At 35.4% G+C, this 144,179-nt stretch overlaps 1 protein-coding gene across 1 annotated transcript; it reads left to right on the top strand.

The window, feature by feature from the left end:
- The first annotated feature begins 51,303 nt into the window (after positions 1 to 51,303).
- On the top strand, positions 51,304 to 121,362 carry Tecrl (trans-2,3-enoyl-CoA reductase like). Its single transcript, XM_036200195.1, has 12 exons — positions 51,304 to 51,531; positions 62,519 to 62,570; positions 85,556 to 85,600; positions 89,888 to 89,991; positions 98,441 to 98,556; positions 104,063 to 104,168; positions 107,395 to 107,467; positions 110,848 to 110,891; positions 116,274 to 116,331; positions 119,908 to 119,993; positions 120,417 to 120,462; positions 121,235 to 121,362. The coding sequence occupies exons 1-12, from the start codon at positions 51,304 to 51,306 to the stop codon at positions 121,360 to 121,362; spliced, it is 1,086 nt and encodes a 361-aa protein (XP_036056088.1).
- The last annotated feature ends 22,817 nt before the right edge of the window (positions 121,363 to 144,179 follow it).

Here is a 144,179-nt window from a genome sequence, read left to right on the forward strand (position 1 = left end):
CAAAGGAAATTTTAGTACCTAGGAGGGGAGGGACATGAGGGGTTGTCTGCTTCCTCTGGATCAGCCAAAGGCAGCAGCATGTGTTTCTGCCAGAGTAGTTTATTTTATCTATCTGTCTATCTATCTATCTATCTATCTATCTATCTATCTATCTATCTATTTATTTATTTTGTTCTTTGAAACAGTGTTTCTCCATGTAGCTTTTGTGCCTGTCCTAGATCTTGCTCTGTAGACCAGGCTGGCCTCAAACTCAGAGATCTGCCTGGCTCTGCCTCCCGAGTGCTGGGATTAAAGGCATGTGCCACCACTGCCTGGCATGCAGGAGTGGATAAAAGGGGAAGTCTTTGCTAGGATGAGTTGGTATGTTTTGATGGGACATGATAGTGTAGCCAAATAATGAGTTTTGATTTCTGAACCTTGGTATTTTGTCTCAGGAATGAGTTAGGCATTAGGAAGTGGTCAAATAAAGGAACAGACCTGGCAGGTAGCTTTAGGAATGTAATCTGACAGTTTAGCAAGGGAGAGGAAAGGAGAAAGGACAAGACCTGCCATAGACATATTTACCAAGCCCAGGCACGATAGAGCCCTCAATTTAAATAAGGGCTGGTGAGAGGAGCCAGCAAGGAAAGACAGGACACTTGCCTCCAAAACAGATGAATTTAGTTTAATCCCCAGGACCATAATCCAAACCCCTCACATGTCCCACTTATGATGTCAGACTATGCACTCACATATGCAGGTAAAATAATATTTGAGCATAGCATTGAGAGAAATGACAGACAAAACAATGTGGCTATCTGGATAACCCTCTTGCTTTGTGAGTGTAAATCCAAAACTCACTGGATTGTAAAAATTCCATTCTGATTACAATAAGATTTGCCTTTATGGATATGACTAAGAAATGAATTCAGAAAAAAAATAGCTAATGGTAAAATATTTTCTGACCTTCTAGAGAATATTAAGTATATTGAGGCTCAGGGTGAGTAGGTAACTATTGGTGAAATTATTAAGGCCACTCCACGTAGTTAAAAGGGAGGTTTATTTTGTGGGGTAACTTACAAATGAAGGGGTAGGTTGCAGGGTCTGGCAAAGGTATAGCGCAGTCTGGCGGTGTTCTCTGGAGAACTCTGCTCGGTCTACCTCCAGCGTCCAGAGTCCTGGAACCAAGAGAGAGACCTCCTCTGGATCCTCGGTCTTCTGCTTCCTCTTCTGCCCTTCCTTGTGGGCATGACCATTACTGAAGCCTCAATGGGGGTTGGAACTTCCAGGCCAATGCTGGGATGGCTATCCACTACAGGTAACCATTCAAAAATTATAATTTAAAAAGTAACATGATTATACAAAATAGAATAATAAAATTTCTCATAAGGTAGAGCTAAGCTTTTAGTGAGGGATCTTTGTTGGTTGGTTTGTGTGTTTGTTTTTTTTTGGTATTGGTATGCTCTGCCTTCACATGGCTTATTTCACCAATGTCTAAGCATCCCTTCTTCTGCCCCATGAAACCCCTTACTGCCTTTATCTTATATTTCCACCAACACAACAAGAGTTAGAATTTTGGCCAGAAGAGTATTTTGTTTTCAACATTAGTTGTTGGCTATTACACAGTCTTTCACCCACCTTCTAAGCTGTCCATCACTCCACTGTCTCTTTCCAGAGAAGACTGTCAAACTATTTTAAACTTAAATTTTCATTTAGAGAGAGGAGGATCCTAAGGTGTTTCGTAGTCTGTGGATTTCATCTTTTCTTTATTTATATATTAAAACCGCATCCATTTTCTTAGGAAATGTTTCTTTACTTTCTCATAGTTTAATATTCTATTAGGCCTATGTCTCCTTATTCTCTCTCTAACATCAAAGAAGTAAATGAACTAAATGATTACCTAAAAACTGCTACACTTTGCTCAAAACTTTCATTTGGAGACTGTCAAAAATATTACTGGCCAAAGTTTTAATTAAGCTTTATTGATTCCATTGATCACAATCTGCACTATACACAGAGAAAATTGACTTGGGGATACCTCCTACCACATCTATGCCTTCTTTCCTAGGTCTAAATTACAGAGTAAAAGTAGTTGAATGATTTTTTTCTGTTTATCTTCCAAAATATCATCACCTGTCAAAATATTTATTCAATAATAAAATGCTAAAATAACATTCCCTGAAATTGTGAGAGACAGGGTTTCATGAATAAATAGCAGCTGGCATATTTACCCTGTCTGGAAGAGATGTAACAGAAGCTCTTTGTGTCAATCAATATGAAAATGTAATTTAATCCAATGAGACAAAAATCAATTTTCTCTTTTTGAAGTTTCAAATAAGTTAAATATCACCTATTCTCCTTAATTAGATTTTGATATTTGTATAAACTCACCTTTAAACTTCATAACAACACAGCCTTTTATTTGAACTTCAGATTCCCATTCTCTGTTCTAATTGAATTCTGTTTCAACTGTTAGAGAGAGGAAGGTGTAATCTTTTTCTAAAAGCAAAGCCATGATGTTTTAATGATGGTGAATCAGACAGACAGGCTCCAGTGGTCAGAAGAGCCTTCTACTGTCCTTAACTGCTGAGGTCAGATGGGGAGCTCTGTCTGTACTAATTACTGCAAACCAATGTTGCATTTTATTCAACTTTAAAGGCTAAGTAGAACAGTTTTTGACATGGCTGTTTGCAAAAATAAATAGGAAAGAGAATAATTTAAAATTGACAATATTTAAGTAATTTAAGGATTAAACAACATTATTGAATGGCCTTGTAAGACACATATATGTTCTTTTGCTATATCCTCCAGTCACACACACACACACACACACACACACACACACATTTTTTATATATATATATGAGATCTATTATGAGTCAGCAAAACATAAGGAGGATAAATAAAAAGTACATGTTAATATGTACAGTATAATATATAAATATATTATGTAGCACATCATAAAATAGTACATTTTTAATTTGCTATAATATAATATTTTTTGGTATAATATGTACATCATATGATTTGGTGACTCTGGTACAAAATCTAATCTGGTTTTTTAAAAACTGAAAATATAGCTCATAATTGTACTAAAGTTAGTTTGTATTTTCATATGATCTGCACCTAGAATTCCCTTCAAGTTATAATATAGTGGCCTAGTGGCTATACTGATTTCTGATGACAACTTTTAACTTGCTCAAGGTTATGTCCCTATTGAACAGGCCTTAGTGATGACTAGTGGAATCTGGCAAAATGGTAAGTGTGAAAGGAGACCCTCTAGTCATTCCTGCATATCTCAGAACTATTACAAACTTCTCAGACATGCTTAAGGCTGTTTTTCTAACCTTTCTAACACCCTTTACTTTTTACACACAGATGCTCATTAAATAGTTTTTCCAAATAAATATCCTGATACTAAACCTGATTTAGATTTGACATCCCTCAGAATCTAGCTTTTGTCAGCTGTCTATAACAGAACCACCAGCCAGGCCACCAGGAATCACCGGTTCTTGAGGGCCTCCATACTGCTATTAACATGAAGCTTTGTTACACAGACAATAAGACTTAGCTGTCTTGAAGATAAATTGCTGGATATATTTTTGTACTTCTTAATTGCAAATGCTTTCTAATTTGTAACTGATATAAAGTCTATTACACAGCTGTGGTTAAGTTTTATCATTTATTAAATCAGTTTTGGGTGTTAATAGAGAAAATAAATAATAGTTAACATGAAAATGAGATTTCACCTAAATTTGATTTTGTGCAAGAAATAGTTTTGTCTTTTGATAATGAGCCCTTGATAAGTTGTTAACCTGCATATAGTCTTGGATGAAATAGTGATAAAAGGAAATGAGAAAAATGATTACTCCATAAAGGGTTATTAACTAATGTATAGAAAGTTTATATCTTACATGACTCCTACAGAATCCCCAGTACATACTATCTATAATTTTTGATAAAAGGAGTTATTCTGAAATGAAAATTCTATTAGTATTCATCCCACTTGGTTACAAACACGAGTTTTATCACTTACAACATATGTATCTGCCTAATAATAAGATAATAAATATTAATTCTATTTGAAGAAAGAGATAATGATAAAGGACACTTAAATCTTTCCCCTGAGCTCAAGAAACTATGATAAAAATTTTAAAGGCACTTCACAATGACTGAAATGTGTGAGTGTGTGTGTGTGTGTGTGTGTGTGTGTGTGTGTATGTGTATGTTGTATAGGTAATTTACTTAATTCTAAATGCTCATTCACCTATGTCACTATTTATTAGTGCTGGAATTTCTAAATTACCATCAATGGAGTGATCCTAATTTAGAGCAATCCTTTGACTTTGTATGGCTTGGGAATGTCTTCGTGGGTTTGTGGAGAGTTCATGACAATTAGGCATAAAGTGATGCTGAATTATTGAAGTGACTTCACTTATCACTTTCCCTTACACTATTCAGTGATAATTCCTCCACACAGAAACCTGAGAATGCTTGGCATACAAAAATTACAAAAGATAAAATATCAGAAATACACTGAGTATTATTCATTTATGAACTATTATTTTATGTGTAAAACATTGACATTATCTTGGAATACACTAGATATAGTTGATATTTATATATCTACACTCTAGATGTATTTACATATGTTAATACTTCTATGTATCTGTTCAAATAGAGAGACTGGTAGCAAGAACACAAAGATACACACAGGTTTTATATATATATAAATATATATATATACTTCATCTCTAATTAATGCAATAAAAGTGAATTTAACAATAATTATTACTTTTTTATATTTTTATGGAACGTGTGACTGTTGGTATTATATTATTATAATTTATATTATATTAACTTGATAGATAACTCTATTCCAGTATTTAGTCAAACATTATTGTAGATGCTTCTGTGAAGGCATTTTAAGGGAAAATTAACATTTAAATAATGTTTGGAGTAAAGAAGATTGCCTTCCATATTGTACATGCGTTTTATCTAATCTGTTGGACACTAAATAGGGGCAAAGGTGGAGGTCGCAAGAGTGAGCAAAAAGAGGAAATTCCTGTTGATGATCACTTTTCCTTTAAGATTGTACCATTATGTATTCACACTGTCTTCAGCCTGTGGGTGCTCCCAGCAAAATGTCTATGGTATCTACAATCACACAAGTCAACCCCGACAAGTTCTTTAAGTTCCCTGTATGTCTGCCTATCTATCCATTCTTCCATATCGCTGATATTTATTTCTTACTGTTTATGTTTTGCTTAAAAATCCATATTTATATGTGTGTGTTTATATTTATATAAACAATCCTTATAAATGCTTCACTTTATGTTAAGTTCACAGTATACCAGCTTATCATGAACTCAGCCTCTATTCTACTTACATTTTTCTTTTTTAGCAGTAGTAACTCCTTATTACTTCTCAAAATGTCTGTTTCCACATGCATCTTATGCCACATACAAGTTATTAACTGCATACACATTAGATCACCTGAAGGCAGGCTTAGTTCTCTGGAGAACAGTGATGCCCAGACATTTGAGAACACTGCATGCTTACAATAAAGGTTACATTAAGGAAAGGAACTTTTGTTCTATTTGTCATTGTAAACAGTGTTGTGGAATTTCTCCCCTCTTGGAGATTTTCTACAGTTTTTGAAGTTGAACTTGTGAATTATTCATCTTTAGCAACAGCTGGGGTTTCTCTGTGTAGCCCTGGCCTGTCCTGGAACTTACTTTGTAGACCAAGCTGGCCTAGATTTCATAGTGATTTGCCTGCCTTTGCCTCTTGAGTGCTGGGATTAGAGGTGTGGGATACCATACCTGACTCCTGGGGTACTTCATTATCTTAAAAACTTTATAGAAGACTTTATTCTTAGCATGAGACTGCCACCCTAAGTATCTCTGCCCCTCCAATACTCAAAGTGGTTTTGTGTTGCTTAAAGATTACTGAGAAATTAATTATGTACTGAACATATTAAGAATCTTGGTCATAAAACTTAAACTTTCCTAACATTTCATGCTACTAAAAAACACATTTTAAATCATTTGAATATGTGAAATTTTAGTATATTTAATAGGACACTTGATAAAGAAGTTACATCCACAAAATGTATTGCTTGTTTGTTAAGAGTCATGTAGGGTTCTTTTATTTTGAAACCTGACTATGAGTTTGCAAAACTGACTTAACCCTCTAAGCATTTCAGTGTTCTTTCCTAAAAAGCAAAAATATGATAATATATGTGAACAACTTAGAACAATTTTAAGCACAGATATCAGTATTTGAATATTATTTGTAAGCTGGGAGTGGTAGTGCATGCCTTCATCGCAGCACTCGGGAGGCAGAGGCAGGCAGATCTCTGGGAGTTGAAGGCCAGCCTGGGCTACAAATCGAGTTCCAGGACAGACAGAGCGGTTACACAGAGAAAACGTGTATCGAAAAACCAAAAAACAAACACAAAAAAGGGAGTATTGTTATTTTTTTATTACAGTAGTTAGTGTAATTTGTTTTCTATTATTGGCAGAAAATTAATGTTCATTTTAAAGAACCAACCTATTCATAATAAAATAATCCTTTACCAGTTCATAATATTAACAATGAAAAAATATTGCAAACAATCTTATAAATAATTTATATAAACTTGTAATAAGTAATGTGAAAGGACCAAGCAGATGCCATAACAGGCTGCTCAGTCTTCTCTCAGAGATCAGGCGTCAGTTTCAGTTTCCTGAGACTTGAGCAAGCAGATTCTCGGAGGGCCGTGAACAAAAGACATAGTCCTTGCAGTAGCTCCCTTTCTGCACGGACTCTGACTGCTCAGGATTTAGCCAGTTGTTTACTGTCTGGGACCCCTTACTATGTCCATGGCAGCTCAAGGGCAGAGCCCGGACCACTGAGCCAGCCCCCACAGTCAGTACATGCTAGGCCAGACAGCCCCCATGGCAGCTCAAGGACAAAGCCTGGGACTTGTCCCAAACAGCCCCCAAAATGATAATTGTAACCCCCAACCAATAAATTCAAAGGTTACATACCCTCACCCAATTAAAAGAGAACAGAGACCTTCAAAGATAAAAAAGAACCAATCCCAGTAGCACCCAAACCAATCCCCCCAACTGCCCGGAAGGGCTTGCAGTTTTGCCTTGGCCAGATGGTAGTGGCGCATGCCTTTAATCCCAGCATTTGGGAGGCAGAGCCAGGTGGATCTTTGTGAGTTCGAGGCCCACCTGGTCTACAGAGCGAGATCCAGGAAAGGTGCAAAGCTACACAGAGAAACCCTGTCTCTAAAAACAAAAAACAAAACACAAAAAAAACACAAACAAACCAAAAAAGCTAGCCTTGGTTGGGGATTTAGCTCAGTGGTAGAGCGCTTGCCTAGCAAGCGCAAGGCCCTGGATTTGATTCTCAGCTCCACCAAAAAAAAAAAAAAAAGCTAACCTCACAAAGAAAGAGCAGGCTCCTCCCGGCCTCACTGCTATGAGGAGTGTTTTGGAACAATCTTTCCTGTCCCTGTGGCGACTTGTAAACTTAAACAAAATAAACCTTGCTGTTGCATTCTGGACATCCATGGTCTTTGGTGGTCTCTTTGGGGTCATGATCAGGGCATAACATTATGTTTATAAAATTATTGTTCATGTAAGTTTTATAGGCCTAATATTTTCATTTTCTATAAGAAATATGTATCCAATAAATGAGAATATATAACTAAATTTTACTAAAATATGAAACTACTTTTATTGAATATAAATACATATGTTTTTAAATCTGAAGGATACAGATTTTCAAATTTCACCTTGTTAATAAACTACTGAAACCAGATATATAGATCTTTGACATTTGAATTTAGGATTTTAATAATATCATCTTAAAAAGTTAACAAAATCGAGGTTGCAATTTCTACATTCTATTTGTCCGATCTCTGAGTCCCTTGAGTAACATTTGTGAATTTGTGAAATACATTATAGGAATTACTGTAACTGATTCAAATGGGTTTGCTGGCTTTATTGGCCCTTGTAGAGTAGAGTCAATGGGGGAAATGTGTCTTTTGGAGAGGTCAGCAGAGGATATCTTTACCCTGAGGGATCCAGAGCTCTGAGCAGTGAGCTGAGGGTCAGTGATGACAGCCAGTTCAGCAGAGGCCAGGGAAGAGGTGAGGTGGCAAAAATAGAATCAATTGAGGCCAGCAAGTCCCCAGCAGGAGCCAAAAGTATTCCTGAGCTCATATTGCACCCTCATGGAGAACTCCTTTAGTTATGCATTGGGGGATTATCCATGGTAATTAATCTTGGAGCTCTCAACTGGTGTGTTTAAGTTCTAAAGATACTATTCTTCAAGTTATGCACTGGAGAGAACTTCAGACATTTTCTACATTAACATATGAAATGGCATTATTCTAAGCCAATCACCCCCCCAAAAAAATCAGAACACTGTTTCTGTTTAGTTTATTTATAAAAAAAAAACTTCAAGAGAAAAGGTGGAGAGAAAGAACATAGGAAACTATAAACAATGCACTTGATACACATATTTTATAAGGCGAGCACAGACAAATGTGGGCCCTTGTGAATTGCCATTTCCTTGGTGAATTTCTAAGTTATCAGATACTTTACACATAATAAATTCAAAGTTAATAATAAATATTCCCTTCATGGCAGTTTTAAGCTACAAAAATGAAAAAAGACTATGAATAATACTATAAATGCTATGTTTTATTTTTGAAAAAATGACAGGTGATTAGTTTGGGAACATGAATGAGAGCATTATGATTATAAAGAGCAACACCATTTAGAGTTTATTTTACAGATCATTTAACATATGAATAATAAACCTTCTTCATTTTGTTTAGCTTCTTGGATGCGTTATTTAAATATATTCCTTATACCAGAAAGAGATATCTTTCTTCTTCCTCCCTGTATTCAATGATAACCATAGCTACTTCACATGTTTATTCAAACAATTCTTAGCTACTTCTTTATCAAATAAATATTAGGATGGTTATATTTAATAAAATATTTTAAGTACCATGTATATAAAGTGCAGGATAACAAATAAACTGTATTCATATGTTAATTTAGTTTTTAAAACAATCTTGAAAAGTTTTCAGATTAGCAAGCAGATAATTTAAGGATTAAATAAAGGATTTAAATGTAGATCCTGGTTCTTGTGGGATTTTTGCTAATGCGACTCCATGGTATTGACTTGTTTCCCAGCTTTCTTATTTCTGGATGTTTTCTTTGGAGTAGGCTGGATAAAAGGGGCTTGTTGGTGATCTGAAGAGCTGGAATGAAAGAGTAGCTATTCAGAAGTTCAACCTTTTTGTTGTTGTTGTTGTTCACTCCCTTTGTGTGATAGCTGCTATGCATACAGCTTCTCCATCCTACCCAGGATCCCCAGTTTTTCCAAAGTCTGAGCCAGGCATGGAGCACAGTAAAGTACAATGTTCACCTAAAAGAAACCCTTGCTATCAACATCAGCCATCCAAAAACAGAAATGGGATCAGTATGTGACTAAGGGTTCCTACTTCTCTTTGATTTCCAGGTCAAGTGCATCTTCCTTCAAAATTATCTGCAATGCAGGATACAGTCCATCTTCAGATAATGACAGTATATGTTTTACCCCTTCCCACAATTGTATAACATATCTTTCTGACAAAGTTTACATTATATCCAGATAAACATTACAAAAGTTTTGTTTCCCTGGATTGTGGTGGGCCACAAGAAAAAATTATAGAGATTCAGCTGTGTATTAAAGCTATACTTTGACCGACCAAAGGTCTGTAAAGAGGCAAGCCAGTTATTATGAATATTTGGTGTTAATCAGCTTTTAATATTTCAGCTGTCTTCTGCTGTAAAATTCTTGTGTGCTCAAATATTCCCAGACCATTTGACAAACAGTTCAGCTCCCCAGACATGCTGAGCTTGTAGGTAACTAACTCCTCCTACCCTCCAATCAAACTGGCTGGAGACACATAGCTTTGTTTCTTGTGCAAATGAAGCTCAGACCATCCCCTTGCCTTGAGGCCTAGTGGTTCTCCAGAGCAACTGACTGAGAACAAAAGAGGTTTGTTTATACATATCAAAGTGGAAGGTAGAGCAACATTCCTAAGTGGCCAGGGAGAGGGGGACAGGTGTTTTCTGGAGGACAGAAAGGCATGACCAGGAAGAAGAGAAGAACACAGAGGTAATGGAGATGGTAAGGCAGAACTCTTGAGCCAGGAGTGGAGAGCAAGTAGAGTTGGAGGGAGAAGAAACAGAGGACAAAGATGAGACAGGAAGCATAAGAGCTTAGTTGTTAGCAGGACTTTGAGTGAACAGTAAAAGGGAGGACAAAACAGAACTGAGTCTCAGGATGGAACTGAAGCTATGGAGACAGGATTTCATCCCAGAGAAATAAAGTAGACGGACAACAAGCTTGGTGCATCTAGATTTATTCTTGTCCTGATGAAGCTCTAGCTGAATAGATGGAATTTTAACAGACAAAAAAGCATAGAGTATGTAGATTTTTTTCCCTCAGATATCCCATGCTGGATGTGGTGAAATCCCTACCCTGGGTACTCCATACTGGATTAAGTCCTGATGAATCATAGCTTAATGTGAACTCCAAATATATTTACATACTTTAAAAATTCAGTGATTACACATTTATTTTTTGTGAATAATTCCAAATTCAATTATTTAATTCATTTATTCCAAGTTAACTTATTGACATATATTTATCTAATAATGCATGAAGATTGATATGTGAATTAATTACACATAATACTGTAGTCAAAAGTCACATGTAAAACTGCATCAAATTAATTTTTTCTCTGGTTACCTTGCTCCCAGGACTAGTTACAGCATCTTTACATAAGAATTTCAATTTAGTATTAAATGTGTAAATTGCCTTTGATTTATGTGAAGATACGTTTTAAAATTGTGTGCTTGAGAAATATCTTCTTTCAGACACAACAGGGATGATATCAATGGACTAACTAATAAACTCACAAATACTGTGGCAGCATGCAAAAGATCTACACAAGTTAAAACTTTATAACATCCCAACCTTGAGAAGGGGAGGTGGACACAAAGTCCTTCCCCTATCCGAGAAGCTGTTTGTAATTGAGATCTGCTTGGAAAGACAAAATCGGCTTTTTGTAAGGGTGTATCATGGGTTCTATCCACCAACTCTAAGGCAGGTCCCATGGCCAAGATAGATGGCCAACAGAAAACTGACCACATGGTTTTTTACAGGCTTTTTGTTTCATTTGTTTATATCATAATGTTTTGTTGTTGTTGTTGTTGTTATTCATTTACTTGTCCTGAGTTTTGTTTTTTGATTTTTTTTTAATCTGAGAGAAAGGACATGATGTTGAATGGATAAGGAGGTGTGGAGGGTCTTGGAAAGGAGAAAGAAAAAGAAAAAAGGAGAACAGAATTGTTTCCTTAATTTTATAAGATCTTTAAGGAGTTAATAACTTTAGTAACTCAGCCAGGTGGTGGTGGTGATGGCAGTGCACACCTTTAATCCCAGCACTCAGGAGGAAGAGGCAGGTGGATCTCTGTGAGTTCGAGGCCAGCCTGGTCTACAGAGTGAGTTCCAGGACAGCCAGGGACACACAGAGAAACCCTGTCTCAAGAAAAAAAAAAAAAAAAGAGAAACCCTAAATCTTTAATAACTCAAATAATAAATGTCTGTTCATGTTTGTTTGCTTTCTTTGAGCATGTAGAGAAGCGAGGAGGCCATAGCTCAAAGTTGACCTGGTTGAAAAGAAAATACATTAAAAGAAATCAACTAAAAGATAGAAATGCATGAGTAATTTCATAAAATTATAGTGTAACCTCACCATCAAACATTAAATTTCCAACAATTTAGGCTGTTATTGAAGACATATATGTAAAGCTAGAAGAATTAGTTGTCTTCATTTTTACCATTTTAAAGAATTTGTAATTTGTATATCTATAGAAATATACCAAATTACTTGAAAAAAAAAATGAGAAGTCTGTAGTTATAGAAACAGGTTTCAAAAACTAAAAATAACCATTTATCATTTCACTCTAAGTGGAAACTTTAGTCTTTAATGATAATTAGAGTATGTGGGAGGAAAATGTTCCTTCTACGTTGTGATAATGGCAATTTTTAAGAGAAGCAAAATAATTTGCATTTATTCAAGCTTTGCATGAGAATCATAAACTAGTGATATAATGATGTTGCCAAATTAAGAAAAAAATAAGGACAGAGTTCGGGAGCACTGGAACAAGCACAAAGAAGTCTCACTCTTCATTCTCTCTTCGTATATAGGGGAGGCAAGATTCCAATTATTTCAGTGTGGTTGCCTTCCAATTTTACATCTCTCCATCATATTCCTTCAAAAAAATTCCTTGATTTCCTGTACAAGAGTGTGAAGAATTCTCAGTCATTCCCATCTCTTCATGGTACTATTGTTCATATTTCCCTTGGAAGTACTAAACAGGCAAATAAAGAAATTTTCTTGTTCCATGGCCTCCAGAAAGACACAATAATTGCCATTTTTTGGGGAGTAAAATCTTGTCTTTACATTTATATGAGTGAGTAGCAAGTGGCTTAGCTTGTCAAAGTATTCTCAGACAAGGAAGGTGTCTGCTAAGGGCGGTTGACCATTATCATGGCAACCAGGTCTGCATGTTGCAGAGGGTTGTATTGTCCTACGTGGACAGGGATGGGAAGTCTGTAGTTACAGAAACAGGTTTCAAAAACTAAAAATAACCATTTATCATTTCACTCTAACTGGAAACTTTAGTCTTTAATGATAATTAGAGTATGTGGGAGGAAAATGTTCCTTCTACGTTGTGATAATGGCAATTTTTAAGAGAAGCAAAATAATTTGCATTTATTCAAGCTTTGCATGAGAATCATAAACTAGTGATATAACGATGTTGCCAAATTAAGAAAAAAATAAGCAAAGGGAACACTCATAAGTGCTGGTCTCTAGAAGCTTTGCCTCTCTGCTATGTTAGGCAAGCAGCAGCAAGTGCTATCCACTAGTGTTATGTTGTTCTGACCTAATTGTTATCATTCTTAGCCTTAATTAGTGTCATAGTCCTCATACAGGCCCCACATAGCCTGACACTTAGAAACAGCTTATTCTATGGTAATTTATCTCTGTACTCAGACCTGAAAACTCTCTGAAAGATATCTGGTAGCTAGGCACTGCATGTTCTCTTCCCGAAATCTGAACATTTTCATGATTCTCATGACTTAGTTGTCTACTTCTATTTTGTTTCCTTCTGTCTTGGCTGCTGTCTGTTTGTTCATCCATTTTGTCAACTGTTAGACACCATACACAACTTTTCTTCAGGGGCTGTTGTCTCAGGTCCAGTGAGGGCATTTAGAAGTATACAATCTCAGTAACCATTGATAGATGTGCCACCAACCACACATTACTGCTGCCAAATTCGCTCAGGCACAGTACACACCTGGACCTCTAAGACATTCTGCTGTGGAATGTTCTGTATGTCATATGTGTTGCTCTGATTGGTTAAAATAAATAAAGATTGGCCAGTAGCCAGGCAGGAAGGATAGTGTAGGTGGGACAAGGAAGAGGAGAATGCTGGGAAGTAAAGGCTGGTGCAGAGAGATGCTGCCAGCCACCACCATGACAAGAAAGATGTAAGGTACTGGTAAGCCACAAGCCTCGTGGCAACTTATAGATTAATAGAAATGGGTTAATTAAAGATAGAAGAAACAGATAACAAGAAGCCTGCCACAGCCATATAGTTTGTTAACAATGTAAGTCTCTGTGTGCTTACTTGGTTGGGTCTGAGAGACTGTGGGACTGGCTGGTAAGAGAGATTTGTCCTGACTGTGGGCCAGGCAGGAAAACTCCAGCTACAACATTCCCTGCCAGGACTGTTGCTTCTGACCACCTTAGTTTCCCAGCTGTAGCAGGAATCTTATCAGGTCTTATTAATAGGCCAGTTATTGGGGTAAATGCTGGAAGATCAGAGAGACAGAACAAGCCACAGCAACCTCACCTCACCAGTTCCTCAGCTGGTCTTGTTTCCTCAGACTGGAAGCTTCTGAGTCCTCATCCACATGAATCTCAGCTGAACTGTGCTGCTCCAAAGCCTGAATGCTTAACCAGCCAAATGCTTCTAGTTTCTGGTCTTTACGCCTTATATAATCTTTCTCTTTCTGCCCCCATTCCCTGGGATTAACTATGCCTGGCTGTTTCCAATGTGGCCTTGAACTCACAGAGATCTGCCTGGCTCTGCCTCCCAAGTGCTGGGATTAAAGGTGTGTGCTATCACTGCCTATCCTCTATGTATACTATTGTGGCTGTTCTGTCTCTGACCCCAAATAAGTTTATTAGGGTACACAATATTTTGAGGAATACAATATGTTAGTATTAAAAGCAGTGCTAGGAACATGTCCCTAACACGACAAGACCAGGGAAGAGTTTTATTAAAGAGGATAGAGGTGACAGGCCTGTGTGAAACACATGTGGGTGGGGAGATAAGGGGGGGAGAGAGAGAAAGAGAGAGAGAGACTCATGCAAGATGGCACCGGCTTTTTAAAGGTTGGGCCGCATATGCATACAGGAACTCCTGTGGGTATTCCATGCATGCGTGTAGATTACATGGCTGCGCATGCGCCGGTCCGTGAGATGTCTGACCCGGAGATGGCTATTTTGAACTGGAAATAGTTAGGCGGTCCGCCGGGCAAGCCCAACCATGTGGACATGTAATATCTATCATTCCCGACTCTCATGTTTTAAAAAAGAAAAAAAAAAAAAACGTGGATAGATGGGTATGGGATGCCGTTTCTCTCAAAGACTGCTTCAGGCTAAATTGGTTGGTTCTTGGGGGAGATGGGGAAGCTGCCTGAAGTCCTGGGATGAAGTCCTGTAGCTGTTCGTCCTCCATGGTGTGGCTGGTCCTAGGATGAAGTCCTGCAGCTGTCCATCCTCCATGGTGTGGCTGGGATCCTTCTATCTGACAAGACACTGGTGACATAAAAAGCTTAGAGAAAAGACTCATTATTTTATTTTTTATTTTTGGAGTTGACATTTATCTGAGGTAGATCTGTCCTGTCTGGATGGAGACATGTTAAAAAAATGGCTGTGATGTTTAATTTTTATCTGAGACAAGCCTTATTTAAGGCAGTTTATTTAAGGCACCTGTTTGTTTTGCTAGTTTAGTGTTTGGGAAACACAGGTGATCAGTTGCTGAGTATTGAACAGTGATAGATTGTTATATCCTTACTGCCTGGATATTTTGATGGTCCCTTTTGCCTCCGGCTCTATGTGGCCCTAGTTGGGAAAGGGGTGATACCTTATTCCTCTGGAGCTTGAGAGTAGAAGAGAACTTTTTTTTTTTTTTAATTATGTACAAGGCAAAGATCATGGCCCTGTCTGTATACACATGAGAAACACAGGCAGTAACTTTGAAATGAGACAATGAGCTCTTATCTTAGTTGGAAATCCTTCTCATTAAGTAACTCTGAAAGTACAATTAAATCTGGTGAGGTAAGTAAGGCTCTCCTCTGTTCCCGACAATAGAAACTCCCAGGACTGAGTCAATGGCTCTGGTGTCCAGAAGGAATGAAACTGATCGCTTCCCTGCTGAGTTCTGGGTTCCCTGCTGTGTCTGTAGCCAAGCCTAGGTTGCTGGAGGTCTTAGCTTGCTGTACCCATGTGTCTTGGCGCCTGGGGGCAGTCAGCTGACTGGTTGTCGTTCTAGGCAGCACAAGGACAAGGCTGTTGATGGCCTGGCAGGGCATTCGCTAGCCCGCGGCCTTTTTCATTTAAAACAGGGATCCAACAGCTTTCAGGAGTCAGTGAGTGCCAGCATTTGGCAATTTTGTTTTCGGGCTTTTCCTTCCTGGCACACCTTAACCGCCACAGATGACTCTTTTGCCCGTGGGGTCAGGAGCCTTGTTCTCCAGATACTTAACTTTAGCCGGGAACAAGAGACAGATTTTACTGTGTCCTGAATTTTTTCCTGATGATTGGTGGCTTAAGGACAGCTTTTGGAAGATCTGCCAGTAGGCAGACTGTAAACCGATCCTTTGGAAGACTTGCTTGAGGCTATAAGCTGATTTCTTTGGCTTAGGAGCCATCCCGATTATTGTAAACTTAATTGTTTAGATCTCAGTTGCTTTTATACCTGTCTGTGGTTCTCAAGGCAGTTTGAGACTGAGTGGGTGGAGTTAAGATGGGTTAGGGCTAGTCTTAGAAACTGCCCAAGCCCGCACATTTGAGCCAATGTAAGTGGGTGGTATCTGCCCTCTGTCCCATGGCTATAACTGAGTGGAAAATAAAAAATTAAAATAACAAACTGGGATCAGACTTCAACTCAGGCGTCCTGAGAATGAAGTAAGATCTAAGATCAGCTCAAGTCCCTCCCACTTTCGTCAAGGGATGGGAGGAGCTGCAACTGTGCTGCCGTGGGTCCACCTGGTAGACCCCAGATGCCAATTTGCTCTGAGCAAAAATGTGCCTGCCTTGCCAGCACAGCCTGGACAACCCCCAGGATTGTCCATCACAAACATATAGCTCAGATTTCAGCCATTAGAACAGCAGACTCAATGTAAAAAAATCCTGGTGGTATCAATAATGGAAAGCTGCGCTTCTCATGGCTGGCCACCACCCGCGACGGCCAGCTGGAGGTGCAGTGTGCTGGTTGGCGGAAGAATCACAAGCCATGGTTACCTTTTTAGAGCTTTTAGAGAGAGAGAAAGCTAAGAAAAAGCTAAGATAAAGAGCAACTCTTTCCATTTGCCTGTTCGTTGGCCAGAATTAGATAACTCCCGTAAATGATTGGGCTTTTTTGTTATTTTTTTAAAGCATACTTGGGCCATCTCTCAGTACAGAGACAGATAAGCTTAGGAATCTTTAAGTAGGGCTGATGGAGTTGGAAGCCTTATTTCCCATGTCTGCAGCAGAGAGACAAAAATGAAAAACAAAATCTAGAGCCAAGACCTCCGGGAGGTCGGGACAGATCTCGGGCACAAGCTGCTTTATCAGCTCATCAGCCGATAAGTTGTGTCCCCCCCCCCCCCCCCCCCAAGTGTGAAGCAAGGTCTCCCCGGGAGCCCTTGACGCTCAGTCACCCCTTCGAGTGCGAAGAACGTGCCGGCTTCACACAGCACCCAGGACGCACCTGACGGTGGTGGTCCCTTTAAGAAATATCTCAAGCTGCAGACGTGGGAGGTGGCTAGAAATCCAGGCCCGCAATGGGGGCCAGCGGAAAACTCACCAATCAGTAGTGGTGTTGCATTCGGATTTGTGCGACCAGGCTAATGGAGAGTGATCTGTCGCGAACGGAGCAGAGTTCCTGGTGTGTGTAGCACAGTTTAAGCGGCGCTAGGAACACATCCCGAACACGACAAGACCACAGAAGAGTTTTATTAAAGAGGATAGAGGTGACAGGCCTGTGTGAAACACATGTGGGGGGAGAGAGAGAAAGAGAGAGAGAGACTCATGCAAGATGGCACCGGCTTTTTAAAGGTTGGGCCGCACATGCATACAGGAACTCCTATGGATACTCCACGCATGCGTGTAGATTACATGGCTGCGCGCGCACTTTATGCAATCGCGTAAAGCCACAGAGTCCCGGTCCGCGAGATGTCTGACCCGGAGATGGCTATTCTGAACCGGAAATAGTTAGGTGGTCTGCTGGGCAAGCCCAACCGTGTGGACCTGTAATTATCTATCACAATACCACCACATTTCCCCTGTTTTTGTCTAAAATTAAAAAAGCTTATAACCTCCAGGTCTTCTATGGTTGGTATCGAGATTAAAGCATGTCTCCATGCTGGCTGTATCCTTGAACACACAGAGATCTGCCTATCTCTGCCTACCAAGTGCTGGGATTAAAGGCGTGCACCACCACTGCCCAGCTTCTGCTCTGGCTTGCACTGACCCAAAGGCAACTTTATTAATATACAAATAAAATCACATTTCAGTACAAATAAAATATCACTATATTTCCCCTTTTCTATTTTAATAAAAAGAAAAAAGTTATAACTAATATAAGAAAAATTATATCCAGTAAGTACATACAATATACACAGTCAAGATTATATTAATGATGTCTAGTCCATTAACATTTGACAGATTCAGACAAAAAACTCCATTATATATATTTTGACAATGTCCAGTCGAGTAACATTTGATAAACTCAGACAAAAAAAAAAAAATTGTTACTTTTCCTATGTAAAACAAGTAGTTCCATTTTAAAAGTATTTTTCTTTTCATAATAGATTCAGCAATCTACCTTTTGTCATTTTTATATCTTCTTTTTCTTTTTACAGTAGATTCAGTGATCTACCCATTTATCCTATTATTTCTTCATCTTTTTTCTCAGAGTAGATTCAGTGATCTACCTCATATCTTTATTCTCCTTTTTCTTTTTTAAACAAAAACTCTATTTTGGGTTAATTATCAAGTTCTAGGAAAGGTAACTATATTCTTTGTTGTCCTTAATGCCAAAGTTCAGGGTTTATCTCAAGTCCTTATTCAAGCAGTCTTTGAAAATGGATCATCTTAGCTAGCTCTAAGCACTTTGTATTCTAAAGCTGATCTGTAGATGATGTTTATCAGCTTAGTGATATTATTATTGTCCATGTGGAATTGTCGTTGTGGGGCCCCATCTTCTTCCTGGAGATTTCAGTTGATGTTAGGCCTGGCCGTGATTTCCTGCAGAAAACTGATAAGAGACTCAAACACAAAGACATGTATAGGCAGCTAATTGAAGCCTTTTTTCTAAAATTAGTTAGTGCTCTATATAACCATTATTATCTTAACAAAATTTAAAATGTATATATATGTATATTAATCTTGTAAATTTTGATATAAAATTCATACTTTAAGAAAAGTTTAAAGAATCAGAATAGAATAAAAGAATTGAGATTAGTATTAGAATAGTCCCTTAATTAATTTGGTTTTTCTCCTGTCCAGTGTCAGAAGATGGCTCTTTCTTCTGGTATGATACAGGTAGTTGCACTTTCCTTTTAACAACATGCTTGAGTTTAAAGGAGAGAGCCAGTCTCCAACTCCAAAGTCAGCTTTAAGTTTTAATTGAACTGGGACTACAAGAAGACCAATAGTGTTAAATTTTTTATTTATTTTTATGGCTTGATCTGTCCCCAAGGCAACTTTATTAATATACAAATAAAATCACATTTCAGTACAAATAAAATATCACTATACCTAGCTGCTTATACACTTTTTCTCATTGTCTGAGTCAGGGTTTCTATTGCTGTGAAGAGATACTATGACTGTAGCAACTCATATAAAGGATAACATTTAGTTGTGGTGGCTTATTTACTTACAGAGGTTCAGTCATGATGCACTTTCTCCAAGTCTACACTCACTCCAAGAAAGCCACACCTAATAGTGCCACTCCCACTGGGGACCATTTTCTTTCAAACCACTTCATTCATCAGCTGCTCAGTTGTCAGTGCAGTGGCTATTCCTGCAGTTGCTCCCTGTCTATGGTCTTTCTTGTTCCTTTCTGTTTCCATTTCAGTCCTTTACATACAAAACCGACAGATGACCTCTGGAGGAAAGCTTTTTATTGAGCTTGCTCTTGCATCTCCAGAATACTTAGCACAGGGGGATGGATGTAAACCAGTGGATTCACTCCTCCTGGAGTGTTGGCTTCAATTTTAAGAGCACACTCTTGCAGAAGAGTCTTCTTTGTTTCCCAGCATCACCTTTTGTACCTCCAGTTTCAGGGAATCGGACCCCCTCTTTTGTCCTCTGTGAGAACCAGAGGTGCAGATGATACTCAAGCATACATGCATACAAAACACACATATACATGCCAAAGTAAAAACATCTAAAAAGAAATAAATAAAATGTTACTGTCTTTCATATGAGTGGGATTGCAGGTGAGCAGAATATGGAGGTCAGAAGACAGCTTTTGTAAGCCACTTCTCATCATCCATCATGTTTTCCTGTGATTAAACTATGGCCCTCCTCAGTCTTGCTCTGCAGGTACTTTTATTTATCTCTGTGCCATCTCATGACCACATGACCTTGCCTTTTAGCATGGGTCACAGCAGTCCCTCTGCTTTACCACCAAAGGAAACACTTCCTTCTAGCCACAGAGAAATGACTGCAGGGCTGAGAGTCAGCAGGCAAAAGTCAGCTACAGATGTTGAGGCTGTGTCCTGGTTGAGTTGTGTCCAGTCAGCTGAGATCTCCGTTCTGTGTTCTCAAAGCACCCAGTGTTCAAAAGGGAAGTGGTGGTGTATGTGCCCTCCTGCTAGTCCTTTATTTATTGTGCTTTTTCCTTGGGCAGCAAGGGAAAGTAAAGCACTGATTAGGAAGGCAGATTGCCCATCTGCAGCATCTGCTTATGTATAGCAAAATGAACTAACTTCACACAGAAAGCATCCAATATAATCCTAAGGATCTTAACGCTAACACCAAATGTAATTTTAATAGTTCTTTAACTCTGCTGAGCAGCCCACTGCCTCAAGAGGAGAGGTATTCCCTCATTTGCCTCACTAACTCAAAGCTAAGGCCACTTGCTAAAACTTAGTGGCCAGAATATATCAGTGAAAGTTTTTCCTTTTAAAAAAGTAAGTCAAGAGCAATGTGATTATTAGAAAAAGAATATTTCATAGAATATATGAACTTTTCATCATGGTAATCCATGAGAGATCCTATGCAGTGTTTTAGTTTCATACTAAAATCTCCACTAAAAGTTGAACACAAGCTCTGGTTAGTGGACTTCTCTCCGCTTTAACTTGATAAGGAATCCTAATACCATGCCAGGATCTTCATTGCTATTAAAATATTTATATTTAAAATATTTTTATCAATGCATGACAATTTTGTCACCACAGACACCTCAAAATAGTCCCATCTGGCACTCAGAGAAGAACATTGCTATTCACACTTAAAATTTTTTCTTATTTTTCTCATGTAATTTTTTTGTTCTGGAGTACAATTTATTTCTGTGCCACACTGAGAATGATCAGTGACAACATCATTCTGAAGCAACACATACAATTTCAAGAATTACTAATCTATAGTATGAAATATTACTGTCCAAACAAGTGAATGTCAGTAGGATGTAAGGTGAGCAAAGAGATTTAGCAGATTTGTTTGCAAAGTGATATGCTGCAGCGGAGCTCTGCATTTCCATATAGGTGTTTATCCATTTCAGTGAATCCCAGCAACCTTGTCTTAGGTCCTGCAAACTGATATAGGTTACAAGTACTCCTAACCCTACAAAGACCTTACCTGCAAATTCATATGAAACTAAGTCTTCCTCATGTTGAATGCAATTTATTTTCTCTGTTTCTATGTATTTCTTAAACTCATTAGAGAAAACAGATTTCACCTTCAGGTGAAATTCATTTCTGTCTTAAGAGACAGCACATAATTGTCTTTCACTTTCCTTTCGATTGCCTCTTATTTTACCATTTAATCCTTCACCCATTAAAATAACTACTTGGAGATGGCATTTCTTTGGGGGAAAGTTATAGATATGCTAAGTGGTGTGTGACAAATGAATTCTATAATTTGAAAACCAAGTAGCTATCAGGTGGTGAGCAATAGCTCTTGCCAGTTTTATTGACTATTAAAGGGACATTTTGCAGCACATGCTGCTTCAGATATTTATTGTCAAGTTAAGCCTGATGTACTCAATTCCACAGTGGAACTGCTGGGATTATAATACCAGAACTATGCCTTATATATTTTGGTAAAGTATTTTTACCGACTGGAAATGTTACCAAATTATTCAAAACAAATGCCACATTTGAGCACTTATGAGAAGTCAGTCTTACTAGAGGTTTTTTGTTTTTTTGTTTTTTTTTTAATACTGAGGAAAAATTAAACCTGGGTTAAAAACTGTTCTTGTAGTAGTAACTTTTAATCTTTTTTTACTATGAAAGAAATTTTGTACTCTATATCCAACTCTTAGGTTCCTAGATATTCAATTGTTACTTGAGATAATGTCTTCTTTCCCAGGTTATTCTGGTACTTGCTGTGTAGTTTAGATTGGCCTTGAACTCCTCTCCCTCTATCTTCCCTTACCATGTACTAGAATTGCAGGCATTTAGCACTAAAGGTAGGGTTTCATTAATTACATTTAAAATATTTTAATATTGACAAGGTGTAGAGGCATAAACTTGTATTCTCACAGAGACAGGCACTGAAATTGAAGAGTTAATTCCGGAAGGTTTGAAATAAATAGCATGACCTAGTCCTGGAGCAACCAAGCAACAGATGATTATACAAGAATATATGCCCTAAATACTCAAAGGGATTCTATTCAACATATAGAAGAATGCAATATATTGCTTGAAGAAAAATTGATAAAATTAAAGATTATCATATTAAAATAACCCAAAGTGAAAAAGACAAATGCCACATTTTTTTCTCTTTCTGGTTCAGAATTTTATTCATCCATACCTAAGAACACCATATGTGTGTGACATCCACACACAGGCAGGGGGAGAGAGAGATACAGAGATAGAGAGATAGAGAGAGACAGAGTGGGAGAGAGGTAGAGAAAGAGAAAGTGAGAGAGACCTGTAAGAAGTAACATTGCTATTCTATTTGTGAGGTGAAAGAGAAAAAAGGGAGCAGTGACAGGTGAGGGTAATAGATTGTTAATATGTTCAAAGTAGAGGATAGTCTTCCATGAAATGCATCTCTTTCTAAAATGAGTATATGCTACACTTTTTTAAATAAAGAAAAATCAACATAAGCAAATAAACGAATTCCCATAATGTAATACAACACCTAACGTGTAGAGTAACAAAAATCCTTATATGAGCTTGATAATTTGATGAAATATCATGCTCTATACACAGGTTTGGGACCTGTAAATTCAGCAGAATTTGTTGTTTTATGATTGGTTTCCAGAATTTCTTAAGGATGTTTATAGTGATATTTTATTTGTATTGAAATGTGATTTTATTTGTATGTCAATAAAGTTACCTTGAGGTCAGAGCAAGCCAGAGCAGAAGCTGAGCTGTAGTGGGGCATGCCTTTAATCCCAGCACTTGGGAGGCAGAGCTAGGCAGATCTCTGTGTGTTCAAGGACACAGCCAGCATGGCAGACACACGCCTTTAATCTCAATACCAACCAAAGAAGACCTGGAGGTCTGTACAAACAGGCAGTGACGAGGAGGTCATGTGGCTGGGTTTACATCCAATGAGAAAACAGAACAGAAAGTCTTTAAATAGACAGGACACACAGAAGTAGCTCGCTTGCGGAGAGGAAGAACCGCAGAAGCAGTGAAGGGTAAGGTTTTCCGCTCTTGCTCTGACCTCGTGATTTTTAACTCTGCAGTTGGTTCTGTGTTTCTTATTTAACAAGCCGGTTAAATCTACAGATGTTGTGTTAGCTTGCATGAGAAAAGTTCTCATAGGCTCTTACGTCTGAATACTTAGTTCCTAGTTAGTGGACCTATTCAGGAAGATGTCATCTTAATGGAGGAAGTGGGTCACTGAGAGGGGGATAGAAGTTTCAGAAGATCCCTTCCCATCCCTAAGTGCTTTCTGCCTCATGCTTGGGCTTTATAACATGAGCTTTCAGCTGTTCCTACTGCCATGTCTTCATTCAGCCATTGTGGGCTCTAATCATCAGGAACTGGAAGCCCAATTAAATTCTTTGTTCTGTAGGCTGTTTTGATCATTCTGTCTTGTCACAGTGGTAGAAAACTGACTAATCAGTTTCTCTCTACTTTGCATTTTCATGTCTCTCCCCACCTGATACTGTTAGTTTGCTAAATGGTCATGCTGTCAGAAAAATGTCTAAATAACTTATGTTTAAAGCCATAGCCCTGGGCTGCTCTAAATCTTCTTCAGATATGTTTCTTTTTGCAGTTGATGTTGGTCAACAGAGAGATGTGAAACTGCTCAAAGTAAAGAGACTAGAGACAGAGGGAGTCCTGAGCCCTTAAGATGACATCACTATTAGCCCCCCTACTACCAATGGTCAGTCAAGATCATGGAATTGGAGACAGAGAGAGTATGAGGGGCTGGGAATGGGGAGGAGTGTTGTGAAACACTGTCTTCTGAACATGAAATGGCTATCACAACTGCTGTGGGATATCCTTCTGTATGCTGTGAAGATATTGCTCTGATTGACTAATAAATAAAGTGCTGATTGGCCAGTATACTGTAAATGGGATAAGGAGAGAGGAAAATTCTGGGAAGTGGAAGGCTGAGTCAGGAGACACTGCTAGCTGTCACCACCATGAGAAGATGTAAAGTACTGGTAAGCCACAAGCCACATGGCAACTAATAGATTAATAGAAATGGGTCAATTTCAGATGTAAGATCTAGATAGCAAGAAGCCTGAGCCATTAAGCCAAACAGTTTAAAAAATATATATATATAAGCATCTGTGTGTTTATTTGGGTCAGAGTGGCTGCAGGCCCAGGAAGGACTGGAAATAATCCCAACAGCACACAACAGCTTGGGTTACCTGAAACAAAACTAGAAAAGATGAAGCCAGAGTAAATCTTAGTACAGAGGGAAGAGATGAGTTCTAGGACCCACTACACACCAAGAAGCTATTGGCAGTGGGTAGTTGCTGGGGGAGAGTGTGTCATTCTTATTGATGCTGTGACTATTAGTAGGTTTCTAATGATTCAGTAGAAGTTCCTAACCCATGCACAGAGGGAAATATAAATAGCACTAACTAGACTTAGAAGGTTTTTTTTTGTTTTATGAAATTTTAAAAAATGGGGAAACAAATATATTCAATGAACTTTTAAAAAGTAATTATGCTTTTATGTGGTTTCAGTTTTTACTGAAAACAGAACCTTTTCTCAGGTAATATATCCTGATTAGAGTTTCCTTTCTTTCTACTCCCCCTTGTTCTTCCCTGCCTCCCCTCCCCTCTAGATCTACTCTCTGTCTCTCACTAGAAAAGAACAGGCTCCTATGAGATAATACCCAAACATGACAAAATAAGATATAAGAAGATGAAGCAAAAGCTATCATATCCATGTTGGACCCGGCAACCCAACAGGAAGAAAAGAGTCTCAAGATTAGGCATGAGAGTCAAGTAGACCCTTGTTCTCATAGTCAGGAGTTCCAGAAAACTACTAAACTGGTAGTTACACTACATTCACAGAGGACCTGGTACAGACCCAAGTGGGCTCTGTGCTTACTGCTTCCATCTTTGTGACCTCATGTGAGCCTTGCTTGGTTGCTTAAAATGGCCTTGTTCTCTTAGGTGCCCCAGCCAGCGGGGTTTCACCGGGGCGACCCACCTATGGGAGCGAATGAAAGAGACAGGGGACACAAGAGACAGATAGCAAGACAAGATTCTGATCAAGCTGCCAATCTTTATTTTAATCTGCAAAGCTTATATAGCATAGGAGGGGAAGGGGCAGAAAGGAGGGAAGGGGAAAAAGGGCGTGTAGAACATGGAAGGGCTGCAAGATGTGTGAGGCAGATTGTGCAACTGCGAGATGTCGGCTAAGGTCACTGGTCAGGGGCAGTTTATTCTGTTGCTAGGCTACCTGACCATGGAATGCTCTTTACGTTCGGTTGTCTTGGCACCTGAATATGGGATGCTCTCTTATCTTTGGGGGCCTCTGGTTACTGCTCTGAGAAGGGGCTTATGACTTGTTCTCTGGTCTGCCTAGTACTTTCTATGGTTCATGTTTGGTTCCTGACATCTTGGTCCCTAACACTTAGGGTTTTCCATCCCTTCTGGCTTATACAATCTTATTGCTTCCTCCTTTTCAGGATTCCCTCAACTTTGAGGGGAGCTATTTGATGGATGTCTTGAGTTTAGACTTTATTTCCACAAAGTATTGGACTGTGGGCCTCTGTATCTGTTCCCATTTGCTGCTGGAGGAAGCCCGTGTGATCATGACTGGATAAGGCACTGATCTGTGAGTGTAGAGAAATATAATGAGGAATCATTTCATTAATTTTCTTTTTCTTTAGACTAGTAGTGTTTGATTCTGCCTCAGGTCTCAGGTCTCTCTAGTCTCTATGTTCTTGGTTCCCTAAGCAGTGGCAGTTCTGTGGACTCTTTCCTAAGTCAAATCAGATATTTGGTAGCTTCTTTCCCACTTTCTGTGGAATGGTTGATCTAGAATATTTCCAGGAAGGACAGATTGTAGGTGAAAGGATTTGTGGCTGGGTTGGTATCCACATTTCTCTTCCTGTAGCCTGCAAGGTATATTCCTACCCCAAAGAGACCAGAGCACAGGGAGGGTGAGTGCTAAATATAGGAACCAACTTGACTTCTTCATATTCATAGAGTTGTGTGGGTATTGTCCTTGGCAAACGATGGCCTGCTGTCAGTTTGCAAAGAGACTTTTTAGTGGCAGCCACAGCTTGGGTTATTTAGAATTTCCATGGGACCCCTTGGCCAACAACTCAATTGAATGTATCCCAGTCCTTATACTAGACACCTTGCCTGGCAGCAAGAAATGACCCGTTCAGACTCTGTATCGCCCATTACTAAGAGTCCTCATTAGGATCACTTTCTTATATTCCAGGAAATGTCCACACCACTAGGCTTCCATACCAGCTTTCCAAATGCCCCTCAATTACAACTTTCTCTCCTTTCATCCTATCTCTCACTCCCAACTTGATTCCCCAGCTTTTATCCTCGCCTGCCCTGTTCCAGATGTCTAGTCTACTCTATTCCCTGCACACTTTGTAGACACTTTATGTAACCACTCTGGGCCTACAGATTATAGCTCTTTTACTATTTATTTAATGGCTAATATCCACTTATGAGTGGATACATACTGTATTTGTCTTTCTGGTTACCTCACTAAGAATGATTTTCTTCAGTTATATTCATTTGCCTGCAAATTTTGTGGTGTCATTTTTTAAAAAGCCGAGTAATACTCACATTGTAAATGTACCATATTTTCATTATCCACTCTTCTGTTGAGAGCCAAGTAGGTTTTTTTCCAGTTTCTGACTAATATGAATGGTGCCACAATGAACAAATTTGAGCAAGTATCCTAGTGGTATGATTAAGCATCCTTCGGGTATAATGCCCAGGATGGTACAGCTGGGTCTTGAGGTAGATTAGTTCCCAACTTTCTGAGGAACCTCTATATTAAGTTACATGGTGCCTGTACAAGTTTGCACTCACACAAGTGTAGATGTAACAATCTTATTAAATAAGAAACACAGAGCCAAAGGCAGAGATAAAAGCCACAGAGGTCAGAGCAGTATATAAGAGCTGTGTGGTGGCATTGTGTTTCTCAAAATATTGTGCACCCTAATAAATTTATGTGGGGTCAGAGAACAGAACAGCCACTAGATACAGAGGCTAGAAAATGGTGGCACTCACACCTTTAATCCTAGCATTCCAGAGACAGAAATCCCTCTGGATCTCTGTGAGTTCAAGGCCACATTGGAAACAGCCCTGCATGGTGACACATGCCTTTAATCCCAGGGAGTGATGGCAAAAACAGAAAGATATATAAGGCAACAAGACCAGAAACTAGAAACATTTGGCTGGTTAAGCTTTTAGGCTTCAGAGCAGCATAATTCAGCTGAGATTCATTTGGATGAGGACTCAGAAGCTTCCAGTCTGAGGAAATAGGAGCAGCTGAGGAACTGGCAAGGTGAGGTAGCGTGGCTTGTTCTAATTCTCTGATCTTCCAGCATTCACCCCAATAACTGGCCTCAGGTTTGACTTTATTAATAAGAACTTTTAAGATTCCTACTACATATGGCACCCAACGTTTGTGGTACAAATTCACAAAAAAGCCTCTTGCCTGTGGCCTTGTGGGCCCACCTCAGACCCAAGCTACCCTCAGCTGGTTGTGGTGGCACACTGGTAGAATTTACTGAAGGAGGCAGAGGCAGGAGGATCCCAAATTTGAGGCTGACCTAGGAGGCTTTGGCTGGGGCCTAGCCACAAATGGTGGCAGCTGTGGGACTATGGAGGCATCGGCTGCTGCTCCAAGTTGCTGGCTCCTTCTCATCCTGTTGGTGACTTTGGTGATGCTGCTACCTCGGACAAAGGGTTTACTGCTGCTTGTTCAGAGAATTGCCAGGACCATCGTGTTACAAGAAAGCCTCGGCAAAGGTCAGTTTGGAAAAGTTTGGTGAGACAAATGGTGGGGAGAAATTGCTGTGAAGATTTTTCTCTTCTAGGGAAGAACACTCATGGTTCTGAGAGACAGACATTTACCATATTGCTCCAAACCATCACAGAGGCGGCACAAAAAAAAAAAAAAAAAGTCTTCAGGGAACCACAACCATGTTTAACAGCAACTGAAATCTTCAAAAAGGTGACAGGATCCCACAATAATGATTCCACATGGACTATGGTAAAGCCATTAAGCTGATTAACACCACAGAAAGATCAAGAAAGATCAACTTTGGTCTACAAAACGGTCAGGACAATTTCAAGATGACTAGCTGAGATGATCCAGCCTGACAGACTACTCGAACAAGGACTTGTGACAAACCTTGAACTTTCCTATTATGAAGAGACTGGACAAATGTTACAGGACTTGACAATTAACACAAAAATTTTCTTTTCAGGATTCCCTAAAGATGTCTTCACCCCCCAAAACCAGGAAGTAATTAAGAAAATGATGCCCACATTCCCAAGAAGTGGGATGGGAGGTGTGATGGCTGTGTGCTGCCTCTTTTCCTGGCTTGTTTAATTGGTGTGTTCCTGGGGAATGCCTGCTGACATTGGAGGTTGGAATGCTGGGATGAGTTGGGAGAAGGAAGTCTGGAGAAGGTCTTTCTGACCTGTTAGAGATAGAGTCAGAAAGGAAAGGTTTTCCTGCTACAGAGCTAGTTTTGAACCCTGATGAGATTGAATCTCAAGAGCAATATTAGAGGTGTGCATCTGCCTTCCTCCTAGGTGCTACCTGGAAGGAGCAGTCCCTGTATTAGCAGGGGTTGCCTGCTGGAGTTGGAGTCTTGGACAAAGCAACAAGTAGGGGACAGGAAGGTAGAAGGAATGGTCTATGGGATCCACAGGACATGTAGGCAGGGGGAAAGGAAGGATGTAGCTGGTGTGTTCTGTTATAGCTAGGGACCAGACTGGGGGATTAGTTCTGGGGGAACAGAGGTCTGCAGGAAGCCTACCTGGTTTGAGGGCATGTGTCTCCTGTGGTTTAGCAGTGGGTGCCTGCTGGATTTGGGAGCTAGAATGCATCGACAAATGGGGGTGGGGGTGCAGGTTAGGAGGAGATGGACTGTGAGATCTTCAGGAGATGTGGACAGGGAGTAAGGAAGGATGCAACTAGTGTTCTGCTGTACTCTAGGGATGAGACTGTAAGACTGATTCTGGGTGAACAGAGAGAGGAGGTCTACCTTTTTACCTAGTTTTCTGCAATATGGTTCAGTTTTTAAAATATAAATTGGTATTATCTTACTAATCATATTAATGAAAAATATAGCTTTACAAAAACATTGAATGGATTTTAAAAATAAATTATATATCTACTGTCTGTGAAATTTTATTCAAAACTCACATTACCTGGTATTTAATTTTATTTTGCAATGCAGAGTTTAAAATGCATTATTTAATCCAAGCATGTGAGATGAGAATGTGAAGTGAGTGTACAACTGAAAAGATCACAACTTTCAATGCTAATAACTATGGATAAAAAGAGAAATGTTATTTGAAGTAAAATTGTTTTAAAATGTCACACAAGATTTTTTTCCACCATATGTTCCAGTAACACCGTTTCTGAGTGTTTACACCAAAGACTACAGGTCTTACTAAAGAGATACTTACTAATCAATGTTTATTGTTGATCTTTTCACAATAGCAAGGAAATGCAATGTTACTTGAACCTCCATCAATAGAAAAACTGATAATGATAGTTACCTTTGTACAATGCTATTTTATCCAGCTTAAAGAAAACATGAAATTCAGATATTTTCAAGAAAACTGATGTAAATAGAAAATATTTTATTATGTGAGGTAATCCAAGCTCAGAAAACTGAATATCATATTCTCTCTCAGATATTGGGACCTTACCCTATAACTGGTAAATATGTGTGTCCAGGATAATTGGACACTTGCAATACGAAAGAAGAATGTGGAGCACACATATAAGGAGAAGAGGGATGGGGCAGATGAGTAAGAGATGGGGAGTCAATCAACCTTGTCAAATAACACAAGAAGGCCTGTTACCTCCAAAGTTAAAAAAAGTGAAAATAGCAAAAAGAATTGACAGCAATAATTTTAAAAACTCGTTATACCCAATTCACATTTTCAATAATTAAATATGATTATATTTTAAATATAAAAATATTGATAATCAAAAAGGAACTCGTTTTTAAAAATGTTATAAAATCTGTACACGCTCTTATTAATTTTTTCCTCTCACTGTATCATATGTACCATCATTTAAAAGGATATATTCTTAATCCCACATATATGAGGAGAAAGACCACTGGCACAAGTCATCATCATCAAGCTAATTAGAGCAATATTTTATTTTTTAATTTGTATTCATGGACTGTCTCTCCCTATATGTGGGGTTCCAGAAATCAGCATTGGACTTGGAGAAGATAAGGAATTTTATCACTCATGAGTAGGGAGTTTCCAAATGGGAGATTTTGGCAGGCAAATAGTTGGAGTTACAGAAGCAGGACATAAACATAACAAGTTGCTCACAGCAGCCTCCTTGAAGCAGAGATATGGTTACAAGGTGGTCCTAAGAGAATGGTCATAAGAACATGGTCATAACATCATAAGAACATGGTCATTCCATCATAGTCATAACAACGTGGTCATCATAACCTGCTGAAACAAAGACATGTTCTTATGTAGAACATTTTTAACCAAAATACTTCCTTCAAAAATGTATTGATGGTGTTCCAAAAATTATATACAATATCCAAAATTATATTTATTTATTCACTCATTCATTCATTTGATGTACATGGGTGTTTGTTCATGTTGTATATGTATACCTTCAGAGGCAGGAAGGTGACACTAACCTCTGGGACTGGAGTTAGAGACAGCTATAGGCTGCTGTGTGCATCCTAGGGATCTGGCCCAGGTCCTCTGGAGCAGCTGCCTGTGTCTTCGCCACTGAGCCATCTCTCCAGCCCTGTAACAATCCGTTACTGATCTAATTTCAAAGAGTATATTTCATGAAATTATTGATATAGAGTAATATTTACTTATAACCTAATCCCTTACAATACTTAACTTTTCCTTATTAAACGTATTCTGAGGAGTTGTATGTATATTCCTTATCTGTTTTCACTATCTCTCCTCTCACTTTTAGAACTATCTGAAACTTATGGATTTATTTTATAACTTTCTATTTTCATGGGTCGTTAGAGTATGAGGGGGATAAAAAGCACTATTCATAACAAGGTTCGTCATTAATGAATGTTCGTTTGTTTTATTGCAAGTGGTATGTGTGGTAGTTGTAAATATGCTTGAAAATTAAATACGCTGCTGAGCCAACACCAAACAATAATAATTTTCCTATTCCTGAAAATAAATAGAATTCACATCTCTATTATAAAAATTCTCAGTTCACATTAGATAATGCAGTAGCATATATGTCTGTGTTAAAATATCTTTCTATTTATAGATTGTTGAGGATACTAATTTGTATTCAAATAATTAAAATTTTACACCAAAATTAGAACCAATTATAGGTACAAATATAAGAAGACATGTATTTTTCAAAGAACATTGTATGGTAAATCCTTTCTATTGTAAAATACAAGTGTAAGTTATTATATTTGTATATTCATAGCATTTTAAAATGAATATTAAATGTACTATATGTTTGTTTAATATTTATATAGTTTACTTTTCATTTTGAAACATTTAGATTTTTGCATATTTATATTAAACAATGAATAATACTGGTTCACATAATAAATGGATAAGTGTATTAATAAATCAGCCTGCCAATATCATATACTTGAAAGTAGACTTAAAACATAAATAAGCTAGATTCATTATATTTATGATTAAATTTGTTTCTTAAGAATTGAGCTATGCCTTTCCTGAACCTTAATTATAAAAGGTTATGTTCTTTCTGCTCCAGGAGACAGCAACAATCTATATTAGAACATCTATATTAGAATCTCCCCAATGTAAATACACACACACACACACACACACACACACACACACACACACACACACACAATTTTGTGTACTTTCTGTTAATCTTTATATTATACTATGGATTATACTATATTAACTTTATTTTCTATAAGTTGTAGAAAACTTCAGTGTTCGTCATACACTCCATGAAGGTGCTAACTACATTTTACTTTTGAAATAAAATCTGTTGGCAGCATTAGTAAGGCTACTTTCATTTGCATGGTAATTGAAAAGAAAATAGGAGGAAAATGTTAGCAAGATGATAAAAGAAACCTATTTGTCCTGCCTAAACTTGGGTGTCATGTATTCATTCCTACAATATAGGAAAATAACAAGACTATCCAATTAATTATCCAAAAAGATTGCAATTCTGCAGCAATCTCCTAGCCCAAAATAAAAACCTGGAAATTTATTAATCAATGAAAATGAAATGAATCATAACTCTTCTGGCTCCTGTACACAATTTTAATTTTTGGCAGATAAAGACAGAACTTTGTATTGATTTGGAGATGACAAAGCACATTTAGTTGGTCAGATATTCCCTAAATTGCTCTAGCTCATACTGATGTTATTTAATAAAAACCAGTGAGAGTAAAATCTTGTTCACTTTTCAAGGTGACAAGGTTATTATCCTTGAAGAATAACTAGCACGTTGAAATGCATTTTAAATAGGTTTTAACACACTTGTTTTAATATAATTGACAAAGTCATATGAATAAAGCAGAGTGAGCATTGTTAGCTCACAATAAAAAAGTTTAAAATCACATGAAAATGTCTAGTAGTGTTTGCACATACAAGAAAGAAATTTGTATGAGGCTACAGTTTTTTTTTTTTTAGACAAAACTACTTTCATAATTTCTTTCATTAGAGAAATACATTTAACATTCATTACCAGGCAATAGTCTTCTAATTTTCGAAATGTTCCATTTTGCCTTTTTATTTGACTTGATTAGATATCTTGCATTAGAATTTGATGCATATTTATTCCAGATTCCACACTGCATCCCTTCAAAATCCTATTAATTTAATTGACATATAACCATGTACATACCTGTTTGATTCATTTTATAACTACTCAGAAAACTTGCTATTCAAAGTGTGATTGATAGTAAAATGCCAGAAATGAACATCCAGGTTAAGGTCAACTTAGTGCTCAATTTATATCCTTTTAGTTCTTCAATCACCAGATCTGCCATTCTACATAATTCTACCCTGTCCAGGATTCTAATGAAGTGGAACATATGCCCATTAATTTTACTTTACCACAGTTGCTCATTCTTTACATCTTCCTCCTATACTCTCTAGTTTCCTATTGTCTCAATGAAACATGGACAAATTCATCTCAACCATGTAGAATGCTTAACAACTATAGATTTTTAGTCCCACACTGATTGTCCCAGTGAAGCACAAATGGTTCTAATCATTTAGTTCATAGTCCCATATTTGTAGGGTTTGAACACACCCTAAAGTTGCCTAGACTATTTTTCCTCTAAGAAATACTTTTACTAAACTATATAAACTATTGCTATAACACGTGATTACTTCTGAAAGTTGAAAAGAAAACTTTATCCATAAAGACTTAGTGCACATTGGACAAAGACTTGGAGCTGGAATGATCTGAAAGCCTCCTCTATGATCACTATTCATAGTAACCAAAGGTAATGAGCAAGCAACTAATGGAGTAGAGAAATCAATAATCATTACTAACTGTGGTGTCTCTAATCAATAAAAATGGCCAGACCTTCTTAACAATGAAATAGTGGCACTTATACCTTGGTAGTGACTAATGGCTGTCTGATAGGACTCCACCCTACTTCACAGGAAAGAATTCAAGCCTGGCACTGAAAGCTTAACCAAATACACTTGACTAGTGAGGACATGGATCCTAGAGGAGAACCAGCTACTTGACACTTTCTTTTTTCAATATAATTGATTACTGCATTCTAAATCCTTATCCTAATGCCATCAGAGAAATGTAACACTTATCTCTGATTAAAGACCCTCCTTTTTACAGCTGCAGGAGGCCATTACAGGAAGTCCCAACTAGCCAAAATGAGAAGAAGGACATTTAGCTGATAATAAGTTGCCCTGACTCAAGTGATATACCACAGTGTGACACATGCACCTGAGGCTCAGGAAATGCTGAAAACAAGGAGTGGAATGATCATAAGAACCAGAAGATAAGAATGTCTGTGGAGAGACAGTGTGTACTGTGATAGGAAAGCTTCATCTGTGGGATCAAGACAAGATCACTTTAAGACAAAATCTCTTTATAATCCACTGTTATACTAAGGAGTGCTTTAAATGAACAGGAATGTTCAAGGGATTTGATTCATAAGTTGTCATCCTTTGGGGAAAGCTCGAAGATAGAGCAGGACTTCAGAAAAAAGTTGAGTTAATATGCATTTCTAAAGACTGGTATAACTTAACATTGAGTTTAGTATTTAAGCTGAAAAAATAAACGAGTTTCAAACCTAAGGGAGAATTAGCAAAGAAAGTGAGAAAAAGTGAAATGGTCTTGGATATTGTTATGAGGGAATTCTACTGAGAATTTTATGGATTGGTGGGAATGAGAGGTGCTTCAGTAGAGAATGTTGACTGTATTATATTTCTTAAAGAGAATTTCTTTAGATACAGACATTGTCAAATGCAGTTTATTCACTATACCTTCAAGTTTAGCACAGGAAAGATATTTTCTAATATTTAACATGAATAACTGGCAACTAGCCATATTATTTTCCTCTCTGACAAGCAAATTCTATGACTTAGTTCATAGAGCATTCCTACAGAAATAATTTTAATCAGCTTATGTAAATCTCTGAATCTATTTTATATACTTATTTCATACTAACAAATTAGGATAAATTGAACTGAAAACATCATGGTACTATCATTCAATTATCTCATGACAATCAATTTTTTATTGCTTATCCCTACAACTTAACTTTTAGTAATTTGCACAGCAGATTGGAGCATGGCCTTTTTATGTGCCTCAGTTGGTCTGAACTTCTTCCAAGCAGCTGATCTGGTCTGAGAGACTTCTGTGCATCTTAGTTTCATTTCTGAGAGACACTGTCAACTTTTTTACTTACTATGACATGGAGGGGCCTAGGGATTCTGGTCAGTTTAAGGAACTTCCTAGAAGTAGTTTGAATTGTTTACCTTTCTGATTAAGGAACTTCTTTGTGGAATATTTTAACCTCAAAAACAAAAAACAAAAAACAAAAAACTATTATACAACAATGACAAGTTGGTGAGGGATGGATTGTACTGATTAGTTTTAATGTGATAGAACCTAGAAACAGATGCAAAGAGAGCTCTATTGAATTATATTGATCAAATTGACTTGTGAGTGTGTCTGTAAGGATTTTCATGATTAGCTAACACAGGATGATTCACTTGAATGTAGGCAGCTATATAAGACTGAAGAAAGTTAGCTGGCTGTATAAACAAGAAAAAGACAGTTGTGTGTTTGTGCTATCTGCTCTTGACCATAGATGTGAAGTAAGTAGCTGACTGTGTTTCTGCTTTGAATTCCCCCAAATGATGGTGAGTAACTTGAAACTCTCACCTTTTTCTGTCCTGACTCTTCTTAATTGGGGTGTCTTATTATAGTAACACCAATATAGTGAGAATTGTTTGTTTGTTTGTTTGGTTTTGTTTTTTATGGTAAATAAAGGAGGCATTTTTTAATATATTTCCATTCTCTTCTGTGTCTCAGAATTGTAAAATTGTGATTCAATTGACTTAATGTTTAATTCTAAACATAGAAAAATTTCTGATTCTACTAGACAAGGAAAAGTATTGATTATGATTCTTTGCAGTTTGGGACATTATTTTTATTTCAGGTGTGTTCTTTTATAGTGTTGGGTTGCTCACTTCTAATCAATAGCATTTAATTAAATACTTCTAGACATTAAAAATAACTTCACATAACCAATTTATATTATAAGGATGCATTTAGTGTACATTGATTCTCTCTTGCATCAACTCAGACTAATGGCATTTCTGGTCACTCAAGTTCAGATAATGAAGATGAGAATAAGATGTGAGGAAATTCACACAGAAATTTGTAAGCAGTAATAACACATACAGAAGAAATTTCAGTTGGACTGTGCAACAGGATTTCTCTTTCTGAGGGAAAGATATTATCCCCTATTCTGAATTCTCTGGAAAAACAGTAGTGACTTTGAGGAAAGAGATTTATAGTTGTTTATTCTCATTGAATTATGCATTTCTTATTTTATGATTTGATTTCTCCTGGAACTGATACATAATCACTAATTTTGAAAATATTGATACATATAATATGCATGTAGGTACTCTTTTACATATGACTAATTCCATTCATAGATGTGAGTCACTTCCCCTCAAGATACCATGCATGTTAAATATAAAGAAGATAAGAAATTGATTTTTCATTAGTTCAATCATATTACTTATATGAAAAAGACATATAAAATACTAGCATATTAGGTTTCAATTTCAAGCAAAGTTGTTTTAGAAATACATAAAGTTTTAGTGTAGTATCTATTTACTTTTGATATATTTGACATTTCATTGCTATGGTACAGAATTATTAAGAAAACAAGGTATTTGATGTCATAAACAGGAGTTCAAAACAAGAATTCTGCTCACTATATATTAAAATTAGAGAAACATTTTGGTGGTTGAATATTTATGCCAAGAATATTTATTTGTGGTGTCTTAGAACACACATTATATATTTATCAGAAAACTGTATGTGTTTATATATAATGCTAAACACATATATGGGTCATATATGCAAATTCTATATACAAATATTAAATCACTAAAAGGACAAGTTAATTTAATTTCAAGGAAATAAAATAAATAAGCATACTTTGTTTGTTTATTTGGGTCACATCATATTTTGGACCTAGTGACATGTCCATGTTCTACCACTAAGTGACAATCTGAACCCCAACAGCACTATTTAGTTGTCTTAAAATTCATTTTCCTGACTCCAGCATTTATTTAGTTATACATCTCAATGACCTGTCTCCAACCCAACATGTTTACTAGGCACATTTTCCTTTAATGTGATGACGGCCTTTACTACAGGCTTGAAGAGGTCATGTGTAGAAATTATTTTAGGAACTGAATTAAAGAAGAGTTAAACTTTGTGGGAGATAAAATTTTCTGATGGTGCTCAAGCAGACACATAAGCAATTGGGCCTGAATAAACTCTAACCTCTTGAAATTTGGGAAAATTAAAAACAAATCATGCATAGATGGTTGCATTTTAGTGAAACTAATTATTTTCTGTATTATAACATTTAATAGAAAAATTTACTCATGATAGATTCATATTATTATTAAACATTTTAAAATGGGTTGATTTAAAAATAGAAAGTATATTATAAATTTTACTTGTGATTAATTCCTCAAGATAATGCTTGAGATACTCAATAAACTCAATTCTTGTGGTATCAGAGATAGTGTAAATTACTAAGGAAAGCACTTTAATGATAGTTACTTTTTGATAGTTTAGAATTTAAATGTTTATTTCATAAGCATTTGACACTTTCACAAGTCATCTATTAAGTTTTCAAGAATTCCATTTTGAAAAGCATATGCTGTTAAATGCTGTGTGCCAAACATATATGGCAGTATGGGTATTTCCAATCAGATTTCCATGTCTGTTCCATATACAATAAACATTCAAGAACATGAGGATTCAATATCCTATAAGTAAGAAATGACAAATAGGCATACATAATTTATTACAGAAATGAAAACAAGAATGAATTATATTAAAGAACAGTCAGGAGTCAAATTATGTGCTTTTATTTACTATTTTAACTACATTTACTGTATAAACTTATTTCAATTAATAAGGATATCAAATCAGTGCTGAGACACTTTTATGCATAATCCTTCCAGCAATTAAAACAACATACTATTACATTAGAATGTGATAGTCAGTTATGCATAGTGTTGAGAATCGCATGCATTAGAAAAATGCACATACGGAGTTACAGATAGAAACATTTAAACATACATAGCTTTGATGCAATGTTTCATTAGAAATCACAGTATTGCCTGGTGGTGGTGGTGCAAGCCTGTAATCCCATCACTCTGGAGGCAGAGCCAGGTGGATCTCTGTGAGTTTGAGGCCAGCCTGGGCTACCAAGTGAGTTCTGGGAAAGGTGCAAAGCTACACAGAGAGAAACCCTGTCTCAAAAAACAAAAACAAAAAAAGGAAGAAAGAAAGAAAGAAAATAAAAGAAACCACAGTATTTACATGACATTTTGGTCTCATGATTTTCTAGACATGCAGACTCTCTCTGCACTCTCTGTTCTTTGTGCACAGGCCAGCAGTGATCCCAGTTTCTGTTCATAGAAACCTTCACTTCATCACCATAGTTACCTTCTAAGGGAGGTCTGTTGTTTTTGACCTAGAAGAAGTAGCCTTTAATTGGTCTTCCTCTCCCTATGCTGGCACTCCAGACTATTTTCAAACAAGTACCCAAAATGTTAGAAATGAAACAGACAATGACACTCACCTCCTAAACAATCCTCACATCAACTCATATGTCTTTTCTAGTTGAGCTGGCTTCTCCTTGTGAGGCTGAGGCTTCAAAGCATGCCGTGGCCTTCCCTGCAGCCTGTAGATCCTGTAGTATGAATCTTAAGAGTACTTGTTAATAAAATCAAACCTGAAGCCAGTTATTGGAGTGAATGCTGGAAGATCAGAGAAAGAACAAGCCAAAGCTATCTCACCTTGCTAGTTCCTCAGGTGATCCTGTGTGCTCAGGCTGGAGGCTTCTGAGTCCGCATCCCAATGGCTCTCAGCTGAACTGTGCTGCTCCAAAGCCTGAACACTAAACCAGCCAAATGCTTAACTAATTTAGTTCCTGGTCCTCAGGCCTTATATACCTTTACCTTTCTGCTTCTACTCCCTGGGATTAAAGGTTCGCTTCCTGGATTAAAGGCATGTGTCACCAGGCTTAGCTGTTTCTAAAGTGGCCTTGAACTCTGTATGTCTCTCCATGTTTTGCTGCTCCCTAATCCCCATTTTTTTTTTTTTTACTTTTGTTAACTATCCTCTTCCTCATTTCTACATGCCATAAGATTTGTTTATGATACATATTTATGAAAATATCTTCTCAGTGTTTAGGAATGAAATTCTTAATGATTATTTCATACTTTGCTCACTTTGAATTTATTTTCTTAAGCATTTATTGGATTATAGATGAACTCAATATGCAATGCCAGTGTTCTCTAAATATATTGCAAGCACTATGAGGACAATGATACAGATTCTTTAAGCCATGATCATTTCCTAATGATAAATTTTAAAAGTGTAAAACTTACAAACAGTATTACTATTTGAAAAGCCATTTTTGAATTGATTTTCATATAAAATAAAATCAAGCTGTTAAACTGTTGTTACAGAAAATAGTCTTTTAATTTAAAACTAGTCTATTTTATGTAAATTTACTTGTACATCATAAAAGCATTGTATATAATGAAATAATAGCAATAATACTTTTTGAATGTGCACGCTAGACCACCTAAATTAATAAACAAAAGTGTTCTAAAATGTACCTAAATTATAATGGTGTATGAAATACTGATTACTTTTAAATAATCTTATTCTTATAGATGAATGCATGAAAGTAAAAATGGCTAACATCAGTACCTGGATGGAAATAACTTTTATACTCTGTTAACTCAGAGAGTAACAGTATGACCTTAAAATAAAGTTCAGATTAAATGTGAAATTCTTTTTCCTCAGCATTACAAAGATACTGAAAAGTAGCTAAAAGGGCAAAGAGAAAACAAGAAGACTAGGAAAACAGGTCTGTTATGGAGGTAAGGGAAGGAAAAGGAGGGGAGGACAGGTAGACTACCGAGAGGAAAATAAGAATGGACTGTTGACACTGCATTACTTACAACATACAAGCAGCAGCAACCTAGAGCTAGCACCTTCAAATATCTGTACAGTGGTTGCATCCTCAAAAACAAAATCTCCTTTTAGAAAGACAGGATGAAAAATTGCAGATCTAGAGTAGCATACATGTCTAGTCCTAGCACAGGACTTATGTAGACAATACACTTCTAAGAAAACTCAGGTTAATAAAAATAATATATAAAGACACAACTAATGTATGTGAGCTCTGTAGCATTACTGATTACTTATAGAGACACTGAAAGATATAATAGCAGCAACATTTGGGAAAATGTTGTACTTTGAGGTAGAATGTGAGAACTCACCAAGACAGAGATTGGAAACAAGGAAGATTTGGAGACTTGATATGGCACAGAGGAAAGAGAAAAAAATTTCTTTTACATTAATTATGTATATATTTGTTCATATTAAATGTCTCTTTTATATTAACTTGTTTACTTTTGTTTAAGCCCAGCAAGGGTGACTCTGAATCTTCTTCCAAGACAAACAAGTTTCCAGGAAAGTACAGAAAAGTGTTATCAGTCTGAAGCAGACAGTACCAGATACCTGAAACTTTCCATTTCCACAGGCTTTCTCCTTATCTGAAGGACTCAGCTGGAGTTTAAACATTGACTTTGATTTAGAAAAGAAAGCCATACAATCCAAGGCCAACAACAGTCACCATTGTGTAGATAAGTGTGGCTGGAAGCCACCATGAGAAGTGAGGCACTGTCTAAATTCATACTACCCTAGAGGTTGGCAGCCTCCATGTGTCTTCACTCCAGGAATGCTGTGACACACAACTATATTTGGCACAAGTAGCAGGAGGCTCAGAAACCCAACCTGACTCAGCAAAGAGGCTGCTTACCACACAACTCAGGCAGGCATGATGAATGGTTGTACTGAAAACAAGAGATTTCAAATAGCAGACATTTCAATGTGTAGCGTAGACAATCTAAGGTTAGAACTCAAGGTAGTTGGTGAAGTAGAATTTACTAAAATTTCAATTTGTCTCTCTAATTTTCATATTGGTCCTTTAAAAAAAGTACATAATCATTAAAGAAATAAAAAAAAAATCTAAAAAAAAGAAATACAAAGAGAAATAAAATACATAACTAAATAAATGATTGCAATTTGAAAATTGTCTTTCTCCTTGACAGGATGTATCCTCAACTGAGAGACATACTTTGGGGTGAATCTGTAAGGTACTTCCATAAATGGCTGACTGAAGGAAGAGGACCCTCTCTCAGAGTGGATGACTTCTTCTAACTACTGGTACACATAAAAGAAATCCATTTCTTTTGTTTGTAATTTTCATCATATTGAGTCCTCCATCTCCCTCTCATACTCCTCCCATGACTCCATCTCCCACATTCATGACCTCTTTTGGATTTTTCTTATACATCAACACACATACATATAAACACATCCTGGTAAGTCTGTTTATTGATGGATGGTAGATGGATTGTAGATGAATTAATAAATGAAGTAACTTAATGAAGAAACAGCAAAAGTTCCAAGGAAAAAATAATCCTAACTTCTTGTTTGGCTTCCAGTTCACTACTGACTGTTCCTGTTTCTACTCCCCTCTGCAGTAGTAGATAGTAGACAGTAGAACCTTGATTGTCAACGCAAGGTTCATCACTTTTCCATTGTGTTCTCAAGATCAACCACTCCTAGGAATCCTTTATGTTTTCAGCTCCAGACTGAAACAGGTGAATTCTCCATTGATTTAGTGGCTACCTGATTTTAAGCCCCTGCAGGATGGAGACAATCCTTGTTAGACTACGTAGGCCCTATTGTGTATGCCATGCCTGCAAATTAGTATGTGTATTCTATTATCTCCTTTATAAAAATATATAATCTCAGTTATATTCCTTTAGAGAAACCCAGTAAAAACAATTGTTGAGAAATTTTATCTGAATACAAACTTAGTCTTTCCTGTTTCTTAGTCAAAACTTTTTGAATAGAAGAACAAACCTCTTTGATGACCAAGGTCATTCCTGAATTCTCTTCACACACAGAAGGTATGATATAATGAAAGGTAATATGAATTGCCAGCCATTGCTGTATTGAAGTAGCTTCATATTTGAAAATTTGGATATTGTGAAGTAAAATATAATTGTATACTTTAGGAAGAAAAGTAACTCAACAGAGAAAACTCCAAATATCATTCTTCTAGAATGGTCACCATTTTTGATATTTTACTTTTAAAATATGGTGTTATTAATACATTAAATATAAACAATAATTTTTAGTGCTAAGGGAGATTTTTGCCACCCAAGTTTATACATTATGTCATGCAGTGCACTTATTTTTCATTCTATATACATTATATTTCCATGTTTATAATCTATTCAATATTTTTATGAGAAAAACTGGATGAATAAATCATGTAGCTTTGTCCATTTAATCAGTAACAGTGTGGCTGATATGAAATACTGAAACTGACTGAAGTTCATTTAATTAGGTAGGAAAATCAGTGCTTAGAAATTTAGGGAGAGTACTGCTGTATAATTAGGATTTAGATTAGTGAAAAGTAAGAGAAGCTATGAAAGGGAGTACATTAAATAAAATGTGCATAATTTTGTTAAGATAAATATAATTGCTGAAAGCATTTATGAAAATTTAGAAATATAGTATTTTTTTTTAAAAAATTCAATAGTTGCTGATTCCATTAGCTCTTAATTTGATTCTGTTCTCTGTTTTTGAGACACAGTCTTCTCATAATGTAACACAAGTTTACCTGGAACTAAGAACAGAGGAACAGTCTTCATGCCTTATTTTCAATGCTAGGAATATGGTGAGGGCCATCATACCCATCTAAAATACTTTTTAGATAGGAAAAACAAAGGTTCTATGTACTTCTCTTCATCTTTAACACAATATACATTAGTAATGATTTCTCAATTGCTATGGGGTACTAAGTACTAAGAAAGGATAATAATTCATGCTGTAGACTGTCATGTCTCATCTGGCCTGGGTTCCAGAACCCTGGCTAGAAACAATGAACAAATAAAGGAAAAATAGACCTGTAAAACCATCTAAAATGGGCTGGTGCATGTAGGGTTCTCGAGCCACCGTAGCCCTGAACCTTAGCCCATTTATTAGGTAAAACACATGGCAGGAGTTAGCTAGTCTGAGTAGGAAGTTCTGTTTCTTAGCAGTCTCAGACTCTAAATATCCAGGGGGTAGCAGCTGCAGTTGCTAGTCTATGCACACACTGGTCTACGATCCATCAGTATTAATACTTGGACTCCCAAGAAATCTCTGCCACCCCTTGTGAGACTGGCCATATAAGTAGTGGTTTTACCCAATTACAACAGGCTTATTGATCTCAGAGTTACTGACATGCAGATATCAAAATATACACACAAAAAGAACCTCACAAATACTAGGATTCCTCCATTGCCTACAGAGGACAAATTCTATACCCACAAGGTTATGGTCTAAAGAGCTGGGGAGAATGAAAAAACAAACTGGTCATACTTACTGTTTCATATGGTTGTCTGTCTTAAGATATAATGAGGAGGACAAGGGCACCAATTTGTAGAGATGTATTGGCAAATTAGGATGGTAAGTATATTTTGTTCAACATGATATATTTAAAAAATAAATTATAATTAGAAAAGTATATCAGAAAGATACCAAATTTATTACCTCACCAAAATCAATTTGTTGATGTGTGGACACTATTTAGAAGGTCATAGTCTTTGGAAATGATTATAGTCTGCTTAGTTATGACAGACAGTCCCTAAATGCATTGTGACCTGAAGGGCAATTTCTGTGAAACAGGAAAGACTGTATTGCTATAAATGTAATTATGTGAGAATGATGGAGTAGGCAAGCAGAGGAAAAAGTTAAGGAGAGACAAAGAGGAAGGAAGAGGAAGAAGGGAGAGGAGGAAGGAGTGGAATGGGAGAAGGTGAGGAGAAGGATTAGGAGGAGGAGCAGGAGAGGGTAGACATTTTGGGGGGACTAAAGTCATATTGAAATGAGAGACAATGTTATCTTTGTGCTGACTGGACTCTGGGAGCATTTGACAATATGATGCTACAAGCAGCTGTAAAGGGTGAAGCTCACTAGAATCTAGGTGTGGCTTGGATGTTCTATGAGAAAGGGGGTAAGTACTGTTGATATAAAACCTAGCTAGAAAATTTGGCTGAATACAATGGGACACTTATTGATGTGGGAGTATATAGGAAGGAAAGAGAGGAGTACAGGAAAAATACTGAAGGAAAAATAAAGAGAAAGCCTAAAACAGTTAACTGTGTTCCTGGAGATAAAGATGTGCAGAGAACAGTAAAGTTGAACCTCTTCCAAACCCGGTCCCTTCTGTGAAAAGCAGATAAAAAGAAATTATGGTAGCAACAGATCATTTTATCTACTATCTCATATTTTTAGATCATTACTCTATCTATAATTTGGTATATGTAAATACATTAATAATGCATTTATATATATTTTCTTTTCATTAGTATTCAGACTTAAATAGTTTAATTTTAGGCATAATATTTGTTTCATAAAACAACTTGAGTAGTTATAATATTAAAATGCATTGAAGTATAATTTTATTAAAATATTTAAATTAATCATGAGTTATATAATAAATACATTACTAGAACTTGTAGAAAATAACTATTAGGATAATTTCTGTGTAAACACCCTGAATATTTTCTAGTATTTACAGAAAGAAGAATAGTAAATAAATATCACTATAAGATGCATAAAAAACAATTATTGTTTTTGTAATTTTAATAGTTTCTTATATATGGCAATTTATACATATCTATTTAATAGCACTGAAATGATCATTAATTTTTAGACCATCCTTTGTATGTATATTATACAAATGACATTATCTCATTTGAAGTTGTAACAATGAAACTGATTGCCTTGCTAACTATAAATGAAGATTAACTACTAGTTGGTTAAATTTTACAAGTATATGTTTGTAGATGTAACCGGCTTGTTAAATAAGAAACACAGAACCAATTGCAGAGTTAAAAACCATGAGGTCAGAGCAAGAGTGGAGAACCTTACCCTTCACTGCTTCTGCTGTTCTTCCTCTCTGCAAGAGACCTACTGCTGTGTGTCCTGTCTATTTATAGACTTTCTGTTCTGTTTTCTCATTGGTTGTAAACCCAGCCACATGACCTCCTCTTCACTGCCTGTTTGTACAGACCTCCAGGTCTTCTATGGTTGGTATTGAGATTAAAGGTGTGTGTCTGCCATGCTGGCTGTGTCCTTGAACACACAGAGATCTGCCTAGCTCTGCCTCCCAAGTGCTGGGATTAAAGGCATGCCCCACTACTGCTCAGCTTCTGCTCTGGCTTGCTCTGACCTCAAGGCAACTTTATTGACATACAAATAAAATCACATTTCAATACAAATAAAATATCACTGTATATGTTGATTCCTAGAGGCACACTCTTGCTTTCTATTTTGAAGTGTGGATTACAGTATTAAATAAGAATTACTTTTACATTAAAAGTTACAGCATGACATATTTATTCCACATTTTAGGACTTTATTATTAGACATTTTTCTTTTTTGTTTTGTTTTGTTTTGTTTTTTGAATCAGGGTTTCTCTGTGTACTTTTGGTGCCTGTCCTGGATCTCACTTTGTAAACCAGGCTGGCCTCGAAATCATAGAGATCTACCTGGCTCAGCCTCCTAAGTGCTGGCATTAAAGGTGTGTGCCACCACTGCCCAGCATTATTAGGCATTTTTTCATTGGAAAAACCTAATATATCTTATTTTGAAACAGTTAATAGCCTTAAAGTTTTTATATGTAATGTATTAAGATAAAACAAAATGTATCAACATCAAAACTGGCTAAGGCAACCCAACAGAAGGAAACGAGTCCTAAGAGCATGCACAAGAATCAGAGACCTACTTGTTTACCACTGAATCTTCCATAATTTGGCATATCTGTTTTTTTAGATTGTAATTTTCGAAGCACTATTCTGGGAATCTTTCATTTTCCTATGACTATTTTGTAAAGAATACACGCAACTAATGTTATTGATGACTCGTATCATGTGAGAAAGAAGGCATAGTATCCTATTTTGAGCTATATCCATATAAATCACTGAGTACCAAAATATTCCTCTGGTTCACTTAATGAAATGCAACTCACATTCCTGTGAAATAGCATTTGTTCTTTGCAGAGTCCTCTAGCTAATTTTGACCACTATCAATCATCATCCACTTAAAATAATGCCTGAAAAATAATTTTCTACATTAGTAGAAAATTAGTATTTGTGTTGGGTGTCCCAACACATATGTCATCTTAGTGGACAGTGGTTATTAGTCTACTTGTTACCTAGCATACTCCTCACCACCTCACATATCATCACAAATTGCCATTTCATCACACTACTCTTCTTTCTCAATTGGAATTCTATGATAATGAGTAATTGCCAGTTTAGTGCACTTAATATAAAGCAATAGCAAGAAAATAATCCATGCAGATCAAGTGGACAACCATGACTATTTGTTGATCGGCCTATTTATTGAGTGAGTGAAAATTCTTCAAATATCATACTAAAGAGGTGATGTAAAATTTCATAAACAAATCTCTTTTCCAAAGACTACTTTCTAGGTATATGTAATGAGCATTGAGTCATGGACCATTTGATGAAGAATACTAAGGATTTTGCTTCAAGTTACTTTTTAATTTTTACTTCAGAATGATTAATATTTATATTTATGACAAATATAAATATATACAATTATGTAATTTCTTATTGTCAGTCTCTTTTATTAGTCTATTGCCAACCAACTTTGAGGCTTGGTTATATGACTGCAGCTTTATTTACTAGTTAAAAACTATGACCTAGAGGGCTAGAGAGATGGCTCAGAGGTTTAGGGCACTGGCTGCTCTTCCAAAGGTCCTGAGTTCAATTTTCAGCAGCCACATGGTGGCTCACAACTGTCTGTAATGAACTCTGATGCCCTATTCTGGCCTGCAGGCATTCATGCCAGCAGAACACTGTATACATAATAAATAGATAAATCTTACTTTAAAAAAATAAGTTACAAAGTAAGGGAATGAACATCAACCTAGTGGTTTAATACACATACACACACAAAACAAACAAACAAACAAAACCAACTATGACCTATTTGGTCACATATAGTCTCTTTCAGTTCTAGTATTTATTGTATTGACTTTTATCCATACAATTTAAACACATCATCCAAAATATAAATGACAATTCGCCATTCATTCATTAATTGTTAATGCTTGCCTTGAAGATTGCATAACATGTCTCCACATCAGATGAAAAGAAGGTGTCAATATGATTAAAATGCAGTCTACCAACTGGAAATACAGATTTACAGAATGTATTTAATAGTAGTATACACAATACATCTGAGGTTTCAGTCTTAAAACTTAGTAGTCAAGATTCATGAGAAGTGCAAATGCACACAAGACATGAGTAGAGACCAAGCCCATTCACAAATGCTAATGTGACATAGGAGTATTTAAATTTTTTGTGTGTTCACACAATGTATGCTAGCCTATTTCCCCTATATTATGTCTGAATTTCATAATCCTGACAAATGCAAACTGCTAGTGAGAATATGGAGTTACATGGGCATGCACTCATTGTTGGTGTGGTTGGAATATATTCCAGAAGGTTTGCAAATCTCAAAAGTATTTTTTTCTGTTGTTTATTCCCCCATCAAATGAAACCTAAACTTACCATGCAAAACAGGAATCACATTCTTAGGCATTTACTCAAATGAATTCAAATTTATGTTCATTCACCCATAGCCTGCCTTTGAATGCCCACAACAATATAGATGGATAAAATATGGTTCATCTATACCATGAAGTGTTATGAACGTAGAAGAACTGAAACTTTGAAAGGAACATAGAGGTAATATGACAGTAAGTAGAGGTTATGCAACCATAGAACACCAGTTCAGGGAATAAGAGGTGTTGAAAAAGAGGTAAGGGTTTAAAAACCGGACATATACAAAAAGAGAGTCTAAAGGAGGCTACCAGTAGTTGGGGAGCACAAGATGAGGGCTGTTCGAAAAGTGTGAAGAGAAAAAATGCCATAATAAAAATATAATACATTGAATGCTAAAGAATCATGCTGTGGATATCTCTCTGTGGAAATAAAGTTCTGATTGGCCAGTGGCCAGGCAGGAAGGATATTGTAGGCGGGACAAGGAAGAGGAGAAGGCTGGGAAGAGGAAGGCTGGGAGAGACACTGCCAGCTGGCGCCATGAAAAGCAACATGTAAAGACACTGGTAAGCCACGAGCCATGTGGCAAAGTATAGACTAACAGAAATGGGTTAATTTAAGATAGAAAAGGTAGATAACAAGCAGCATGCCACGGCTATACAGTTTATAAGCAATATAAGTTTCTGTGTGCTTTCTTGGTTGGGTCTGAGCAACTGTGGGACTGGCGGGTAAGAGAGATTTGTCCTGACTGGGCCAGGCAGGAAAACTCTAACTACAAATTTTAAAAATTTAGGGAAGATTTAAAATTGTATTGTATACAAATTATATACATTTTTTTTTTTTGCAGAAATTCTAATTGGAAAGCTTTCTAAAGTAGTGTCTATAAACAATCTGGTGACAATAAAAGATATAAAGGTGTCAAGTGCTCAAGGTGATGAGAACTGTATAGGGAAATTGCAAGCCATTTTTACATCACATGCTACTCTATACTATTCTAATGTGGACAAGATAATATTCATTTTTCTAATCACAGAATTTGAAGGCAGAGCATGACCTTGAAAATAATCCATCAATATTTGTTAACAACATTCTAACAAAACTGCTTCTTCAATTATATATATAAAATATGTGTCAGTGTAGGGCAAAGAATCATGTAAGAACTCCTATGGGCTGGGAGCAATGATTCAACAGTTAAAAGTAAATATTGTTCTTGCAAGGACAAGACTTCTTTTATCAGTTCACAACTCCTTTATCTCTGGCTTCTGTGGTTTGTCTGTTCTTTTGACCTCTGTGGCACTCTGCTCATGTGCACAAACCCATCCACACACAAATCACTCAAATTATTTCTATATATTACTATTGCTCTACACAGTTGAATGGTTTTAAGAAGTGAACCAATGAGATGCTGGAGAGATGTTAAGAGCACTCCCTCCCTTTGCATAGGATTTCTGTTTGGTTCTAAGCATCCACATAAAGTGGCTTACTTTTGCCAATTAACTCCAAGTTGCAGAAGATGCAAACCCTTTTCTGAAGCCAGTGGGCACCTGCACTGGTGTACATGCAGACAAACAAGCACACATACATACACATAAATAAAAAATAAATTAATAATGAACCCAAATAAATTTTTTATAAATAAGGAGACAAGTGATTTTTTTCTCCTTTTTATTTATTATATTTGTGTTTTAATTTTATATATCAGCCATGGGTTCCCCTGTCCTCCCCTCTCACACCCCCACCTCAACCTTCCCCCCATCCCCTCCCCTCCATTCCCATCTCCTCCAGGGTCAACACTCCCTTGGGGATTCAACTCAACCTGGTGAATTCAGTACAGGCTCCAGGTGGAGCCCCAGGAGTCCAATTGTCCAGAAAGAGGAGGGACTGTAAGAGGGTGAATTGTTGAGACCAAGATTGGAAAAGCACAGGGACAAACAGCCAAACAAAAGGAAACACGTGAATTATGAACCAAAAGCTGTGGAGCCCCCAACTGGAGACAACTGATTTTTATTGTTGTTATTAAAGAAGTCATGAACGATAAGGCCAGAAAAATGATGTCTTTTTTAAAAACTCATTTAAATTTATTATGACTGTGTTTCATTAGAATGAAGATTCCAGTTCATCATTGACACTTTTTATCAGTTTTCAGTATGATTGTAAATTTTATTAATTTGCTGGTGTCAGGTATGTAATGAGTCATGGTTAATTGAATTATCAATGTTATAAATCAACTAAGAAAAAATGAGGCACTTTGTATTCAAAACTACTTCATTTATGTAACATAAAAAGATTAGCTACAAAATTTATCTGTTTTTCATTTTCTCATATGTGAAACTTAAGCAATTATCCCAGATTAATACATACAATTTTATAATTTTCATAATTCAAGCTATGACTTTCCCTGTAATTTTCCCCTCTATACAACAGTTATTACTGATATTACATTGCTGAGTGGGTTATTATATTGTGTTTTACATTTTAGAATCTTTTTTATACAAACTTTGAGAAGAGCATGCTTTGGTTCTTCTAATCTTTAAATTTTAGTGTGTGTGTATGTGTGTGTGTGTGTATGTGTGTGTGTGTGTGTGTGTGTGTGTGTGTGTGTTTGTTAGGTGTTGGAATGCATATAGAGGTCAAATGGCAATTTGCAAACTTATATTTCTCCTTCTACCTTGTGGTTTCTGGGGCTCTATAGGTTGCTAGACTTGTTTATAGTTCTTTTACTCACAGAATCATCTCACTGGCCCCCCCAAAATGAATATTTTTGCACTTACTATTTATGCAGTTTCTTGTAATTTTAGTACCTTTACAAACTGGTTATTGTCAGTGATAAATTCTATTTGGTTTATATATGGTGAATATAGTGTGTTTAATTCATCATTTTTAAACTACAATTTTGTGTGCTTGTTTTGGTCCAAACAATTCATGGTAAACACAGAATTTTCTCTTTACATCTGTCACATATATGAGTCTTTCGATTTATCACATTTTGTACACACACACACACACACAGAATGTTTTCCATTTTTACAGACTATTTTCAAATGTCTCCCAGTTTGTCTTTGATGTGGTCACATGGTTAAAATGCACACCATTTGCCAGTTGTGTCTCTATGAAAGTTCAGTATTTCCTTTCTTGGCTACTGTTCTTAAGTCTGTCACAAAGTGAATTTCATCCTACAGCTGTCTTCATAAATAAGCAATGACCTTAACTTTAGACAGAATTAAAATGTGTTATATAATATTTTACAGTGTTATAATTCACCCTATAAGGTGTCACTATGCTAAAGTATAATATATATGAATGTGAACCAGTATGTAATAGGTTTGAAGATTACTGTATCCAAAATTGGGAGATAATGAAAACACTCTGTTCTTTTTTGCTTTGGAATTTCAGATAAGAGTACTCATAAGTAGTGGAGATAAAAGGAGAAAGCAGGAAATAATTCAAATGCAGAAGGCAATTCACTTCTCTGCAGCAATTCTCAATAGTGTTATATATAGAAATCAGATCAGTCATTGTTTTCGAGCCTGCTAAATAAAACTGGACTGCTGGAATGGCATGCCACTTGACCTCTCAGGACTCCCACAGCAGTATTTAACTGGTGCAAAGGGAGCACTCTTGCAAGTGTCTCCTGCTTACATGCCAGATTCCCCTGGCAGTTCACACAATGTTCAAAAGGCACAAGTCCCTGGAACGCAGGAGGGAATTATTATTCCAGGGACTTCCACAGTCCACCATGAAGAATAATACAAGAAATTTCCACTCTTTGTCACAACTTGTACTCTCAGCAGGCCACCTAAAACCAACTCGAGCAGTCAAACTTTCAAAAACAACTCACTTTGAGATTGAAATACTGGATGCTCATACAAGAAAACAGATATGTATTGTGGATAAGGTAAGCGTTATTTATCTTTTGAAACATTTCTTATTAAGCACAGAACTACTGACTTCTTATTTACCTAGACAGAACTTTGCTAAATGCATTTCTAATTTTTAAGCTTATTTTTTCAGTAACAAGATTTCTTATTTACTGTCTCGAACTATTTGCTGCATTTTTATATGTACTTCAAGATAATCATTTTAATTAATATTTTTGCTTCATTGCCTGTTGTGTTGCACATAATCTCAGAGTAAAACATTTATAGGGAAACACAGATAGGATAAAAGATCTCTTCATGCAATAAAATGTATGCCATTTAACAGTGTATGTAAAAAAAAAGGAAGTAAAAGTCACAAATGTTAAAAGTATTTATCATGTATCTAAAATGTAGGCATTTCAGTACATTGTTTTGAGTTGTTCACTGTTCTAAAGTTTTCCCCTTGTAAGGCACAGTTTTCAGATTCGTAGAGTATAGCTTATTGCGCCATCTCTCTCATCTGTATCCAGATGTTCCAAACAGAATGGCAAATCTCAATATCTTAGGTTAGAAAATTGTAGTATGAACCCGGAGACGTAAGTACATAAATCCCATACCAATGAGTATCTCTTAATTTAAAGAAAAGTAACTTTAACTTATTAGAAGAATGATGTTTTCAGTAAAAAAAATATGTATTTTGTTTCATAGAGACACAAATATTTGTTGTTTGTCTAAACAAAACACCCAATCAGTTATTCCATTTAACCATGCTGCAAGTGGACTGGTAGATAAGTGTGCTAAATAGAAACTATCCACTGCCTTTCATAACTGTCTAAAACATTATATATTTTTAAACTTAGTAACTATAATATTATGGGTAACTTGATAGTTGAAAAAAATGATTTACTTTTAGGTACAAAATAAATGCTAAGATATGTTACATTTTAATTCAGGTCTCAAGTAACTCTGAGGAAATTTCAATAATCTGTATCTAAATGTAAATCTTACACGTATATATTTCTGTAGGTGACGACTGTTTTATTTAAAGGGAAATTTGATATATAGGTTTCATATGATCAGTTTCTGTTTAATGTAAATGTATTTTATTTGCTTTCTGAAATAATGCTTTCAGGAATGAGAAAACTTAAAACTTTAAGCCTCATGAGAGACAGCTGACATTTGTAGTATTTTAGTGTCAAAATGTCTGAATGTATAAAAAGTGCAGAAGAGAGAATAAAGCTGTGAACAAAATGGAAGGGAGTAAGTTAAGGTTTTATACCCTAAAATACTAAAAAAATTGAACACTTTCTAATTATTGCTTTCATACCTAATATTTTCTTTAAGGAAATAAGAAAAATTTCAATTGCATAAGATTAAATTGGAAAAAAAAAAGGAAGAAAAAATCAGAAAGTCAATCTCTTAGGAATTCCACACTTCAACTGTGAAAGTCCTTGGACTTGCCTCTGCAGTGGTAAAGTTTTATAGAAACAACTATACCAATAAGGGGTTGACTTTGGGTTCCTCACCATCCCTGTTTGATTTTCTGCCTTCTTCACCTATTGTCACACTGGTCTTTTATTTGTTTTCCTTCCTTATGGGAGATTCCACCCAGATCCCAATACATGCCATGTCAGTCATCTACTACAAGCTGACCCCGCCCCCACTAAAGCTGTAAGATTTGACATTTTAAATTACATCTCTGCTTTGCATTGATAAGGTTCTTCTTTTGTTTCTGTTTTTGTTTTTAATAATTTGGTGACTAGTTCAAAGTGATGAAGGTACACGAGAGAAAAGAGATATGGATGAATTGCATTTTGGTTACTTTTTCATAACTTCTGGGAGTTTGAATTTTTAATCATAATAAAGACTAATTCTGTGCATTAGTTTTATACTTTATTGCCTTTCTCACGGGAATTCTGGGGTAAATAAGAAGTGTCCCATTTCTCTTACTCCTTTCTTCAAGCATTCGTTTAGGCACCCCCAGTACTCCTCCCTCTGATTTGAACCACTCTATTTCACCTGCGTGTTTATCCTCCTCACATCTCAGAACTGGAACTTGCTGAATCACCTTTGCGGCAGTGGCAAAGACTGCTGTGTCCCAACTCTCTCTAACATACTGCCACAAGGGGCTTCTAGCATGTTCTGTTATTACTCATTAGAAATCTTCTCAAGACACTTGTGTTGAATTACAAAACCATTTTATTCCTATAATATTTCATTGGCTATTTCCTTCAATCTTTGCTAATTCACCATCACCTGACTCATTAGGCATTTATGATCAGTGCTATCATCTATCTGGCTGCCTAGCATTATCATTGTCTTCATCATCTTCTATCTGTATTTTTTTATTGGCATGCCCAATTTAATATATCTGATGCTGATAACGTATGGGACTTCTTAGGATAGTGTCTTTAACATAATGAGAACCAAGTTCTTTTTTTTAATTATGCTCATGACTTGGAGAGGCAATATTTGTACATATGAATACTAAGAAAAAAGAGGCTAATAAGTTTCATTGTATGTTTATGACTTGACATCACTTTTGATATCTTAAGTTGAAAATTAAACTTTTCAAATACTCAAGTGGGCTTTATGTTGATCTTCCACTCATTAGCTTCCATAGAGATATCCAAGTTTGTCAATGGAATCTACACTTCAAATAACTCTCCAGATGCTCCTGGGAGTCGTGACTCATCTCCTAATCTCATGCTCCACACACAATCCATCTTCTTGACAATACCTTCAAAGTATATCCAGGCGCTGACAAATCCCTGCCACTTCTGCTGCTAGCCTGCTTCCATCTTCACCCCACATTGTCCTTATCACTGCCAGTGTATTCCCAACACGAACAGCAGAGCTAGCCGTTAAAGTGTGTCTGATAATACACTCCCCCTGGCAACGAGGCCATGCCTGCCTTTTGGTTTTAACTGTCACATTTTCCCACGGTGCTGTTTCTGTCTGCTGAACCTTCAATGCATGCCAACATGATTTCCCCACCCCCCTGTCATTTTCTACATCGGCTACTACATAAGTAGTGTTTTATCTTTAGTTGTATTATTGGTCTGACTATAGTATGTTGGATTCACAGACCCAGAGGTTTTATTATTTCTTTCACTTCAGCATCTTCTGTGTTTAGAGCAATGCTTGGCACAGTTTTAATCCATATGTGTTCAGTAAATGACACCTATCCAAACTGAGAGCCTGGCTATTGCTCTTCTGTTCTGACGTGATAGTTTAAAATTGGAGCAGTATAACACAAGGGTACATATTTCTTAAACCAAGTTGTAATTAAAGTCAATGTAAATCTATTCCCACTCAAAGACATTGCTCATATCATTCCATTAAATGAAGAATTTCTCCCATAGATAGTTAGATATAATTTATCTTTAAATTAGTGTGTAAGTATACAGTAGTCAGTTTTACTGTTAGCAAAGCCTATGTTGCTTTTAATGAATCACCTAGAGATTTTTACTTACCTAAGGTATTTTCATGAATGACTAAAATAATAGAACTAATTAATATTGATAAAATGAAGAATTTTAAAATACATTAAGTGTCATTCCTAAGAGATTGTTGGGACATCAAAAGATAAGAGCTTACATGAAAATATATTTTGAGGGAAATAGTGAATTATTAACATTTAGCTTCCATCATTGTCTCCTGTTTTTAAAAATGTCGGAAGCTTATCTGCTGCTAAGGCACATACTCAGGGGTAGAGTAGGACACAAAACACTGCTAGTGATAAGTATGCCTGTATTTTCCCATTCTGTTTTATTTGATCTTTGTTCAGAAGAAAATGGGGTCTTTTCCTTTTATTCTTTTGTTTACTCTTTCCCCAACAGAATTTTTCTAAAGATTTCACAGAAATGAAGCATTAACACCCTTCCCCACTTCACACACACCACCACAATAATGCATATATGAGCTACTGTTACAGAACAATGGACACAATAGTAGAATTAGATCACTTTAAAAAGTGTGTCTTTAGCCAGGCGGTGGTGGCTCATGCGCCAGGTGGTGGCACATGCCTTTAATTCCAGCACTCAGAGGCAGAGGCAGGAGGATCTCTGCGAGTTCGAGGCCAGCCTGATCTACAGAGTGAGTGCCAGGAAAGGCAACAAAACTACATAGAGAAACCCTGTCTAGAAAAGGAAAAAAAAAAAGTGTGTCTTTAAATAAAAATCCAGAAATTCTGAAAATTCTTAACTGTGGATAGCACGACTTTAAATACTTCTTGAAAATCACAACCAAAATGTTATTTCCTTAAGCCATTCTGCTCTCTAATGGATATGACTTTTTCCTTACATTGATTTTGGCTTTTTTTTCTTTTCAAAATTTCATATTTATGCCACTTAAAGATTGTTGTTTTTTTTTATCCACCTTTTATCGGCATTCCTGACCTGCTCCCTGTCTCTTCCACACTTAATCCTTCCTGCTTTATTGTCAGCCATTTCCCCTCTGTTTTCTACATTCTAGAATGATACAACTAGCAGCTTATGATTATTTAATTCAGTGCTGTCAGAACCTTATAGGACACCTGAGAGAGTGTTATTTTATTGGATATTGTCCAACATCTCTTATTCCTAAGAAAAGAATATTATCATTTACCATTTATAGTATAAGAAGCACTAATATATGTGTTTTCTTTACTATTTGAGACAGAGGATGGGTCTTGTGTAGTTTATGGCTTTACATATGAGAAATAAAATAGCATTAGTTAAAAATGTAAAAATGAATAAGCTTTAAGTCAGTAGAACAATAAAATAATATGTAATATCCCTTCAACTTTTTTTAATGGAAAACAGATTCTTCTCTCATATAATGCATCCGGACCACATTTTACCCTCTCTCCATACCTCCCTGTTCCCATTCACTTCCTCCTTCCATATCCATCCTGCCTCCACTTTCCTTCAGAAAAGAGCAGGCCTCCGGGAGACAGCAGCCAAAGTGACGAGAGGAAAAGCAGTAAGCCTTTCCTGTACAGGCTGGACAAGGCCACTCAACAGCAGGAAACTGACAGAAAAGTATTTCCGTTTTAAAGTTCCATCCTATTTTTATTTGACAGATTACATTAGTGTACCTTTATGGGTTAGTGGGTTGCTTTGGTGGGTGTATGCATTGTGGGGAATATTTAAAAATTCTTTTAGTTATTTTTAGCCAGTAGTGCTTTATTATTGAGTATAATCTGCCTCATGTGCGAAAACCTCCAGATTTAATTTGTTAATCTTAACAATTATTTAAATTCAGTTTTAAACCTATTGACCAACCAATATCTTTCTTTATCCATCAACTGATTCCCCACAGAGACCATTTTCATAAGTTTAATTATTATATATCAATTATTATTGATATATTTAAGAAGGATGAGAAGGGGAATCTGTGGTTGGTAGGTAAAATCAATTTAAAAACAATAAAAAGTTATAAAAAAGAGCCTCTGTATAGTACATTTATCATATATATCCAGAATCTTTATTTTTATCAACATTCTCTAAAAGCTAAAGCATACCAATTATGTACATATCATTTGTCCTGCATTAGTTATTTAAAGCAACCAAATGATGGATCACTGTAAATGAAAGGAAGTGCGTGGAATCTTTGTGAACATCATATCCCTGGTTTAAAAGCTTGAACATCGATGCATATTGATATGTGACAAAATTCCTGAATCCAACTTAAGGGGAGACTGCATACACAGTGTCTTCCAGAAGTGAGCCACTCTCTCAGACCTTAGCTTGGAGATCACACCAAACCAAAGATGTTTCATACTCTTCAGATATCCCTAGTATTAAATGATAATCATGCAAATAGTTTGACATAAGTAAACATAATACTTTGTTTTGTGCTTTTAAGAGGTATGGAAAATGAACTGGGTGAGTTCAGCTAAAGTGTTCAGTGTTTTTTCCTTTTGGGCTGGGTGGGGTTGAAAATAAAACCTAGGGTCTTTTGTTTGATAGTCAAGTGCTCTACCACTGAGCTAATTCCCTACCCCACCCCTAAACCCTAGAGTGTCCTTTTTTAACAGAACAATTTAGAATAGCTATAGAAATCTCTTCCATGTAATGTGTCCAATGCCTTCAGCACATGGAAGGATTATCAATGTGTGTGTGGGTGGGGGGGGTAGTATCTTTGACAATAATAGCATTTTCTAAAGTAACAGTTATCTCCTCTAAGTGCTCTACCTTGATGGTCTTGTAGGCTTTGACGGAAGCCATAATGCAATAGAAATACCCCAGAGGAGTTTAGACAGGAAAGCCAACTAGGTGTTCCTTCCTACCCACTGAGCGGTTTCCCACTTGCAAACTTCTCAGGCTCCAAACCACTAGGATATCATGTTTTATTGGTGGATTTTCAAGTTGAAGGTCATTAAATAATCCCTGTTGATCTGCTAGGATTTAAGGAAGTAACATGATCTCACCCATCTATTTTAGCATGATGTCTATGAATGCCACATGCTCCCTTCTCAAGAGATTCATTTTTAATGGTCTGTGCAATTGGTATTCTTTCTTTTAAGCAAAGGGATGATGTGCTTCTCTTTTTGTTTTCTTTTCACTTTAGTAAAGCAGGAATTAATTATTAATTGTCTTTCTGTGTTGTGGCCATTTAATTTTTCATATTGTGTGCTTCTAAAATAAATAGTTAAAATTATTTCTTGTTTTAAAGTCTTCTAACATTGCAATTATCAATTATTTGATTTTGAAATTCATACTCTAACATAATTAACAATTTCTTCTAGCCAAGCATTTAATAAATTGCTATCTTAATGAGTTCTTTATTTGTCTATATAAGTTTGTACATTACTGAACATAGACTTATTACCTCCTTGTCATTTATATGTCACCAAATGAAAATTGGCTATAATCTGAGCTTAACTTAATCAGAGTTTGAACACAAGTAAATATAGATGTGATGCTAATTCTATTCTGAACATGGGAAAATTTCCAAAATGAAAACATCATTTTAATTTCCTTATTATTTTCTATTCTGTTTTCTGTTTTAAGCTGTACTTCTAGTGAAATTTTCACATAATCTACTGGTACTATTATGGTACTATTTATAATCATATTTATTCAGATGAATGTAGTTTAAAACTTTTAGGGTACATATTTTAAAGAAATTGACATACATATTAGTGCTCAATTTCTTATCAGAATGGCATATTTGGTATCAATTGAAGGATTATTATGTTATATATGTTATATATTATATATTATTACAATATATAGATGTTTTATGAAAATAGAAACATACACTTAGAAAAAAAAATATATATATATAACTCAATATATATATTGAGTTAGAGAATTGATTCTTAAGAGCTCATTTTCATGTTGTTTATAAAGAAATATATTTAATAAACTTCAAATTTCCTGCAACCCCCTCCTCCTTGAGACAATTTCATGTAATTGAAGGTTATGTGTAACTTGAAATGTTTCTGAAGTTGACCTTGAATGCTTGAACCATTTGTCTTCACCTCTTAAGTGCTAAGATTATAGGAGTACTCATTCTACCAGGTGTTTGGGGTGCTGGGAATCAAACATTGACTTCCGTGCCTTCTAGGCAAGCCTACATCCCCAGTCACAGTAAAACAGATATACTCTACCAAGGTAAGAATTTAGATGACTGCATTCAGTATCTAGGATATTGTTACATTATGGATCTGTTCCACTATTTCTTAGTTAGTGAGTGAAATTTAATTAATTTAAAATCAAACCTTATGTAAACTGGAGTTTTTATATATCCACAATTTGGTGTCAATAGCATTCAAACTGAAAATCCTTGCTCCTCTATAAAATACTGAAGAAGTCCTAGAAGTTATGAAACTTAACTTGTATATATTTGTTATCTGTGTATTTTTTAACTATCTAAATATTGCTCATTAGGAAAATATTGCTTGCTTTCCAAAGAAATTCTTGAATATTCTAAAGCAAATTTTCAATTTATCACATTTTCTAAACTAAAAACTTGTAATAGAAATTTGCAGATGTTGTTCCACTTTCCTGGGTTAATCCTGGATTTGCTACTTTTGGCCTGTGCTCTTTCTGTTCTGAGACCAGCAAGACAGACTACACTTCTCATTAGACAGCAATCCCTGCACTGAGTGTTTGGATATGTGGGTTTCCATGTGCATGTGACTGTTTTCACATCTTAATATTTAATCATTTGTGTTCAACTTATCTTTATTCTGTATTCTTTTATATGTGTGGGAACAATTTTCCAATTGTTTGCTGATGATTTCTGGTTCAAAATTGAAATTTTCTAACAAATGCATTAAAAGGGCTGTTGTGTTTTCTAATCATTTAATTTTAATTTTCAAAAAGGAACTGTTGACAGTACTCCTGGGACATCTGGTCAATTTTAAGAGCTCCCTGGAAAATGACAAAAATATAGTTTTACAAGCAATGATAGTATGGGTAATTTTCTAGAAACAAATCACAGATGATAAACGCAGTCACAACTTTGATTTCTTGCATATGAAAACTTTGTTTTCATGAACTTAAATGTTGGCAAACTAACAAATGTGCCAAGCCTGAACTACAGTCTGCTAAATTGTAGATGCACAATTTTGGTTCAGCTAGAAAATTCTTTTTACCTTGATTACATATTAATTTGATTGTTTTCTTGTAAGAAACATCAATGAAGAGAATTTTAGAGTTTCCAATCTGAGAGTATTTCTTTCTTTATTTGTATATTTGAATTACTTAGGACAATGACTAAGTTAATGTAATATTCAGTCTTTCTTCAGAAGGTTCTGAAAAGCAGGCTGAAATTTAAGTGGTCAGTAAGTCTTCATGGAATGTACCAGGGTATTAATTTTGAAGTAAAATGCTTTCAATGCTCTGTTTATGAATTGTCTTCCCATTTCTTCTACCTTCTCTTCACGAACTGAAATTATCTCTCCCACTTCTCTCAATCTGTTGGAAAGGCTTCCACTGAGCTTTATGTTTTATTTCTTGAGTTTTTTTTTATTTCAATTTGCCTTTTCTTTAGTTTTTCAATTCTTAATCAAATTATATTTTAATATCTTGAATTGTTTTAATTATTTCATTCAACTCTTTTTTTTTTACAAAGTCTTCATTGAAGTACCTATGCACAAGCTCTTTAAGATCATTGACCCTCTTAATGACTTCTATCTTGAAGTCCTTGTCCTATGCTTCAGCTAAATTAGTTTTCTAGAAAATATTAAAACAGGAGTCCGGGTTTCTGGAGAAGGCGTATTATCTTGTTTGTTCATTTTTGTGTTTTTGTGCTTGTATGTTTGTATTTAGAGTTAAATATTTTTGCTATTTGTTGGTATCCTATGGGTTTTCAGATCCATGAGTGCTATTCCTCAGTCTGAAAGGTTGTATATCAGTAGAATGGTGCTTAGCTTGCAGTCTTGGGGTCATTTTTGAATTTTAGTGTTCAGATTCCAGCTGGTCACAGATCTGAAGTGCTGGTTTGAATTCTGAGTTCATATTCCAAGCATTCCCAGGTCAGTTAAGTGTGTGGTGGTGGATATAAACTATCCATTAGGGAAATTGGACTGACTCTTGAGGTTTCTTAAGTAGTGTTTGGGATCCAGTTTTGTGCCACAAGGGTAGAACAAGGTCTACAACAGATGGCAGTGAATATCAAGGGAATAGGATGATCTTGAGAAGGGGCTGGAGTGGACAGTAGAGAAAGGATTATTGTACCCTATCGGGACTAGAATGGAGGAAGAGAAAGGGAATATAGCTAGCTTACATTAGTCTCCACCAAATGTAACTGTGAGGACCCTATAGGAATGTTCACCTCATAATGGGTGTAGTCAAAAGGGAATGACTGAGGAAAGTTGGAGATGAAGAACTAAGGAAACCCTGTGTTTGTACTGGAGGAGTGGCAGCTGAAATACCAAGGGGATGGGTTCCATTAGGAGGAGGAAGTGAGGAATTGGCAGTGGGGAGTACAAGACTAATTAGAGAGATCAGAATGGAGTATGAAGAGAGAGTACAGGTAGCCTACCTGGGTCCTCACTAAGGGTGGTAACTGTCACTAATGTAAAACTGTTAACAATACTGTAATATTGATCATAGTTTCATTCAGAAGGGAAGACAAGGTAAAATAGATATATTCATTGTTTATTTGTAGCTTAAATATAATACTATGCTAATAAGTTGGAGAATTATTCTATGTATTATGTCTCATGCATATTTTAACTTAACTATTTAAAAATATCCATATTTAGAAATTAACCAAAGAAACATAATAAACATGTCCACATATAATCATCATCTATTTCTCCATTCTTCTCCACATGCTGTAGAACAAAACAAGTTGTAATAAGTGGTCATGAATATCTCTTTGATATTTTTAAGCAAGAGTGAAAGATGAAAGGGATTTTGAGCTCAGAAGTTTGATATGAATAGAAAGTCCAGAAATCCTCGGATGGTTTGATGTGTTAGGATGAAACTGTTAGCAGCTTCAATGATTTTCCAATGTAAATAAATAAAAACAAATTGTATTCATTTGAATTATTTTCAGGAATTACATCTAAACTATGTTCAACCCATTATATAAGGCACCTTATATATGTGTAGTGAACTTTTAGTATATTCAGTTGAGAGTTTGAATAAGATATTTTAGCATAAAGTGGTTAATGAGATCATGTAAGTGATTTGTCTCATGACAGTCCTATGTATTCTACATTTTCTATTGTACATTCTGTGTACTCAGATTCACATCCTCCAGCTTCGGTCTCTCAATAAGTCCTTTTACTTGTACATATTCTCTTGACATTTGAAGACTGAAACTAAATATTTTGAACACATGAAATTTTTAGAAATATACTTTAGAGGAATATATTTATTTGAATTAAACTACTATTGCTTTATGCAAATATATTTTTTCAAACATCATATCACTATTTTAATAATTGTTAAAGTAGAATATAAAGTTATTCAGAAATATAAATTTACAGATATTTACTAATGTTAACATGTGTTTTTTAAAATATTTGTTTAGCAGAAATTATTTTTTTTTTCTTATACTTGTATTTCCCTCTTTCAGGTAACTCAAACTTCAACTATTCATGATGTCAAACAAAAGTTTCACAAAGCATGTGAGTTTTATTTATCTATTAAAATTTATTTTCAAATTCACACAAATTTGTCTATAAGTACAAGATTTGTCTATAGAACAAATACATTAAAGCTGTGTTTTGAAACAGATATTGTTAATAATTTTATACTTAATAATTCTTGAATATAATAATTCTCATACTTGATACTCATTTGATGCTTTAATGGTCAACATATTTTTGTCAGTACTGATAATGTATCTTCATGCCACATGTTTAGAAGCCATGTGCATAGCTACTGAAATGTATCTCAAGAACAATCCAACTTGAGGTTTAATATAATACCTTATGGTTTAATATATGTCATTATATTTCTTTCCTTGTATTCATTTTTAAGATATTTTTTCATCATTATTTTTATTCGAGATAGCTATGTGAGTTGGAAAAATATTTGAATTCATATTTTAGTATGTTGAGCTATTGAATAAAATTTCAAGATAAAAACCAAAAGAATGGATAAATTATTTCTTCTAGGAGAAATAGAAAACATTGATTTGTTGGTATATAGATAATTATTTTATGATATTACTAGTTCAGTCACAATGTAAGTAGTAACATCATTCATAGAAAAAGACCCATATAGAAGATTCAGTGTACATCATAAGGAAAAAAATAAAACAAGGAATTATAATTAGTTAACATAGATAAAATATACAAACATTTTGGAGGAATTTTCTTATAATGTGCTGTTGAATAGCCTATAAAATGAGGAATATAGTTATTGGAAAACTGCTTACCACTTAAGTTGCTTTGGGAAGGCAAGTTCTGATATTTTGCCTTTAGACATGCAGAGTTTGGATATGCTGAAAGGATTGAAAGGTCATCACACCAAGAGCCAAGAAAAAACAGAGTAAAGGATGTTCACATAGCTTCCCTAGATTCACTGTTCTAGCACTAACTTGAGAGTGAAAGTCTCTGCTAGTGTGTGCCAATGTTTTATAAAATATAGAATTTCTTGAGTATTAAGTTTTTAAACAACACAATTCTTTTTTAAATATGAGATGTTGTAGTGCATGTCTTTAAACCCTGCCTACAAAGGTTAGGAACATGTGGCTCTTAAGTTCCAGGCCACAGTGAGCTAAAGAGTGAGAAGCTAGAGAAAAAAAAATTAATTTTTTATCTTAATTACATAATCTATGTATGTAATTAGCATGGTTATGCACACAGCATCCCCTACTTATTTCTACTCTATGTACATTTATTTAGAGGTAGTACAATATTAGCAGAAAGCACATATTGCATTAAACCAGTAATTGGAATGTTAAACTTTAAAATATCTGAAGTTCAGACAGAGGGAAGTGTAGCAATTAAGGGAGAAGACATTTGAAAGAGACTTAAAAAATAGGGACGTTTTGTACAAAATTTGAAAAATACTCAATTGGCAAAAGTATGATCAGATTTAATAGCTATAATAAGACTTGAGACTTATTAACCAGTTAATTAATTCTTCACAGTCATATTTCTAATATTTAGCAGGCTTATTAAAGAATAAAATATAGTTACTTAAATGAAGCTTCTTTCTTTTAAAGACAGAAATTATATTCTAGCATTTTTGTATTTTGTACTATAATTTTAGGGCTTACAAACTTTATTTTCTGATACTAAATTAACTTCTTATCATGTCTTCAGGGTTTGAAGTATAAAATTCAAATTATTAATTCATAAATGAGTAAATGAACACATAAACTATTCCTCACAAGAGACTGCTTCTTACTAGGAAAATTCTTATTTAACTTAATCCATTAGCATGCTTACTGTTCAACAGCATTTCATTATGATATCTCTATACACACATGTGATGTACTTTATTTTTTTTCATTTTTCTTTATTAAGAAATTTTCTACTAACTCCTCATGCTATCCTCAGACACTCCTCCTCCTTCCTCCCACCCCCAGCCCTCTTTCCCAAGCCACACTGCATCCCCACATCCCCCAAATCGAGGTCTCCCATGGGGAGTCAGCAGAGTCCAGCACACTGAGCCTAGGCAGGTACAAGCCCCTTCCCACTGCACCAAGGCTGTGCAAGGTGTCACACCACAGGCACCAGATTCCAGAAGCCTGCCCATAGACCAGGGACAGACCCCGATCCCCCTGCCTGGGTGCCCCCTAAACAGTTCCAGCAAAACAACCGTCTCCTGTATCCAGAGGGTCTAGTCCAGTCCCATGGGGTCTCCACAGCAACCAGCCCACAGTTCATGAGCTTCCACTAGTGTGGCCGGTCATCTCTGCATGTCCTCCCATCATGATCTTGACGTTCCTCGCCTACAGTATCTCTCCTCTCTCTCATCAATTGGATTCCTGGAGCTCAGCCTGGTACCTAGACAGGTACCAGACTGTAATGTGCTTTAACTCTATTAGTATTTATCTCACTCCTTCTTTTCCCATCTGATAGAGTCTCTTGTGGGATATTTGTTTATACTATGTGAAGATGTGACACTGTGACTGGTTTAATTAGAAGCTGAATGGCCTGTAGCTAGGCAGGGTAGGTATGGGGGACTTCTGGAGAAAGAGAGAACTCAAAGAATCCAGGTGCATGAGAGATGCCAGGGAGATATAGAGAGTTGGACATATAGAATGGAAGATATGTAAATATCCATGTGGCAGAACATAGATTAATAGAAATGTGTTAATTTAAGTTATAAGAGCTAGTTGGGAACAAGCCTAAGTTAAAGGCCAACGTTCATAATTAATAATAAGTCTCCATGTCATTATTTGGAAACTGGTGGTCTAAAGAAAGTCAGACTACAGTTACTCTTCTAGTTTTCTCTCCCCACCACACACAAGCACATACTAGACAGCACATAGGACATTTGTTTTTGTGGGGTTGACTTATTTAATGAATATACTGAACCTTAATTCCATTTGTTTTCAATAAATGTCATATTATCTTTGTCAAGTAAATTTTCATTGTGTACATAACACATTTTCTTCATTGCTTTTATTGTCAATGGGAACCCAGAGTAATTTCATTATTTGGTTATTATGAGTACTGTCATAATAAATGTGAGTATATATGTTATCTCTTGACTCTTTGGAGTAAGTACACATAAATGGTGTAGCTGCATGTTATGAAAGTTGCTTTCTCTCATATATATATATATATATATATATATATGGCACTAACCTTTCACACTGATTTTCTCTGTGCCTGTACCATGTTATAATTCAAGCAACAGAACATAAATATGACATAGAGTTTTCTTTCCTTCTTACATAATGGCAGCATTTTGTTTTCTTAGTGAACTTAATTTTTGTCAGGATGAGAATGAACACCAGTATAATTTTGATTTGTATATCCTTGAGGTGATTAATGATGTTTAGGTAATTGATTAACTCTAGCTGCCTAATTTTAAGATTTTGTACTTTCTCACTTTGTAGATTTTTTTTGTTTCTATGGGCTTTCCAGTTTCAAGGTATAACATTTATCATGACTCAATATAATTAAAAATGAAATCTATCCTGTTCTCTACATTTTCTGCTAAGCTAGCATTTCGGTATTTTATATGCAATCTTGGTATATTGTAACAAGCTCTGTTTAGCATGCTCTGTTTTAAGCTTATTGATAATCTTTCACTTAATCCCTACTTACTTAATTAGGAATTAAATTCAATATGTCACTTGATACTGTGGATCATAAGGAACAATTATCTTTCATGTTCTCTGTCAAATTTACAGGGTATTTATGAATTTTGAGCCTTTTGCTTACCATGATTTTGTTCATTGCTTCACATGTGATAAGTTCAGTTCCAAACTTTATAAGGGATACATGTATTTTCTCACTTCCATGTCTATTCTTATATACTGTTCATTCCCTTTTCTTTCCAGCACCATCTTCAGGGTGTGTGTGTGTGTGTGTGTGTGTGTGTGTTATTTTTACTCTCCTTTACTTTTACAGTAACATGTAGCAATCAATGCTTTGCAAATGCTCTTTACATTATTTGGCTATCAACAAATGTCTCTATCCACATTCCTCACACATATGTTTCAGTTTCTGGGAAAAAAAAAGTCATGCATTATTCATCCTTACTGTTCTCATGCATAGGCCTAGGTATTCAAAAACACAGGTTTAATATATAAAGACTCATGCTTTACAAACAAATTACTGAAACAAATTATACGGCTCCTGGAGATCATGCTGTCATTTGTCCTTGACATAAGCAACGCAGAAAACAGAAGCTGCTTTTGCCCTGATACTTATGTCTGTGCATGAACACATTGGCGGTCTTGATGAAGGGTTTGTGCATGTGCGAGAACTGACATGCGTGAGCTCATCTAAGATAATGAAATACACACCATGTCAATGTAATTGATGAATGATTTTCATATAGTCAATTGCTTTGGATTTTCACTCTGAAAGTCTGCACATCTTTTGAATGAATGCTCAAAGATAAAAATGGTAACATTATACATATTAACATTTATTGTGTGGAGATGTCTGTCTAAAATTAAGAAGCAAAACAATGAAACATTTTTGTTTCTCTTCATCAACTAGACATTTGCTTTTCTAAAGCAGAGATACTCAGATGCTGGCCTTATGTTTCTCAGCTGTTTATGGCATTCCATCACCATATAATAATAATCATGATTTTCTGCAGCTAGCTATTTATTTTTGCTTATGAACTGTCTAATTATAGACAGAAATGTATTTTAAGAAAACCTTTCCATTTCCAGAAACAAAGTTCTGATATATATATATATATAAAATGTGCTGAATGTTTAGGAATACATTTCCTAATCTCTCTCTAAATTCTTGATTACACCTTTTTGGGGGTGTTTTTTGTTTGTTTTTTTCAAGACAGAGTTTCTCTGTGTAGTCCTGGCTGTCCTGGAACTTCCTCAGTAGGCCAGGCTGGCCTTCAACACAGAGATTCACTTGCGTCTGTCTCCCTAGTGCTGGTATTTAGGTGTGCACCAGCTTTGCCTGGCCATCTTTAGACAATTTATGATGCTCATATACAGAACAGATCTTGCATATAATTGTTATGAATGAAATTTTAAATTAATTTTTGTATATATTATACACACACACACACACACACACACACACATATATATATGTATGTATTTGTACATGTGTGACATGGTATGACAGTGGAGGTCATAGGAAATGTTTTGTGAGTTGGCCTTTTTGCAGTATATGAATCGTGGGGATTGAACTCAGCTTGCTTAGCTGCAAGCTGCAAGTGGCTTTACCTGCTGAGCCTTCATACTGGTCACTGAATAGATACTTCATAGATTAATATATAAGCTTTGGAAAATTTACATACTCTTCTACATAAGGGGCTGAGTTCTTACTGCAGAATTATAATATGCTGAATGACCTAGTTTTGCTTTAGAGGTTGGTGCTTATTTACATAGGAGAATGATTTTGATAGCTGGTGATTTGAAAATAAATACATGTGATTTAAAAGTAAGAAACGTTAGAATATTTTTCGTTTACTACGGTAAGAATAAGCATGCTTCACTATGCTTTTTCTCAAGAACAAAGTCTTCCTGCCCAAATGTAATTCACATGGTTGATTTCCTTTTAGCATTCTTTTTTTATATTAACTGAAAAAGAACATTAAAAAACCATCAAATATTCTTACTCATATTACTCTTTCTGAGTTACCAATGGAAAAAAGGGAGAAAAAGCAGATTTTATGTTGTGATCTGGAGCAGCTACCATAAAGTTCCTGATCTACACAGAATAAGGGAAGAAAGTTAATGGAACATTGTGTCAGTAGTAGTAGCAGTAGACCTCTTAAAGTTGAAGTCAGAAGTGATTTTCCCCCAAATTCCTGTTTTATTTGTATTTGTTTCAATAATTCAGTGGACAATCTAAAAAAAAATGCATAAGTCAAAACATGGGAGGAAAACAATCCCTTCTAATTCATCTACTGTAGATTAAATTTCAAGAAATAATTTGAAAATAGTGATACTCTCCCAAAATAAAGAGCTTACAAAATATTTTGAAAAAGGGACAGAGGAGGACAGGGGAACCCATGGCTGATATGTAAAATTAAAACACAAATATCTGTATAAAAAATAAAATTTGAAATAAAATAAAAATTCTGGTACTAAACACTTATGTCTACAAAGCATTGACTTTTTAACACCTTTTGCTGTACAAAATTTTCTTTTATGTAATTTAATTCACGGTATAGTTGGTAAAAACTTTAAAAGTTCATAAAAAATGCTATCTTTACAGAAGAAATACCTCTGGATATTTGGTCCTGACTAGAAGTATGTAAAATTTAATTTTTAAAGGTAATAAGTGCCTAAATTGCATATGATTCCAATATTCTAATATTTGAGCATTTAAAATGTAAATATATATAATGTTGATAAAAAACTTTTGACATAGCAGTTTAGATATATTTTTTCTATAAGACTTCCTACCTTGTAATTGACTTATTGTTTTTAGGGTATTCAATTGTGCTGTATATGTATTTGCTGTAACTATTATAGTTTAAAGATTTGGATGACTGGACACAGGATGTGCTCAGAAATATGGAGAGATCTGACAACTGGTGATTCCAATATGCATGCTCAGAGAAAGCTGCCTGTGACAGACAGACATCCTGATGATGTTGGTATGGCTATTGTTGGGAAAGTAGAATGCATCAATAAAGAAATTATAGTAGCAAAAAAAGAATTGTTACCTTTATAAATGGCTAAATTTTGAATTATATTTTCATATCATTGAGAATAGTTTTAAAAATTTATTCATTTTATACTTTGTAGCTTTAGTGTCTATGGCTCTTGTATTATATCATTTCCAAACAAAAGAGTAATATGGCTTCAGAATCCCTTTTATCTCATGTTTTAGAGATCTTTCTTTGCTTCCTTGTCCCTAACTCAAAAAGAAAATTGAAATAAGCTGGTGCATTTTTTTCCTGAGGGCTGTAAGAGATAATCATCTTAAACCCTGCTCCATGACTCAGGATCCAGGCCCAGCAATTGTCTGTGTTGCTCGGCATCCCAGTTGCATCTCACTTTGGCATCCAGTCTTTAGACATCTCTTCTGATACCCACTAGTTAAAGCCAAATGTGACTAGATTATCCAGAAATATGACATCTCCTAGTCAATTTTACTCTGCACTGTGCTTTATATAGCGGAGCAGGCTATCCCAGCTGAATCAAGAACAAAAAGGGAGAACGAGGAATAACAGACCATGATAAATGAAGACCACATGAGAACAGGAATAGGCAGATTGCTGGAGAGGTCCCTTGAAATCCACAATGATATATCCTCTGTAGACTGCTGGCAGTGGTCGAGGGAGGGCCTGATATGACCTAGTCTGGTGATCAGATGACTAAACCCCCTAACAGTCGTCTTGGAACTCTCATCCAATAACTGATGGAAGTGGATGCAGAGATCCTCAGCCAGGCCCCAGGTGGAGCTCCAGGTGTCCAACTGTTGAGAAAGTGGAGGGACTGCAAGAGCGTGAATTGTTGAGACCAAGATTGAAAAAGCACAGGGACAAATAGCCAATCGAAAGAAAGCACACGAATTATGAACCAAAGGCTGTGGAGCCCCCAGCTGGATCAGGCCCTCTGGATAAGGGAGACAATTGAATAGCTTGATCTGTTTGGGAGGCTCCCAGGCTGTGGGACTGGGACCTGTCCTTGGTGCATGAGCTGGCTGTTTGGAACCTTGGGCTTACACAGGGACACATGCTCAGTCTGGAAGGAGGGGACTGGACATGCCTGTACTGAATCCACCAGGTTTAAATGAGTCCCCAGTGGTGTCTTGGTCCTGGAGGACATGGGAATGGAGAGGAGTGGCCAGGGGTACCCATGGCTGATGTATAAAATTAAAACACATGTTGTGGGATGTTCTGTATGTCAAATGTGTTGCTCTGATTGGTTAAAATATATAAAGTGCTGTTTGGCCAGTAGCCAGGCAGGAAGCATAGGGTAGGCAGGACAAGGAAGAGGAGAGGCGGAGAAGTGAAGGCTGAGGGGAGAGGCTGCCAGCCACCAACATGAGAGAAAAGACATAAGACTTGTAAGCCGTGAGCCACATGGCAAAGTATAGACTAACAGAAATGGGCTAAATATGAGAGTAAGAGCTAGACGATGGTAGGCCTGAGCTAATGGCCAAGCAGTTTAAATAATATGAATGTCTGTGTGTTTATTTTATAAATGGGTTGTTGGACTAATAGGGCTTGGCGGGTGCTGGAGAGAAGCTCTCCAACTACAAATGGCGCCCAATGTGGGGCAAGAGTTTCCACCTAAAACCTGACAAAAAAGATTCTAAAACGGAACTAAAAACAGCTTTCTAGTTGTCTCTCTCAAGTTAGCAGCAGCCTGCAGGTTTGAGCTACTATGCCAGGTTCCTGGCACGTGCGTCTGACCTGCAGTGTGGCGGGAATGAGGAGTCTACAAGTGGCACTTTACTTTGCTACAGGGTGGATTTAGCCTTTGCTAGTTAAAAAAAAAAAAAAAAAAAAAAAAGAAAAAAGGTTCCTGGGTTATGCACTGCTTTGGTAGAACTGCTTCTGATGGTTGATGGTACACATTGCTCCAGACCCAGAGCTGGCAGTAAACTGTACCACTACCATGTTGGGAACCTGAGATGGGCGGAGCCAGCAGCCACAGTGGTGTTTCAGTCTTACAAAGATGGATATTACACAGAGAATCTGGTTTATGTTGTCTTTGGGATTTTTAACTACAAAAAAAGATTTGATCATAAAAGCTGTTGAGTTAAACAAATATGTAAATTTTAAAGGTACCTTGACTTCAAAATTTGGATATAAGGATATGTTGCTTTAGAAAAGAGTCTCTGCTTTTGTTTCCACAGAAAGCCAGAGGCTGTGGTATTGTTCCAGATTAAGATACATCAGGTTTGATCAGCCAAGACCACCTAAAAGGTCTCCGATGACACCATGGCCTAGATGATCCAACATCCAAAATGGTTTCAAGGCAAATGGCTCAGAGGTTTACCCTCACGGACTACTCCATATCCTAAAATTTTCTTTGTGTTCCCATAAGATACAGTGCCCCCCTCCAGCAGGAAGTAGTAAGAGAAACTACACCCAAATTCCCAGCTGGCTTTGGAGATGGAATTGGCTCACTCCTTCTCTAAATCCAGGCATATTGTTTAAAAAAAGGGTTAAGAGATTCTTGTGTCCCAAATCAGAAGAGCCCTCTGGTGTGGGACAGAGAAAAACCAATATTTTTATTTAAAACAGGTTGATTATAAATACAATCTCTTTCTAAAGAAGAAAAGAGGATATGATATAGATATAATAGTCTGAAAGGGTAGATTAAGGAACTTACTTCTAAAGAGCAACTTATTTAAAATGTTTTACATTGGTATAGATTTTAGTCTATTGATATAAACTTAAAGTTAATTTTGTTATACTGTGTATATATTTCTACTCTTGTTTAAGGTGTTATGTTTGTACAGCTCATTTAAAATTAAAATGGATAATTAAAAATTGATTAATAATTAGTCATCTATGATAATCATACTTGTAGCCATGTTAGTTAAGTCTTCTAGGTATACACAGAGATATTTCAGATAGGTAATCTTCAAATACTTCAAAGATCTACAGAATATGGCATTTAAAATATTTTTAAAATTTAGACTTTCTGAACAGTGAGACATGTCTGCTCCTGGCAGCACCAATTTACTTCAGAGAGGAGGATAGGCATTGAAGACACTTCATATGGAGTTTATCTTCACTTTGGCAAAAATAGCCATTTGGGCAAGAAACTGTTCTTGCCTAGACTGCTCGATCAACTGGATATGCAGGACCCATAGAAAGGTGACCACTGAACTTTGCTTGATAAAATGGTCCTTCAGGTTCCTGCTTCACACAGGAAACTGCCAGACATTCTACAGGACACTGAAAAAAGTGACCAAGAGACTCTAGCCCTGTAGGCTAAAGACAAATGCCCCAACTTTACAAAGGTACATTAGGTGACTGTCCAGGCTGCCAGCTGTCTCTGTCTACTCTACAAGACTCCCAAAAGTTGCTTGCATCCTTCTCCTGGTTCTTAGGTAATATTATATTCTTCTGAGGCCTTTGATGTGGTTGAAAACTAGATAGTTATAATTTCCTCAGTTATGATAAAAGATACGTTAGATATAAAACCTTAGACTCACAAATATAGCATAGATAGGATATCTTCTTTAATATTGTAACTGTAATTCTTGCTTGATAATTGTTTTGTTATATGTAATTGTACTATGTAAAAGTTAAAACCTTGCTTAAAAAAAAAAAAAAGAAAAGGGAAAGTGCTGTGGGATGTTCTGTATGTCAAATGTGTTGCTCTGATTGGTTAAAATAAATAAAGTGCTAATTGGCCAGTAGCCAGGCAGGAAACATAGGGTAGGCGGGACAAGGAAGAGGAGAAGGTGGGGAAGTGAAGGCTGAGGGGAGATGCTGCCTTCCACCACCATGAGAAAAAAGACATAAGGTACTGGTAAGCCACGAGCCACATGGCAAAGTATAGATTAATAGAAATGGGCTAAATATGAGCCACATGGCAAAGTATAGATTAATAGAAATGGGCTAAATATAAGAATAAGAGCTAGACAATGGTAGGCCTGAGCTAATGGCCAAGCAATTTAAATAATATGAATGTCTGTGTGTTTATTTTATAAGTGGGTTGTTGGACTAATAGGGCTTGGCAGGGGCTGGAGAGAAGCTCTCCAATTACAAACACATAATAATAAAAAAGAAAAAGAAAAAGAAAAATGGGCACAGTAAAGAAACCAAAAAAATTATTATTAGAAATAGATACCTCCATGCCTATTATTTTGTTTCCCCAATATCATGAATCATTGTAATGATCAATTATTCAATTAGCTCCATTAGTATATCTTTAGGTGTTTAGGTGTTTATGTCATTTCGTTTTAGATTGGAAAATAACATGACAGGGGTTCATTGTTTTTCCTTTGTGTTGTCTGTAACTCACTATACACTTAATTTATAACATAGAATAAATAGTATCTACTACTGTTTTCATTGTTATGATATTTAAGTAAAATTCAAAATTTTTGTAATGGATTTTATTACTATTTAAATTACCTCTAAATGCGGGGTTTTCATATATGTTTCATGTAAGTTTAGTGTTTTGTTACACATGCCCTTATCCATCAATTCCAGCTCTTTTTCACCAGTGAACCTTTCTCATCCTGTATTCTCCATTCCATATTGCCATGTTGACTTTCTCACCTCTCCAGTGACACAGGCCTGTTACACAGATCTGGTTTGTTTCTCACAACTGGATATAGACATTTAACAATCAGTAACTGGTAATCACATTTAAGAGAGGACATATTGTATTTGTCTTTTTTTTTTCTTAAATTGGTTACTGTAATGGTTTAAGTGAGAAATGGACACCTTATGATCACATATTGGGTCACTTGGACTTAGGTTGGGGGCACTGTTTGGTGAGCTTCAGAATATTTGGCCTAACCAGAGGAAGCATATCAATGGAGGTCAAAGGTCTTACCTAATCTTACTTTCAATTAACTTCTCTGTTTCAAGATTAAGGCTAAGTATGTGATATCCCAGCTTCCTATTCCTTCCACCATGGCTGCTACTTGCTACCATGCCTCCCCACCATGAAGAACTCCTAATCTTTTGGAAACAAGCCAATACAAACTCTTTCGACCATATGTTGCTTTTGGTTATGGTGATTTATAAGAGCAACATAGAAATAAATGAAACAATTACTTTGCTAAATATCATGTTGTACAGTTGCATCCACTTTTACTGCAAATTATAAATTTTATTTTTTACAGCTCAAAATATCTCATTGAATGTATAGGTCACACTTGCATTATCCATTATCTGTTGATGGACATCTAGGCTAAGTTTCCTTCCATACTATAGTGAATTGAACAGTGTGATAAATATGGGTATGTACTTATCTTTGTAGTAGGATGTGTTATTCTTTGACTACATGTCCCAGATTGGTAGAAGAAGACAATAAGGTAATTATCTTGTCAATTGCTTTAGAAGTCTTCCTTCTAATTTCCATAGAAGCTGTAGTTTAATCTCCCTACATCTATATGAGGGTTTTCTGTCCTCATATATTTTTTTAATGTTTTCCACTGTTGTTTTCCTGATAGTGACTGTTCTCTCTGAAATGAGATGAAATCTCAAAGTAATTCACATTTTTTTGCTTGCTAGTTTTGTTTAACATTTTATTTTAAATTTACTTTTAGCAAAATTCTTACTATGTAACCCTGGCTGGCCTGGAATTCACTATAAAGATCAGAGTAGCCTCTAACTCACAGAGATCTACTTATCTCTACCTCCTGAGTACTGTATAAAAACTATTCTTGAGTGTGCTATTACACTTTTTTTTATAAATTATTATTTGTAGTTCTTTTCTGATAGTCTATTTGTTGGCTGGCAGCCCTGTTTCTCTGGTGATTAATAGTCTCAATTATTCAAATAATATAGATATATCCACTTTGTATGAAGGCTGTGATTTTTGCCTATTCTATGAGTTGTCTGCATATACTGTTGATGGTTTCTTTTCCAAAAAGAAGACTTTATTTCATTTTGCCAATTTTTGAGATAATATCATATGTTTTTGTGATCATATTCATACTTGTTTTTGACTACAACTAGGTCTTAAAATATTTCTTCTGTTTTGATTAGAGATTATACTGCTTCTGATTGTAGATTAAGTAAATTCTCTGACCCAGTTTAAACAGTAATTTTGTGTACAATGAAAGAATGGATCTAATTTTAACCACTTGAATGTGTATGTATTTTGTTGCCAGCACCATCACCTGAAAAGATTCTCTGTTTTCAAGTGTACACTTTGACACCTTGTCAAAGCTTAGCTTTCTATAGCTGAATGGATTCATCTTTGAGCCTTCCTCCATTTTATTCCATTGCTTATAAATCTGTTTTGTGTCAATATCATGACACCCTGACCACTAGGATTATGTAGTGTAGTTTCAATTTAGGTAATGTGATGTCTCTGGCTATGTCATTCTGCTCAGAATTGTTTGCTCTGTCTGTCTGTCTGTCTGTTTGTCTGTCTGTCTGTCTCTGTGTGTGTGTGTGTGTGTGTGTGTGTGTGTGTGTGTGTGTGTGTGTGTGTATGTGTGTATTTCACCTCCTTGGTTAGTTTTATTACAGGGTAGTGTTTACAAATAAAACATAGATATGTGTTCTCATTGATGACTGATGCAAAATTATTTTGAAGTAGGAAGGTAGTGCTAAACCTGTTTGGATAGCCAGAATGATACCACAATATGTGTTAAACCGAAGGAGTAACCCTAAAGGGAAGATATATGACCAGACTCATGGCATAGCAATGTGACAAAGATAAAAAAAAAAAAAAAAAAAAAAAAAACCTATTGCAGTTAAGTGCGAAATGAAACAAACAAACAAAAGCATACTAACTTTATTTTTCGACATCTCAAAGCAATGAAGGTGGATAAAACAAAAGAAAGCTAATTTTATGAATCCAGTTTAACATTGTTTTGTAATGCTCCTGAGTTGTGTATATAAGTTATGTAAGATTTTAAGTATCTGGACACATTTTGAAGCATACAGACTCTAGGAAAGGCTGAGTGGCCTTCGAGGATAGGGTCAAGTGCTATTTGTGGAAGTGTGAGTTACTTGATCTGCATCCCAGATTCCTTCTCTATGTCAGGACACTGGAGAATGCTGCTGTAGCCTCTCTATTGGAATGAGGGGAAGAAGGGAGATAACATCTTTCTGAACAAGATGCACTTTCTAAAGCTTTCACAAACCATGATTGTCAAGACTTATGCATGAACCTACAGGCCTTTTCTTGTGTTGAACTTTAAAGATATTTTACACCTGATTGATGATTAAGGAATATACTCCAGGCAGAAACTGAGCAGGAATGAGTAGACAGAAGAATATTTAAATCCAATTAAGTTTCGCAAGCATGACAATCTGTTGAGTAGAGATAGCTCTCTAAAGGAACCTAGTGGGGGAATAATTTGTGGATATTATGATTAATTGGCTGATTCTGTCTGGAGACTGATCAGTTAAAAGAAGCTAGTGCTGTTATACAGGGTCACCTAGTATATGAAAAACCCTTGAGAAGCAGCCATGTGTGAAGATCATTTACATAGAGAAACCCAATGAAATTGCAATGAAAGTAGAAAATCACCTGCATGTGCTCAACTGTACCAACCTAAGGCATCCACACTGAAGTGTTATGAGTGCAGGTAGCATGGGAGGAAATTCCTCCTCTTCTCTATCTAGATAGAGCACTGGTCTTTATATATGGGGCCAGAATTTGTGGAGTAGCAATGTGTTATCTTCTGAGTCTGTGCAATGGTTCATCTTACAGAACAATATTGCATTTGAGAAGAAGAAAGTGAATGGAAGTTGAAGTTTACCTACCTTAGCAATATTTCCAATTAATATCAACTTCACCACACCCTTTCACAAGCTTTGACAATATTTCTACTACTTACATGGATTTTCCTGATGCTAGTACCCGCCAGCTTAGAGGGCCACGTAATATGCAGAGTAGTCTTAATTTTCCATATAACCAGTGGTACATAGAGATATCTACATATGTATAAGTGTTAAGAAAGAGAAAGAGAGAGATTGACAAGGAAAGAGATTGATCTAATGGGATTTGCTCAGGTGATTAGGTAATTTAAAAATTTTCAGCATCTATCACCTTTTACGTGCAGGAATTAGATAGGAAAGACTAAAGCCAAAGGACTGAGAATGTCATGTATCCTTCACTGTTCAAGAACAAGAAGTGCATAGCTGGAGAACCAAGTTTGTTGTGCAAGCTTGAATAGAGAGTAAAGTTGCCCCTCCTCTGTCCTTCTGTTCCATGTAGGCCCTCTGCAGTGTGAATTGTGCCAGCCTACACAGGTCTGAGAGCTACTTTCCTTTTTCAACTTGCAAAGCACTCATCTGGGACTTACTGGTTACATAGAGAGATATTGTAGGCTTTATTAGTGTCACTTAATGTTTGCTGGGTGCAGCCAACCTTCATCTCACCCAATTAAAAATTGCTTGCTGCTCATCGATTTTGTGTAGGAAATATCAACTGCTAATTTCAAGACAACCAAAAATGAAATTGAATTCCTTTGTGGGCATTTTGCAGTCTCAAAGTTTCTTTCCTTTGATTTCTCATGCCTCTCAGAATAATTGCTCTTTGCTCAGAGCTGTTTGTATTAGTGTTTTATATCTTTATTCAAGCCTCAGAGGCATTAGGTTTAAAGTAACAGATATGATGAAAATAAACTTGAAATTGTGAGCACCTTTTTCATCATATTCCACTAGTAAGGAAGCATGCAGTCTTTTGCCTCAGGCTTTTAACCAATCAGAAGCTTGTTCTTGCTTTTTATTCTGCCCTTGCACCAGTGTGTGTGTGTGTGTGTGTGTGTGTGTGTGTGTGTGTGTGTGTGTGTATTTGATTGATTTAGATAGGTTTTCTCCCTACAAGGTTGGACTTTCAATTATCACTGTAGCAGAGGGTGACACTGAACTCCTGATCCTCCTGACTCTACCTCTCAAGTGATAAGATTGCTCATATAGCTCACCATGACTAAATTTTGTGGGGGTGGTGGGGCTCTAATTGATACAAAAACTGCATATATTGAATTATTTTATGAACACAGTTTCTTACATTGAACAAGTCAAGTCATTTCAGATTTCAAATTCTTAGGTCAAAATTAGAACAAAACATCATCTGTAAAATTATACTGACGTGTATATATGTACTACATATACATATAAACTGTGCTTCTGTCATATAAGTATAAATTGTGTATAGATTTATAGGACTGTGTATAGGTAAGTTGTTGACTCTAATATGTTTCTCTTTATATAAAATTTTCTAGATTATTTTGATTGTTGGTTTCATCTCATTGCCAAAAGTTGAGAGTCATAGCTAGTGATAAAATGTATCGCCTAGTTAATTTGCATTTCATTTATCTATACAAAGGACAAATACATATTTCTAGCACACTGTGTGCAGATATAGGGGTATTTCATCTCTCAAATGAGTGTCAAAGAATAACACAAATCATTTTTAAGTTTGTATCCCTAAATTTGAGAAATAAATCTCCAAAACACTTTAAAATCAAAGTATAAAACCTTCTCTTAAGTCATGGCAGTCTGTTCACTTTTCTTTTTTCTATCCATTTATAAAAAGTACAGTTAATGCTCTTGACAACATTCTTAAGCAACAATCACAAAAGGAAATTCTGTAAAGAAAGTAAATTGTTAGAACTAGAACCATAATGACTGAGTAGTTTATGACAAAGAATTGCATTTCCAATGATATTTAAAAGCACATAAAATATTTTTGTTGTTAAACATTTGATTTCCTGAAAACTTAATTGAAGTGTGTGTGTGTGTGTGTGTGTGTGTGTGTGTGTGTGTGTGAACTTGTAATCACTGTACATATAATCAGGATCAAATGCTAGTTATAACTTGTTCTAGAGATTGGGTATATTACAATGGTAAAATGAAATGGACATTAAGCATCTTCATAGGCATGTAAAGTAGTTTAACATAGGAAAATAAAACAGGGTGAAGGTAAAAATAACTGCATTATGGAAGCTCTGTCTTTATTCTTCAACACCATATACACAAATTTGTTGCTGGGCTTGATGCCAAAATCCTTTAATTGCAGTCTTTGGAATGCAGAGGCAGATGTCTGTCTGTGAGTTTGGACCCAAACTAGGCTATGTAGCTAGCTAGTTCTCTGTGTAGGAGTCTGATTTAGGGTTTATAGTGCTGTAAAAAGAAAAGAACTTGAATATGATAGGAAAGGTTTATTTCTTCAGCTGATAGTCTAGTGTCCAAGGGAGATACAGCAGGAAATCAAGGGAAGAACTTGGGTGCGAGAACTGATTTAGAGGACACTGAAGAGTATTGCTTGCTTAATTGCTCCTTATGGCTCCTTATGGCTTGTCCAACCTGCTGTCTTATAGCAACAAAGTCAATCAACTTGTTACAGAATTATCCTGTAACCTGGGAAAGGACTAGTTGAGAAATATGAATCAAGATCATTAATTAGCATGATGATATAAAATAGAATAGTAATGATGGGAAAAAGGTTTATTTATAAAAATATGATGTCAGGTAAAATTTAATGTAGTATAAAATTTTAGAAAGAGGGATCTATTGTAGTAAAGATAAGAGGACAATTTCTGGAAATCCTCATAGAAATGAAACACATTTGAGATTTGGAGTTGTTTTATTTCATTTTTTTCTTTTTCTAAAGACATCCTACTTTATAACTCAGAGCCTTTGTTTATACAGCTATAAGGTTTTAATTTTTTCTTACTTAAGCCATGTCCCCATTTCCTGCAGGAACCTTGCTTTGCAATATTGGTTATGCAATGCTATGCTATCCTCTTTCTAACCTGAGCACTGTAATATCTTACTTACCAAACATTACATGTTTTTAATCTTTTTCAGCAAAGTTATTCCTGTTTTATTGATTCTGATTTGCATGAAATAATTTTAGTTGTTGTTGGTGGGAGAGCAAATTTTCTTTCTTTCTCACAAATTTCTCAGAAACATTGTACCACATCTCCTACTAAAACTTTGAACGTCTTCCTGGAATCCTGGAATTCATTTTGACTTGATTACTTCATTATGTCTGTGGTATTTACAAGATGGCAAGGAAGTGGTTTGCCATGCTTACATGGTGTGTTCAGTTATCCTCAAAGAGTGTAATGAATGAATCATTCCAAAACAAATGAAACAATTAATTCAGCATAATGAGCACAGAAACCCTGGTTTGTAGCACATCAATAAGAAATTTCAGGTAACATGTTATAATAGTTTCATGAAAAAGTGCCAAAATTGCTGTTTTTTTGGTGCTAGCTCATAAAATGCTATAGTAACTGCATTAATGCAATATACAAAAGACATTCTCACCACTGTGCTTTCTTTATAGCTTTTTTAATCGCTGTGTAGCGAGTTTATTTTGTGAAAATAAAACTTTGCATTGGAATGAGGCTTTGGCTGCAGGAAAGCAGGCCTGTGTGCCTCCATAAGTACCAAAATAAGAAAACAAAGGCAGTTATTGAGGAAACATTTGTTAAGACAAAAAAAGGTAGCTTGGTAAAAGTATGCTGCTTCCTGTTAAAGCAGTTCTACATTTTAAAATATAAGCTCAATAAATATTCCAATGTCCTTCATAAATAAGTTATGAAATTAATAGTTAAAGAGAGAATAATTCCCACATTGTGTACTATTGTTAAAAATTTACTTATTATTTACAATGATAATAACTAATATCAATATCATCTTCCATAATCAAATTACATAGCTATGCTGAAATTTTATGGAATGACCCATGTACTTTATTTGCTTGAAATGTTTTGCTGATGTTATTCTTTTCTTTGGTGTCTTAGTTCATTTGCTGAGAAGAAAGAGATTCATTTTAAATATCAAAGATAAGATAAAGGTCAATTAAAAGTTTTACACAGTAGTGAGCTATAAACTGGAAGAATATGTGCAGACAAAAACCTACCAGGAAAATATAAAGAATAAAGAAGACTCAGTTATGCATGTAATGTACTGTGGAAATATAAAGTTCTGAAATTCCAGAACCAAAAAGTAAAAGGAAGCACACAGTTTTGTTGATACATTTTTCAAAGGTTTTAAAATTTTTAAAAATATGCCAAGGTAGTAATTAAAGAAACACTTTGTGAATACACACACACACACACACACACACACACACACACACACACACATACACACACACACACATATATATATATATATATATATATATATATATATATATATATGTATTAGAAACAACACTTTAAAAATTTAAAGCTGAGAAAGTAAACAATTCAGAATCAAAAAAAGCTAGTGTCAACTAAAACTAATAGTTAACTGCAGTGAAAATACAGTTTCTTTTCATAGTTTCTACATTCATTGAATATCATGCTTATTTTACTGGCATTCTACAGCATGGATAAAGACATCATTTTTTCCTAAGGTATGTGTTTGTGTATCCAAGAAAAGATACTAAATTTTGATAACATAGCTCACTTTCATTAAACAAGAATTAAACTAGAATTGGGATGGTTGAAAGTTTGCTTTTTCTTATAAGAGCTGTCTGTTTCTAATTCACACTGTTTTCAAGTACTGGCTAAAGTTCTGGACTTCATTTAGATCTTCAGCATTTCTAGTAATAAAGCTTTATATTTATGTGCTACAAGCAAAGATCTGTGCATCTTGCAGGCATGGGCAATCTGACCCCAAAACGTAGAGGAAACCTAAGGCTCTTCCTGCTAGGCTAAGCTTCTTGGATGTCCTTAACCTAAACCTTGTCTTTGCCTTTCATCCTTTACTTAATCTCTGTCTAGAGAATTTCTGAGGTATTGATGACTTTAAGCTTTTATAACTGTTCTCAGAAGGGATGGACCTGAACAGGTAGCCTATCTTTGCAGTAAGGAATATATTTATGTGTGTCTGGATGTCATATACGATTTACATCATCCTACTTGTTTTAGTTGTTTTTCATATTTGAATTCTTTTAAAGTTTATTTTTTATTGTTATGTGTACGTGTGTGTGTGTGTGTGTGTGTGTGTGTGTGTGTGTGTGTGTGTTTGCATGTGTGTAACTGTGTGCTGACAGATGTGGGAAGAGAGTGTGGTGTTAGATTCCCTGAAGTTGAAGTTACAGGTGTTTGTGAGCCATTTGATATGGGTGCTGGGAACTGAACTCTGGTCTTTGATATTAAAGAAAACACTCTCACCCTCTGTCTTAGCTAGGGTTTTTATTTCTGTGAATAGACAACATGGTCATGGCAACTCTTATATGGAAAATAATAATTTTGATTTATTCTAGAAAGTAACTGCACATTAAAACACACACATATATATGTAACACACACACACATATGACACACATCAATGATAAAATCCTAATTGGTACTAATTTCAATTTAAAGACATGCTTACCTCCTACAAAAAAACCACCTTTCTTTCTATCAGTTGATCTACTAACTATTCTTTTAAATAAACCTGTCAGGTTTATTTTAAAGTTTTGAGGGGTGGGTTAGGCATAACTTTAATTTGTAAATATTTCTCTTTCAGATGAACATGTTTCATTTTGAAAATAGTCTATGAATCTATCTGTAATTATCATGTTTCACATTTTCTATGAATGATCTCATTTTTACCTTTCTTTTTTTTGTTTTTTTTTTTTGTTTTTTAGACAGGGTTTCTCTGTGTAGCTTTGTGCCTTTCCTGGAACTCACTTGGTAGCCCAGGCTGGCCTCAAACTCACAGAGATCCGCCTGGCTCTGCCTCCTGAGTGCTGGGAATAAAGGCATGTGCCACCATCACCCGGCTCATTTTTACCTTTCTGTAAATTCGAAAATCTAAAAGCAGGTGCAGAGCTCATGCACACTTTCATTTAATATGAGTACAATATGTCTATTATAGCATGTGTGTAGGAAGCTTTCTCTCCTTGAGCCTGCTGAAGTTCTGCTCACACACTTGCTTTATGCTTTCAGTTAATTTAGCTGTCTTAGAACGATTGTCTTGAATAGGATGTTATTTGAAACACACCTGGAAACTGTCTAGCTCATGATTGGGCTTTCATTCATGTTTCCAATGACTTTGATTCAATCTAGAAAGTTACTGTACATTAAGTCAAGTTTATTTCATGAGTTGAAAATATTTGTAATAAATATTTCTAATGTGTTTGAATAATATCCTAGCTTTATTTATATTTAACACTTATACTATTAATTATAATTCTTTATGAAGTAGAAAAGACACATTATAGTTTTGGTCTACTGTTTTGATCAAATGTTTCCATCAGACAGCACTTAAGAGCTGCTGGTGTTCTCCTGCCTCTGCTCCTTTTCTGGTATTGACTTCTGAATTATCCTGTCTCACTGCACACATGCTGTATTATTTCTGATACAATTCCAAAATAAATCGGACACTCTATACTACTACTTGCCTATCTCTTTTAATTTCCCACATACATTACCATTTTTAAAAGATGTTATGATATTATAGGTACATTGACATTATATCCTCACATTTCAAGTGAATCATTGATGATAACAATTCAGTAAAATATATTTTACTTGTGGCAAGATTTAATGATTCAAAGTGTTATTAAATAGTGTTAGAAAAATTCTAAGGTGTGGTCAGAGTACAATAGCTAAGTCAAGTTTACTGTTGCTCCTGATAAGATGCTGTCATCTTATACTCCTACGTACTCCTACAGTAACTGTGACACCATGCATTGTTCACACCTGAAGCTGTTAAGCTGAGAAAATAAGCTAACTACCCTTACACATCTCAAGCTCCTTATAATTTAATATATATTGATTATACTAATAAGTCACATTAATAAATAATAATAATTATATATGTATATATACATATTCTGCCATTTTGCAGGCCAATACACATCATCTAGTTCATAAGGAAAGGCTACATGTTAGGCATAACAGTTATAATAGTTATTTTTGCTTTGGCATTTCCACCCAAGATGGCCTTATAAGTTGCTATGGAAAGTGACGTCTTCAGTGGATGTTATTTAAATTGATAGAACCTGACTGCTTATATATACAACTACCACAGGTGTCAGTTGCTGTCTGTCAAATATAAGTGGACCGCTTGTATTTGGTTCAATATCAAGTGTCCTCACAAGCTCAATTAAAACTTTTGAGTCTTCTGTAGCACTTAGTTGAGTCATATTTTTTTTCTCTGTAGGTTACATGGTAGCAAAACTATCTTTAAGTATTTTTCAATAAACAATACTAGCATACAATTCAAAACTATAAATCGATATAATAGTAGTAAGCATGTTAGTTAATATACGCTGAAATAAAATGATTCTTTTAACTTTCAGACTATCTAAAAGAGGTAAATGTCACAGTATTTATGTGTAATCTTAGTAGTTATTATCTCTAAATTTTGTTTATGAATAAGTCTCAATAACCTTAATGCATGAATATAAATTCTTTCTTAGGATTTTTCCCTCATGGAAATGGGGATGTACAAAAATTTGATGTACAAAATGAAAGAGAGATAAAAGCCACATGGCAAAATGTAATTTAATAGAAGCAGATTAACTTAAGTTATAAACGATAGTTTTGAAACAAGTCTAAGCTAAAGGCTAATTTTTCATAATTAATATTAAGCCCCCATGTCATTATTTAGGTTTGGTGGCTGAAAAAAAATTCCAGCTACATTTGCCTCAGTTGTTGTTAGTAATAATTAAAATTTATTCATGTGGGAAAATGATAATGGTAGAAGTTTCCTTTAAATACGCTTATTAATTTTCTATTCGATGTTGGGTAGAATTGTTTGGCATTTACTCTAACAGATATTTAAGATGATTGAATGTGATTATCTTTGAATATTGGAAATAATTTTTTTCGATACTGCAACATCTTATAAAATGTTCAGGATTTCTTGTAAAGAAAATATTATTCTTTCCATTCATATATGTTGTGGAAAAAGAGTATATAAACTAATATTTGTGCTTTAATTAATACATTGGCAATAGTCAAAGTCAATCATACATATCCTTTTGAAGGAGCACTTCACTTCTGTAGAAATCATGCTGATGGAAAGTGTAAGATGGTAGGAATTATTCTGATAGAGCATATTGCTCCTAAAGAAATGGTATAATTTATGGTGCCAAACTTAGAGGAATTTCCAATGAAAGCCAAAGTTGTTATTTTGCATCAATATGTAGATTTTTATTGAATAATTAATTATATGACATCTGCTGCCTCTCTTGGACCATAAGGACTAGTACATGCTCATAACATGAGCACAACTGCATAATCAAATCAGTTTCATTCACTCACCACCACACCACTGCTAGTCAGCCTCCTGCCAATGGAAACTACTGTGTCTGTGTTTGATACAAATGAATGCTGTATTCCCTTTCCAACAGGGATCCTGTCTTCCCATGAGAACCTCTATATCTTAAAGCTAAATTTCTATTCTTGTGAATGATTAAATGTTCTCTTTCAATGTATAGGTCCAAAATGGTACCCTTCCAGAGTTGGCCTACAACTAGAATATGGTAAGACCAATTTCAACCAATCTATTTATTTAACTTCGAATCTATTTTCTGAGCTCAGTAACTACCATTTGTTACTTAGTCTATGCATGTAAACTTTATCTCACTTGATTCTAACACTAGTGCATCTACATTTTATCTTTAAAAATTGTTTTTAATTGCTCTTTTGATTCCATAAATAGAATACTATAATAAAGACAGGCAAAATTGATGAAACTGAAGAAAATACATCTACTAATAGATGCAACATTACCAGAATTAAAAAATATAAATCTGTAAATGAGTTCTAGTTGAGAACCAATATTATTGACTTTGCATCTACTGGACTGCACATTTAAACCTTTCTGTTTATAAGAGACCTGTAGCTAGAATGAATATTTAGAGTTTTGCAAGGAATGTGCAGTGGGATGTCCTGTATGTCAAATGTGTTGCTCTGATTGGTTAGTAAATACAACACTGATTGGCCAGTAGCCAGGAAGGAAATATAGCAGGACAAGCAGAGAAGAGAACTGGGGGAAGTGGAAGGCTGAGGAGAGAGACACTGCCAGCCACCATGACAAGCGAGATGTAAGGTACCGCTAAGCCACGAGTCACGCGGTAACTTATAGACTAATAGAAATGGGTTAACTTAAGATAGAAGAAGGAGATAACAAGAAGCCTGCCATGGCCATACAGTTTATAAGTAACATAAGCATCTGAGTGATTATTTTACACGTGGGTTGTGGGACTGTGGGGGCTTGGCAGATAGAGAAAAAACTCCAACTGCAGGAATGTTAAATGCATTTTTATAAACTTAGTAGGGCATTTATAGGCAGCACATATTAAGAAGTTACTACTTAAAATATATTAATTAAAAATTAAGTGGATTTTCTTATTCCTTTGATAATAGTCATGTTCACCATTCTCAGATATCACTAGAATTTAAGTCAAATTCCTATTTCTCTAAATGTTTGAAAGATATGCTGTTTCTCTAATATCCTGCTTTTCTCTGGAAATATATATATATAGGGATCTGTCACATTTTTAGAATTCATGTTATTTTAGTCTAACATGTATCATAATCATATTTTTAAAGCAAATCTATGTCTTACTGATTTTAAAGGAACAAAAATCATTGTGTTGGGTTTGGGGATTTAGCTCAGTGGTAGAGCACTTGCCTAACAAGCACAGGGCCCTGGGTTCAGTCCTCAGCTCTGGCAAAAATAAAAATAAAAATAAATAAAAAAGCATTGTGTTACTCATTTGGACCTCCAGCGTCTATAATTTGTGCAAAAAGAAATGATTGTATTATTTATTATTATTATTTTATTTTATAATTAATTTAATTTTACATATCAGCCACAGATTCCCCTGTCCTCCCTCCCCCCCCCCCAGTCTTCTCCCCCAATCCTCCCCCATTCCCACCTCCTCCAAGGCAAGGTCTCCCCTGAGGATTCAGCTCAGCCTGGTAGATTCAGTTGAGGCAGGAACAGTCCCCTCCTCCCTACACCAAGGCTGAGCCAAATGTCTCAGCATAGGCTCTAGGCTTAAAAAAGCTAGCTAATTCACTAAGGGCAAGTCCTGGTCCCACTGCCTTGGTGCCTCCTAAATAGTTCAAGCTAATCAACTGTCTCACTTATCCAGAGGGCCTGATCCAGTGCCATGGGGGCTCCTCAGCTATTGGTTCACAGTTCATGCATTTCCATTAGTTTGGATAGTTGTCTCTGTATTTTTTCTAATCATGGTCTTAATATCTCTTGCTAATATAATCCCTCCTCTCTCTTGCCAATTGGACTCCTGGAGCTCCACCTGAGGCCTGGTGGTGGATCTCTGCATCTGCTTCCATCAGTCACTGGATGAGAGTTTTATCATGACAGTTAGGGTGTTTGGACATTTGATCACCAGAATTAGGTCAGCTCAGGCTTTCTCTCAACCATTGCCAATAGTCTATTTTGGAGGTATCTTTGTGGATTTCTGGGGACCTCTCTAGCGCTCTGCTTCTTTCTATTCTCATGGGGGTCTTCATTTATCATGGTATCTCTTTCCTTGTTCTTCTACCCTGTTATTGATCCAGCTGAGACCTCCCACTCCCCTAAGCTCTCTTTCCCTGACCCTTGCCCTCCATTACCCCTGCTCAAATCCAATTTGCTCATGTAGATCTCATCATTTCACTGTCATTGGGTGATCCTTGTGTCTTTCTTAGTGTCCTCTTTACAAGGTAGCCTCCCTGGAGTTGCGATTTGCGGTCTGGTTTTCCTTTGCTTTATATCTTTGTATCCACTTATGAGTGAGTACATACCATGGTTGTCTTTCTGAGTCTGTGTTTGATTTTTTCTAGTTCCATCCATTTGCTTGCAAATCTCATGATGTCATTGTTTTTCTCTGCTGAGTAGTACTCTATCATGTATATGTACCACATTTTATTTATCCATTCTTCAGTTGAAGGGCATTTAGGTTGTTTCCAGGTTCTGGCTATCACAAATACTGCTGCTATGAACATAGTTGAGCATGTGTCCTTGTGGTATGATTGAGCATTCCTTGGGTCTATGTCCGAGAGTGGTATAGCTGGGTCTTGAGGGAGATGGATTCCCAATTTTCTAAGAAAGCCCAGTATTGATTTCCAAAGTGACTGTATAAGCTTGCATTCCCACCAACAGTGGAGGAGAGTTCCCCTTATTCCACATCCTCTCCAACATAAGCTGTCTTCAGTGTTTTTGATCTTAGCTATTCTGACAGGTGTAAGATGGTATTTCAGAGTCCATTTTAATTTGCATTTCTCTGATGATTAAGGATGTTGAGCAATTCGTTAAATATCTTTCAGCCATTTGGGCTTCTTGAACGCATTGGCAATGTAGATCATTTTCTAAATATAACACTAGTAGCACAGACACTGAGAGAAACACTCGATCAATGGGACCTGTTGAAACTGAGAAGCTTTTGTAGGGCAAAGGACACGGTCAACATGACAAAGCACAAGCCTACAGAATGGGACAAGATCTTCACCCACCCCACATCTGACGGAGGGCTGATATCCAGAATATATAAAGAACTCAAGAAATTAGACATCAAAATAACCAACAATCCAATTTAAAAAATGCGCTATAGAGCTAAACAGAGAATTCTCCACAGAGGACTGTATTATTTTGACAATCCCTAACACAAAGACTGTGTGAGAGTGGACAGGCATTGGCATCCATTTCAGTCACACTCCAAAGGCCTAAAGGACTGGTGAGCACAGATCTGGTGGCCAAGGCATTTTCCTGTTTTCCTCCTTGGTTGTTGGGACTTGAAAGTGGTTTGAGCAAAATAAAACTGCTTACTACTCGTTTGGACAGTAAATTGAATTTTGTTTGTTTTTTGTTTTAGAGAGTGAATTTACTCATTGCAGTAAGCAGTGTATTGTGCAAAATGAAGTTTCTTCTAGTTAACTCAATTTTAAGTTGACTTTTCTAATTACCTATCTATGTGACATTTGTGTTCATACACTTTCAATAACAAAAGTCAACAAAGTCTTTAAATCTCTCTCTCTCTCTCTCTCTCTCTCTCTCTCTCTCTCTCTCTCTCTGTGTGTGTCTGTGTGTGTGTGTGTGTGTGTGTGTGTGTGTGCATGGGTAATGTTTCTGCAGAAATCTGTAGAAGCCAAAATGGAGAATAGGACCCCCGTGGAGCTAGAATCACAGATGGTTTTGGTCTACTCATCATTGGTGCTGGAACCAAACTTGGGTCCTCTGGAGAAGCATCCAGCTTTGTAATTGCAGGGCTGTCTGTGTAGTATCAATGTTTTATAATGTGAAATAAGATTATGTTACTGAATTTCACCATTTTACAAATTGTTTTCCATGTCATATTCACTTTCTATTGTTACATACAATAAGTTATTGCAAAAATGACACTTAAGAGTAACCTCCATTTACAGTCTCACACACACACACACACACACACACACACACACACACACACACTGCCTATATTATCTGTTTAGGAAACATGAAAGCTGGAGCAAAATGATGAGTGAGTTAAATTTTCATCGGAAATTACTCAAGTCATCTCCCTCCCATCTTTTCATAAAAGCTAAGGACAGTTTGTATTTTTCACTGAAAGCTTTTTTGTAAACTTAATGTTTGAGAAAAATTGATACATAAATTACTGCAATGGAATGGTTCACATCTTATAATGTTTGCATTTGTTATAGAATGACTGCATAATTCTAATCCTAAGTAGTCACCAGTTTCATATTGAGAAGTTTTTTTTTTTTTGTCACTGTGCCATGAAATTATATTTAAATACTATTTTCTCATTGCTTTATTTTAGGTGGCCCTTTTTTGAAAGATTATATCACTGTTCAAAGTGTTGCAGCTTCGTCAATTATCACACTTTATTTTACAGACTTAGGTCGACAAGTCAGTTGGACCACAGTAAGTGTCAATTGGAGTTTAGTACACATGCCCCATTTTATAAATTTCATGCTTGTATTTAAGGCCTTTTTCTTGCAATGCTAGGAATTCTACTATAGTTGTAATGAAATCAGTGGACAAATTTCTAGTGAAGCTCTAGATATGTGTGGAAAGAAAGGAAGCAAATATGTTTTCTTTCATATAAATTCATGTCATGTCCATGTATTTACTTTTTGCCTTGTCTATTGAGTGATATTGCTTTAGCTTTTCTTTTTCCAGAAGCCTAGATATTTCAAGGATATTCTTCACACTGGAATGAGAAGTTGTAGATACAATAGTGTTTATAAAGGAGGTTCTAATACAGAATTACCAAGAATGAAAAAGTAAGACTTCCTTGGGCTTATGGGTACATTCTTTAGACTTCTCCCTCCCCACTCTTTGAGAAGAACTATAGTTCTCAAAATTGCCTCATCTGAGTTTAATGATATAGAAACAGGAGGGATACACCAAAGGAAATGAAGGGGAAAATTCTTGAAACCACTTCAAGAGATTGAACTATTCATGATTGATGCAATTAAGTAATAGAAAAGCTTCAGCAGCAAGAGTTAACTCTATAGGATTTTTAGTTCAAAGAAGAATCTAACATGATAATTAATTCTTGCATGTTCTGCAGAGAATGGGGCCTGCTCTGTCTTCATTTTCTTTTCTCAATAGGCATCTTTTGTGTATATGTTTCAAAAGTGAACATTTGTGTTCTGAATTACAACATGATCTATATTTGTAATATGTTTGTATCAGTATTTTTCATTTGGTTGGATTTTGTTTTGCTGGCACTAAAATGAATTTTATCATTAGTAAAGTTTGGAGTACTTTCTTTACATAATCAACTTAAACTTATTAAGTATGGGGGTGGAGAGATTGTTCAGCACTTATGCAGAGGCCTCAGTTTCTATTCCCAGCCCTACCTCACTTCTCACAATTCTCAATCCAATGACCCCTCCTGACCTCCACAGGCACTTTATGCCCACATTGCACAGACATGCACATAGACAAAAGACATGTACACATTAAATAAACAGATAGATATTTTAAAATAATAAATATACATGCTCAGTTACATATTAAAAATTTCTCTGAGACAAAGATTCATGCTTATGTTTACTAATGCTGCTGTATTTGTTACCTTTCCAACTTAATTTTAATATATATTTTCCTTCTGTATTTAGTGATGAGTTCTTCTACAGTGGGGTTATTCTTTGGTATTAAAAATTGTTTCAGTTTAATGAGACTGTGGAGCCTTTGGGTAAAAAATTCTTAGACTAAAATTAAAGTTAAAATAATATTAATTCTTATGAAACATTGGAATGTTTCAGTAAAACTATTGATGCATGCCTTTTGTAAAAAAGCATTTAATACTTAATATGAAGCTTCAGTGTACTTAATTAAAGATATTTCAGATTGGTAGATCTGATTTACCAGGATTCAAATATTCTAAAATCCTTTGAGCAAATATGATGAAAAGGAAATCTTGTTTACAGGGATTGTGTCAAGGTGAGGGGCATTAGTCATGAGTTCATTAGAAACTTCCAGCCGCATGGAGTGGGTAAGCAATGAAGAGAAGAAGCAGGACAGTGGAATTCTTTGAAAACTGTACTAGAAAATTATACCTTATTTGAGAGGAAAATCATCTAAGTGACAAACAAAAATCTGGGAATAGCATGGCTGTTTTTTAATGTCTCCCATGGTTCAAATGTTCTTTTGCTCTAACTGGGTCAGTTTTATTAAATGCTAAAAATGCACATTTTTTTAATCACACCCATTTTGTAGCCACTAAATTGTACAATAGAAATATTTTACCACACATAACACATACATAGTTTTAAGCTATTAAAATGTATATCTAGAATAAGGTGTGTTTTAGAGGCAATGGAAACTTAGATGTAGCAAAATCAAATAATGGTTTGACTAGCATTGTATACGAAGTATTGGTGGTAAAGAAATCATGAAATTTGTCTTCCTTACCAAATGACTTAGAAAAATGGCTAAAATATTAATTTATTTCTCACCACACCAGTACTGTTATCTAATTATAGTTGTACTCATCGTTTTACATTCATCTGTGTTTTTATATTATAAGACTGCCAATTCTTTCTTCTGCTACTTATTATTATTCTAGAGAATACTTCATTGGTGGCACAGAATAGATTTGAGAAAAACATTTAATTTTTCTCTAAGTATTATTTCTGTGGGACTGACTCTGTTTGTTGTATTATTAATCCTAGCCTTCTTTTAATTCTTATCAATTTATTTCACAAATTTGTAATGCAGTATTTGAAATAGAGTTCACTGGTCTTCAGTGATTTGCTATTATGTATCATTAGCTATATACATAATTATTTAATCATCTGGGACACCCTTAAATTTTTTAGTGCTGTTTACAAATTCTTCATAAGCAAATTACTTTCCTAAGTAAATGATTTGAAATGAATTTCTCCCCATCTTTGGATTAGTTTTAACCATGCAAGAAGTTTTCAGCTTCAGTGCAATGTAATTTAACAACACTGTCTTAATGACATGTTTGCAGCACTGTGTTTTCATTCCTTCACTTATCCCAGATCCATTTGGCTTTACATTGTTTTCTGTAGGCAGAAATTAATGTCTACCAGCAACTCCCAAATACCCGGCAGCCATTTCCTAAATTACCACACAGAGGCTTGTATTAAGTATAACTAATCAGCCAGTAGCTCAGGCTTATTACTAACTAGCTCTTGCACTTAACCCATAATTCTTATATATGCTTAATCAGGTGGCTTAGTACCTTTTCTCAGTATGACATTCTCAATTTGCTTCCTCTGCATCTGCTGGCAACTCTGACTCCATCCTTCCTCATCCCAGAATTCTTCTAGTCTGGCTCTTATGCTCAATCTTTTTCTGTGCAGCTATAGGCCAATCAGCTTTATTATTAACAAAGAACATAATCCACAGCACTTTTCTTTGAGCAATTTGCTCTGTGATTTATATTGCATATTTAATTTGTTTTTATTTTAATACTTATAACATTTTAATCAGACTTATGGTAGTCTATATTTTTTCAGTTTTATAAGGATCCTTTCTTGTTATTGTTTTTGTATTGTTTCAATTTGAATTGACATTTTTTTTTTAGTTCATTTTTTATTTTTTTTAGTTTTTCGAGACAGGGTTTCTCTGTGTAACCTTGTGCCTTTCCTGGAACTCCCTCAGTAGCCCAGGCTGGCCTCCAACAAACAGATCCATCTGCCTCTCACTCCCGAGTGCTGGGAATAAAGGTGTGTGCCACCACCACCTAGCATATTAGTTCAATATTACCTTGACACTTAAATCTTATTTTACCTGACCAATTCTGGCAACCAGAAATATGTAGTTCATACCCTTCAAAATGTCATATAATAATACATGTTGTTTAATGTTACTTATATAAAGTTACCTTAAAAATAATTTACTAATCTTATAATTAACCTCATTTTTAGATGTCATCTGTTGTCTTAACAGGTGAAATATTTTAAATCAGAATATGCTGCTATAGTATTATATGACCAATTTTTTTTCTGATAAGCCTATTTTCCATATAGTTGAATTATTTTCATGTAGAGATTATGTTTGGTATCATTAACCTACATAAAGAAGAAATGCACCACATCATTCTATCTGATACCTTAGTGAATGATCACAATTCTTATTATCTTAAATGGAGTTATGTAACTTTTATCCCCAAAGAGTATGTCACAGAAAATAAATATAAATTTTTTATCCATAAAATTTCACTTCTTCATTTCTGACTTATTTCTGTAAAATATCAGCTTTTTATGTTAATAGTAATTGGTCTGATCTTTGGGTAGTCTCAAAATTTGGTTTTATTTTGACATCATAAGTTTTAATTTAATATCATAATTTTGATGTTTCTGCATATTACATTTTTTATATACAGCATTAATTGAACATGTTTTTGCATTTTTATATAGATATGGGTATATTTTTTATTTCTTCATATGTGGCTTTTTTTTATCATCCTTCTAGGTTTCTATTTTTTCATATTCTTTTTCTCTATGATTTCCAAATTCTAAATTGTCCATCTTTCCTTTTATGTCCTTGAGCACATTGATGGATATGTTTAAGCACAAGTGTGTTAACTCTATTATTTGAACCTCTGGTAGATTACATAGTATATATTATTCACATAGAAATAAAGGAAAACAATATTTGTCTAATATGATACTATTATCAGTGATATTCCCTAAAGCAAATAATATTACTTTTAAGTATTTAAGAGAATACTTATTTATTTTAATCTATAACTCACCTTTGTTTTGCAGTTGTTTAGAATCACTTTGTTTCTATTGTCGATTTTCAATATTTCGGAAATATGTTATTTAATTTGTTTTCAGGAGTAAACCCCAAGTATAGAATCAAAATGTAAACTCTCAACACCATAATATGATAAAACTAAAGATAATTTCCAAGAAATCATAAATTCATTGAGAAAAGATTAAGTGTAGAAAACCTACTCAGTTTATCACTACAGCTTTTATGTTCTTATTGAAACATTATTTTGGTCTAATCATTGAAATTCAGGTTGTCTTGCATATCTGCTGGCACTTGACCTGCACATTCAACCAAGCACTAGCCTTGTTCTCTATAGTAAGACTTACCATGGCTGAACACATACAAATCTGATTTTCTTTGTTTTTCAAAATATATAGGACACAAGGATTCCTATACTATATAGATTGTATTACCCAATATAAATATCTCAGATGTTATTTACAGTGTACAGAAGTGTGCAAATTTATGCAAACACTATTCCATTTAATTTAAGGCACTTGACCATGCAAGTTTTGGTACCATGGGACCCTAGAATAACTTCCTACAGTACCAATGGTAAATAACTTCAAAGACTCACAGGAACCTCCACTGCATAGTTAAAGTAATTTTTTTCTTTTGTCAAGGCAAACATTACATAAGTGGAGAAAACTGAATGGAAAAGCACATTAACATAGTATAAAATAAATAAATTTGAACTTAAGTGTATTTCATGAATTCAAAATAAAAACAAGGCCTTACTGTTCATAGTGGAATTTCCAGACTTTGCGGGTCCTTATCACTTGCCTTGCCTGTCTGTGCACAAGCATCTGTTTGGGCTCTATTTTATTTTTTCATTGGAACAGCAATTCCATTTTGTAAGCTAACACAGTAATATATCTATGCACTCTTTGCCTTTCATCATAGTACAATTTTTGATAACCTTTTCAGTTTAATAAAGTATCTTTTATCTTTCCTTTTATTTGTGCTCAAATGAATGTTTTGAAAGAGATATTGTCCAAAAGTTTGTGTCATTCTTTAGTGTATTCAAGATATATAATTCATATCTAGTTCTCTTTTGAACTGCCATGTTTCAGAATGCACAATATTTGTGATAAAATGTTGCCTGTTAAATTGAATTTATGCCTATGAGCATCCCATCCTGAATTTTATTTAAGAGATGACAGAAAGAACATAGTTTAATTTCCTCTGACTCTGAAGAACTCCATACATAATATCTGATAAAATTTTATTAGCTTAAATTATAGTGGCTTTTTATCAAATTTCACAATTATTCACAACACTTTTCATATTGGATATATCATACAGAATTTGCTAAAATTTGACTTTGCTAAATCAGATGGCAATGAAATAAATATTTAAAAATTTTTCATATAAAGAATACAGCCTTCTCATTATCACAAAATAATAACTGAAACTTGTTATGGGATATTGATAATGGTTAATAATCTTACTGTCTCTTTCTCTCTACTCGTTTCTTCTTTCTTTCTCTCTTTCTTCCTTCATTTCTTTCTTTCTTTCTTTCTTTCTTTCTTTCTTTCTTTCTTTCTTTCTTTCTTTCTCTCTTTCTCTCTGTCTCTCTCTTTCTTGTAGAGATAGGCTCTCATATTGTACCCCATCTGGCTTCAAACTCATTGCAATTTTACTGCCCAATCCTCCTAAATGTTGGTTTATAGATGTGAGCCAGCATACATAGGAATATAATATCTTTGCATTTCAATGATGAGACATATCATAGGCCATGAATTAATGTAAATTTTTATATGGAATTTATGTTATTGGAGTCAGAAATTTTCTGTGTCCCGTCTGGTCCTGCAGCCGCTCTGACTTAAATAAACACACGAAGACTTGTATTATTTTCAAAGTATATGGCCTAATGGCTCAAACTTCTTGTTAGCTAGCTTTTAAATCTTAATCCATTTCTGTAAATCTGTGCTTTGCCTCATGGCTTGTAGCTTACCAGTACTTTTACATCTTGCTTCTCTTGGTGATGGCTGGCAGTGTCTCCTCTCTGCCTCTCCCTCCCTTTCTTGTGTCTCTTCTGGATTTTCCACCTGCCTATAAACTGCCTTGCCATGGGGTAAATCAGGCCATTTATTAACCAATAAGAACAACACATATTCACAGCACAGAGAAAAACATCCCATAGCATATTATCACATGTTTCACAGTTTTTTTTTTATCTGTGGTCTCTTTGGACCTATGATAAATACATTGCTAATAGTAACAATTATAACTAAAGAAACACAAGAACATAAATGTAAATACATAATAATATTACATATTCCATTATATAAATCTATATATGTATATATATTATATATAATACATAATTCTATAAGAATGTAAGTATATGTGCATGTAAGGTGCTTGGTCTTATTTATAACCTAGGCTGGCTTTAAACTCACGATCCTCTTGACTCAGATTCAGTATTGCACACAGTAAGCTTAGCCTTTCTAGATCAATTTATTTAAATAAGACAACCCTCTACAGGCATGCCCACAGAGCAATATAATGTATAAAATCTCTCATTAAGATTCTGTTCCCAAGTAATTGCAGAATATGTCTAGTTGACACAGCTAAGTATCATAAGGTATAACATTTCCTATTTTCTATTTTAATGATAGTCAAGTTAATTGAGTTAATGAAAAAATATTTGTAAAAAGAAAATGAAAAATGGAAAAAATAGATACTTTCACTGATGTTCTTTACAGTGAGTGGGATACCTCATATAGAACATGGAATGGGCAGGACAAAATTGAAAGTGCATTTAAAATGATTTTCTTAGATAAAGTGATTTTGCGCTATTTTCATTAAAGTCTGGTACTCAGTTCAAAATCAGAGGACATAAAGCTAGTTATTTTTCTAGATTCAAATCTGTCATTGTGTGTGTGTGTCTGTGGTGGATAAGTACCTTAAAGTATAATGCAGGGTGAAAATGCAAAACTGTAAGTGAAATTCACTGCCTCAGAATGAGCATTACAATGCTAGAGAAATTCATTGAGGTGTATAAAGTTTGGTACTGGGCAAATGTTTGTGTGAGTAGCTACATTAATATAACTGTGGATGCTTTCATTTACAAATTTACTACAATAAAAGTTGTTCAAGGGCCAGGCCATGGGGCCTCATGCCTTTAATCCCAGCACTTGGGAGGCAGAGCCAGGTGGATCTCTGTGAGTTTGAGGCCAGCCTGGGCTACAGAGTGAGATCCAGAACAGGTACCAAGCTACACAGAGAAACCCTGTCTCAAATCCCCAGCCCCCTCCAAAGAAAAGTTGTTCAAAATTATTTTTGAAGGTAAAAGATGTTACTATTATTTCTTTGATTTTTTCTTATTTTTTATTTTATTTTATAATTTAATTTAATTTTACATATTAGCCATAGGTTCCCCTGCCCCTCCTCTTGCCCCTACTCCTGCCTTCCTACCAGCCCACCCCCCCATTCCCATCTCCTCTAGGGAGAAGACTCCCCTGGGGATTCAGCTCAACCTGGTAGATTCAGTGCTAGAGAGGTCCCCAGAAATCCACACAGATACCCCACTGTAGACTACTGGCAATGGTCAAGAGAAAGCCCGAACTGACCTAATCTGGTGATCAGATGGCCAAACACCCTAACTGCTGTGCTAGAAATCTCATCCAATAACTGAGGGAAGCAGATGCAAAGAGCCACGGCCAGGCCCCAGGTAGAGCTCCAGGAGTCAAAATAATAATAATAATAATAATAATAATTATTATTATTACTATTATTATTTTGGTTTTTCGAGACAGAGTTTCTCTGTATAGCTTTGTGCCTTTCCTGGAACTCATTCTGTAGCCCATGTTGGCCTCAAGCTCACAGAGATCCACCTGCCTTTGCCTCCCAAGTGCTGGGATTAAAGGCGTGCGCCACCACTGCCAGGCTCAAAATTATTTTTAAAGTTATCTCTACATTATCCATTTCTTTAAGTGGATTCTTCTGAGCATAATTAACTTCTGGCAGTATCTAGTTAGTTTTTAAGTCAGTATCTACTAATATATTTAATAAACTCATGTATTTGATGAGTGCCTATGAATGTAGGTAACTCAAAATATTTATAAAACCATTTTTTTAACCCTAATCTACTTTCTATTTTTAGGTCTTTTTGGCTGAGTTCTCAGGACCTCTACTAATATACTTTCTTTTCTACTTGAGGAGCTCATACATATATGATGTAAAGGAGAGCTCTCGGTGGCCTCGACACCCTGTGGTACAGTAAGTGACACATGGGAACACAAAGAGTGACAGATGTACCCTTAATTATGATGGGACTACTTCTCAATAATTTCATTGTCAGATAAAGGCACCAGAAGTTAAAGTTAATCTAACTTTTGGACAAGTAGTTCTTAGCACTTAGCACAGTATAAAGGACCAGCTATTCACCTTCTTTTCATGGCTTCTTTTCCCCAGCATCAGGAAAAAATGTTGGACTATATAAGCTTAGCAGAGAAAACAATATTAAAAAAACCAAGATTCATAGTATAATTATAACTAATTCATATAGCTTTTATATAATGAAGTTGAAAGATCTGGCATAGAGCATACCTTTAATCACAGTTGTGAGGCAGAAGAAGGATGATTTCTGTGGGTTTGGGGACAACCTAGTCTGTATAATGAATACCAGCATAGCCAGGACTGTGCAGAAAGACCCTGTCTCAATAACAGAACAATCTTGTTTGGTAAAGCAGTCAATTTGGCTGATACTGGTGCAGCAGGAGGGCCCAGTGGACCAAGAGTCCAACCTTAGGAGGCCTCTGTGCCTTCCTTGGGTGATTCTGCAGCTGTCTTAGGGTCAAGGCCTAGGGTGCCAGGCTCTTGGAGGTAACTATGAAGACAAGGAGTTCATTCCTATGACCAAGCTGGACTGCCTGGTCAAGGATATGAAGATTCAAGTCTCTGAAAGAGATCTACCTGTTCTCCCTTGGTTTCCCATTAAGGAATCCAAGATTATTGACATTTTCCTGGAAGAATTCCTAAAAGATCAGATTCTATAGATCAGGGCTGCTGCTGGAGGCCATTGTGATATTGATGGTACATCCTACAGCTGGAAGTCATGCTATTGTCTGTGGTCCATGTTGCCACCTGAAACCATGTGGAAGTTCATGATCCATGCTGCCTCTGGCTTCTTTTGAAGTGTTATCAATGACTGTGCATTTATAACTGAGAATGAGAGACACCAATTATTCTTAAGGGCCTGGCCACTGGGAATTTGACCATGCTCCAATGAGTATATGGTCAACACAAATTGGACATGGTGTATTTTTTATGTGGGATGGGGCACAAGGGTCAGAGGTTGAACTTGGGAGGAAGGGAAGGGAGTATAATAGGGGTGCATTGTATGAAATGCCTAAATAATTAATAAGATTATATTGGAGAAAATATAAAATATGTAAACTCTATATTTAAGAATTTAGAATTTAAATTCTAATTAAATTTAAATGAGAGAGAGAGACAGAGAGAGACAGAGACAGAGAAAATGCCAGTGCAGAAGCATACTCCAGATGACAAGCAGACCAGATTCAAAGCTTTCCCCAATATTAGGAACTATAATGGTCTTGCTGGTCTTAGTGCTAAGTGCTCCAAGAAGGTGGCTACTGACATCTGAGGGGCCACTATCATGGAGAAGCTTTCCCTGTTAACCATCCCTCAGAGGCTACTGAGAGAACAAGAATGGAAAATCCTACCCTATTCTTTGCAGGGTGACAAGCCACTGTTTCTCTGAGCTGGTCCCTGCTCACAGGGGCACTGTCAACAACCATGCTCCTGTGCCCAAGAAGCTGTTGCTGATGGCCAGTATTAATAACTACTATACATTAGCCAAGGCCACTTTTGATGCCATCTCTAAGACCTATAGCTATTTAACCACAGATCTCTGGAAAGAGACCACATTCACCAAATCTCCTTACCAGGAATTCACTGACCATCTGTGAAGACCAACACCAGAGCCTCTGTTCATAGGACCAAAGTTCTACCTTTGACTCTGATAGATGGCATTTATACAGAAAAAAACAAAGTGAATTACATCTGCTAAAAACATCACAAACTTGAATAAATCATATTTTCTTAAAACCAGAACATTCCTCAGTAAGTAATTACTATCCTAGTAAATATTGGCTGAAATCCCCAAGGAAGAACATTTAATTGTAGAACAATGAATTTTAGCTAATGATAAAAGACAAAAAAGTTTGCACTTTTAAAGTCCCAAACTGTTAAGTGTAGTTCAGTTAGAATAGCAAGCAACAACAATCAACAAACAATGCATGTCAGGCAATTCAAAGATAGGAAAATACACTTAAAATTATGAAGAGGAGAATGACTTAAACAATTAGCAATATAACATAGAAAAGAAAGACAACTATGGAAAAAAGTTTACTGGATACTTTAAGTAAGTTTAAAAAAAGTAGCACTTGATTGTGATTGACTTTTTGTTAGTAGTAGGACAGTTATCAAAATATGCTATGTAACTGTGGTCGTTAGCCTGGTCTGAAAACAATGCATCCTTCATTCTCCCTCCAGGTCTATCTCCATGCCTCTTAGAAGACATGCATATTAAAAGGGGGTGTAGTTATTCAAAATACCATATTAAAATGTGTTAAAAGGAAAAAAGAGAACAAAACTACTTCAAATTCCATGAATTAAAAATATCCCAAGTAAATTAAGGAAGAACATTGAGGTCCTGTGGACATTAGTAAAAATAATAAATTTGACCCTTACTTTTTCATCTCATCATAGATGCTGAGCTGCAGCCATGCTGGGAACTTCTTATCCTGATTCCCTACTGCACTTCTTCATACAACTTGTTCGGTTCTACCATGTCATTTCCAATTCTCATTCCCTCTGTCTTATCAATTATCTATATCCCAATCACGATGTCAAAATTTCTCACTCAGAGTAATCATTTCAATGACTTCCATAAATCTTGCTAGTTTGACCTGCTTTTAGACAATTTATTGTTTTAAACTGTTACTGTGATCATTTTGATATTTTTTCCCACAACTGAATTTAACTTCCACAATAGATGCAGTGAATTGTTGACATGGTTCATAAGGCTCATTGAATATAAATGGCTCATTGAAATAATTTGAATGACTTGAAAGATGAACCCAATACATACATACTTATTTCACCTGGGGTAATAAATAGGTCAGATTTCAACTAGTGAATCTGACAACTATTCCTGTGAAAGTGATCTGTGATAGAAAGTAGTCAGTACACTGTAGAAACAGAAGAATGGCTGATGTAGCCATTCACAGAGGAACAACAAGAAATTGATTCTTGGTAATGATAGACTTGTCAAGAAAGCTTTGAAATATTTACTTCTTCATTTTCCTTAAATTACACAGAATGTCTAACTAATTTAGAGAGTGAGTTGAAAACCTTGGAAGGAGAAAGAAATGACACTTGTATTTTATGACTGAACTCTAGCATATAGTGCACATATGGCACAGCTTGGAAGATGAGCAATTTTAGTGTCAAGTGAACTGACTGACAGTGATTACTACTCTTAAATCCACGCAACCTGTTTGCTAATATTTTCGTAACAAATACATCTGTACCACTTATTATTCTCCAAAGCACAAAAATGCTAAGCTTCCACAAATAATTTCATTTAGTTATACATGTTTGAACAGTTATCAGAGATTTATGAAACATTTTGCATGATTCAAAGGCATGTGTCTCAAAATGACATCATTTAAAATTAAAAACATATTTATAATGAAGTGTTAATCAGAGGAAAATAAAAAAAATAATATAGGCTGTTACAATTTTCCTTAAATGCCTCAAATGACTTCAATTCCACAACATATCACTGAATACACTACAGACTTTGAACACACAGCTTGGAGGAATCCAGGTAAAACTGACCTGGAAAACTACTCCCTCATGATCAGTTATTGTAGTAATGCAAGGAAGGGTCTAAGATGCCCAGGGAGAAGACCAATCAATAGTCATATCCAGATGTAAAACTTACAAACCACTTCAATGATCAGCTTGACAAAATATACTCCGGGATGTATTAGTGGCACTTATATCTTGGGGATTATCAAGAGCCCTCTAATTGGACTGAAAGCCCAGCCAATAGGAAGGAATGTTGCCCAGTATTGTAAACTTCTGCTTAGTAATATATGCTAATTATTTCATGTTTTATTTTCATCCCTGTCACTACTACAACCAGTATATTTATTTCTTAAAAACAGCTCTAGCTCTGATAAATAAACTAAATGTATTATATTAAATAGAATTAATGATACCTTAAAATGTTTACTCCAATCAATTGCTTAAAGTATATTATCTTTGATCCATGCTTATTTTAAGGCTATTAAGAACAATCAATTTTTAAACATTTTACCTTTTACTTACAATAAAATAGTTAAATATGCTAGTAGAGAATATATCATTTAATTTTGTCCAGGGAAATTGGCCACACTAAAAGACAATTGATATTTACTTTCAAAATATTATTTATGTAAAAATGACAAAGAAGGAGTCTTAAACTTGAAGCGAAACAGGAGAGACAAATGTGGCAATGTGTCAGGTAGACAAAACCAATAAATAAAGGATGCTTTATAGTATCATAGAAAATGAAATTCAAACCTTCTCAATTTTATAGTAATTGTTAAAGGACAACCAAGCAATTAAAAAGTAATTTTGAATATTTCAAAATGTCAGCTGCACTCAACACAGGCATTGGTTATTTTTAAACTTGTTCATTATCTACTTTAATCTCCAGGCAATTTCTTAGGAACTCATTGTGAATTATTGTTTTTATTCCTGCTCCTAGGGCATATGGGTGCAAAAGAATACGATTGATATTATAGAATATTTATAGAAGCATCAGAAGTGAATTCTGATATTTATATTAGTTAAGTTGAATAAAATTTGAAATTGTTTAATAAAATAAGGAAATGACTATGCTTAATTAGCATTGAATAAGATTTCTTGTTATATGAGAAATTGTGATACACTTTAAAAATTAAAATATTTGCTAGAATCTATGAATATCCATGAAATTATAGATATATATGTATAAGACATGAACACAGAAGTAATGCTGCAGGCACAAGTATTTACTGTGATAGAGAAGGACAGGAAAAAAGAGGGGAGTGGGAGAGTGGGTGTGGTGAGCCATGTGCTAAGCATATAATATATACTTGTCAGAAAACTTAAAAAAATACTAACCTTTAAATAGTCTTATAATATGGTTTAAGTGCCTCCCCTTATTCATGGGGCCAAGGTCACCTGATATGGTCAAAAGGAATTAAATCAAACTCCTTGGATGGGCCACAACACAACTGAGGCTGTGGTAATTTTATTGAGAGCAATCAGACCTTTTACACCTTTGTCTGAAGCAGACTATAATGGGAATTTCCAGGATCAATGCAGTTGTAGTTGCCAGGAAACAGTGAAGTCTGAAAGTCATACAGGGTACAGAAGATTAATGTCTAAGACCAACTGTCCTGTCAAGCTTCTATGCTTCCTTGACTAGTAAGAGAAAATACAGAGAAACAAAGTGGCCTGACTGCTTCACTGCCTAGAGGAAGGCATTGGTCTCTCAGGAAATGGAAGGTACAGTGTGTCTCAGGGGTCACAGACTCTAACCTGAAGACTGACTCATGCTTCTCAAGGCAGCTGAGCCAAGTCACCTCTATGGTCCCCTGCAATATGGCGCGGAGGCTTTTGAGAAGAAATTTAGTTGTTCATTAACTTCTTCATTTTCCAGCTTGGCTTGCTTCTGCCATTGCATCCACTATATCCGACACCTTCTGGAAACTTTATTTGTCCATAAAGTTTCTGCAGGACACAGTCCTATGAAAAACTTAATAAAGGTGAGAATTAAGATATGTCATTTTTTTAAAACTGGAAAAAATAATAGATAATAATACATTGTATCATTGTACTCGTTAGGGTTGGTGGGGGGGCACTATGTCCAAAAGCACCTCGGGGAGAAAAGAGTTTATTTTACCTTCTATTGATAAGCCCATCACTGAGGGGAGCCCTGGTGACAGGCCATGAAGGAGTGCCGCTCCCTGTCTCAATGTTTTTTGTTTGTGCAGCCTGTTTTGTTAATCACACAGGACCATCTGCACAGGAAAGCCACCATCCATAATGGCATGGGTACCCCCACATCAGTCACTCATTAAGCAACTGTCACTCAGACATTCATTCAGATCTTACAGGGGCATTTTATCAGTTTGTTTTCCCTCTATGCAGAAACTCTGGCTTTTGTCCAGTTGAAAACAATCATCAACAAAACAGGACCATCTTCTATAGGAAAATCACCTTTTCCTTAAAACTAGGTTTCTCTTCTTTAGTTGTGTCAGCATATATCAGACATTTTCTGTGAGGTGTTCTTTTTTTTTTTTTTCTCTATTAAGTAAGTTTTTATTCATTTTACATACCAACCACAGATCCCCCCCTCTTTCCTCCTCCTGCTACCCCCATTCAGCCTTTACCCGCAAAACACCTGCCCCATTCCTTCCCCGAAAGGGTAAAGGCTATGGGAAGTCAGCAAAGCCTAGTACATTCAGCTGAGGTAGTCCAAGCCCCTCCCCCTACATCAAGGCTGTGTGAGGTTTCCCACCATAGGGAGTGGGCTCACAAAAGTCAGCTCATACACCAACGATGGATCCTGGTCCCACTACCAGGGGCTCTACAAACAAACCAAGTCACACAACTTTCATTCACATTCAGAGGTCTTAGTTCGATCCTATGCAGGCTCCACAGCTGTTGGTGTAAAGTTCTGAGCTCCCACTAGCTCCAGTCAGCTGTCCCTGTGTGTTTCCCCATTGTGATCTTGACCACCACCACCCTTGGTCATAGAATCCCTCTTCCTCTCTTCAACTGGATTTCCGGACCTTGGCCTGGTGCTTGGCTATGGGTCTCTGCATCTGCTTCCATCAAGTACTGGATGAAGGCTCGATAATAACAGCTAGGGTATTCACCAGTCTGGTTACTAGGGTAACCCAGTTCAGGCACCCTCTCTGCTATTGCTAGTAGTCTGAGATGAGGTCATCCTTGAGCACTTCTGGGACTTCCCTAGCACCTGGTTGTAGTGGGTAGCCATCCCAGCATTGGCCTGGAAATTCCAACCCCCTTTGAGGCTTCGGTAATGGTCACGCCCACAAGGCAGGGCTGAGGGAGGAAGCTGAAGACCCAGGATCGATAGGAGAGGTCTCTCTTGGTTCTGGGACCCTGGACGCTGGAGGCAGACCGAGCAGAGTTCTCCAGAGAACACCGCAGGACTGTGCTATACCTTTGTCAGACCCTACAACCTATCCCTTTTCTTGTAAGTTACCCACAAAATAAACCTCCCTTTTAACTACGTGGAGTGGCCTTAATAATTTCACCAACACCCGGTTTCTCCCTATCCCCATGAAGTCTCCCTCTATCAAGAGATCTCTTTCATTGCTCTCCAACTCTGTCCTTGCTGCAGCTCGACCATCCTGTTCCCTTATGTTCTCATCCCTCATCCCACTTGCATCTTAACCTTAGTTAATCTACAGGGAAAGTCTTTCTAGGAGCACAGGTTAAAGTAAATCATACATGGATTGTATTCATTTTGAGAATTAAATCAGATTCCTTAAATCCATTTTTAAAGGAAGAAACCCACATGTTAATTTGTAGATATTATAGTGGCCAGAGTGATACTAAAATCTGCCATGTGACAACAGCATATTTGACAGATATCCAAGGTCAAGAAATTATCAAGATAATAAGTTTTCAAACACTGCATTGAAATCAAAACATTAGGAAACATACACTTCACACTTTCAGTTCAAATTCAAATATAACTTACCTTTCTATTGAAATTTTATTATGTTCTTACCCAAAATTCTCCTTTCATGATGGTGACTTTTTAGGATGCTTAGACATCCTCCTCTTTGAACCAAGTCTGACTCTCTCTTTTACAGTCAATCAACATATCACAGAGCTAAAATTAGGCTGATCATTGCTTTATTTAGTGTTATTACTTTGCTATAGATCATTTTCTCTTAGTTCATTAACATCTTGATGAAAATCAATCATTCTTGATAAATAATTGCACAATATAAAATCTATATTTGAACTTTTTCTCAAATATCTATTAATATAAAAACCAAAAACATGGAACTAAATTATATGCTTACTCAGTGATACTAAAAGGTAGCTTTAAACTCTTCCTTATGATAGGAAGAAGCATTCCATGTATTCAGTTTAGACACTTTATAAAATATGCTGCAATAGCCAGTAGTTCTGTGGAAGAGACAAGGTCCTGTGAGCCCCTCCCTGATCTGTGGTGTTCTGAGGAAAGGCTCGGTAGTGTTTTAAGTCCATTGTAGGCAGTCCATAATCTTTGAGGACATTCCTGCATTGCCTGCACCATCAGCAGAAAATAGCAGCACAGAGACTTCCTACCTTCCAGTTCTTACATTCACAATGCCCCAAACTCAGTGATAGTCTCTATGATTTAGAGGGCATGCTCTAAATATCTTGTTCAGAGATAAACCAATCTTGTCTGTGTATTTCATAGCATTTGTCTCAAGAGAAGTTTCTCTAAGTAAGTGCATAGCATTTGTCTGAGGATAGAAACATAAATGTTCAGAAATCAGCATTGCTCCATGACAGTTTAGCTAAAAAGCACATTAAATTCACCTTGGAGCTTAAGACTTCCTCGGGTGCCAATTTATGACCAGGTATACAGTATCAGTCATGAATTCCTATGACTGTTGATTGAGTCTGGGGAAAGGCAGTCATTTACTTCAGTTCTGTAACCACAGAGGAGACCATCATTGTGACACTGATGATCCTGATTAATCTCAGTAACTCTCCAAAAAGAAACAAACAAGCAAACAATCAAATGTAGATATGGGAAGGGAAAAGGCTTCTGGGAGAGAGATGAAGAGGATGAGGGGTTAAAGTAAGCAGATATACTTTATATATGTAGGAAATCTTCAAAGAACTAAGTCAATGAAAGACATTTTAAAAGGCTAAAGTGTGCATGTAAATGTTAAAATAATATATTGTATATTGTATCATTTCTATAACTTTTATTTTGTCTTGTTTTATTTGTAGGGATGTGCATTTTATTGGGGATTCACTTGTTGGATTGCATATTATATAAATCACCCAAGATATACACCACCTTGTATGTACAGTTTTTTTCAACTAACCTCATGCTAAATGATCATGATCTGTGTTCAGCTTTTTTAATATATATTTTTATTTTTATTATATTTGTGTTTTAATTTTACATATCAGCCATGGATTCCCCTGTCCTCCCCCTCTTGCCCCCCCAGCTTACCCCCAGCCCCTCCCCTCCATTCCCATCTCCTCCAGGGCCAAGGCTCCCTTGGGGATTCAGCTCACTCATAGTAGGATGCTAGATGTAAAACAAAGATGACTAGACTGCTACACAACTCCAGGGAGGCTACCTAAGAAACAGGACCCTGAGAAAGACACAGGGATCGCCCAATGACAGAGAAATGGATGAAATCTACATGAACAACCTGGATGACAGTGGGAGTAATGAAGGGCAAGGTTCAAGGGAAAGAGAGCTTAGGGGAGTAGGAGATTCCAGCTGGATGTGTTCAGCTTTTAAATCCATAAAAATTGAATGTCTTATACTTAACAGAAAATTTAATGAAAATATCAATTTTCAATTTATTTCATATCATAATTCATTAAATTTCCATATAGACTTGAAAGACTAAAATTGGCTGGTGGGTATTTTCTCTCTCTCTCTAAGAACTTTTTAATTGCTTCAGAAATAGAGATAGTGAAGTGATAAAAGCAAAAGTTAAAAGGAATATATAACCGCTGAGTTATTATGTATGCTAAGAAAGGCAGAATCAGTATTCCTCAAGAATGAACCCCCTCGTAGTTCCCAAATGGTCATCCTTATACAAATGTGCACACAGTAGCACCAAATGAACTCTAGGCTATGTGTATAGTAAACATTATATACATACATACATATACATTGTATAACATATTTATTGTTATATAATATATAAATATATATCATGTGTGGTATATGTGTGTGTATGTATATGGATATTGTCTTAGTCAGGGTTTCTATTGCTGTAAAGAGACTCCATGACCACAAAAACTCTTATAAAGGACAACATTTAGTTGGGTGCCTTACAATTCAGAGGTTCTGTCCATTATCATCATGATGGGACATGGCATCATGCATGCAGACATAGTTCTGGAGAAGTAGCTGACAATTCTAAGTCTTGCATAGGCAACAGGAAGTGGTCTGAGACACTAGGTGTAGCTTGAGCATATATGAGACCCCAAAGCATACCTCCACAGTGCCATACTTTCTCTAACAAGGCCACAGCCACTCTAATAAAGCCATACTTCCTAATAGTGCCACTCCCTTTGGAGACCATTTTCTTTTAAACCACCACATTTTGCTCCATGGACTCAAAAGAACTGTAGCTATAGTATAATGCAAAAATGCATTTAGTCAAACATTAGAAGTGCTCATACTCTATCACAGACTCAACAATGTTTTAAAGTCCAAAAACTGTTCTGAGATTCATATAATCTCTTAAATGTGATTACCTATAAAATCAAAAGCAAAATCCCTTGATATGTGCATGGTCTCAGCTGCTTTCTTTAGTCACAGAGAAATAGTTTATAACCCCCTTTTTTTTCTATCCTTAAAGCCAGCACCATGTGGCCAAAGCTGCCAAGTTCTGGTGCTTGCTGGTGTTGGAACATGGTCCACTTGTTCAATTGCATCTTCACCAGCTTTCAGTTTTGCATGGCTTCCTTCACGTCCTAAGCTTGGCTGTCCTTGAACTTGCTCTGTCGACCAGTCTGGTTTCAAATTCAGCCTCTGCCTTTGTAGTGCTGAAGTTACAGATGTGCACTACCATACCTGTCTCTAAGCTTTACAAGAACTCCTTTTTACACGTTGGAAACTTAGCTTGGTGGGATCTTGCTTTGAAATCACCACTCCCTATATTCCATTTCTTAATCTGTTTATCACTTTGAACACTGGACTTAGTTCCATTCCACTTACTGTTGCTCTATTTCTCCTCAGATTTTATATTTTGTAATTTACCCTGCTCAGCTTGCTCCTTTTTTTTTTCGTAAATCTTCAATAGACTTACCACTAATTATGACACTACAGAGTCTATACTAGACTGTTTTGAAATTTCCTCTGCCAACTTAATTAATCCAAAACACTTCACTTTAGCTTCAGGCAGATTCTTCAGACAAGGGCATAAGGCAGGTACTTTCTTTACCAAAGTATCACAAAAATGATCTTTAGGCAATGATGATCTTCTCTTTTGAAACGTCTTGAGCCAACCCCCAACAGTTCAAATCATTCTCAGCACCATTGTCTTCGATGGCCCTACTAGTGCAGTCCATTCAGTAGTGCTTAAAGCATTCCATTGCTTTGCTAAACCAAGGACCAAATTCCACATTCCTCCAAATTAAAACATGGTCCAGCCTATTACAGCAATACTCATGTTCCACGTACCAAGTTATGTCTTATTCAGGGTTTCTATTGCTGTGAAGAGACACCATGATCATGGAAACTCTTATAAAGGACAATATTTTATTGGTTGGCTTACAGTTCAGAGGTTTAGTCTACTAGCATCATGGTGGGACATGGCAGCGTGCAGGCAGACATGGTGCTGGAGAGGTAGCTGAGAGTTCTACATCTTGCACAGGCAACAGGAAGTGTTCTGAGACACTGGGTGTGGCTTGAACATACATAAGACCTCACACTTCCACAGTGACACACTTCCTCAAACAATTCCACAGCTGCCAATAATGCCACTAGTGCTACTCCTGTTGAGGGCCATTTTCTTTCAATCCATCACATATATGTGTGAATGTGTGTGTGTGTGTATATATATATATATATATATATACATATATCTATGTATGACTATATATATAAGTATATATATATATATCCTCCACATGCACAAAATAGAATGAGTACAGACCCTTCTACAAATAAATATATTTAAAATATAATGAAAAATTTTAAAACACCATGTCTTTTCCACTTGTTCTTGTGATGAGTAAGAAGCATTTACAACAGTACCAAATACAAAGCACACTCAGAATTTATACAATTAAAAAATAAATGAGAGGTAGAGATAAAAGAAACATGATTGTTTTCATTACATTGTTAAATAAGAAAAATGAAATTGCAAGTTTTTGCTGTTTGCTGGGCCATGTAATGCACGTACTAAAAATGAGAACTTAGCAAGAGGGCAATCTGTTTTCAAAGAGCTTAGTAATACCTATTAATTTTATGTTATTCTATTCATTTTCTAAATACTATTAGAACACAAGAAGAAAAGTACATGAGTAAAAAAATAATTTAAATATTTTACAGATCAAATGTATAGTATTAAAAATTCAAATGCATATATCAATCTTTTTAATTAGAGGATTGGACTGTTGAATACTGAAATGATGTTTGATTAATGTCTTCAGAATAATGATCCAATGGGAGGGCTTGCTAACATTGTATCTGCTTTTCCATTACAGCATTTGGAAACAGACAAATAACAATATCTGCTATCAGTTTTCTGGTATGTATTATAGAGTGTTTGTTCTTGATATTCTAAATATTGTATGAAATATGAATATGAAAATGCCTCTTACTGAGAATTTGTAAGCAGAAAATACGTGTAGCTGTATAGAAAGTATCTATTTCATAGTACATATATACTGCATGTGTACATGTAAAGTAGAACAAAACAAACAACTTTATATAATTTACTCATTAGTTGTTAAATATTTCTTCCTATAATAATTCTGCAGTCAGATAATCAGAATTTTTTGAAATATAGTAAATAGTAAAAATTAGGATCTATACATTTATGAATGTATAAACTTCTAAGAGCACATATCTTCATGATTCTAATACATAAATATTTCAAAAATGCATAAATAATCTATTTATTGATACAGTATAAAGAAAAATTTTACATATGTTTGATTTAATTAGTGCTACTGAGCATTAAAGTAGGGATGGTCCTTTCTAAATTGTTCTCACCATCCTTTTCTTCCCCATCATCCCATGTAAGCAAACATGCTTATTCATTGAATTACATTCAAGTTGATATGAGCATGTAAAATTTTCCTCTTTTAGTAAATCAGTCCAGTAAACAAAGTATTTTTATGCTTATATTAGCTTGATTGTTGTGACAAATAATATCAAGTTGTATCTTATAAGTGACTACATTTGCACCTAGTAAGATATATATATATATATATATATATATATATATATATATGATAAATATTACATATTGTTTATTTTTACTATTAATTATAATGATGAAGTACATTAAACATTTAACTTTATTCTTTTCCACTGTTGAGGCAGAATAACTTTTTAGCTTCTTTTTTTTGGTAATGATTTTATGACTGAATTACTCAGAAAATTTTGGCAGAGGGAATAATTAGTTCATGAACACACACACACACACACACACAAACACACACACACACACAAATTTATTTCAATTGTTGCTTAACTTTGGGCTCTGTTGTTGTCTATGTTGTGTGCCTCCAGTTGTGGCGCTGCTTTTTCTCCTTCTTTGCGTTGCATTCAGTTGCTGTTTATAACGTGTTTACAGTCTCATTTTGGTGTGATTCACACTCCACCCTTCAGGTGCTGCTGTTGGTGTGCTGTTTTCTCCAGTGTACTCTAAACACTCACTGATTTCTCCTCCTCCATCCCATATGAAAGGCACACACAAAAATAAAGAAGTTAATTAGAGCTTTTCCAACAATTTATATCACAACCATCTTAGATTCAATACATAATAAAACATAAGCCAAATTCTAACAACTTGAAACATGCAACTGATTTGTTGTTCTGTTCATCCATACACCAATGATTCATGTTTTCATATACATTTATCAATGGTATTTACCATACAATCCTGGGAAAAATTAGGAAAGTCCAGGAAGCTGATTCACATTCATGCAATGCTTGTAGGAGTAATAGAATCCACTAGAAATGTGGTAGAGAGAAGCATGGTCACTGTATTTTCACATTTTTGAGCATGTGTCAATTAGTTTTTATTTCAATTTATGAAGGTTTAATGAATTTGTGATTACTCAGATCTTTAGGTTTAAAGACATGTGTTAAGATGGATTTCCAACAGAAAAGAATACTTTTGATTTTAAGCACAGATAATATTGGAGACATTTTATAATCTTTCTTAAAAGTGAAAACAATGAATATAAATAATTTTACTCAGCAGCAAATAAAAGTTTGCAAATGAGACATAAGTCTTCATTGAACCTCTTGCAAGCAATAACTATGGGGAACAGAAAAAATTACAATTGATTGTCCAAGGGATTCTTATTATTATCCATGCTTGCCATATGGATTTAAATTTTACAAACATTTTTACTCAGATACATTTTAGGTAATAGATAATATTACAGAATATAACTTTTAAAGATTTGTTCAGACTTGAATATATCATGTAAATCCAGAAGATCAACATGTGTTACAAATATAATTAGACAATTTAAAGATGATTTAGTCATTTATCAATGAATAAACAAGTGTAAGATTAATTCATTTTAGTATGAATTCTGTATGTGTATTTCATTTGTGAAGAAATTACAATTCCTTTTAAGTTCAGATTATTGTAAATTTTCTTTCATTAAACTAACAAAATAGTGCAGTCAGTTATTAAACAGATAATAATGACAAATAGATAAATAATGATAAAGATAAATAGATAAATGATAAGTATTCAATAATATCTATTTCAATCATAAATATATATTTCAATTGGAGGTGCTAAATTTTTCTCCTAAAATTTTATTTACAAAACTTGATTTTTTGTTACTTTAGGTACTGTTGAATGTAAAAATGATAACATTCGTTAAAGTTGATCTTTGCTTCTGTTCTCTAGTAAAAAATACCTTTGCCTGGTAAAACAATATTCAGACCATATTGCAGTTTAACAATCTTTTCTCAATTAGATAAATTTAATACTTGTTCCACAGAAATAGAGAAGTAAGAAGAAATATGTAGCTTGGAATGGAATATAAACTTAGCTTTGTGTGTGTTGAGCCTTAAGTAACAGGGATGGGGAGGGAAGTACAACCCTGTTATCAATCATAATGTAAATATCTGATACTCAAGATATCTGATATGCAATGCCAAAAGCAAGTATGAACCACAAACTGAGAACAACTGATTTAAATTAAAATTAGCAACTAATATGTGAACATAAAACTTGTATTTTTGCCGGGCCGTGGTGGCGCATGCCTTTAATCCCAGCATTCAGGAGGCAGAGCCAAGCGGATCTCTATGAGTTCGAGGCTAGCCTGCGCTACCAAGTGAGCTGCAGGAAAAGAAGCAAAGCTACACAGGGGAAACCCTGTCTCAAAAAACAAAAACAAAAAAACAAACAAACAAAACAAACAAACAAAAACTTGTATTTTTTTTTAAAGCTACATAATATCAAAGCCAATGAAGAAAAAGTCTACAGGTAAGCTTGGAGTCATCACTTATTCCATAGTCAGAGCATGTTATCTCTCATCTGCTTTCTCAAAACTCAATGAGTGATATTCAGATCGCACAAAATAATTTGTGAAAACTCTATGGATTTACAAACAGGTTGATATATTGTAAAAACGGTGGTAATGAGGTAGATTATAGAAGTAAAAATGAACATTTTAAATCATTCCAAAAATTTCCAAAATGCAGTGATCTTATAATTTTTTAACCAAAGTTTTATCTCCAGTAATCAAAGCAAAAACAATTTAATAAGGTTTAATTTTAATCCAGATGGTGGTGACACACGCCTTTAATCCCAGCACTCAGAAGGCAGGGCTGGGGGGATCTCTGTGAATCTGAGGCTAGCCTGGTCTACAGAGCAAGATCCAGGACAGACTCCAAAACCACACAGAGAAACCCTGTCTTGAAAAAAGCAATTTAGGTTTAATTTATATCATGCAAATTAAAAACTATATGAAATTTATTTAAAATCATTGTGAAATATTTATTTTTTCAAAAGTAAAAAAAGTCACTGGACAATTATTAAAAAAACAAATAACTTTTAAAAGAAATTTTTATTAAAATAACGCATGCTAATGGATTATCTAGAAATTGAAATATGTACTACTAAAAGTTTTGACAAATAAAAATATACAAACCAGGAATTGTACGTATATATTTTGAGGAGTATAGCAATCTAAGTTATCATAAAAATCATTTGTGAATATTGAAATAGTATTGCATTGCCCTTATCTATCAAATATCAATTTATTTCAAAGGAACATATAGGCAATAACAACTAAAGCTGAAGCTAAATCCCCAAAATCAGTAATTAACAAATTTCAAACTTAAAATATTCTATAATCATATATAGAAGAAAATGATCCAGTAATTTGAATACTATAATAAAAATAGATAAAACTGCAATTATTTTTGCTATCCTTATTTTTTATGAAGAAAATATATCTGAATTTGAAAAAAACTCAGTTAACCTTTGAAAGTCATTAGCAGATTTTATATTTCAATTTAATTAGTTACAATGGCTGTCTTTCCTATTTCCCAGTGTCAATATTAGTCATAATATACTTTATATAGTCATTAATTATTAATCATTCTCAGCAATAGTAATCGAAATGTGAGGGCAGTTCAAATGACAAGGCAGAATATTGTGATTCCTATAAAGTCTACAGAGATTACACTGGAAAGGTTGAGTGTTTTACATGAAAGATGGAATTAATATTACTAAAAAAGATTGAAAGAATTGACTCTTCATTGACTACAAGTCTTGTCTTAAGAGTTTTTGGATTTTTGTTTTTATAAATAAAATTATCTTCAGAAAATAAAGAAACTACTTAACATGACTTGTTTATAAGAAAAAACATTCATTATATAATATAAAAAGAAGATATTTCTAGTCATCCTCATTTGTCTGGAGTTTAAGCATAATACTGAGCAGCAATTAAAGAGCGTCTCCACTACAGCATTTCTGTATTATGTGATATTTCTTTCCTATTTCATATTCACCCATATAGTAACTGAATATAGTAACAATATACTATTAAATAATTAATATTCTCATATTATTAAGTTGAATAATGAACCTAGCATTAAATTACAAATAGCTAAACTACCTAATTAGGATTTTTATCAACTCACAAAATAATAATTGAATTTACTTTAAAATTATTTCAAATGTAAACTCCATTAAAATTTTCACTTACTTTCCATAATAGTCACACTGACTTCATTTATAGAGTATAGTGTTTTATTATCCAAGACAATTTAAATTCTAATAATGTAAAATCACACCTAATGATGGCCCTCAAGACACTGTTACCACTATTACAATGCAGAATGAACTCTTTTGCTTTTGATGATGAAACTTTGTTTACCAATTACATCCTTTGTGTTTGCTTTCACCCTTCATCTTTAGCTACATTATCTGCTACTTACCTAGCCAAACTACTCATCATTTACTTGTTCTCTTTCATTTTCTTTGTTTTAAATCACTGTAAACCCCTCTAATGAAAATGAGGAATTAACTTGCCACATCCTGGATACTGTGCTGTATTGTAATTAACTCACAAACTGAGCTGAAACAGTATTGAACTGTGATCCCATCCTTGTACTAAAGGCATTGCTCTGGTATTAATGGACTGAGAGTGTGTACTCTTATGAAGTCTTTCTTTAACATGTTCAATAACTTCATGATAAAAAAAAAAAAAAAAAACCAACTACCCAGGAAACATGATGAAGAGGATAGCACTGACAAATTGATACAGACATTTGAACCTAGTTATGGACATAGTGAAGACTACCTTCAGAATTTCTATTTAGTGTACCTAAATATTGGTGGCTAGATATAAACCCCCAATATAAGCTTCCAATGTTGTTGCAAAATTCTGTCTTGTTAATTGAAAAGCTGTAATATATTTTGCAGATTTGTGAAGCTGGAAATCATTTCATCAATACAGTGTTGGCTCATCCCAATCACACAGGTTAGTTCTTTTACATTCATCCAGCTCTTCCAAGTTTTTTCATGCTTAATAAGTCTAAACACACTGCAGACCAAGAAACACATCAGATAGGCTGCAAACTGGTGTAATCCTTGTTACTGACAAAGGTTAGGAGGGAAGATGAGGCTGCTCTTTCAAAAATAATTTTTATCTTTTGAATTTTTTATACTTGTATACCATGTAACTTTTTCATATCTTCCTCCTTTCCTACCTTCTGACTGCTTCCAGGACTGCACATCCTATCTCCCTCCCAACTTCACGTCTTCCTTGTACAAATTTTACTCTGTTTATTTCTTCTAGGGTAGAGGCCTATAGATTGCAGTATAGAAAGAGGACGCTGAAGTTTAGTAAGGATGATTGTGCTATGTCATCTATCTCAAGGATTTCAAGGAAATGTAGATAGTGGAAAATATTTAGATATTGCCTTGACTTGGCTATCCCTACTTACAATGTAACTGTGTAGTCTTAGTGCCTTATTGATCTTCATATATAATACTGGCTTGAGTTTAGACTTTAGCTGTCTTATCATGGCATATGATAAGCAATCTTTATATGTTCTCATGTGACATTTCCTAGAAGATATGATATATATTTCTTCTTCCCAGATGAACCTAATAAATCATTTCACCCAAATCTGTCTTGGGAAAGCCATGAATTTATTGGAGCAACAAGTAGGCACACGAGAAAGGGCTTCTTAAAGTACCATGTGTGACTCAAAGCAGATAAATTGACAAAAAGCCCACTCCAGCATGTATGAACTCACAAAACCTGCAATTCTAGATAATCTTGCAAAATCTGAACAGTCTTCTCTCACCAGAAATTGTTCACTGTTTCCGTTATCTTGTAGAGGGGCCTCAGGAAATTGAATACTGCTTGAGTCTTATGAACATTCTTCTGTCTCTAACAAGGACAATTTCAATACAGAGGAAATAGCTACAATATACATGCTAAAAGTGAGGTCTTAGTAACATTTATATTTTACTTTTAAATTGAATTTATCACTTGCAATTTTAACTATGTTTAAACTATATTGAGTATATTTACTAAAATTCCACTTAATTCTTTTCTTTATATTGAACATGCCAAAGCACCCTGTCCATCACTATTGAATACAAGCTTATCAGTAGTGAATAGTTACACATTTATATTGCTTTCTTATACCAGCAACAATTTGTTTTGCATTGTCTACATACAATAGAGTGCTTACTGCAGGCTATACTGAAAGTTCCTCAACTCTAAAAGACCATTCTAATATCTGATTCATTAGAAAATCTTGATGAGAAATTGTTTGTGGTATATTTCCTGGGATGCAGATGCTGAGAAGGAGATGATTGTTCATACATTATTCTCAGGAGGTTATTTCATTCATACAGAGAAAAAAGTGACACTGAAATTGAGTGTTTAATAAATACATTAATAAATGTCTCTAAAGACCATCTGTATCTTTCTAAACCTGGAATGAAAATAAATATTGTCCTGAAAAATTATGAATTTAAAACACTAATAAAAGGCTATGTTGAGACTAATAAAAACTAGACATAACCTTGTTCTTGGTCTCTTTTTTGAATCAAGAAAACCTCAGTGGGCATGTTAAGAGTTGACTCTTCTGACTTTGTTAATAGTAAGTGAAGTCTTGCAGTCTAAGACCAGTCTACATAGTGCACCATTTCCTATTAAAAGCATTTTAATATTCAGGGACTGGAGAAAGGCTCAGTCAGTAAGGTGCTTACTTAATAAGCATGAGGAATGAGTTTTAGTTAATGGCACCCACATTAAAAGTCAGATGTGGTGATGCATGCCTGTAAACTCAGTCCTGGGGAGACAGGGACAGGAGGATTCTTTTATATTCTGGCCATAGACTCTTTTCAAATTGGCAAGCTCCAAGATCAGGGAGAGAACTCATCTCAAGAAATATGATTGAGAGTAAGAGAAAAGGAAATTGGAATTCACACACACACACACACACACACACACACACACACTCACACACTCACACACAAGTCTTATGTTCCTTTAATAGAAATGGAATGATAATAAGTGCAACTTGAGAAACAAATTATGGAGAGTATCTCAAATTAGTACTGCCCACACTTGCATATTATTATAATCAACAGCAACTGTATACATTTCAACACCATTGCCAATATACTTATGTTTTGTTTATAAGACATAATCATCACTTAATCTTTAAATAGTAAAAACAAATGTGGGTTTGTGAACAGTTAATTAATATTCAATGCCTAGGAGCTAAACATTCATTATCTAGAGGCTTGTCTCAGATGAACTTATGTGAATCTCTAGTCTCTCTGACTAAATTAGCTTCCAAAAACTTTCTTTTAACTAATTTTTGGGCCTTAAATGATATGCTTACATAAATGTTCTAAGACAGAGATTCTCAAATTTGTAATGCTGGGGCTCTTTAATACAGTTCCTCATTTGTGATGACCCCCAACCAAACAATTATTTTTGCTGCTACTTCAAAACTGTAACTTTGCCACTGTTATGAATCATAATGTAAACATCTGGGTTTTTTGATGGTCTTAGGTGACTCTGTGAAAGGATCATTCAACCGCCTAAGGGGTCATCAACCACTGGTTGAGAACTGCTATTCTAAGAGAATTAGCAACATGTGCTCATCTTTGTCATAAAGTGAGCAGTAATGATATCTGCAAGTTATTTTATATATTTTAACTTGATATTTCAACCACAGTTATATTTTTTAACATAGCACACTGACATTTCATTATGACTTTATAATTGTAACTAAATGTGATTAGTTGATCTGTTACCTGATTAAATTTTACTGTTGAGAATAAAATTGTAATTTTGTAATTCATATTTTACTTTACAAGTGTCACAGCTCAAAGTTCAAATTGAAATCATTGTAAATTTATTTGCCAAAATGTTCCCTCAAAAAGTTTACTGGGAAAAAATTTAATGAAAATCAAGTGATGCTGTGCTAAATACAATGGAAGCTGTAAGTAAATACATTTTTGATTGATTAGCCAAAATAATTTGTGTGGTATTTCTTAATATTGACTATACTGATTCAAGATAACTCTCAAGAAATTGTCAGACTCTTTTGATATAAATGACATCTTTATACAATTCTGTTTGGATTTTCCCTAATTTGGCAGTGAGTTTTGACATATTTTTTTTGACACTAAGAGAGAATGTAAAATGCCATGGAATTAGCAAAGCTTTATATATATAAATATATAATTTAGGAATAGAACTCTGCTGCAGGTATTTTGTTATACAGAGTAATTACTATGCATCATTTAATTCTTTAAATAATTGTTAATACTTTGCACCCCATATTTTAAAGCAACATAGATGTAGAAATGTTAAAAAAATTGGGAGCTATTCCCTCCAAGTCAAAATGTCACAAAATTTAACACTATGACTCTTCTGGGATATTTATGAAATAAATTGCTATGAATAGATGACATTTTATGTGTTATATGATTGTACTCATTTGATATTACTTAATAAATGTACTGTATCATTTGCAGCAACTTATATCATAATTGACATGTTTTTCCTCTTTCTTAAAAGGGAGCAATGCCTGTTTTCCAAGTGCAAATTATAACCCCTTTACATGGTTGTTTTTCCTGGTTTCCTGTCCCAACTACACCTATGAGGTATGGTGTTTACATAAACAAATGACTAAACTATATTCTATATATCCTGAACCCACAACTATATGCTTTAAATATATTATGCACAACCTGCAAACAGATTTTTCTAAAGATATTTACAGGTATATTAATATTTTACATAAATATATGTATACTTAAGGAATTTTTAGGGTTTATATAACATAGCATGAGATATATTATAATTTTGAGTATAGCAAAGATTTAAAACAATACTCTTTTATGTTATGAATGTCATGATTATTTGTGACTCTTTGTGGCTTTCACGTGTACAAGTTATGTTAAATTTCTTTGTAGTCATAACTTTTATAATGTTTTGAGCTTTCAAATGACTTATTTAAGATGACAAGTGATTAAATATCTAGATGAACCACAGGTGTTTGTTAATTTGGGATTTTATATTAACAGATTGGATCCTGGATTAGTTTCACAGTCATGACACAAACACTTCCAGGTAATTTTAATATTTATTGACAATTAATCAACATGAGAACATCTGTAGGAGAAATAACTTCTGAGAATGAATTACGCTCCTACTAATGTAGAAGTATTTGCAATGATATATTACATATACATTTTTATTTTGTTAGTGATTATTTTAGTATTAAAATATTGAAACATTATCTCCTATTTATACCTATATAACTGAAATTTAATTCAAGGTAAGAAATACAATGGAAGTATATTACTGAGTATGTACTTCACTTAAAGCTACCTCTTGTGTGTATATACATCTGTTAAATGTGGGCTGGGGAATGATGTTTGCAAAATTTTGAAAACTTGATATTATAAGTAAAGAGGAAAATTGGATCACCTGAGTGTTATATTTAAAGAAATATATGTAATACCAATGTCATTGATTATTCCATTTATCAGTTATTAACAGCATATATACATAAATACAATGTGTGTAAATACTGTATATATCTATATCTATATCTATATATACATATACAGAAGTTTAAGGAAAACATGATTTTTTTTCAGAAATCTTTTGAGAAGAAAATATATAAGGATTTTTTATAGATTTTTTTTTTAGTTTATTTATCCTTCAAATAATTTTATTGCATGTATAATTATAAAAAACATACAGAAGGAACTTAATAAGAAACAATACAGCATTTGGGAAATATTTTCTCTTTTAATTATTTTTAACGTTTTTAAGTATAACTCATTGTTTCCATTACAGGAATTTAGCAATGTGATTGTTTTTTTTTTTCTTTCAGTTGGTATTTTTACAATTTTAATGAGCATCCAGATGTCTATGTGGGCACGAAAGAAGCATAAGATATATCAGAAGAAATTCAACTCATATGTGCATAGGAAATCAGCAATAATTCCATTAATACTATAAGAGACTGTAGCTATTCTCATCTGAGCAAGAAAAGAGATATAGGAATTCACTAGTAAAGACTTAGGAAAAGATGACCAGCTATTATGATACAACCATTGAATGCAACAATATTTTTAATAAAAGAAAATGATGAAGGAATTTAGGAATTTAGCTAAATTTACATTATGAACTAGGGGTAATCAACAGGAGGAGTTTAATTAAGCATGATGAGTCATGCTGAATAAAAGCACACTAAAACTTGAATCAGGATGTTAGCCATTAGTGTGAAATCATACTAGACTATGATAGAGAGCCTATCATACACTTAAAAATGAGAACGAAAAACAGAAGTTATCAATATAAAGATTAAAAAGAGCATTGAATTATTTGCAAGAGCTTGATACTAAAATAATAAGATCATATTGCATGAATATTTCATAGCACTATTTTATAAGGTAATTGAATTATCTGATTTCTGGTCTGGTGAGCTGGCTTGGTGCTTAAGAGTTTTGTTTTGTTTTTTTGTTTTTTTCCTTAGAACTTTCCATATTGCATTTGAGACTTAGAAATCTCCTTCATTATTCCCTTGGACTTTGTGGCATTTTTTTTTGTTGGTATTTTTCTAGTTTTACATTACTATATGATTAAATATTTTAATAGGTGGTTATAATTGTTACTTGAGAAATGTCATCTTTAAATTAGGTAATTATTGTGTGACACTCAAAACAGCAACACAAACACCATCACTTCCCAGAAAGAAACTGCAGATCCCAGACTGTAATAAAATTAAAAAATTGCATTCCTATATCTAAATTTATTAATTTTTTAAAAGTGTATACTAAAACTTGATAGACACATCTTGGTTTTAATAATGAAAAAAAGAGTACAGTTCATACAAATACAAATAATTTAAGGTTAGTAATGAAAACCAATGAAGACCATGGAATGAAAACATAACTAAATTTACTCCATTCACCATGGTTTTACTCCTTTGGCTACATGGAACATAATGGGACAAGTATGTAGTAAATATTTAAAAGTATGTTGAATCTGACTACTACAGTGGATCTTTCCTGGAGCCATCTCTCTGTTACAAGATTCAAGAATGCGTTTCCTCTTCATTGCTAGCATTTTACAACAATGTTCTTTATTTGAAGAATTAAAAACTCTAAAATTTAAAACATATCACAACTAGTTGAAGAAATGTGTAATTATTTATGTCCCATGGCACTTTCACAGATCATGTTATCCATTAATTTGTTACCCTGTGGTTGTATTCCATATGTTCAAAAAAGTGTCTTCGTGAAGAAAAAAATAATCTTTGAGACTAGAACAGGTTGGGCCCTTATAACATGGCAAAACTTCCGATTGTTTCATTTTATCAAGATCCATTCTGCTGTGGAATAATCAATTTGTACACTGTAAATATGTGTTGCTTTTATTGTTAATAAAAAGCTGATTGGCCAATAGCTGCCAAGAAGAGATTGGTAGAGACAGCCTGAAGTAGAAAGAATGCTGGGATGATGAGGGTCAGAGTCCTTCAAACAGAGAAGAAGCAGAACATGTAGACAATGATGCAACAAGTCATGAGCCACATGGCAGAGGGTAGAAAAGAAATATGGTTTAATTTAAATGTAAGAGTTAGCTAGTAACAAGCCTGAGCTATCAACTGATGATTTATAATTTATAGTAAGTTTCTAAGTCAATTATTTGTGAAGTGGCTGTTGGTTATTTGGGAGCAAGCAGTCGGGACAGGAAAACTCCACCTACCCCATTCAAAGAAAAAAAATCAGTTATATTCTTAAACAGGAGAGGAAAATAAAATTGAACATTCTTCAGATTCCATATTTATACCATTTAAAGCAATGCTTTCTTTGGCTTTAGACAACTAGTAGGTTTCACATACTTTTTGAAGTTTGTTGCAAATGGATTTTTTCATTTTTTGAATTAGATACTTTATGGATTATATACTAAAATTTTTGACAACTAAAATTATTAGGTTTTATAAAATAAGAAACAATTCCTAATACTAAAAAACAATTACATTTAGAAAATGCAGTTTTATATAATATATTCTGATCATGATTTTCCTCTCCAAACTCCTCTCAGAACTTCCCTCCTCCCCACCTCTTTATACCAGGACTCCATGCCTTTTCTTTGTCTCTTCTCCCTGGCAGTGCTTGATCTGGCTTGGCTCTATTTGTTTTGTGTGGGTTTAGATGTTATCAGCCCTGATGAGTTTTGAAGATCATGCTCCTCTGGAGTTCTCTGTCACTTTTAGCTATTATTCTCTCCACCTTCTCATTAGCATAGATCCCTGAGTCTTCAGGATAGGGATTTGCTTAAGTTAGTTAAAGCTTATATATTTATTTAAATGATTTATCCAAAACATAAGCCAGGGGATAAAATTCCTGAATTTGTTTGCATAATGACATTTAGTTTCAGCTCAAATTAAAGTTCCTGGTTCCAATGCAAATCAAAGTTAGGTATTGGTTTATGCCAATTATAGCATTTTCACTCCTAAAATAAAAAAAAAATAATTGAATTAATAATAATAATCTTTTCTATTTATATTTTTGTTAAAGCAAAAAAGAAAAGAATGTCCTTTGGTTGTTTCAAGATATTCAAAGTGATTATAGCAAATGTTGCTTTATAAGTTCAATTAAAGTTATTTATGCCATCTGCTCATAATGATCATAATTAAAAATCAAGTTTTTTAAAGGCTGCGTAAAGTTTTGCTCAGATGTGTATCAAAGCCTGTAATTAGCCTTCCTTTTCAAGAAGCTTTGGTGTAGAAAGGTACAGAAACATTTCCAAAGACAGCAATCCTTGAAAACAAGGAATGTTCATTTTAAACTACAGTTTGCTGGTGGTGCTTTAAAACTGTGAGATAAACAATGCTAAAATGCTTGGAATTATTTGCAAACTGAAAGCACAAGCACCTTTGACTTTTTTGCTTGAGAACAAGGAATATCTCTGAATTATCAAGGATGTGGGAGGCTGGGAACCAGATGTATCTCCAGCTTCATTCTCTCAAGTACCTCTTAATCTGTGATACTGTGTTTATATTCTGACAAATAAAGCTTTCCTGGAGATCAGAGGGCAGAGCTAGTCCCTTGTTAACCATAGAAGTGGGGCAGTGGTGGCTCATGCCTTTAATCCCAGCATTCAGGAGATGGAGACAGGAAGTGATAACAGGATCTTGGTACTTTTGGTCAGAGGATCTGGAAAGGAAGGAGGTCACTGGTGGTTGCTCTGTTTCTCTGATCTTTTAGGTTAGTTTTATTTGTCAGAACACACACACACACACACACACACACACACACACACACACACACACACACACACACAATATCACATAACAACCTCCTAAGATTCTTCCAGCTCCAATATCCCAAATAGGAATCCATTAATATTATGACACATGTCCTAGGTCAGACCTGCATCATACAGTCACTTTCCAAAAATCCATCAGATAGTAATCAAATATTTAATATATAATTCAAGGGACAATTTAAATTCAAACCAAAATAAACTCCTGTAGTTGGAGAGATTCTCTCCAGGTGCCACCAAGCCCTGTTAGTCCAACAACCCATTTATAAAATAAACACATAGACATTTATATTATTTAAAATGTTTGGCCACTAGCTCAGGCCTACCATTGTCTAGTTCTTACTCTTATATTTAGCCCATTTCTATTAATCTATACTTTGCCACATGGCTCATGGCTTACAAGTACCTTATCTCTTTCTTGTTATGGTGGCAGCTGGCGGTGTCTCCTCACCCAGCCTTTCACCTCCCAGAATTCTCTTCTTTCTTGTCCCACCTATACTTCCTGCCTGGCCACTGGCCAAACAACATTTTATTTATACAGAGCGATATCCACAGCACTTCCCCTTTTCTTTTTTTTTTTTTTAAAGGAAGGTTTTAACTTTTACATAGTAAAATTACATATAACAAAACAATTATCAAGCAAGAATTATAGTTACAATATTAAAGAAGATATCCTATCTATCATATTTGTGAGTCTAAGGTTTTAAATCTAACTTATCTTTTATCATAATTGAGGAAATTATAACTATCTAGTATTCAACTACATCAAAGACCTCAGAAGGACATAATATTACCTGAGAACCGGGAGAAGGATGCAAGTAACTTTCGGGAGTCTTGTAGGGTAGACAGAGACAGCTGGCAGCCTGGACAGTCACCTAATGTTCCTTTGTAAAGTTGGGGCATCTGTCTTCAGCCCACAGGGCTAGAGTCTGGCAGTTTCCTCTGTGAAGCAGGAACATGAAGGACCATTTTGTCAAGCAAAGTTCAGTGGTCACCTGTCTATGGGTCTTGCATGTCCAGTTGATCAAGCAGTCCAGGCAAGAACAGTTTCTTGCCCAAATGGCTATTTTTGCCAATGTGAAGGTAAACTCCATATCCAGTGGCTTTGATGCCCATCCTCCTCTCTGAAGTAAATCGGTGTTGCCAGGAGCAGACATGTCTCACTGTCCAGAAAGTCTAAATTTTAAAAATATTTTAAATGCCATATTCTGTAGGTCTTTGAAGTATTTGAAGATTACCTATCTATCTGAAATATCTCTGTGTATATCTAGAATACTTAACTAACATGACTATGAGTATGACTATCATAGATGACTAATTATTAATCTATTTTTAATTATCCATTACAATTTTAAATGAGCTGTACAAACATAATACATTAAACAAGAGTAGAAATATATACACAATATAGCAAAATTAACTTTAAGTTTGTATCAATAGACTAAAATCTATACCAATGTAAAACATTTTAAACCAGTTGTTGCTCCTTAGAAGTAAGTTCATTAATTTACTCTTTCATCCTATTATATCTATATCATATCCCCTTTTTTTTCTTTAGACAAAGATCACATTTATAATCAACCCTATTTAAATAAAAATATTGGTTTTTCTCTGTCCCACATCAGACACATCAGAGGATTCTTCTGGTTTGGAACATAGGACTCTCTTAACCTTTTTTTTTTTTTTTTTTTTTTAAAGCAATACATCTGGGTTTAAAGAAGGAGTGAGCCAATTCCATCTCCAAAGCCATTTTGGGAATGTTCCCTTACTACTTCTTGTTGGAGGGGGATGCTGTATCTTATGGGGACACAAAAAAATTTTTAGGATTCTGGAGTAGTCCATGAGGGCGAACCTCTGAGCCAGTTGCCTTGAAACCATTCTGGATGTCGGATCATCTGGGCCATTGTGTCATTGGAGACCTTTCAGGTGGTCTTGGCTGATCAAACCTGATGTATCTTAATCTGGAACAAATTCACAGCCTCTGGCTTTTTGTGGAAACAAAAGCAGAGACTCTTTTCCAAAGCAACATATCCTTATATCCAAATTTTGAAGTCAAGATACCTTTAAAATTTACATATCTATTTAACTCAACAGCTTTTATGATAAAATCTTTTTCTGTAGTTAAAAATCCCAAAGACAATACAAACCATCTTTGTAATATCCATCTTTGTAAGATTGAAATGCTGCTGTGGCTGCTGGCTCTGCCCACCTCAGCTTCCCAAAGTGGTGGTGGTACAGTTTACCACCAGCTCTGGATCTGGAGCCATGTGTACATCAACTATCAGAAGCAGTTCTACCAAAGCAGCGCATAGCCCAGAAACTTTTTTTTAACTAGCAAAGGCTAAATCCACCACGCAGCAGAGTAAAGTGCTGCTTGTAGACTTCTCATTCCTGCCACACTGCAGGTCAGACACACAAGCCAGGAACCCGCCATAGTAGCTCAAACCAGCATGCTGCAGCTAACTTGAGAGAGACAACTAGGAAACTGTTTTTAGCTTCGTTTTAAAATCTTTTTTCTCAGGTTTTAGGTCAAAACTCTTGTCAACACGTTAGGCACCATTTGTAGTTAGAGTTTTCCTGCCTGGCCCACAGTCAGGACAAATCTCTCTCACCTGCCAGGCCCATAGACGCTCAGACTCAACCAAGTAAACACACAGAAACTTACATTGTTTACAAACTGTATGGCCATGGCAGGCTTCTTGTTATCTACTTCTTTTATCTTAAATTAACCCATTTCTATTAATCTATACTTTGCAACCTGGCTCATGGTTTACCAGTACCTTATCTCTTTCTTGTCATGGAGGGGCCTGGCGGTGTCTCCTCCACCAGCATTCCACCTCCCAGAATTCTCTTCTCTCTTGTCCTGCCTATACTTCCTGGCTGGCCACTGGCCAAACAGCATTTTATTTATACAGAGCGATATCCACAGCAAACTCCAGAAAATATTTTTTCTATACCTAAAGCTTGTACGGTTCTCAGCTTGCTTTCTCAAACATTAATAAACCATTCTACAGTATTTGATTTTTAATTATGTACTGGAAATGGTGAATTTGGTGTCAAATTGCCCAAGTAGGTATTAGTTCAAGCCTAATGTCTAATGGCTACACATTTAGTTTAATTCTGTTGCTACACACATAACCTCTGTGGATGGAATTGTGATAGTGAACATTGTTTAGCTGATTATTTACTACATTGAAAAGACTGTGACATGTATTTGCTTGTAATTCATAAGGAAGCTGCTCCTACCTTGAATATACTCTGTCAGATACGTTGCCCAAGATGGATCACTTCCTAGTTCAGTTGGGCTGTTCTTAGAACTGCTGATTGTTGTAAAATCTTTCAGTACCTCAGTTATCCTTACAGGATAATGGATCACAACGATCAACCAGCTAACTGCTAAGTAAAATCTGCATCTGTGTGTGATCTGAGCTTGCTTGGAAGGCTGAGGCTTCATCTGATGGATGTCTGTTACAACGAGCTTTGTCAGCACTTGACAGGACATGAGTTACCTTGGACTCCCCAAAAGTATAACTTTGTGCGTTTTGCCTTTAAATTGGATTTATAATCGATGAGGGCTTAACTAGAGAACCTCAAGATTTTTTTTGAAATGCCTCTTATATTTCTATAACTAAAATTAAACTTGAATCAGACTGATGAATTGCTAAACAATCCCAGACTCATATTATTACTTAATTATTATGGAAAATATTGTGATTAAAACAATGATAAAGAAAGGTAAACACAGGAAAACTATTAACAGACACAAAATACATTTTTTTTTTTTCTGAAAGAGAGTCTCAATATGTTAGCACAGGCTGGATTTGACTCTGTGTAGATCTCATGGCCTCAGCTTTCTGAGTGTAGAGATTACAGTTATGGACAACCACAGTGCACACACTTAACTGCGCACACATCTACTCACTCCAGACCAGGAACCTGGGGCGGAGCAAAGTACAGATACCACCAATGTCCAACTTGGAGGACCCAAGAGTTTTATTGGGGTTATTTATAGGGATGTGGGTAAGCAGATACTCACAAGAGCAGAAATGGCTCAAAAGACAGCTGCATCACCAAGGCCCACACCAGCATGGATGACAGCTCACAAAGTTAGAAAGTTGGAACACACTGCACGGCCTGTTGGCTGCTCAACAGGTTGCTGCATGTCTTTTTCAGGTGCCTCAATTGGTCTAAATTTTTTTCCAGGGAGCAGGAACAGGTCTGGTCTCAGAATCTTACTTGGAACTCAGCTTCTATTCCCCTAGGGGAACTCTCATCTTTCATTGCTTACTCTGGCCAGAGAGGGGCCAAGTGAGTCTGGTCATTTCAGAAATTTTCTGAAGCTATTTTTAGGTTGTGTACTTTTTTATTTAGAGAGCTTCCCTGCAGAATAGATTGTTTCAGTCTCAGGAAACTGTTGCCAAGCAGCAGCACACATTCATTTTGAGTAACAATTTCTTTCTGCTAATTGATCCTCCAGATTTCTTCATAATAAAGATGTTCCATCACAGATGAACATAACATGTACATCTTTAAACATGGAAACGGGATTTTAATTGCCTGACATTATACATTTCCAAGGTATAAATTTTTCTGACAAATAATCATACCTGAAAACACATAGGCAGGTAATATTATAGAGACTGAGAAGGTTGTACATATGTATTTAAGAATATATATGGAGTATAATTCATCTGTTGAAAATGACACCATGAAATGATCACACTGGATTCTCTTCTTCTCAGTTATTTTCAGTTAGTTAATTTGGTTTTTTGATAAAATTCATGGAAAAAGTCAAAGGTATTTTTCACTTTTACAAATATTTTACATAAGGCTTATGGGCATTATAGTTTAGTGTTCTGGAAAAACTAATGGATATGAAAATGGTACACTAAGTTAATTTATAATAAAATATGATTTAAATACAATAGGAAAAGAATTAGTGCAAATAAGGGGAAAAAGAAAAGGGAAGAGTGAAATCTATGTGAAAACATGTTAATTGTCTGAAAATCCTTCACAAAAGTGCAGGAAGGGAAATTCAGTATTTTTTCCTTACATTATTTTTTATTTTTATATTTATTTATAGGGTGCTTTTGAAAATGGATACTTTTTATATCCAATATATTCTGACTATGGTTTCCCCTTCTTATCTCCTCTCAGGCCATCTCCACCTCCTCACAGCCCAGTTCCATGCCTTCTTTCTTTAGAAACAGATAAACAAATAAACAAGCCAGAATAGAACAAAATTAATGAATAAAGTAAAAGAAGAGGCAAGAAAAGCACATACACAAAGGAGACACTTACCCACAGAGAAAACCAATAAAAGCACAAACTTGGAAACCACAATATATATGGAAAAGACCTGGAAGGTGAAATTGGCCAGACAAAGCTTTATCAGATATGCAATAATAATCTCTAAAAATACCATTGAGTTTGTTTTGAGGTGGCCTCTAGAGGGCCTGCCCTTAAGTGAGCTGCTGTCTATACCCAGCTAAAGACTCCATGGGAGGAAACTGTTCACTCCTTTGCAAAGCAGTTGTCAACTGGAGGTCACTTGAATTACCGTTCTGATATGTGTTTTTCTTTTTTGCCCTTTTAGAGAAGTGAAAACTATTTTCATCCTTTGGAAATCATTTTATATGTCTAATTTTTGACATCTTCTGATAGAAGACTATTGCTGTGGATATCGCTCTGTGTAAATAAAGTTCTGATTGGCCAGGCAGGAAGTATAGGTGGAACAAGATAGAAGAGAATTCTGGGAGGTGGAAGGCTGGGTGGGGAGAGACACCGCCAGCCGCCACCATGACAAGATGTAAGGTACTGGTAAGCCACGAGCCATGTGGCAAAGTATAGATTAATAGAAATGGGTTAATTTAAGATAGAAGAAGTAGATAACAAGAAGCCTGCCACAGCCATACAGTTTCTAAACAATGTAAGTTTCTGTGTGCTTTCTTGGTTGGGTCTGAGAGACTGTGGGACTGGCTGGTAAGAGAGATTTGTCCTGACTGGGCCAGGCAGGAAAACTCTAACTACAGACTACAATAAAATATTGATTATAATCACATAGTTTTACTAAAATGACTGAGCATTGCATATAATTATGTGGGGAAAAACCAAAGGAAGGGAATTCTGTTTTCAAAATACTGATTTAATATGAAATTCCTACTTTCTTTCATGAAATAAATCCAACAACTTGTATTTGAAAAGCATTATTGTTGAATTTTAATAGATGCTTTGCCCTGTAGTTCAGTGTTTAATCCTAAATCTAGGACTATCTATAAATGTGAAGATGATATAAGATAGTAGCTGTACTGAAATAAATAAACAGTTATGATAAGGTTAAAGATTCAAAAGTCAACTTCTCTTTTACCAATCAACTTAGCATGTATAATTTTAAATTAGATATACAATTTAGATGAGCATTATAAGAAATTAAATACTAATTACAAAATTTAAAATATAGAGAACTTTATAAGGAAAATTTTTAAATTCTGGTGAATGAAACAAAAAAAAAAAAACAAATTTAGTTGAAAACGTGGTTTACTTCTCTTTGTTCAATGTTTAAGAATACCTACAATAGGTCTCAAGCTGCAGGGCCATCTGCAGAAGCACTAAGACACTGAGGACATGTGCTTGGCCCCTGCTAAGTTCCGTGTAGAGGTTGCTCGTGGGTGAGCGACACCAAAGAGGCCCCCACTTTCCGCCACACAGCTGCATGATACAGGACAGCAACAGGATATCTGAGACGAGTCCAGGTATAAATCTAGTAATGATAGTGTAGCAGAAGCTGGATGCCTGGAACCTGATCAATGACTCATTGCAGTGAACATTTGCAAGTAAAGCTGTTTGAACCAAAGGGTAGACTGAGTAACACACAGCTTCCATTGTAAGATTTTTTCCTTAATTTGCATTTTTTAATTTTTATTTTTATTAAGATTTGTTTGCTTGTTTTCTTTTGGACTGAGGTTGCAAGGGCAGAGGGCAGATACAGAGGAACAGGGAGATGAGTGGAACTGAGGTGCATGATAATAAATTCAAAAAGAATCACTGAAGTTTAAAAAGAGTGTCTACAATGATTAACTTCATGATTTTTAATGTATTCTTCCACGTCTTTTAGAATGTTATTTGAAATGAGTTTTTAATACATCTCTCTTGAAATAAATATTTCCTTCCTGTGTTTTAAACTGAATTTTAGTGTGTTGTTTCAGTGGGTTGAATATTGCCCACTATTGTTGTGATGAAACAGTCTGGCAAAAGTCAACTCTTAAGACAAAAGGTTCATTTATTTAAGAGAGTGAGAGAACCACTGAAATCAGGAAGCTGACTGATCACATTTCTTCACTACACAGAAAGTAGAGAGTGATCACAAGAAATAGAGCCAGGCTAGAAATGTTCAAAGCTCATCTCCAGTGACATTCTCTTTCTGGTAAGGCTTCCTCTCATAAAGGTTTTATAATTATTCCAAGCAGCACAGCATGTAGGAGACCATAGTTCAGACTCATGGTCCTATGGAGGACATTTCCAATTGAACCCACAGCAGATATGGATTAATGTTCCCTCTGCCAGTTTGGTCCTCTTTATGATAGGATTAAGAAGAGAATGAAACTAAAGATCAAAGTCCTAGTGTGAAGTAATTGAGTGATTGGGAAATATTGGTCTGCTGGAGTTAGTTTCTGTGAGACTAGAATGCTGGAAAAGAGAATTTTTGCCCTCCTTCTGTTCTATGATTTCCAGAATTGTCATGCTGCTTCTAAATGCATTCCAGCTAATGTTATTGAACCCGATATAAAACTGATGGACTGCATGCAGTTGTACTGATAACATCTGAACCTGTGAGGCCTTATTCACAAATAAAAAATGTAATGATCACTTCTACTTCTTCTAATATTTCTCTCATGATATATTTTTACAGACTTCAGGACACAAAACCATTTGCTTCTCTCAGTATTTTCTCAATGCCTGTTGTCCATATTGAATTTCTTGTATGAATGGAATTCAGGCAGGTGGAAGGGATCATGTCACCAAGTTCGTGTTTAATGATCATTCTATTTTAAATATGTTAAAGCAGCAGTTGTCAGAAAAAAATATATTTATCTGGTTATGCATGGTAGTATGTATTTGTAATCCTATCTCTAGGAAGGATGAGGCAGGGCTAGCTACAGAAAATTTATAGCTAGCCGAAGCTGTATAATGGGATATTTTAAAATGTTAATAATAATCATTATGAATTACATTGTTATACAGTTGAAGCTTGTATCATGCTGTCATTGTTAGATCCCACATTCCCTGTAGAAAACACTGAAATGAATATATGAAACCTTGAGTATAAGTATGGTGCTTATAGATAGAAACCATATTGTATTCTGCAGTCAGTGTTCTCTATTACACATAAAAAATGATTAAAGCTTAACTTCTACCTTTAAAAAATGACACCATTATAATTTCTAGTAATATAGGCAGACTTAAAAAAGTCATATGGAACATTATATGAATATGATTATGAGCTTCTGTAAAACAGAATATTTGCATGAGACTACAATATGTATGTTTGTAATTCCAGAAAAAAAGCTGTAAACTACCACACAAGAAGAGTAGAGGAAAAGAATAAGTTAGATGAGGTTTAAAGAGAAATCAAATGTTGGCATTCAATCAAGACCTAGCTATATCACTATTGAGCATATACGCAAAGGACTCTCCATCCTACCACAAGAACATTTGGTCAGTTATGTTCATTGAAGCTTTATCCATAATAGCTAGAAACTGGAAACAGTCTAGATGCCCCTCAACTGAAGAATGGATTTAAGAAATGTGGACAGATCAGGTGGGTAAGGAAGTGATGGAGGCGAGGGCGAGAGAAATAGTTGGGATTATGGGCATTTGGGGACTAGAGTGTAGTGGAAATTCCTCAGAATCTATGAGGGTGAACCAAGTGAGGACATCTAATAATGGAGGATACAGAGTCTGAACTGGACATCTTTTGTAGCCAGGCAAGGCTTTTCAATGGTGAGATTGGGTTGTATTTGGTTGAGTTCTTGGAAGAGCTGGTCCCATGGAGATCCCTAAACAATCCAGGCTTATGCTAGGACAGAAAGTCGCTCTCTGAAAACTGACATTGGTTCCCCATTGCCAAGGACAACATCACATCCACACAGCTCATTTAATGTAGAACAATCTAGCTGTGCAGGCATAGAGCCTTCACCTCCATGATTAAGCTTCTTTAGTGAAAGAAGGTACTCTTTCGATTAAAGAAAGACAAAACTGGACACCAACCCAGTCACAAAAAACCTTGACCTACAATTTCTCTTGTCTGAAAGATGTACTGGGGTCAATGATGGCACAGAAAATGTGTGTGTGGCCAATCAATGTCTGGTTTTACTTGAGGCCCATAACAAGGTCAGGAACCCAAGATGGGATAGCTCAGAAACCTAGGGTACAATCAAACACGAGTAGCAAAACAAAAACAAAAACAAAAACAAAGTAAAAGTTCATGAAATGATTCCCAATGCTATTCTGCTATAATCATACATTGGTGTGTTGTACAGTACTGATTGGTGGCAGTAAGGACCTGATGCAGAGAGACCCACAGCCAGACATTATGTGGAAACAGAGAGTAAATTGGAAGTCTCTATCTGGCACCTCCTCGGAGCTCAGACCCTGCAGAAGAGGGGAAGTAAAGAATGTAGGAGTCAGAGGGGAGAGTGGCCACCAGGAGAACAGGGTTGACTGAGTTAACTAGGCAAGGCTCACATGGGCTCACAGAGACTGGGCCCACAGGGGTGCGTTCCAGTTCTATGCGTGTACATTATGACTGTTTTCTTGGGGTTTTGTGGGACTCCTAACAGCGGGAGCAGGTGTATCCCTGACTCTTGTCTGCTCTCAGGACTTTTTCCCCTCCTTTTGGGTTTCTTTGTCTTACCTCGACACAAGAGCATATGCTTTGTCTTATTGTATCTTGTTTATTCATGTTTGGTTGTTATCACTTGGAGGCCTGCTTTTTCTTGAAGAAAAACAGAAAAGGAATAGATTTGTGGGAGAGGGGGTTGAAAGAGGAGTTCAGAGAAATTGAAATAGGGGAAACTGTGGTCAGGATGCACTGTATGAGAAAAGATTCCATTTTAATTAAAAATAAAAAATATTGTTGTTACATACATATAAGTATATACCTAGATATTCTTTTTTATTTTTATTTTATTTTATTCTTCTCTCAAGTCTTCTTTGCAGCTCACCTCAGGACTTCTTTGTAATAATCATTTATGTTTAATTTCAAATATACTTTGATGCATTCCAAAATTATAATGTCGTTTTTAGAAATAACTTGAATAGTGTAAATTGTAGCTACCCATTATTTTTAAATGTGTATAATTGTTTATTCACTTTAAGGAAAATGACTGAGTCACTTCTGCTAAGAATTGTGTGAGCAAAAGCATCATGAACCTTCAATTATAAGACATTCCACATATTTGGATATTAAATATATATAATACTGTACTATAGTTACTGTCTTGGTATTCAAATATTTATTTTCCATCAGAAAAATTCATGACTCTGATATAGTTCATTGCATTTTATTTTTGTCTTGCTTTATGTCAGCAAACATTTTGTTCTCTCAATCTATTTAACAATACTGTTGTAGGAGCAATCCAAATTAGCTATAGTAAGAGTTTGGCCATGTGCCTCATTAGAATGAAGAATCATGTCTGAAGAGCTCATTGTTTAGCATCATTGATTGTAGCACAGGGTCTGAGCTCTATTCAAAGCATTTAAGTGGTGGCTACAGTGCAATGTCTGAAAAGACAAGATAGCTGAGAATGACCTCCAGTGTTTAATAGTGTAGCTATTTGCTAGTACCTTTCCCATCTTCATTTCAGTGTCCTGATGACTGCAGTATTGGTTTTTGTTGTTGTTGTTGTGTTTATAGTTCATAGTCCACAGTTTCCTTACAAAGAAAATAATTTTCATGTTTGAAGGTGTAAGTATTTTACAAATGGTAACAATGATATAGTTAGGTTAGATGTCTTTTATTCACATTTCTGAAACTGCAATTTTTTTTTTTTTTTAGTTTTTTGTAGTTTCAAAATCTTAAACCTGCTTGGTAGTTTAACTTGCTGCAAAGCCTTGGATGAGAGGCTTAAAGTTACTTTGTATGAGAAAACCGCCTGAACAACACAGTCAATCTAGAACTCTTTTTGGGTTTTCACAATGGTACAGGGCTGGTGACAGCTGACAGACTGCACACACTTAGAGCAAACCTCATGCTATTACCTTAGCTGGGCAATGATGTCTTTATTAGAAACATGGTGGGAATTTCTGCTTGAAAGTATTTGTAATTATCACTCAATGATACCAACAGGCTTACCAGAGCATAAACCAATCTTTGTTTACATTTGTTTCAATGCCTTTCAGCTTTGGATATGGAAAGCATATAGTTCTCAGTGACTTACAGTGCAGAAATAATATCTTTAGTAGTTAGCATTTCAATTGCAGCTAGTCTTAAAATTATTCATAATATTATTTCTTTATTATGTTAAGAAAGATAAATTGAGTTATATTTTAAACCTGGTGTTGCAATTAATACTCCTATATTAATGTTCATGTCGGATCACTGTTTAATGTTTTAGTAAATATTCCTCGTAAGAAAACAAAATCATTCTCTCAATTGGCCTCCCTTTTTAGGGGATTTGCGTGTTTGTCAATGCATCGCAGTGAACATTAGATTTTTATTTATTTATTTATTTATTTTTGTTTTTTGGAGTTGATCGAACCCAGGGCCTTGTGCTTGCTAGGCAAGCACTCTACCACTGAGCTAAATCCCCAACCCCAACATTAGATTTGTAAAAGCCTGAATTAAACTAAAAAGGTGAAAGGTCACTTTTACCTGTCAGTTTTATATTTAGTGTATTGTACATGCAACAACTGAGGCAGATAATACTTCACATTTTTTTTTTTTCAAACTGTCCACTCACATGAAGAAAGAAATGATTCTCTGTATCCCGTCACTGTTCAAATTCAAACTTGGAAAATTAAATGCTCAATAATATTTTCACTCTTGAATTATTAAAAGTGGGTCTTGTAATTGCAAATGTAATTGCCCTTTTAGAGAACTGTATCATAGTGTTCAAAATGCACATTAGTGTGTAGGTTTAAGCCAAGTCCTGATGTACTTAAGTAGTTTGGATTAGTATTGGAGGGAGCAGCTGGTTGTTAGTGGTGTTTACTGTGATTCTAGCAGACACGGACAGCTATAGAATGCCAATGCTAAATGAGAGAAGCTCTACGTCTGCCTGCGGATTGAATTACAAATGTTCTGGGAATGCTACTTGTTTTCCTCTAATAGTATCCAAATAAATCAGAGATTCCATTACACAAAAGAGGGGACGTCCACAAGTTGCAAATGTTAACCAACTCTGAAGGCTCTTAGAACACTAGCTTCCTTTATTTTTTGTGGTTGTCAAGTCCTCGGTATGATTTTAGTAAAAAGGAGCAAGCTCTCAGATTTGTTTGACAAACAAAATTACTGTATTATGGGCACCATCAGCACAGGATAAATGTGGTAAGGAAAAATGAGCCTATGCATATATATTACACATATAATTTATATTATGAACATACATATATATAACTGGTAAAAGCATTTACTTGGTATCGGGATGTAACACTATGGTGAAGTGAGAACTACAATCTTGAGGCTCGAGGGTAAAATATCAGTACTACAGAAAATGCTGCAATACTGCTGTCTTAGTCACTATGCTGTTGTTGGGAAGAAACACCAGGACTGAGGCAACTTTTATAGGATAAAGCATTTTATAGAGTACTTGCTTACAATTTCAGAAGCTTTGTCCATTATCATAGTGGTGATGAACATGGCAGATGACAGGGCAAGCAAGCACAAGGCCCTGGGTTCGATCCTCAGCTCCAACAAACAAACAAACAAACAAAAATAAATAAACAAATAAATATCAGAGTCCATGGCTCTACAGCAGCTAGGGTCTGTGCTGATGTTTGATGCTCCTGTTACCATCGAAGGCCATGCAGAGACCCAAGATCAAGGGCTATGTTGGTGTCTCAAAGCCATACTGCCACAGGGGCAATGGTGACAATCAGACCCAACTGCTGCCAAGGTCCATGTCGGGGTCAATGGTTATGTCACGGCTAGGGTATGAGCTCAAGTCCGGGGTCTGCATTGTCACCAAAGGTTGCATAGAGGCCCAGGATGGGGGCCACAACCAAGGCCTTGGTGTTGTCAGCCATCACATGAGTGGCCATTCCTTCCACCCAGAGTCAGGATGTCGTCGGGGTCCAAGCTGCTGCTGAGGGCTATGTCTGGGTTGGTGGTCCAACTGTAATTGGGGTCTGTATTCATGTCTCTGGCTCCTATCACCTCAGGAGGCTTTGGGAACCATGGGAGATGAAATATGAGGGCCATGCTGAGCTGGCCCTGCTCTTCATTTCCCTGAGAAACCTGGCCTTGTCTTTTACTGGACAGTGTAAGAAGAAAGCTGTCATCTGAACTCAGGATAGATGCCTACCACCCCTCACCATAGGCAAGGGTGAACCTACCCTGAGTGCATGCATGTAGGGAAGCCAGGTCAGCCCCCTCACCCAAGTGATTATGGTGTACCAGAAACCAGAAGCATTGAACCAGACAGGTGACTCATTAAAATGAACATTTGTCAGTAAAGCTGATGAGACAAAGTTGTATTTATATGCCAGACCAAAGCCTCCAATGCCACCAGGACAAATTAAAAGGTGAGGGAGAGGCAGGAAAGAAGAAACAAAGAGATTTTTCTGTTGTTGCTGAGCTTTTTTTTTTTTTTTTTTTGTCTTGTGTTTTCTTTTGTTTGCTTGCTTAGTGTGTTCTGTTTTCTTTTGTGGGGGGCATAGCAGGAATGAGGGGAGGATATGGGAAGTCTCGGAGGTTGTGAAACTAACAAAGAGTCAATAAAGAAGTTATGTTTAAAATATAAAGAAATATAAGCAGAGAGAACCATCCTGGATTCTAGCCATGCTACTACTTGGAATGGAATCAGGATGTTAACAAAATATTTGCACTATGTTAATATATTGTAGCATGATATATAATAGCCAAAATTCACAAAATGTTCATCACTGACCAGTGGATTAATGAAATGTACATAAAAGAATATTATTTGGCCGTTAAACATTGACAACATGCCATTTGAACTGAAAGGATACTTTGGTAAGAAAATAAGCCAGGTATAGAAATAATAATTCCATACTATAACAAGCATACATAAAATTTTATAAAGTTAATTTTATAGAGTGTTACCAACATTAGAAGAGAGTGAGTAGGTGATACATTTTGGGTCAATATGCTTTCATTATATTAAAGAACACATTTCTCAGCATGACTGTTGTGTTACACATTTCAGAATGAGAAGACTGAAAGATTTTAAATGTTTTAGCATAGAGAAAGGACATGTTTATAATAATAGATATGGAATATTTCTTCACTCATTCTTTCCACAGTGTATTCTTGCATAAAGACTGGTTAATGACCAAAGTGCAATGTAAAAGCTTCAGAAGGGAGGGAGAACATGGTTTGTGAACCATTTTGTGTGTGTGTGTGTGTGTGTGTGTGTGTGTGTGTGTGTGTGTGTGGCAGTTTTAACTTATATGTTTTTCAAAATCTGTACTTATTAATGGAAACAACTTGACCAAATCTGTCACAGAATTTTGAGACCCATTAGAACAACTTTAATGAGAACACAAATCAACAAATAACAACACAAACAAAACAAAACTGATCATATATAGAGACAAGATTAAATTATTCAAAAGTGAACAGTAATCATAAAGTTTATGTAGACAATAACGAAAATAGCTGTTGTTTCTAAATCGTTTGTGATGGTCTTTTCTCGCTTATTTGAAATTAATATAGTCACTGTTGTGATTCAAACTGTCATAGTACATCACCTTAATAATTTTACTCCAATTATTTCTTAAAGATTTTGAAAATTTGATACATACACCTTAGAGTAAGTTCTATATTTTTATCTATGATTTTCTTTTCACTGTCTTTGTGCTTTGGGACTTCTTTGGAGAGTGACATATTCATGTGATTTTCTCATTTTTGTTTCAAAATATATCATCTATACTAGTTTTATTTACTTCATATAAATTATTCCTTATTTGTTTGTTGATTTCATGTATACTGACACAGAAATCTTAATTTGTAAATTTTAACTATTCCTATTAAATTCTTAAAGTTATTATGAATCTAGAGTAATAGATATTCATATATTTTAATGCACACAATAGAAAAATACAACGTTGAGACAGTGGAGTGGGTTGTTTTTTTTTCCTTAGGCATTTTAGACACTAATATCAGATGTATTGCTTACAAAGATGTTTAAATTCAATATTATATCTGAAGTTTAAATGTAAATATCTTTGTGATTGAACAATAAATACCAATTCAATAAATATCAATTGATGCAGGTAAAAACATCAGCAATACTTATAGTGTTCTTAACTTTCAAAAGTGTTCTAAATATAGCAGCATTCACAATTTGCTCAAATGTACATGAAGCATATTTATCACATAACCATCCATAAAATAAGACCATCTATATAAAATATATAGAAGGAAGTAAATAAAACATTAGTCCTGTAACAGCAATAGATTTGATATGAAATAAATAATAGAAAAATAGGAGCTATACTAAAAAGTTTCAGACACAAACCCAACACTCTTGCTTAAAACACTGTTTAATATAAATGAAATAGGAAATATATGAAGATATCAACAAAACATATTGGAAGTATTAAAAAGCTTTACTTCAAAATCTGCTAAATGAATGTAGTCACTATATCAAGCTGAATTCCCTTAAGAACTGTAGTGTCAGGAAGGGCTCTGTGATACTGCTCTTTGCCATGCATAGGAAAACAGAGAAGATTTGGGAAAAAAAACCTTCATTAGGAAAGTCAGGGAAAGCCTTAACCACCAGAGACTGGTTCCTGGGACTGAGCCCTTAGCACTTCTTATTTCATTCCTTGGCAATAACCAACCGCATAGATCCATCTGTCTGGCCATTCCTCCACAAATCTACCTTCCACCTAATTTGAAGAAAGCATCTCAGTTTTGCCTTTGTGTGTGTGTGTGTTGTGTTTCAGTGTGTGCATGTGTTGCTGTTTGTGCAGTTACAATGGATGGGATGATCAGGGTCAATGTCCATTTCTTTTAAATTACTTCTCCAAATCATTATTTGTGATATCACTGGTTACTAAATCATCAGCCCAGCAAATGACTAATAGGGTGGGCCAGTGAGGTCTGCACTATCCTCTTGCCTCTGGGTTCCATGACCCCACCACTGGGATTGTAGGTGAAGGCTACCCCACCATGGCTTTTAAGTGAGTTCTAAGTATAAAAACTCAGTTTAACATACTGACAAGAAAGCATGTTTATTACTGATCCACCCCACCAATCCCTTAAATGGTTTCCTTTTAAAATCTCTTCACCTAAGCAATATTTATTGCACTGGTAACTTTGCACTGTTTGTAACCTTTCACTTTCATGGATATTAACTCTGATGTTTGGATATTTTGTCATGCCCTGTCTTCTGTTAGCGTTGGGAATTATAAGCCATTATTTTTCCATTTCTAAAAGCAATCAAAGTGCTTTAAGGATGTAACCTGAGACATCTGTGGAGGTCAGAAGACAGCTTGTGTGAGTCAGTACTCTTCTGCCTTATGTGGGTCACTAGAGTCAAACTCAGATCAGGCTTGGAAACAGGCAACTTTACAAGAAAAGACATCTTATCTGGTCTCCTTTTTTATTTTTAGGGTGGAATTTGTGGGTCTTTCTCTAAGGAAGAAAGACTAAAGGTTTCACTCTCCATACAGAGACAGGTTGTGGTTGGGAAGGAGAGTTGTCCTCAGTCACTCTCAGGTATAATCTTTCATTGCATTTCAGGGTCAAATTCAAGCCTGATCTAAGCATGCCTGTAGTTCTAGACTTGAGTTCTTTTGAGTATATGATCAATATCAGTCAGTACAACTGTCTTTCCAATTTCTGTTTTGTGATCTCTGCTTACAATATTGTTTTAGCAAACAGTTTTCAATGTGATTAGAAGGGAAAGAATTCTTATCTATACTCTATGGATTCTTACTTAAATTTTTACAGTCTAATTTGAGTATTTTAAAATTTTGAAATTTATGACCCAGAATTTGCTTAAGTTTTTAGTGTTTTGTTATATAGGAAAACATGAGTTACTGAGTCTGAACATCTACATGCATGCTAGATAAACATTATGTAAAACCTCATCAACCATGCTTTTCCTTACTGGAAGGTGTGCTACTGGAGGACAAAGGTAAACACCAACCTAGCTACATTCCATCTAAAATGGTGACTTGCTTACATGATTTTCTGGTTCTACAGTGGCACAAATGTGTGTGTGTGTGGTGTGTGTGTGTGTGTGTGTGTGTGTGTGTGTGTGTGTGTGTGTGAGAGAGAGAGAGAGAGAGAGAGAGAGAGAGAGAGAGAGAGAGAGAGAAAGTTCATGTAAGTATGTGTGAACATGAATGTGTTGGTATGCCTGAACTTGTGTATGTTTTTCTCAATCCCTCTCTGTTTCTTTCTTGCATTAAATTTTCTCACCCTTGGCTTATCAATTTCTGGTCAATGAAGTTCCAGGATCCTCCTGCTCCAGTATCCTCTCAACACCACATCAAAGTTACAGATGCACATTGTACTGTCTGGCTTTTATATAGAGGCTAATCAAAACTTAGGTCCAAATTTAGGTCCTCATACTTGTTTGGCAAGTCCTCTCCAGCCTGAGTCATCTCTTCAGGATATAAGAATACATTTTAGAAACGTTGCTTTAAATATAGATGCTTGTGACAAGAAAACTATAAAATGAAATTAATAACGTTACTAACAGTTAACTTATTTTTGTTTTAGAAGTCAAAGAAAAATAACAATTTATTTTTAGAGCTACAAAACCTATGGGTGTGCTTTTGAAAGGAGAAGGATATCCAGCGAGAAGGAATGGAAGGTCAGGGTGGACAGCAAATGAGGCTGTCATTGCTAAGTCGCATCAATGAAGAAAATGCCATGGGACATTATTCACTTAATCACGGATAAAATGAATGGCCTTATTCTGTCAGAAAATATGTCTCAAATGACCTCTCCTGTTATCAGCAACACTGGGCTACAGAAGCTTGGCCATTATTTATGTACAGATAAGGAAGGAGGATTTTTTTCTTTCTGTCTTTTGTGGAGATGCATACTTACAGCTTTTCTTATCATCTTCAGCACTGAATATTCTGGAAAAAGTATTAATAGAAATTGCAAAAGCATTTATTTCAACATACAGCCTCTTTTACTGTTAGGTTTGGATGTGAGATTTTTAGGGCACTTAGATTGCAAAAATTATGCAAAAACTTTGAGTTGGAAAAGGAGGTGAAAATGTATGCTTTCATAGAGCCATAATAACAAAACTCCTCCCCTTTACCCTGGTTTTGATTGAAGGCTTTGCTCTGGAGAACTTATGAATGAAAGCAAGCAGCTTGTGCTGAATAGTCATTGCTTTTGCATAGATGCTCTGTTACAGAGGTATGTACAAGATGTATCTTTACATGAAAATTAACTATGCATAAGTACGTCACTGTGAAATATATTTCAGGTCACATAAGTAACATGCCTATTTTAATTCTGAAAGATGTATAATTTGGGCATCATTATCTTTAGGAAGGTTATCTAGGTGTTAACTTGACTAGATCTTGAACCAACTAAGAAAGGCGCTTCTGCATGCCTCTGTGAGACATTTTTCTTTTTTTAGGTTAATCACAATAAGAAGTGGGATGCTGACTATGGGCTGGTGCCTTCCAGTGACAGCTCATATAAAGAGGGTCCAGAGAGAAGTTTGCTTTTTGTCTGATTGCTTTCATGTCTTAGCAAATTCACTCACTCTGTTCACAAGCTCATCTACCCTATTGTTGCTGCTGCTGGTGAATCCTTTGTTGACATCAGAAATCATCTTCCCTGGACACTCAATGTAAACTGTAGACTGTGGATTCTTGGAGAATTCTCCTGGCCTTCATTGTAAGACTATGAATGTGGAGGCACTCAAGATAGTTATTGTTGAACTGGACAATCTAGCAATCTCCATTTAATATGCATTCTTTCTACTGGCTCTGATTCTCTTGAAAAACTGATTACAGTTCTGTCTTATAGGAACTCACCTTCTTGTGTGGAGGTGTACTGATTTAAAATAGTTTTCTATACCCACGTTTTAGCCCGTTTACAGCTGCTCTCCTCAAATACCATAGGTTAAATAATTTGTAAGATCCTGAATTTTTTTCTCACAGTTCTAGAAGCTATTATATCCAAGAGGACAGATGGTTTAAGTCTAAAAGGCAGTCCATCTATTCAAAACAACACACTCATTGTTGTGTTAAATTCTCTGGAGAGGAAACATACTGAATTCTTCATGACAAACATGGGGGAAGAAGGGAGAAAAAGACTTTTCTCCTAGTTGTCTTCCAAG

Source organism: Onychomys torridus, chromosome 10, assembly GCF_903995425.1.
Source record: "Onychomys torridus chromosome 10, mOncTor1.1, whole genome shotgun sequence".
In the NCBI taxonomy this organism is placed as follows: Eukaryota; Metazoa; Chordata; class Mammalia; order Rodentia; family Cricetidae; genus Onychomys; species Onychomys torridus.

Coding starts and splice junctions, on each gene's coding strand:
- Tecrl (XM_036200195.1), top strand. CDS start 51,304: ATGTTCAAAAGGCACAAGTCCCTGGAACGCAGGAGGGAATTATTATTC. Junction 98,557..104,062: donor CCTCGACACCCTGTGGTACA/GTAAGTGACACA, acceptor TTCATTTTCCAG/CTTGGCTTGCTTCTGCCATT. Junction 116,332..119,907: donor GGCTCATCCCAATCACACAG/GTTAGTTCTTTT, acceptor CTTTCTTAAAAG/GGAGCAATGCCTGTTTTCCA.